This window comes from Chiloscyllium punctatum, chromosome 11 (assembly GCF_047496795.1).
Source record: "Chiloscyllium punctatum isolate Juve2018m chromosome 11, sChiPun1.3, whole genome shotgun sequence".
Lineage (NCBI taxonomy): Eukaryota > Metazoa > Chordata > Chondrichthyes > Orectolobiformes > Hemiscylliidae > Chiloscyllium > Chiloscyllium punctatum.
Genome location: NC_092749.1, coordinates 108,283,771 through 108,399,949, shown reverse-complemented (window position 1 = coordinate 108,399,949; position 116,179 = coordinate 108,283,771). Strand labels below are relative to the sequence as shown.

Here is a 116,179-nt window from a genome sequence, read left to right as displayed (position 1 = left end):
TGGAACTGCTTTACTTGAGAAACTTCTCATTCTTAGGAATTATGTTCTGAGTGCCATCTCCCCACACTCAATGATAAGGAGGACTCTCTTGCATTTTGTCAAATGGTTGGTCTGTAGTTCTTGCTCTCTTTTAAGCCATTAATTTCATGTTTGTGCACTCAGTTAATACAGTTGTCAATTCCTGTAGAATCTTGGAACTGTAAAAAGCATTTCTATTCTGGCTTGATGCAGGTAGAATTTAGACTATGTGCCACATTTGGGTTCCTCACCAACCCATAAATTTGGGACCTGCAAGTTAAAATTCTAATTTTGAGCCTAGTGAATAGAATAATTCAGTTTTAGGATTTTTGTAAATGCTGAAGTAATAGTCCATTACTTTGACACTGTTCCCTATTTGGAATGTTCCTTTTTTTGTTTTGGAATACAGTTAGGTTATGGCTCTCTCTACAAATTTCCTGACTCAGTGGGTGTGTTCTGTAGTTTAATATGAAAACATGCTTATTCCTACGAGCTGATGGCCGAGTGATATTTCATCTGTTTATAAAACAAGATATCCAGGTTTGAAGCCTGTTGGAGCAGTAGGTGAATTTTTAATTCCCTTTTGCTTTTTCAATTGAGTCTAATGACCATGAAACCATTGCCAATTGTCAGAAACCTATCTGCTTGACTTATGTCTTTAGGGAAGAAAATTTATCTGGTCTGACTTGCATGAGATTTCAGACCTACAGCAATGTGGTTGACTCTCAATTGCCTGATGAGCAATTAATGCTGGCTGATCCACATTCAATATTTTATCATCTTCTAAAATTACCTTCCCTCTAGCCCTCCTGATCTTTCCTCACATCCAATGGTTTATCAAAACCAAGCTTATGGATGTGGTTGTGCAGTTTAAATGTTTTTGGATTTCTCACTCACCACCTTTTTAGTGATTATTTGAAACCATTGAATCAATAATTTCAAAGTTCTGTGCTTTTCAGACTGCTTCCATCTGTTGGTTTGTTGTTTTGATATGAGTTGGCAGGTTCTCTGAGCAAGTGAGCACAGTTGTCAATAAATTGATGTCACCTGCTACAGAAGCTTTCAACAAGTAAACTGGCAAGTTTTGCAGCATCGATTATCACCACTAAGGTGCAACTGGACCTTCCCTGTCAACCTTAAGATCAGGATATGGATGTTCAATAATGCTTTACTACAGAGAGCAATGAATGCACTGGCCTTGCATATTCACGGGTACAGTGGACAAGCCTTGGAACAAATCTAGGCAATCCGTTTATGTTGGTGACCACAGGACCGTAGGTGAGAGAGAAAGCAAGATAATTTGACAACCATCTGTGGAGCTGTGGTTTTGGGATATAGTTCACAAACTTGGTGTCTTATTCCTAATCCAAAGAAGACCACAGCAACACTCCATCCAAACTCAAACTGCAAAGAAAGAACTTGTTGTTTTATAATTCTCATCTAAAATATGAGATGTCACCTTTTCGACAGGTGTCTTCATGTTGGCCTTGTGCCATAAATGACTGATCTAAAAATAATCGAAGTGAATCTGGTCCTGAAACTTAGAGTATTCCATGGAATGTGGGGTACCATCCATTACTATAATGGTTCTGGTTAGCTCTACTGTAGAATACAGCTCCATCTTGTAACTCTCACATAAGTTGGAGATAATCATGCCTGGGCCACATCCTTCCAGTCCTTTCCCATATTGTTCATTCCCTATGCAGTTTTTGTGCTCAACACCAACATTCCTGTTCACAAAGGCTCTGGGTTGAGGGTGGGAGGGGGAGTGGGAACTCTCCAAGAAAGTGTCCAAAATCTCACCTGTCTGGGGGAACAGCAGTAACTGTTCGTACAGTGGATACCCACCCACTGTCCAAGTAGAGCAAATGTTAGGACAGGTACAGTTAATCACTTGCACAGTAGCAGAGGTCCCTGACGTTGAATTTCCTTCAAACAGTGGATTGTGCTTCATTGAACTTGTAACTATAAGATGAGGGCTGAGCGAAAGTGTGATTGTGGGAGGGTCTCGGGCTGTGAAAGTTTGACATTAGAGTGTATAGCCAGGCTGAATATTCTATTGGAAACCTTTCCCATTATACTAAATCAGTGACCAAAGCTAGTGTGCCTCCTGAGCTACATTCACATTAGTGAAGTGCTGTTGGGCAAACTAGCATTAGGTTTTCTTAATTAAACTACAGTGCAGCTGTAGATATTTATATTTAATCTCCTACAGACATTGAAAGTCTGTCATGTCTTTGAAGATTTAAAGTTGGAAGTGCTTTACATTTCCTATACTTAAAATGTTGATCTAAAAGGCTGAACAATTTCAACCTTATCACCGGATAATCTCACTGGTCTATGAAGACTAATTGTTACTAAGTGTTACTGTAGCAATTGTTATATGTTTGTCTGTTTAATTTGTAGTGATTTGAGTCGATTGGCAGAGGAAGGCCTTTTTGTTCTCACTTTGACCTCAAAAACGTTGTAACTCAGCAGTACCTCTGCAAGCTTTCAAAATAAATTTATGATGTGCTTAGTAAAGTGAAAACAAAAGTGCAGTTGAGTAAATATTTCACTTTCTCAGCAGTAAGATCAAATATTGTATCCTCACCTGACAGCTTAATTACATCCTGTAACAAATATTCTGATTGCACTAGTAATTTGTTTCCCCCCTCTCATTTTCTAAAACTAGTTTCTATAGCTTAGGTGGATGTTGTTGCATAACGTGATAGCAAATGGATTGGCAGTTTTATCCTTGAGCACCAGTTTTCACACAGTACCATTTTATGACTATGAAAAAGAGGTGATGTGAATTCAATCTTTCCAAGGTAAAAAAAACAATGACTGCAGATGCTGGAAACCAGATTCTGGATTAGTGGTGCTGGCAGATGGATTCAAACGCAGCTCTACGTTGAGAGGGTATTAGATGAGCCCATGGTGCTAATTTTCCTCCCCTGCTTATAGTTTAGTAGTGAGAAAAGGTTAGTTATTCAAGATGCCTAAGCATGGGGCCCAAACTGCAGAACAGTTGAAATGATAGTGCCTGCTAACACGTGGGAAGACAAGGTACATTTAAGTGGTGCCAAGCCTGTTTTTAATGAGGCATATGTAAAGGCCTGTAAACTGTAAAGGGGAGATAATGGTGAACAGTTCCATTGAGGAATAGGAAGTGATTCTCATTTCATGCAGAATTGAGCTTCCAATTGCATTTCAGTAAAAAATTAGATTGCCTGCTTCCATCGCTTCACTTAGTTTGTCTGCTGGAACTTCCACACATCATTGCCTCAACTTGGGTATATAATCAAGACATAATTATCCAGACTCTGCTAACATCAAGTTATCCAGAAACTCTGCTGCCCGAGCCCCCTAATTTACACCCAGTCCTGTGCCCTCATCACCCATGCTCATTACTTAATCACAAGCCAATTTAGGTCAGTGGCTTAATTGCAAAATGCTCACTTGAATCCTTGCTTCTTTTACCCCCATCTCCATCAATGCATCTGCTTGGTACATTTATTGAGTGTATGCAGCTTTGAATTCATAAAATGGATAGCTAACCTGCAGCAAATTCCTGACTGACTTTATTTTCTCTGAAGGTTTATTCATTAAAAGGGATGAGGGCGTTGCTGGCTCAGCCAGCACTTATTGCCCATCCCTAATTACTCTCGAAGTTGGTGGTGACCTGCATCCTTGATCCTCCCGTGGAATGTTAGTAGACTTACAGTATCATTGGAGAGTGATATTCTGGGGTTTTGGTTTCTGCTGTGGGAAGTAACTTTTGATTCCTATGGTTAATGTATCATTTTGTTTTGAACACACACCCGTGGAAGTTTTAATCAATTTTATTAAGTAGCTCCGTGACAGACTTTGCAAAACAAGGATTCGCTTTTTAAGTTGGTTTGTCTGCATTCCTTGTGCGTTAATGGGATTCTACAGCACCGCCCTCTTTGTTCTCATCCTGTTGTCTGAACATGCTTTCTTTAAGCATGGTTCGGGACGTGGATGAATCATTTAGGGATAATTTGTGAACAGCTGACTGGGCGACTCATAAGCTGTTTTCCCCACACAAGACTTTAACTGTTGAATTCTGTATCCACGTGAGCAAGACCTTTTAAGTGTTAAATCAACCTCTGTTGTCAGGCAATCGTGGCTTTGAAAATATGAAGGATGTGAAAGAGGAAAAAGGTATGCAGGATCGCAGGGAAAAGGAAATGGCAGCATATACTGGAGCCAAATTTGCAGAGGGCATAGAAATAGATGAAATAGTTCATGTTTATTTAAGCTGAGATAAAGAGATTGTTGATCAGTCAAGGAATCTCGGGTTATGGAGAAAGGGAAGGAAAATGGATGTGAGGAATGTCAGAGCAGCCATGATCCTGTTGAACAATGAAGCAGGTTTGAGGGGCCAAATGATCTACCCCTGTTCCTATTCCTTATGGTCTTATGGGGCTGACCTCAGAGATAACCAGCATCCAGAAGATGGGCTGGGGTGTAACTACTTCATGTGCTCCAAAATGGGTTTTCGTCACTTGCACCATTTTAATAACAACTGATTTATGGGTAATGTTTATAGGTCTAGAATCATAGAGTCATAGAGATGTATAGCACAGAAACAGACCCTTTCAGTTCAACTCTAAATTAATCTAGTCCCATTTACCAGCACTTGGCCCACAAGCTTCTAAACCCTTCCTATTCATATACCTATCTAGATGCCTTTTAAATGTTGTAACTGTACCAGCCTCCACCACTTCCTCTGGCAGCTCATTCCATACACGCAGTACCCTGTGCTTGAAGAAGTCTTTGCCCTTGTCTTTGATATGCCATTTCCCTTTGTGCCATACTTTAGAGATAATTTGGCTGGTTTCAGCATGCCTTCTCTTGGAAGCATTTATATTCTGCCTCATTTTTCAGCAGACCATAAGTGTCTACTTGGTATAGTCGCACAGGTTTCCGAATGGATTGGGTTCATAAATAGGAGTTTTGCTGCTAATGTTGGCATAGGAGCCAGGATCTGACCATACGAAAGGGAGTGTTGCAGTTCTTCCTGGTGTAGCAGTGGTGGCTTAAGCTGAATTTTATCTGAATCAGAGATAAAATTTACCTCTGCTTGGGCAAATCAAGAGTGAAAAATTTTGCATTACCGGAAAAAATGTTCAGAATCAAATGGATGCAAACAAGTCAATCCCATCCAATAAAAGTCGAAGAGTTGGATGAATTGTGCTAAGTTAATGTGCTGACTTTTGGGTAAACTGGCCATTCTACCATCTAGAGTTCAGCAATAGAAACTGCAAACACCTGTTGTACGCCTTTGCAGATGAGATTACAGAATTAGGTGTATGGTGTCATAGCTATAGTTTGTACTTTCTCTGAAGAGGCGCCCAGTCATAACAGTGGTTCACAGTTTTGTCCCTTTGGTACAAAGGTCAGGAAGCTCAGAATTGGAAAGGCTGTTTGATCAATCGAGGTGGTTCGTTTCACATAGGACATAAAATCCCGATGTAGCTCAGCAACTTAAAACTCAATTAATAAACGTGGAGTGTAAAGCTAGTTTCAGGAAACGGAGACCATGATTGCAAAAATCTGTCCACTCACTAATGTCCTTCAGAGAAGGAAGCCTGCTACCCATACCAGATCTGGCCTACATATGACTTGAAACCCACAGTAATGTGGTTCATTCTTAACTGAACTGTGACATATTCTGTGACACATTTAAGAGTAACAAAAAGATGGGGTACTGGGCTAATGGTCGGATACTTGGTAGTGTGGAAGAGCAGAGGGATCTTGGTGTCCATGTACACAGATCTCTGAAAGTTGCCACCCAGGTAAATAGTGCAGTGAAGAAGGCATATGGCGTACTGGCTTTTATTGGTAGAGGAATTGAGTTCCGGAGTCCTGAGGTCATGCTGCAGTTGTATAAGACTCTGGTGCGGCCGCATCTGGAGTATTGTGTGCAGTTTTGGTCGCCATACTATAGGAAGGATGTGGAGGCACTGGAACGGGTGCAGAGGAAGTTTACCAGGATGTTGCCTGGTATGGTAGGAAGATCCTATGAGGAAAGGCTGAGGCACTTGGGGTTGTTTTCATTGGAGAAAAGAAGGTTTAGGGGTGACTTGATAGAGGTGTACAAGATGATTAGGGGGTTAGATAGGGTTGACAGTGAGAACCTTTTTCCACGTATGGAGTCAGCTATTACAAGGGGGCATAGCTTTAAATTAAGGGGGGGTAGATATAGGACTGATGTTAGGGGTAGGTTCTTCACTCAGCGAGTCGTAAGTTCATGGAATGCCCTGCCAGTAGCAGTGGTGGACTCTCCCTCTTTATGGGTATTTAAGCGGGCATTGGATAGGTATATGGAGGATAGTGGGTTAGTGTAGGTTAGGTGGGCTTTGATCGGCGCAACATCGAGGGCCAAAGGGCCTGTATTGCGGTGTATTCTTCTATGTTCTATGTTCTATATTCCATTCAAGGGCACTTGGAGTAAGTCCTGCTGGCATTTCCTAAATTCCATGAAAGAAAAACAAAACTGAGATCACAGGTGAAGAATTTTATGATATGCAAACTTGATACAAAATTCTAAAAGCTGCAAGATACAAATATTAGCATGAGATTGCCAGCAGCATTGGGCAGTTCCACACTTCAGTGATTGACACTATCTCTGAATGCTGAAAGACAGGAACAGTAATGGGTCTTAGCTTTTCAAGCTGCTTGAACTCAGTTACTGTATTAAGGTACCAGTTATCAGGAGCAGTTTGAGTTCTGTATTTACTTGAGCTGTCACTACAAAAATGGATACTTTGAATTCTTTGAAGGTTTTTAACATAATTTTTGTTTTTCATCCTGTTCACTTCAGTGCATACCATTTTTAATTTTATATTTATTAAACAAATTCTAACTTTCTCTTCCCCATAAACTAAATAAGCTTCTTACCTCTTGTACGGTCACTTCCATCTATTCCTCTTCCCTTCAGAAAGGCTCCCAAAATAACATTATCACACAACATTAAGAAACCTTCTTAAAATAAAAGTCCTACAAATTACCTAAATTTCTACTCACTTAAGAAGTTCTTGTATTTGAAGACATAAACTACTCACCGTTTTTAAATCCAGTTCTCTTATTTATAGGGAAACAGTGTTCGTTCTTAATGCAGGAAATAGGTGACACCATGAAATATGGCTGCCACAATCCATCTGCACATGTACAGTTACACCGATGACATCTGAATGGCAAGTGAAACCATCCAAAGTCCCCTCAAGTAAAATATTCCTCATGTAAAGTTGGCATTGCAGTAATTGTAGCTTCAGTCAAATCAAACATGCATTTTTTTTTTCTCTATCCACTGCAGCTAAATTAGCTTGTTTATTGAAAACAAATACTTTATTTCTATTTAGGAATTCACAGAATCCCTACAATGTGGAAATAGCTTCAGCTCAACAAGTCCACACCGACCTGTCAAAGCGTAACCCACCCAGACCCATTCCCCTACTACTCTGCATTTTACCCCAATTAATGCACCTAACCTACACATGCCTGAACACTATGAGCAATTTAGCATGGCTAATCCACCCTAACCTGCACATCTTTGCACTGTGGGACAAAACCGGAACACCTGGAGGAAACCCATGCAGACGCAGGGAGAATGTGCAAACTCCACAGAGACAGTTGCCTGAGGCAGGAATCGAACCCTGGACCCTGGCACTGCGAGGCAGCGGTGCTAACCGCTGAGTCACCGTGCCACCCCAATTGGAGAATCATCTTAGTTTTTTTAACAATGTTCAGCACAATCGGGTAGTAAGCACAAAGGAAGATCTTTGATACAAAATGATTCGGTGGCCATTTATATTACATTTTATCCTAATCATCCCTCCAAAGTTTACTTGTATTTCATTGGCTACAAACACATCCAATAGGAAAATACTGCGGATAGTGGAGATCTGAAATAAAGAGAATGGTGGAGAAACTCAGTAGGTCTGGCAGCATCTGTGGACAGAGGAAGAGAGTTAATATTTAAAAGCCAAATTTGTAATTGTGGAGAAGTCATAGCAGCCACTGTGTGTTAATTCTCTTTCTCTCTCCAGAGATGCTAGCAGTCCTCCTGAGCATTTCCAGCATTCTCTAGCTCTCATGTATCTTAAAATCACTTACCCATCTGCTTAAAGATTGCTTCCAAACAACACCAACAAATAAATCACAGCATAAGAGAATCAGCAACCAAATCTAATCAGTATTATTAAAAAAAGATACAAGATGGAACGTTCAAAATAATTCAGAAATATCCTATGCTCGCACTTGGGATTTTATTATCAATTTCCTAGCTTCCCACTGAGTTTTGTTTGACCAAGGTGATCTTTACAAGATTGAAGGTTGTTGATGTGGCAGGTGGAGTGGCACGATGTGCTGAAGGAGGATCTTTGTAACTTCAGTCGGGCTATTTTTCTTCAAATGGAGTGACGCAACTCAATTTAAAAGGGCAGTGTGTGAAACCAGCTGCAAGTCCAAGCAGCTGGGTGAGGATGTGTGGAATTGCGGCTTATGTTATTTCTTGCCATATGTGCCACACAGCATTAAGCATTCTTGGGCTCACCTCAAGTTGGATGTCATAAACTGGGTCAAGTATACAGGGAGAACTAGCCATTTGGATACAGAACTGGCTCAAAGGTAGAAGACAGAGGACGGTGGAGGAGGGTTGTTTTTCAGACTGGAGACCTGTGACCAGTGGAGTGCCACAAGGATCGGTGCTGGGTCCACTACTTTTCATCATTTATATACATGATTTGGATGTGAGCAAAAGAGGTATAGTTAGTAAGTTTGCAGATGACACCAAAATTGGAGATGTAGTGGACAGCAAAGGTTACCTCAGATTACAACGGGATCTTGATCAGATGAGCCAATGGGCTGAGAAGTGGCAGATGGAGTTTAGTTAGATAAATGTGAGGTGCTGCATTTTGGAAAAGCACAACAGCGCAATTATACACTTAATGGTAAGGTTCTAGGGAGTGTTGCTGAACAAAGAGACCTTGGAGTGCAGGTTCATAGCTCCTTGAAAGTGGAGTCGCAGGTAGATAGAATAGTGAAGAAGGCGTTTGGTATGCTTTCCTTTATTGGTCAGAGTATTGAGTATCAGAGTTGGGAGATCATGTTGCGGCTGTACAGGACATTGGTTAGGCCATTGTTGGAATATTGCGTGCAATTCTGGTCTCCTTCCTGTCTTTTCCCTGGGATGGAGGAGTCCAGAACTAGACAGCAGAGGTTTAGGGTGAGAGGGGAAAGATATAAAAGAGACATGAGGGGCAATGTTTTCACACAAAGGGTGGTACATGTAAGAAATGGGCTACCAGAGGAAGTGATAGAGGCTTGTACAATTGCAACATTTTAAAAGGCATCTGAATGGGTATATGAATAGGAAGGGTTTGGAGGGATTTGGGCTGGGTGCTGGCAGGTGGTACTAGATTGAGTTGGGATATCTGGTCGGCATGAATGAGTTGGACCGAAGGGTCTGTTTCCATGCTGTACATCTCTATGATGCTATAATAAATAGCAAAACTCAAAAAGGAAGCACACCAAAATTCAGTGAAAGCAGTATCCCACTAACTCAATTAAGGCACTAGAATATGCAGAGCTAAGTTGTAATTCTGTACATATTTGGTGACTGCCAATAGAATAAGTAAACTTTGTACATAAAACTGGCTGACAGGACATGCAGATTCTTTGATTAATCACATCGCCAGTTGGAGCAATTATGCATTCCCCCAAGTCAAGCTCTCTGAAATGTTTTACTCTTGGAAGGCTTAATCATTTAAGATTCATAAACCTTCAGCAACTCTTTGCAGAAAAACATATTTTCTTCACTAAAGCAAATTTATTGATACAAATGACAGAATGGGTGTATTCAACTTGGAGAAAGTGAAGACTGCAAATGCTGGAGATCAGATTCGAGAGTGTGGTGCTGGAAAAGCACAGCCGGTCAGGCAGCATCTGAGGAGCAGGAGAATCGATATTTCGAGCACCCTCAGCCCATCCCATTTAGCCCTCAGCCCCCTTGGCCGACAAGCCTCTTTCCTGAAGGGCTTTGGCTTGAAGTACCAAATCTCCTGCTCCTCAGATGATGCCTGAACAGCTGTGCTTTTCCAGCACCACACTCAGAATCAGTTGTATGTTCTACTGATTATTTCGCTCAATGTGAGACTCTTTGCCAGAATGCTGAAAAAATTCAACTTTGGGTCAAAATTGCTTCACAGTCTCTGTAATGTCCTCAACACAAGAATCGTCAAGGGCCGAAGGGCCTGTAGTGTGCCGTACTATTCTATGTTCTCATACTCAGCAGTCGGCACATCAATAACTGCATGCAATCAATGCATGTGCCAGCAATGGCAAGCATCAATTGAAAACGTTAATGATGTCAATAAAACAGAGAATTGTGGGTGCTGGAGAAACTTTGCAGGTCTGGCAGTGTCTGTGGAGAGGAAATCAGAGTTAATGTTTCGGGTACAGCGACTCTTCATCAGAACCTTCTGATGTCAACATTGGTAACATTTTCAAACTCTTGATGGAGGGTGGAAAACAGGAGAGATGAAATCACAAAAGGGATGATGGTACAATGCAAATGGTCACAGAACAAGGAACAATAGATAGGTCTAGAGGAAGTGTAAATGGGAATAACAGAACCATTACCAACATCTACTGCCTTAAATGCTGGAAGTAGACATTTTGACCGAAATCATTGAACTTAATGTTGAATCAGGAATGCTTTGAAATTCCTAATTGAAAGTCGAGTTCCCTGAGTCTATGTTGAAACATGTAGGAAATCGAGGATGGAGAGGAGAGTGAGAAGGATATTAAAACTAGTGACTGGAAGCTTGTGATCACACTTCCAGACTGAACGAAGATGCTCTGTAAAGCTATCACCTAAATCTGTATTTAGTCTCCCTGATGTAGATATCACATCATGAACACAGAGTACAGAATGCTAAATTGAAAGAACTACAACCAAATTGGTATTTCTCTTGAAGGGCCTTTAGGGTGAAAGATGAAATGTGGATTTTTAATAAACAAAGCTTATTTCAGTTCAGCATCATGTTTTGTTTCCAGCTTTGTGAGCTTGCTTGGGAAGGTGCCTTGGGAAAGAGTATCTGAGCATTGGAGCAAATTATCAGGAAGGGAATGGCCCTTTCGTAAAGTACTGAAAGGGAGAGGAGGAAAAAAGGTGTTTGATGGTGGAATCAAGCTGAAGGTGGTGGAGTCCAGTCAAAGTGGAGGAGGTGAAAAATGAGCACAAAGGGAGCCTTAGCATCCTCTATGTATCTTTGGTTTGAAGACAAATCAGGAGCATTGATAAAGATGGTGAAATCATCAGAACAGATGTGGTAGTGAGGGAGGCAGTCGACTTATGTTGCAATTTGGTCAGTAACCCATGCGCAGAAATCGAGACACTAACTTTACCAGATTAAAAACCAAATGCTGGAGAGATTCAACAGGTTTGGCAGCGTCGCTGGAGAAAGAAATAAGAGTTCAACATCAATTTTAATGCTGTTTTAAATATGTTAAAAGATATCCACGACTTAAGGAATATGAGGTTCCAGCATGTTGCTTCTTTGGTAATAACATCTCTTGGGTAAAACTGAACAATTTCTAACTATCAAAAAGAAAGCCAGATTTTAAAAAAAATTGAAAATGTGTGACTCTGCTGAATCTGCACTAAGGTCTCATGGTCTTACAATTGCTTAATTGAAACAGAAGCTGATTTAATCAGCTATGGATGTAGTAGATGCGCCAAATCTCAATCATCATGTTTATCTTTCTTGGGGGCTGGGAGAGAAAGAGATAGGTTACATTTCTAGGTGCAACAGATCTGTTTTGGTGTTAAAGAAATTCACATCTTCAACTTTCAGCTCACATTTTCAGAGCTTGCTTACAGAACCCCCTTTAACATGTTGGCCAGAGTATGAGTAACACAAATGTGAAATTCATGAGAAAATACCAAAACTAACTAACTGTTAGTATGTCTTTTGCCTTATGAAATCATTACTTGGCAAAATTAATAATTTTTGCAGAACTGAGTCACAGCTCAAACTACTAAAAATAATTCACAATCTCCCAGGCTGAGAACAGAAACAATATTGTCTGACAGAACTTTTTTCCCTTGTATTTATGAGGAACTGAATCTGGTGCATTAGCTCTGGAAGGAAATGATCCAAATAATTAATCTAATTTTCTTATAAATGGGGAGCAAGTAGTACAGGTAGTTTAGATCCAAGTCAAACTAACCTAAATGGACAATTATGTCTTTGACTGTTCTTATTGGATAGTCAAGTGTTCCCATGACATAAAGAAGTTAATGGAAAGAAGTCTAGTGGAAACACCTGAAGTTGTAACTGTCCAAGCATTACATTAAATTCAATTGCCAAGTAACTTGTCAGAATGTCTCTGGGCCAATAATATCAAAAATACAGAGGTATGCAAACAAATAAAGTAACATATGATGGAAAGAGCAATTAGATATTTGGACCTCAGTCATGATGCTCATGGGTGGTGGGTCAATATGCTGGACCAGCTCAGCAGCAGTTGTACATCTGAGCAAATGAATACATCTCTCTCATGTTCCAAACGTGATCCGTTAAGTAGATACCAGATGTTTGATCTCCTTGAAATAACAGAACATTGAGACCAGAGCATTTCTTTTTGAGGCCGAACCTTTACACAAACTGTTAAGCTCCCAAGTTGCATGCCTACAAAATTTAGTTAGATCAGTTACTGCCACTAATATTCATATCCATGCTTGGAATACAGGACAAAATTAGCTAACATTTACAAAAAGGGAATATTAATCGTGGGACAGTAAAAACGTGGGGCGGCACAGTGTCTCAGTGGTTAGCACTGCTGCCTCAGGGACCCAGGTTTGATTCCACCCTTGGGGGACTGTCTGTGTGGAGTTTGCACATTCTCCCCGTGTCTGTATGGATTTCCTCCACGTGCTTCGATTTTCTCCCACAATCCAAAGATGTGCAGGTTAGATGGATTGGCCATTATAAATCGCCATAGCCCAGGAATGTGCAAGCTAGGTGGATTAGCTATGGGAAATGCAGGGTTACAGGGATAGGGTAGCAAATGCATCTTGGCAAGATGTTCTTCAGAGGTTCAGTGTGGACTCAATGGACTGAATGGCCTGCTTCCACACCATAGGGATTCTATTCTATTCTAATAAGCCTTTTCTTTAACAAGGAAGAAAACAGCATGTATCGTTGCAATATATGTGTATATAAGAACTAGGAAATAGAAAGATGACTATGGGGCAGAAAGTGAACCATAGAGCTGACTGAGTATGCTTCCTAGGTGACGAACAAGGATCAAGAGAACACCAATTTGGGGATTTCTTAAAACCCAATCCACTAGCTCCAATAGATGGTTTTAGATCTTAGAAATCTTTACCACAAGGGGCTATTGAGGGAGACATTCCCATTTTAATTCAGCTATAGGAAGTTGAGAAGGGGACATGAAAAGTTAAGGAAAAGTTAGTGAAATGGCTTTATGTATGTCCAGTTGGCAGAGCTTCAACGGGTTGAATGGTCTTCAGTGCTATAATTTCTATGATTAAAATTCTGCTGTGGTTAAACTAAAGTCTGGAGCAGTACTCTCCTTAATAAATTTAAAATATGTTTGCCTTTTTATAATACTGATATGAACCTTAAAGAACAAATCAATTTGATTTATTTTTAAACTGAGATTTTATTGATGTTAGTATGAATGACTCGATGTAGGAGGACAGTTCTGATTTTGTGTTGTATGGTTTGGCTCAGTAAATTTTTTGCACATCACAACAAGATATGTTAGTACCTGAGAATAATGTGCCAACCCTGTATCCACTCCATCCCCATAACATCACCCACCTCTGACCCCCGACTCTGTTTACCACCTGCTGAAAACTGTATTCATGCCTTTGTTATCTCTATACTTGACTGTTCCAATACTTTTCTGGCTGGTCTCCCATCTTCCACCCTCCATAAATAAACTCATTCAAAGTTCTGATTTCTGTATTCAAACTTGCCCCATGTCCACCCAACTTATCACTCTGCTCACGAACCTAGCATCGTTCCAGAACTGGCATTTCCCTTATTTTCAAATCCTTGTTCGGAACTGCCTCCATCACCTTCACCCTACAGATCTCTTATACATCCCTGATTTTAACCAGCCCAATATCAACCAGCCACTGAGCCCTAAACTCTTGAACTCTTAAAATCCACATCTCACTCCTCCTTAAAATCTCTTGGCCAAGCATTTGATTATTTGTTCTAATATTTTCTTGTGGTTGACAGTATTCCCCCCTCAATTAAAGGAAAGATGCCAAACAGACTAAAAAGTCCTCTTTGTGCACTGATGCTTAAATGGCATCATTGGATTTTAAAGGTTTAAAGTTTATTGTTTCTGAAACAATACTGAACATTAAACTTACTGTTTCTAAGCATTTCAGAGATGCCTGCAGAAAAGATTTGCCTTTTGAAAAAATTACATTATTACTGAAAGCCAGTGAAAGATGAAACATAGTCAAAAATATAGATAAGAAAAACTTGCCTATTCCTATTTATAAATATGCTACATCAAAAAGGATGATCATCAGAGTTACAGTTCCATCTGTCCCCTCAGCCAGAGTTGACTTTTCAGCTACCTCTTATCTGTAAGTAAGAGAACTGGGAGGCTATTCCGGACATATTGCACACTACCATATTAGCATCGATGCAAGAGGATGAATTCTTAGTCTATTTGGCACTTGTTCTATCATTGAGGAGGGATGCTGTCAACATTAGCATTTACTGTGTTTAGACATCAAGTACTATGGCAAGAATCCAACTATATCGGGAAACTCCAATGTGATTAACCAGTAAAGCTCAAATTGGTGACAAAAGTAATTATTTTGGTGACAAAGTGACAGGAAATCACCTTAATGAACCTCAAGGCCAAAGCTAATCAACATTCCCACATTTACTAGTGATAGCTACTTGATTCATGAAGCTAGATCTCTGTTTGAAATGAATAAATCATCACAATGTGTGCGTAACAGTAATTAGCAAGTGGAAATCTAGATCATACAGGCAAATATTTCCTCATGTCACTGTAGTATTAAACAATTAGTGATATCTAAAGTGACAGGCTATTTTAAATAGTGAATGCTGTAATGTCACTGAGCCCATCCTGACTTTTCATTTTATCAAATCACCATCAGACTAGAAAACCAAAATGAGCTGGTAGCCACTTGAGTCTGAAATTTATGTAAAGTGAAAACTGAACAATAGCACGAAGTGTTACAGATCTACTTAACTTTATTATGAAATACAAGGAGGAAACAGCTTAAGAATTGAACTTATATGAAGATCACTAAGACAGGAAATAGTCATTTTAAGATAATTTACAAATGGATTCTGATCAATATTTTAAGTTAAATCATTAATGGGATTAACACCAAATTACAAAGGACCAGAAGTGCGAAGAAACTGAGCTTTCAAGTTGCCAGTCAAGGTTATAAAGAGAGAAATGTATTAAAATTAAAAGACAAGTTATCCATTTGTAATGAATTTAATATTAAATGACAAGTCTGAGCCCAGAATATGCAAAGCCACTGGCATCTTAATTATTTTAAAAGTGATGTGTTTTTATAAAATGACCTCATTTATCCAAACACTCCAATGGCAATTAATGACTGTCACATGACAACTTAATTCCTGGCAGTTCCAGACTTTTTAGGCTTTCGAAGTCTAGATTTTCTTGGCACATTTTCCACATCAGATTCAACTTCTACCGATGCTGTACCTTTTGCTGATTTCACAGATTTCCAGTCAGAAGGACTTGAAGGCGCGTTCTCTGACTTTCTAATCTGTTTGGTTCTCGTTGTTAATCTTCTCTTTTTATGTTTATCCGTGAAGCAAAAGTCTTGGGGAGAATTGCCTAATGAAAACAATGGCTCACCTCCAATTTCTTTTGAGGGGTCAAGCCTGTTGGGTTTACCTTTGACTGACCTTTTACGATTCGAATTATGATTTAAAAGCTTTTTTCTCACAGGTGGTTTTCCTAAAGACTCGAGAGAATTCACTTCCATTGTAATCTCACAGAGGTTTGCTGAAGTCTCTGTTAAAACAATCTTCTTGGCACTATCTGCTTCATTCGAACAGGAGTCTTTCCTTCGCTGCATTGGTATTTTTGTGTTTACTTCACTTTGTTTAGGATCCTGCAGTGCTGACTCATTACCGCCCACTGTGCCTTTCAAACCTGTCTTCAGCTGTTCAATAGATTGAGGTTGTTGTTGGCAGTTCTCTTGAGCTGGCTGTCTCTTGTTAATATATTTTTCCAATTTTATGACAGGAAGTAATAACTTGCTTTGAACTGAGTTCATACAATCTTCTGTTCTTCCAGTATTTATATCCTGAATCTCATGCTTGAAACCTGTAGCAGATTGGGCTACATCCTGCTCATCTTCTGTTACAGTGTGCAATACTTTTGGCAAGCAAGTGTTAGCTTCAGATTTGTTGAAATTTCTGATTTTCGTGTGACAAGACTTTTCAACACTGAAAAACATAGAATTTCCCGTAAGAATTAAGGTATCCATTGTCATCCAGATGGAAAACATTCATTTAATTATTTTATGCTTGCGAAAACTCCCCCGAAACTATCCAAACGTCAATCTTAATTATTTTTGGTGCCCATAATTCAGATGTTCCCAGCTGTGCAAACTAATACTTATTTCACATAAATTTTATATTAAGTACAAAAGCAAAAGCAGGAAGTACATTTTGTGGGGTTAACAAGCGAAAGCTTGTTTTTGAAATGAACCAAAAAAAAATCCTTCTATTAAAAATACTTCTTTAAACAGAAAACATATTTAAAAAAAACGCTTTGAGTCTTTATTTGTGGCCATAATTGGAAATTCCAATATTTTAGTACTCTGAATACTTAATATGAAGCAGCAGAATGTTATGTTCCTGTATAGACATTCTTAAGGCTGATTCTGGTAAAGATAAAAGACTTCAAAATTTAACTTGCTCAAGATCTCAAAAATGTGGTGTGGAACAAGCTTATTCCCGGTCTCAGGAATTTCAGTTGAGTCTACTAGCAATTGACAAAGTTCTCACCTACAGTTTCACCTGCTTGTGGTGCTGCAGCCTGGGATTCTATCAATAGCAATACAAGAAAAAGCCTTTAGCATTGAAAATGTCCCAAGGCAATTCACAAAGTAGTAACAGAACATGGAGTTGGGAGAGAAATTAGGGACAATAATTAATGGCTTAGAAGAAAAGTTAAGCTTTCTGAAAGACAGAAGAGCCTAGCAAATGAAAGCTCTTAGGCCAGAGAGGTGGGGTGTGTGGGGCAGGGGGATCTGACAGCCAGGGTCGGAAGACTTAAGAATGCACGAGGGAGAGTAAATTTGGAGAGGCTTGCAGTGGTATGGTAGCAGAAGACCAAGAAAGAACTTGAGGACAAGGACGACAATTTTAAGTTTAATGTTTTGGAGCTCGAGAACTATGGTAGAGCTATAAATAGGAATGTAGCATAGTCTAGTGTAGAGTAGAATGTTTACAAATGTAAATGAAAGGAACCATAAAAGAGAACACTGGAGTGATTGATTCTGGAGATACCAATATAACACACAATGGTTTCAATATTACAGGGGATAAGATCAAGACAGAGGGAACCAAACATGCACTAGTGAAAGTAAATAGTGGTGATGACATAAAGAATATGGGATTTGAAGCTCAGGTTCCAACAGCAGGTAAAGGAAACGCATAGTCTTACTGAACCAAAATGAACAAAGTCATGTAAGAACTAAAAGTATTGATGCAGCAGTTGGCCATCTGACCCAATGAGCCCTGCCCACCATTTGATCAGATCAGACCCCAATCCCACCATTCCACAGTGCTCGACTCCCCTGTATATCAAAAATCTGTCTAATTCAAATTTTGAATATTTCAATGGCTCAGCCTTCACTGAGGCTCCACTACTCTGAGAGAAACGTGTTGCAAGAAACTAACAACCTTCAGAATGGAAATTTCCCCTCACCTCTGTCTTAAATGGAAAACCCCTTATGTTTAAACTGTGCCCTCTCATCCTAGATTCTCCCAGAAGGGGAATTATCTTCTCAGCATTTACTATGCCATCTCCCCTTGAAACTGATATCTTTCAATAAGATTATCTTTTATTCTTTTAGGCTCCAACTGAAATGTACAGCAAATCATGGTTCAGTCTTTTTGTTGTTATACTGAAGGAAGTCATGACTCATCCAAGACTAGATTTAGAATGTGAAGCCTAATAACACAGATGTGATCACAAGATTGAGTGAACCATTTGAGGGTATAGTTAACTCCACACTTGTGGATAGCATCACCACATGACAGCATATAAAGGAAAGGCCAAGAAAATTCTTCAGGGATTCCTGAGGTATCACTGCAAAGGAAGACAGAAAAAGAATTGCAAGATTGAGGAAGAGAAAGGAAATCACATGACAGTCAATGTCAGAGTGGACGTCATTCATAGAAGTCGGTTTGGAATGTGGATTTCTTTTAAGGGGGAAGTGACAATCATTTTAAAAGAGGGGAGAGATGCTCAGCAATTTTATACTAGCTTTCAGTATCATAGTCTAGACTATTGAAGACACCAACTTATTTTTAGGCTGTAGGAAACCAGAAACTTGCTCAACAATATACCAGCAGTTTGTCTAAATTAGTTAGTTCCCAATAACTAGCTGTTCAATTTAGAACTTTGGCCCACGATGTTGTTAAGATCGACCTAACCTACACACCCAACCATTTACTGCCATCCATGTGCTTGTCCAGCAGTCACTTAAATGTCCCTAATATCTCTGACTCTACTACCATCGCTGGCAGTGCATTCCACGCACCCATTAGGAACCTTCCTCTTAATCACCTTAAAATTACGAACCCTTGTGACAGCCATTTCTGCCCTGGGAAAAGGTCTCTGGCTATCTACTCTATCTATGCCTCTCAATACCTTGTACATCTCTATCAAGTCACCTCTCTTCCTTCTCTCCAGTGTGAAAAGCCCTAGCTCTCATTCAATCTCTCTTCATAAGACAAGCCCTCCAATCCAGGCAACATTCTGGTAAATCTCCTCTGCACCCTCTCTACAGCATCTACAACCTTTCCATAATGAGACAACCAGAACTGGACACAATATTCCAAGTCTGGTCTAACCAGTTTTGAGAAGATTTGTAGCTCAGGTTGAGGTTTTGGTTGTAGGTTTGCTTGCTGAGCTGGAAGGTTCATTTCTAACCAGGGTTTTATACAGCTGCAGCAAAACCTCGCAGCTCTTAAACTCAAATTCCCCTGTTAATGAAAGCCAAAACACCATATGCCTTCTTAACAACCCTATCAACTTGGGTGACACAATTTTGAGGGATCTATATATGTAGACCCCAAGATCCTGCTGTTCTTCCACACTGCCAAGAATCCTGTCTCTAAAGCTGTATTCAACATTCAAATTCAATCTTCCAAAATGAATCACTACGCATTTATCCAGGTTGAACTCCATCTGGCACTGCTCAGCCCAGCTCTGCATCCTGTCAACATCTTGTTGTAGCCTGCAACAGCCCTCGACACTATCTACAATACCATCGGCCTTTGTGTCATCAGCAAACTTACTAACCCACCCTTCCACTTCTTCATCCAAGTCATTTATAAAAACTACAAAGAGCAGAGATCCAAGAATAGATCTCTGCAGGACACCATGGTCAATGAGCTCCAGGTGAAATACTGTTCAACTGCTACCAGTCACTGTCATCTTTCGGCTAGCCAATTCTGTACCCAAACAGCCATATTTTCCTGTATCCCATACCTCCCAACTTTCTGAATGAGCCCTCGTGACAGCCATTTCTATTGAGCCCAATGTACTATTGATTGGGCTACTGCTAGCTCTAACTACAATCTGTTATTACACCTCTTAAAATAATCAACAAGAAAAAGGACGCTTGGGTTTTGGTCTGCAAGTTATTAATAGCTGAGTTGGTAAATGAATACTTTGCAGAATTTATTATCACATTATAGAATTAACTTTTCGTCAAATTGATGGCCATTGCAGAAGAGGATCGTTACAAATTTAGCGCTCTGCTGAAGACATTCTTCTGGGTGGACAGTCCTATTGATTGTCTATGAGTCACATAAAAGGTCTTCCTTCTTTTGGCACCTATCCTCATACCCTAATCTTTCTGAAGATCGAGAAACTTGGCAAAACTAGGCCAGAAATGTATTGTCAAGCAGTTTTCTAGAACACATGCCAGTATCAAATGTAACAAAGCATCACTTGCTCCAAATAACTGTCAGCTGTGAGAGTAAGATTAACATGAAAGATTCCATCCAAGTTGGTGGGCTGATGCATTGTAGATCAGATGAGGGAGGAGGGACCTTCATGGCTCTTTTCTTTAGATAACCTGTTTGGTTAGTGGACTTCATCAACTGAACTCTCAAAAAGAGTCTTTGTTCTTCTTATTCTGTAAGAATTTGAGGCTCGATTCCTGGCCACACCCCTTGTCTGGGAGTTGGCCTGAACAGCAACTAATCAAACCTGCTACGAAATCGCTTCTTTTGATTTGTGCAAACCTCAACAGGTCATTTTAAAGCATTACAGTGCTGAAATTTGATGGCAGTACCTCATTTATTGACTTCCTGATAATACATAATCATCAGGGAAAAAAAAAATTATGGTCTGGTTAATGAATATTTAAATTTAATTTCTCTCCCAGGTTCAGATCGGAGGATTTCTAACCTTGAACAGGTATGCTAAATCAACATTTTGGCATCAAACATGACTGTATCCTTTTCATTAGCCAAATATATTCAAAAATCCCAAAAAAGTCACAGAATAATCACTGGTCTAATTCAATCTGGATGAGGTGACGATGTCTTTACCATTAGGTTTCATAGTTTTCTCACTGACAACTGGAATTACAGCCTTTTAAAGATAGCAGCCTATAATGTATGGCAGTCACTAGTACAAATGGAAGATGTATGAATTTGGATGGTGCTGGGATTATAGCTTCCTCTGGGATAATCTGGGAAGCAAGATGTCAGCATTACAACTGTGATTCTTCATGGTTTCTAAATTACCACATGGATTAGGAAGGCGGCTAGAGGCTTGAAAGGAATTTCTTCCCATGGAAGAGAATACATCAACTACTAATATTTCAAAGCACGTTGTACAGTTGTAATCAAAGTGAGCATTACCAGTGACTGCCAGCACAACATATTTCAAATTTAATCTGTGAAACTGGCATATTTACTTATTATTTTGTGACAACACACTTGATGCTTTATAGTCAGGGCGCAAAGTTTTCAGTTTAATTAGGTGGTGATACATACATGTGTTTCAAGGCTTCTTTCTTCTTCTGTATTGAAATAGAGACATCGCAAAGTTCTTTCATTTCTGAACCACCAGTGAAGTATTCGGAGGTTCCATTCTCAATACCCTATTAAAGAAATGCAGAATCTCATTAAAAAAAGTATACATACCTGCACAAAAACTTGCTTATTCTATATCATTCTTTTTTGCATTCATTGGGTAGAGGGATATTATCACTAACTGGGAAATAAAACATTTTCTGTTTAGGTCACCCATTGTGAACATCAAGTGCTCCTGGGTACAGTGTAGCTTGGGTTCATAAAAATCACATTTTGCAGCTTGCATTTTAAGAGAACTGGAATCATCAAACATGATTGCAAAATTGTGCCTTTTTAAGACAGTAGAAACAAAAACTTAATAGCTCCTGCAACATTGTTTTCATCTATCCAGAATGTTCATGTAATGACTTTAACATGGATTATTTAATCCATCAAACTTTTTTTTGCATTTTACCTTGTATGGTGGTTATAAACCTAAACTTGAGAGCTGAGATCAGGTTTAAGCATCAGCTGTAATGCACCAGCTGTACTGTATTGAATCTGCTTTATTTGGCTGGATGCCACACCGCAGCTCCAGCTGATATAGTACAATAATGCAGCTGATCCTAAAGTTCACTTTTATATTATTTGAAAAGACACAGGTTAACAAGCAAGTTTACTGTAACAGTAGATTTTTAAAAAACATTCTATTCAGGTATCTTTGAAGACAAAATAGTGTATTTCAACAGTAATTATTGCTTTCACTTTCAACACATTCTTAAACTGTTAGTCTCAATTGTACAGTGTTTGCGTAAACATTGTATGCTAAATCATTAGATGTATGCAGAACAAAGTCAGGCATGTCCATTCTGTTTCAATCGCTATCACAAAAGAGCATCCCATGCATCAGTATAACAATTGTAATTTCTGACACCAGACATGCTGCATAAACTTTCCAAATGAGACTATTCATTCAGTGCCTATTAGCATCAAATTAAAAGATTTGTGCTGCTGATCCATGTCTCCTCTGAAGTGGATTGAAATTGCGCATACTCCATTAATGCAGGATCCTTTTTGCTCGATGGAGGAGCCCTTGATTCGATTATTGCGTGTGGTAATGGCCCTGACCAGTGTAATAACATGTCTCTCAGGCCCAAAAGGAACAACACAGAAATAATGCATATCTCACCACAATGTTGTCAGGTACCAATGTGCCTCCAGAGAAGGGCGTATCTGTATTTAATTATTGACAGCACTTCTGAAATAATGCAAAGGTGAAGGCAGCTCTTAAGACTTGCAAAGGCATAAACAATATCACAAACGCACAGTGATGCATGACTTAATTTCTTAATGTGTAACAAAATCAGTAAAACACAAGAGAAGTTCACTGTTTGTATGTCATATAATGGGTCATTGATTGTTGAAACATAACATATTACACTATATTGTTTGTCATACTATTCAAACTTGTATATTTCTATGTAAGATATCATAAATCGTCCAAAAGTGTAACTATACTAATGTAAAACAGGTTTATCAAACTGACCCCACATTAATTCCCAAGTTCTCCTTTACTGGATTGGTCTTTCAAACTTTCAAAACACATTTCTCATTTAGTGAGTGAAAATGCCATTTCTGATACTATTACAGATTAAAGACATGCACAGCATGCTTACTCACTCACAGTAATCCCAAATTTAACATTAAATGTAAAACTTGTGACAGGTTATTTTGCCTCACTGTACATTTGTTACAGTGTTTGTGCCGAGGCAATGCTGAGAGAGTTAACAAACACAAGTTCTTAAAACAATGATCACAGTCTGGGTAGGTCATAAGTGAGTGTTTCTCTCTTCCCCCATTCCCCAGAGTAGCTCTAAATCAAAACAAAACATGAAACGAACACACAAAATAGATGCAGAATTGTTCAATTATAAGACTCAAGTATGAGTCAGCCCTTGATACTGAAAGACACTGTGGGAACTGCTGAAAATTCTACTGAAAGAATTATGTAAACTCCCTCAGGCTGGAAATAAGCCACAAAGGGAAGCTGTTGTAAGGAAAGCCAAAGGACATGACACAGAATGTAAGTCCAAGCAATCACTGAGCTAATACGGATGTATTTCTTGTGATTTTCCTCTATGCTCTCAAACTTAATCAGTCTCCATTTAGGATAGAGGTGTTGTAAATGAAGCCAGAATTTTGTAAGTAATTCAACTAGAACACTACAACTCTTTTAGAAACATTTGTAATAGCAAACTAAGTCTGATGCAGCAATCCTTCCTCAAAGCATCAATTAAGCAGCTTTTAGAAAACAAAAAACGGGGATACAAAGATAGCTCCAGAAGTTTGTGATCAAAAGGAATGCATTGTTGTGCTTAAAATATCCTTTTTTTTTAAACTTCCGACGATAAAAATGTCACAATCTGTGTTTAATATTAGATCCTGTGATGAGGTGGTCACAGGCTATTTTTAGACCAGATGATTGCCCATCACAGTAACCTCTATTTAATACAAGAGACATTTTGTATGCATTTTGAATGTAGTTTCCAGTCCATCTAAATCTATAGCTAAACCAGCTGAAAAATGGCAACAACTGCTTTAAAATATATTTCTACAGAACTTAAAGACTTTAGCACAATAATTAAAGACATGCAATGCATTAGTACATGAGTGCAATCTGGCCTTTTGGATAACACTAACATCCTTGATTTGTTTTGATTTGTCATTGTCATTTGTACTGAGATGCAGTGAAAAGTACTGTATTGTGTGCTCTCCAGACAAATCATGCATTACACAAGTAAATGAGGATAATACTAACAATAATAACAAACCATTTTATTTCTTGCAAACACGTGTATACATCAACATTTGTTAAAATTAAAATTTATTTGGGTAGCTTTAAACACATGGTTACTAAGACCAAGGAGAAAATTCAACCTACAAAATTCACTGGCAGTTTCTCAGCCAAAATCAGCAATGTTTGAGTTCACCACATAACACAAACCACAAGCAGCACTATAAACTAAGAGTTCACATATGCATGTGCTCTCAGAGCTTAAAGTGTATGATATTCTGCTGATGTGATGGACCTATGGCAGCATTGAAAGTATTGGTACATTTTCCACATCTTCCATGGCATCATTTGATCTTGTGAGTAGATAATTTGCACCTTAGAACATAGAACATATCAGCGCAGTACAGGCCCTTCAGCCCTCGATGTTGCACCGACCTGTGGAACCAATCTGAAGCCCATCTAACCTACACTATTCCATTCTCATCCATGCACCTATCCAATGACCATTTAAATGTCCTTAAAGTTGGTGAGTCTACTACTGTTGCAAGCAGTGCGTTTCATGTCCCTACTACTCTTGAGTAAAGAAACTACCTCTGACATCTGTCCTATATCTATCACCCCTCAAATTAAAGCTATGTCCCCTTGTGCTAGCCATTGCCATCTTTGGTTGTCAACTTTGTGTTAAACATCATCTGGTGTAACTCAGAAGTCTCACTTTAGTAAGGCAGTCTTAGCTTCATTTGATGCGAAAGATAGCTAGCTCAGAAATATCAGAATTTGCTGACAAATTTTTATCTGGGCCGTGCTCTCTACCAGGTGAGTGTTTTGGTTTGTTCTCATCCCTTCGAACAGTCAGTTTCCAGAGGGTTCTGCTGTCAGTGACTGTGTTGCAGTTTATGTGCTGATGTTTGCACCTTCAATTCTTGTTTGCTGGTGATTTTGAAAGGTAGGTGTGGACATCCAGCAGGTCATGACTCAATGGCCAGTTCACTGTATGGAAGGTCTTTGGGTTTATGGCTTTACTCATCCAATGAACACAGCCTAGCCATTGCATGTCATCAATTTTTAAAAAAATGCACGCTGACTAAATTTAGAGTCCACAACTCTCAGGTTGATGATCTTGTCCTGCAAAGACATGCTGAGGACATGTCTCAGATAGCAAAGGTCGAAACCATTGAGCCTCAGTCCCTGATCCTGCCTACTATATGTTACCCAGATTTCCCTTCCATTAAGGAGTGATTGGTAGCTTCACAATCTGGTTTTCTTCATCAGGTTGTTGTTACACCCTGCTGTAAAATAAAAAAAAACATTTTCAACCCTGCTACAATCCATGATTGACAGTTTAGATCCCAATATTGTTGCAGTATAGGTTCAAGAAATTAATCCTGATGTATTTCCCACTGGGCCTATAGGGAAAAGGCACTTTCTGCCCCTCCAAAATTCTAATATCTATTCATAAAACTATGGACTGGCCATTAGCTTTGGAAGGTTAGAAAACTAATAATGTTCCTTTAAACTGGAAATGCACTGTATAATGTACAAAGGTAGAAAACTGCCTAATCTGTAACTGATAATACACAGTAAAATAGAAAATATGCTGCATTAACAAGAAATAGACAGGCCTTAGGTACAATATTTAATATTCATACGAGCAAGCCAAGGTGTGTCACTGCCATAATCTGTAAGTTTCAGAGTTGACACAGCAAATAGACAATATTTAATTAAGTAATTGTAATTATTGAAATATGCAATGCAAATATGGGCACCTACAGCAATGTATGTTATTACATTGTAATTGTTAAAAATGTTAAAAGAGGACCTTCAATAAGCATTGCTTGTTGTTTTCAGAAATCTGTTTCGCTGTGTTCTAGATTCTCCACGCAGGGCAAGCAACATCTTAGTGTCTTACCTTATAAAACACCGATGACTTCAATTAACACATCAGTCAAGGAGTATTATTTTGTTTCAACCCCCTCAAAAGGTCTTTGCAATACTAACAGACATTGTGGCTACTTAAATAGCACTCAGTGTCCAGCACTGGTTATTTTTCCAAATGTGAAACACAATAGAGTGAGAATTGGATAAGGCTGAACACAGATTTAGAAGTCATTAACCTGCTCATGGTGCATGCAGAATGCCACATTTGTGCCGCTTGAGAATTTCAGTGAGCAAACTGCGCTACCCATGCTGTTCACGGCTGCATGCATTGACAGACAGTTCAGTGCCGTGATTGGTTAGTGTTACTTAGAAGGTAACCCACATCTCTTAAAACAGAAGGTATGTGGTTTGTTGTCCAAAGTGGTGTCAAAATGTTTATTTGAAGCTTTTGAAATTTTCTTTTTAAGAAAAGGCAGATCAACTCACACAACACCATACATCAAGATTTTCTAATAATGGTCTGGAGGTCTTCATGCAAAACACCGAGAGACATTCTGCACATGCAGCAGTGAGATGAACTAATTAAACTGGCTGAATTTACAAGATTCCCCATGGGAGACCAGTTAGCAAGGTTAGATCTCAGAATACAGGGAGAACTAGCCATTTGGATATAGAACTGGCTCAAAGGTAGAAGACAGAGAGTGGCGGTGGAGGGTTGTTTTTCAGACTGGAGGCCTGAGACCAGTGGAGTGCCACAAGGATCAGTGCTGAGTCCACGACTTTTCGTCATTTATAGAAATGATTTGGATGTGAACATTACACCTGCCAATTTGACCAAAACTTACAAACTGGTGAAACCATCTGTGATGGAACTTACTTACCACCTTGGAATAACATGCTCAATTCACTGATGCCCACCTTCTACCTTGGTACCCCATACAGAGCTACTTTCCTGAGCAAGATCAATCAGCCACCCTTTGGATCAAGGAATGGGAAGTTCAGGAAGTCACTAACAAACGTGTGACAACCTTCATCTGTCCAATCGCAGGGTTTGAACTAACACGGCATAACTGGCTCTTGCTGAACAGGTTCAAGCCAGGACAAGGACCCTGGGCAGCCAATCTACACCACTGGGGCTTTGGTACAAATCCTCTACATCCTTATGCAGAAACACAACACATTGCCAAAGACTTGTGCCCTTTAGAGATTAATCATCTTATGTTCAGTAAGTGAGGAAGCTATTGCTTGGATTTGGGGGATTTACGTACACTAAATAAAAATAAGCAATAGAGATCAGAGTGTAGCTCCAAGAACATGGAGGCAATGCATAAAGAAATTTACCAATCCAAGATGAGTTATCAAGGTTAACCATCTTCAAATGCCACGTTGTACCAATTGCAACAGTAGCCTCACCCATGGTTCAATTCATTTGTTTATCCTAAGCACACACCCACAAGTCGTATACACATGCTACGGTGTAGCCATTGGAGGGATCAATACGCAGGCTACTTGCATACTTAATCCTCTTTCTCTCTACCCACCTCTGTTTCATTCACTAATTTTTTCTCCCTCTAGAGTGCAGATAAGCACACAATTCTTATTTTCTTTCCTCACTTCACGAGGCACCACACCTCGCTTTTTCATTTCAAATACCCAAGAGCTGGAATCTGCCGAGTCAGAGAATGAAGATGAGGAGATGCTGTAGTTCTATAGCACACTCACAACCACTGGGACAACATTATTTCAGAGGCTGAGAAAGATCTGCATGTGATGAGGTGCCAGCCACAAATGCATAGCTGCCACGACAGAGAGAAAGAATGGCATGTGCCAGGTTAAGGGGCGGGGGGGGGGAGAGGTGGGAGAGGTGAGTCACATAAGGGCATTGATGGTTTAGACTATAGAAGGCTGATATGTGTACATAAGCAAATGCTTTCTGGAAAACTTAACAGAAAATCTGCAAGTGCAACAGTGAAAGATGTCCAGCAGGTACAGGACTTTGAGCAAATTTGGAGTCTAATTTTTGGATACATGGTCACTTCCATAAGCTCCCTAGTAGAACCTACCATGATTCAGTACTTGATGGCTAATCAATGCTTCTGCTGAAGCACAAACAGATTTTGTGCTTCAAAGGTCTGAGGGCTCCAGTGGGATCTCAAACTATCGTCAACGAAAATCAGTCTACATCCTTGATGGCTCAGAATGCGGCTCTTTGAAAGGGGTTCCAGGATTTCATAGCCACTCGTTAATCTGTCCTCCAATACATCAACACGAATGCTAAGGCACAGCTCTGAGAAAATGGAACTAGATGGCTTCTCTCAGGATGCCAGAATTCCTGCTCCCACTCCTATCACTCTGAAAATGCCCTTGCTGCTGTATGTTAGTCAGCCAGCCAGCCCAGACATCTGCAGCCCAGGTCCAGGTGGTACAGTTTGAAGTTGGGCCCTCAAGTGCCAGAGCTGTTTGAGGTCATCCTCCAAGGCCAACCGCAGTCTCCTCAATTAAAGGGCAGAATACGTCACCCATGCTACAATTACTGGAGAAAAAACTCTTAGGAACACCAGAACAGACAAAGGCACACAGAAGACAGAAACAAGGGGAACGAACATGGGTGATTAGTGCAATTCTAGTTTAATGCATTGTTAAGGTGTGTATAGATAAATTGGACTAACTGCACGGTCTCATTTTTAATTTATTTTTATGTTGGCAACAAAAAGAAGTTAAGTTACTCTATGTAAAAGTAAGGAGTGTGAGAACACACAACAGTACAGCCCAAGATGTTGCACCAAATATGACGCCAAATGAAACTAATCCATTCTGCCTGCTCTTGGTCCATATCCTTCCACTCCTGGTATATTCATGTTGGCACTATAATTAGTGACATATAAACTTTGCACTATACACATTGAGTATATGTGACGATAAAGGCTATTCTGTTCTGTTTACCTCGATTATCCGGCACTCAATTATCCGTATTTCAAATTGTCCGGACACAATCACAAGGTCCCGATGCTTGGCTAGACTGTGTTATCTGACATTCGATTATCCGAACAAAATACTCCCCACTCGTGTCATTCGGATAATCGAGGTTCCTCTAAACTTACCAAAAAGGCCCTTAAATTCCCTTACCGTGTCTGCCTCCACCGCCAACCCTGAAGAAGGGTAACACCCGAAATGTTGACTTCTCCACCCCCGATGCTGCCTGGTTTGTCTCCTGCTTGTCTACCTTGGATTCCAGTATCTGCAGTATTTTTGTCTCCATCACCACCACCTCTGGCAGCGCATTCCGGACTCTGACCACTCTCTGTGTAAAACACCTGCCCCTCACATCTCCTTTGAACTTCTCCCCTCCCACCTGAAATGCATGCCTCCTGGTGTTAGACACTTCAATTCTGGGAAAAAGGTTCTGACCGCCAACCCTATCCCTGCATTTAATAATTTAAGGATCTTCTATCAAGTCTCCCCTCAGCCTCCACTACTCCAGAGAAAACAACCTGAGTTTCTAGCCTCTCCTTATAGCTCGTATCCTCCAATCAAGGCAGCATCTTGGTAAACCTCTTCTGCACTCTCTGCAAAGCCTCCACATCCTTCCTGTAATTTAACATGACATCCTGACTCTTGTACTCAATTTTGAGAATATGTGGTGCTGGAAAAGCACAGCAGGTCATGCAGCACCCGAGGGGGAGAATCGATGGTTTGGGCAGGAGCCCTTCATCAGGAATGAGGCTGGGAGCCTCAGGGGTGGAGAGATAAATAGGAGGTGGTGGGACGGGGGAGAAGGTAGCTGAGAGGGCAATAATTGGATGGAAGTAGGTGCGAAGATGATAGGTTGGAGAGGAGGGTGGAGCGGATAGGTGGGAAGGAAGATTAACAGGTGAGACAGGTCAAGGGGACGGTGCTGAGCGGGAAGGTTGGAACTGGGGCAAAGTGGGAGGAGGGGAAATGAGGAAAGTGGTGAAGTCCACATTGTCGCCCTGGGGTTATAGGGTCCTGAGGTGGAAGATGAAGCATCACATTGATGCCCTGGGGTTGAAGGATCCCAAGGCAGAAGATGAGGAGTCACATTGATGCCCTGGGGTTATAGGGTCACAAGGCAGAAGATGTAGCCTCCCCCTACCTTACCACAGTTCTAAACTTCCAGTTCAGCACTGTACCGATGACCTGTTCCACTTGTCAATCTTCCTTCCCACCCATCTGCTCCACCCTCCACTCCGAACTATCACCTTCACCCCCACCTCCATCCACCTATTGCCCTCTCAGCTACCTTCTCCACAGCCCCACCCACCTCCCATTTATCTCTCCACCCCCAAAGCTCCCAGCCTCATTCCTGATGAAGGGCTCCTGCCCAAAACGTTGATTCTCCTGCTTCTTGGATGCTGCATGACATGGTGTGCTTTTCCAGCGCCACATACTCTCTACTCTGATCTCCAGCATCTGCAGTCCTCACTTTTTCTTGAACTCAATTTGCCAACCAATGAAGGCAAGCATGCCTTATGCCTTCTGTACCATCATATTTACTTGTATGGCCATTTTCAGGGAGCTATGGACTTGAACCCCAAGATCCTTCTGTACATCACTGGTGTTCAGAATCCTGCCATTTCCTTAACATTTGATCTCCCAACGCACAATACCTCACACTTACCCAGATTAAACTCCATCTGCCATTTTTCTGACTATATCTGCAACTGATCCATATTCTACTGTATCCTTTGACAACCTTCTACATTATCCACAACTCTATCAATTTTTGTATCATCTGCAAACTTACTAACTCACCCATCTACATTTTCATCCAAGTCACTTATATGTATTACCACTTTACCAAAATGGCATTCAACACACTTCCACATAATATATACATATGTATGAAGAAGGAAAGCAAGATCAGAAATAGTACTGATAATCTTTGGTACATTATTTCTGATTACATACACACAAAAAAAGATAACCAAGTGGAAATAAAATGCACTAAGATTTGCAGTAAAGTTGGTGGAGTCCAACACTACTGCTTAGAATTGCTCCTGCCTGATGTCACAGTATGCCATGCTATGTTTACCTTGCACCATCTTCACATATCCACTAGGCTCAGTCCACACTATGACAAGTGCACCTCTTTCTGCAGCCCTTCACTTTGCCCTCTCGTAGGGATTTCTGCAGCTTCCAACTCTGATCAAAAGGATGACATTTTCTATCTTTCTCTTTGCCTCTTTTTAAAGCTTTTTTACTCTTACAATTGCAATTACTTGGCTTGTATATGGAATTTTTAATATATATCTTCATACCCATATTTCAAATTTTTATTGTTCTTGCACAAGGACAACTGCATTATTCTACTGCTGTAAGTGATTATGTAAGCTCCATATGATCACAATGCATTTAGAGGAGAAACCAGGAAAGCAAATATAGCGTGCTGTTACAGTCTGACTAGTTTCGGAATCAGCAAAGCTCATATGTTTCTTTTGATCCTTAAGGTTGATAAGGTTCGTAGTGGACAAAGTTCCCACCATGCTGGATTCCATTATTTGCACTGCTCTCTGCTGGCAGCCACTGCTTAACCACTCTTAATATAATTCCTCCCTATTCCCCCTTACCAACAACCACCTGAGAGAGCCAATGTTAACTTCAGATAGATTTCCACACCCCCACCCCTCCAACCCCCTGCCTCAACAACTTGCTAGCTCAATACAGACAAAGTCCAGTGCTGAATTTGGCTCAGGCCTTGTGCAGGTATACTGATTACTCACTGACATTATCCACAACCAATTTTTGTATCATCTGCAAACTTACTAACTCACCCATCTACGTTTTCATCCAAGTCACTTATATGTATCACCACTTTACCAAAATGGCATTCAACACACTTCCTTATAGGCAGGTACACTGATTACTCACTGACTGTCACCTATTTCAGACTCTAATTCTCCCCCAACCCTATCATCTTCACCAAAAGGGTTTCTGACTGAGCTGTGTACAGGTGAATTAGCCATTTACTGCCTAAGAAGTGTGGTGAGAAATTCCAATTTAGCACATAATTTAGCCCAGCTCCAGAGATACACATTTTCATATAGTGAAATCTTGGTAACAGTAACATCTAGATAAGAAGATTCACAAAGTATAAAAAGCTTCAACACAATCAGTGTAATCAGGATGGGTTTTTAATCAAGGTAGTTTAAACAGATGAAGAATGTCAGGTGAGTATTCTGAAAAATCATAGTTGCCCAGGTAATTAATCTGCAAACCCATTTATTTTTAACAATAGGCTGTCTGATCTTCTGTAGGGTAAAAAAAATTGTTGGAGATGAGAGATAACATAAGGGTTGATAGGAGAGTTAGTCTATTTGGAGTAGTATGGTCACAATGTTATTGAACAAATTTAACTCCCTGTTAACCTTTTTACAAAATGGCTGGCTATAACTACAACTGTTCTTCATGAGGTACCATTTAAAAATGCTCTGACTAAGCTCAGAGTAATAGCAAACACATTTTGGTTTGCTTGTTCAATAAAATATCATCGTGGTTTTGTCTGTTCTCAAAAACATTGGCTTAATCGCGAGTTTTTTTAAAAAAATGGGTTCAAAAGTAAGAAAGGCAACACAGCACTCCAGTTAATAGATCTGATAGCTCTGCTCCTCAAACAGCTACTGACTAAAAAGGCCCTCTGCTAATTACTTCTCCCAAAGAGACATTCAGGACCAACATGACCCAAGATAAACATTTGGATCAAGGAAGAAATCTGCTAAAACATATTCTTGTGGATAGTCTGCAATTAAACATGGTCAAAATACTGGTAAGTGTTCTTTACATAACAAGATCAAGCAAATGAAAATGAATGTCTGGATCACTGTTCACCAAAGCTGTAGATACATAATCAGATATGAATCCAAAAATATTAATGAAAGTTGTCAACAGGTGATAGGTCACAGGTCTTTGATAAATTATCCACCCAGCAATTTCCCAGCTTTGTATAAAGCATTCAAAGAATGTCTGCATGGAGGAAGGAAGACAAATTGTCAGGGGAATAACTCAATGCAGTTCTCACACTGCTACAACTTGGTCATTCAATAGCAGTATTAGTAGAACAAAGGCAAAGTACTGCAGATGCTGGAAATCTGAAATACAAATAGAAAGTGCTGGAGAAAGTATGGCAGCACCTTTGGAAAGAGAAACACAGTTAATGCTGAATCCTGTATGACTCTTGAGTAGAAGGCTAAAAGCCATTTTCTTGCCTTCTCTTTTAACCAAGTATTACGTGATGTTTCAAGAGCCAAAGTGAAAGACAAACATCAAAGGTTAGTCATCTGTCTGAGGACAGAAGTAGGCTCAACTATGATGGTACCACAGCCCAATAGCCTGCTGCTATTCACTATGTGAGTTCAGACATGAAAAACGGTCATTTGGACAAGGCATCAAGCGGCAACTGATACTAGCAGAATGCACTTCATTTTTTAGGGGAAGTGATGGCCTGGTGGTATTACCACAAGGCTATCAATCCAGAAATCCAGGTAATGTTCTGAGAATCTGGATTCAAATCCCACTATGGTAGATGGTGGAATTTGAATCCAACAGAGTTAACGGTCTTAGGATGACCATGAAACTATTGTTAATTGTTGGAAAAATGGTTCACTAATGCCGTTTAGCAAAGGAAACTGCCATCCGTACCTGGTCTGGCTTACATGTGACTCCAGACCCACAGCAATGTGGTTGACTCTTAAACTGCCCTCTGGGCAATTAGGGCTGGGCAATAAATGCTGACCTAGCCAATGATGCCGACATCCCTGTGAATGGATTAAAAAGAAAAAAATGAGGAGACTGGGGACAAGATAAAAAAAATGGAGTATCCATTTCTTTTCTGTTACTCAAAACTGCAGCATTGTTAAAACAATACTTTGATGGCTGTTTATAAATGTTTGACATATTTCATGTAACTAAATATTCCACAGTGCTTTATTGGATATTGTCAACACAAATGAGAAACTGAAGGAAAAAAATACTGGAAATATCTGACGGAAATTATAAAGTATGTCTTGAGGGGCCTTTTGAAGTTGGAGAGAGATCATAAGGCAATTTGCTAATGCTAGTATTTAGTTATCATCGATGTTTTGAAAGAAACTCTCCTGTTTAAATACCGCCAGGCCCGTTGTCTGAGAACCAAGGTAGACCAGTGGTACAGTTTTCACAATCATCCCAGTTTAAGTTGCACAAATTTGATATGATAAACTCAACCATTCGAGCACACTGCAGAACTGAGCTAAAACCGGACATCTGAAAGTAAAGCGCTTTCAAAAATAATTTTAAAATAACATTTCTAAATAAATTCAACAAGATTATAATGTTGAGTTGTTTGTTATGACTATTTTGAGGGAGATAATTCAAATAGTACCAAACAACTGTTGATATCCACTGGCGATGCAAACTATCCATGCCTTAGAAAGCTACATTTGAATGGCCAAACAAACAAATACATCAGAGATGTAGGAGATTACATTAGTTGTAGGGCCTTTTTTAAAAACGTTTCAATGAACTACTTTGACTGTACCTTATAAGTAAAATTTACATTTGCCGCTCAATTCAGAAAGCAGACTGGTTATAATTTGAGTGTGTGGTGCTGGAAAAACACAGGAGGTCTGGCAGCATCCGAGGAGGAGGATCGACGTTTCGGCCATAAGCACTTCACCAGGAATAGTGATTCCTGATGAAGGGCTTATGCCTGAAACGTCAATCCTCCTGCTCCTTGAATGCTGCCTGACCTGCTGTGTTTTTCCAGCACCACACTCTCAACTCGGATCTCCAGTTTCTGCAATCCTCACTTTTTCCTGGTTATAGATTGGCCAATTAATTTTAAAATATTTTACTTATGTAAGGCTTGTTGTAAATAATTTCTCTGCAAATGAAATGTAATTCCTTTTGAAGTTCTAATCTCAGATTATGTACTTTTTTCTATCAACATCCAATTTACAATGGCACAAATTTAACGTTAGGTGCATTGAGTTTCAGTGTGTATGGAAAACTTGCTTCCTTTTTCTATCTAGTAAAATGCTGAAATTCAATTAATCACAAAATGAATATACATTTAGTAAGATGATTTAAACAGGAAATCAGAACACAGTCATATTGTAACATATATTAGCAACAAGCTGCCACTACAGCCACCAAAATAATATATTACAACCAGAGTAGAAAACAGGATTAGTTTAAAATGATTGTTGATTTTGCAATTCTGTTTAAACATAAATTATACACCTCCATTGTGTACAGAAAGATTATTAAAAAAAATTCACCTAGTCATTTATTTAAACCCTCAAAATTTCTGCTTTATTCAACATGAGCATTTCATTATTTTCTATAAATCGTAAGGAGATTATCATTCATAGATCTTTGGTGAATGTTGTGAAATATGCTCTTCCATTATGGAAGGAAGATTGAACACCTTCAATTTATCAAGCATTACATGTGTCACAAATATATGGGGACAGCTGTCTCTATTCAAGACATAACATTCTTTTGCTTTCACATCACATAGGTCATTGTAACTTCCTGTTTAGAAGTTTATAAATAGAGCAAATACAAAAAGTGTAGGACATGCAGTTCCTCACACAAAAGGATCATCAAGGAATTGTTAAGTAGATAAATTTTGCACCTCAGTGTTTGTGACATTAATTTACCTGCTACTAACATACCCACTTAGCCTTTGATTTGTGATAAACCACAAAACCTGCTGTTTTCCATTCCCCAGGATGGAAAAAAGCATTTCTTCACAGAGCTATAATTTTAAATTAATAACACTTAAAATAATACCTGAAATAACATTATATCTAGATTTAAATTAGAAGTCATTTATGATGCCCAGTTTCCAGTTCCAATAAGCCAAAAACCTAAATAGAAAGTTATAAAAAGGAAGACATTTTAAAGGACTTTAATCCTTAGCTGATGGGAATGCTGGTTTGCAGAGAGCAGCCCTACAGTGCTACAGCACTTCACACCCAGCAAGGAGCAAGATGAGAGCAGATCTTGTATTTTTATTCCCCAATGTATAGTGCAACTAAACCACGTTACTGAGTTTGCAGCTTGTTTTAAAAGTTAAAATGTTAGCCGATTGTTGTAGAAGTAACAAAACTAGGTTAAAATTGACTTAATAATTTTCCATAAAATACGTACAGTAATCTGTTCCTCAGCAATTCCTCTTTTTGGACCAGTTTCACATGGAGTTATACAAACCACAAAACGTTCAGGGAATATGTAAAGTCCTAAATGGGAAAAGATTAAAGTTTTCACTTGATGCTTTCACACAAATTTCCAACAAACTTACCAATGTTAGCAGTATTATGAAGGGCTCACAAAAATGAAGTAGGAGTGGGAAGACGACATTTTAAGAACAGGAAAAACATTTCACTAACCTGGAACTACAAATAACTTATCCATTTCAACATATTTAAATACAATTAACTTTTAAAAATCATTTGAATTATCTCCTATAAAAGATTCTACAAAAATAAAAATTTAGCATGTATGTCAAATTATGAAAGTTTTCGGACAATCATTGACTTTTTAAAACACTTTCAATCCACTCAAAGACGACAATATGGTTGATTACTAAAAATTTATGACCAAAGCTCTGCTTAATTGTGGGATATGACAGAAGAATGTTTGGCACACTAGCCTTGAAAACAAGTTTGCCTTTAAAATGTACAAATTCGTGGTTCTTAGGTTAGCAAAAACAACTTTCAACACTGAACTTGGCAATGCCAAATGCAAGAGGAGTAGGACAGTAATTATATGGAATCACAATCGGAAAGAGGGGGAAGGAAGGAAAGTAAAATGTTTCCTTTATAGAACCAGGGCATTGTTAAGAAGTACGCAAAAGTGAATGCAGCTTTTCATTATCTCTCCTCAAAAGCTTCCCAATATCCAGTTGCTATCCCCTCCATATCTTTGTAATCTCCTCCAGACGTACATTTGCTATATCTCACCCATTCTCTCTCTTCACCATCCCAAGATCTCTGGCTCCTCAATTTCTGGCCTCTTGTGCATTTGCTACCTTTCTGACCAAGCTCCAATATCAGCTTATGTTGCTTGGTGTCAAATTTTGTTTGATAATAATCCTGTGAAGAAGTCTGGGAGGTTATGTTACTTCAAAAGTAATATTTAATTTTAGTAGTTGTATTAGTGCAGTGCCACAGACCAATCAATCATTCTCAACAAATCTTCTGTGCCAAACAACATGCTTGGTGGGATTTTTCTGATATTTCCACATACTCTTCCTTCCTTACTCTGTATAAATCAGACATTACAACATTGACAGGAGTCTTCAAAAGGTTCAATCCCATTCTGGAAAACTGGGATTATCCAGATATTTGAATCCTTTCAAAGATAACTCTGATTTAGTGGGGAAGGAAAGTGGAGAGGACACGATAGGGGATGAATTATTTTCCATCTTCAGATGTGCATACAGTCCGTTCAAAATTATTTTAACTGTAAGAACACCTTTATTTCTGGGTGAAACTGCTGATGTACAAATCATTCCTCACAGTGAGCAGAAAATGAAATGTGGTCTAAATATATACAATCAGTTCCAAAGGGGGAAGGGGGCATGCACTTTGGTATGTGAAGAACAGTTAGAAGAATGAGGAAGCCCCTAAAGATAAGTCATATTATTTTCTTGTATTCCACATATTTAACATACTGTGGGAGTTTGACCTACTACTGCGCAGGCAAAGGAAAATGGCTTGCTTGCTTGGAGTCCGTACAGACTCAGCTAACTGCAGATCATTCTTGGCTCTAAACCCCAGACAACAACATCTGGTAGAAGAACAAGAACTATTCTGAGTATCAGGCTTAACCGAGGTTGTCTACTCTAACTTTTTAAAGTCTAGCCTGAGGTAGCAGTGGCTTTTAGCATTACTTTATTTTGTTTTCTAGTGCAAATATAATGTAGAATTCAATAAAATAACTAGGAGAAAATTCTAATTATTCAAAAATATGCTCTGTTAGACAAAATGTTTGTGGATTAAAAAAAATGCTATGTACACAAAACTGTTACCTCAATTAACTTGCTGATAATTCAAGGAGTAAGAAAATTCTACTTGACCTAATCTGGTTAATGAAAAGGAGAAAGTAGGGAAGAGTCCTCAAATAGTGACCACAATATATTTAGGATTAGTTTAAGAACAGGACTAAAAACAGAGAGGACAAAAACATTTGACTAAAAAAAAGCAACATGAAAATGTATCTTGCCCACATTAAGTGAAAGTACAAATTGTCAAATAAAACTGCAGATCAGCAATGCAAAATAGTTGGATCAGGAGGGAGGGAAAGTACAAATTAAGTATAGAAGTCTTAAGAATAAAATTGACTTGCAGTTTCCTGGAACTCTTCATTGTCCTTTTTAAACATGGGCATGTTGCAGGCCCGTACCCTGTGGTGGTGGTTTCACCTGAGCAACGTGAATTTTTAATCCACTACATTAATGAGCCAATGTAACATTACCCAATTAATTTTAATTTTGTTCCAGCAAGGACTGTTTCCATATTCACTTTTACACTTATAATTTTAGTACCAGCTATATATTGCAGCATTATTAACTTGGCATCATCTTCACTTCTAAGGAGTGATGCAAAGTAGTCATTTAAAACTTCTGCCATATGTTGGGATTCAACCCAAATCTGCCCTACAGTCATTAATGGCCTCTAAATGGCAGATTTCCCATTTATAATGTAGCTTTATGGTGTTGAGTGTCTCTGAAGCAATTCTTGGCCCAACATAAAAGCATCTTCTTGTTTCTTATGGAACCACTCTGGGATGCTGCCTATCTGTCAGCGATGTGACCGACAATGGGTTTAGAATTTGGGATTATTCAATGGCTATTCTCTTTCTTGTCATATTCTAATCCACTCCTGGTCTAATTATTTTTGTTTGCACAGTAAAACATAGGATAGAAAACCCAAGCAAATATACATCATGAAAATTACATCAAAGACATTCAGTTGAAAACTGAAGCATTCATATTCAAAGCTGCACTTTAATTATATGCAACATTTTTAGCTAATTCAATTACTTGTAGGTATGCAATCTATAAAAAATCTTTTCAAGTTGAAATGTGATTAATCTTCTAACCATTCTGAAATATGTACATACCACAATAGTTCTGCTGTGTGACACATCTCAAGTTCATATGTCTCTTCATAAAGTAAGCAGCAAGACGAAAAGTTTGACCTACAAAATTAAATCACCCGACAGTAAGTGCATTGCAGAAACATTTTTCATTTCATATCACTAACTGCTAACATGACACCTACTTCATTTGTATGCAATGTTTCTAGATTAACTTGTGGCTGAATCATATCCTTTGCCGCTGCATTGAGGTGTTCCTACTCCTATGCTTCCCTTAATGGCTATATTACATGATAAACTAGGGACCTAAGGAGCTGCATTCTTTGAGTGCCTAAGGCTCCATGGTTTGTTGAGTCTCCTGTGAATGAGGTGCTGCCTCTCAGAGACTGGTTCCAGGCATAAGAAACATAAGCAGGATTATTGAATTTATTCCTCTGAGTCTGGATTAACAAAAGAAAAAAATAAACAAGGCAAAAAGAGTCAATTAAATCTCAATATATGCCATTCAACTTCACCAATGCACCATCTAAATATTAAAGGGCTCAAGTACTCCACACCTGTTCTGCCAGTATTGTGGTGCAGCAAGACTGTTTGTACTGTCACAGCATTGAAGGGAAAGTTGTTATTGTCCTATTGAGCCAAAAGACTGCTCTCCCATTGGAGAGGGACAACTAGTGGTGGTTTAACCCGAGGGTCTCCACACCTCCAGCAACATATTTCCAAGAGAATATTAAAGTTGTCCCAAAATTAATGTTTTTAACCACTAAGGTGAATCTTGGAGTGGATTAATTTAAAAAGGGATTCAGCACCCATACCAGCCCCTGAATTTCAATCCCACAGGAATATCAGACTGGCAACATGGTGCTCCAATGGAAAAGTTGGCCAATCAATGGATTATTAAACAAGTGCTGCATTTTTTTGTTGCCAACTTTTGTTAACAAAAGGTGTTTGACCTCTTTCAGAAAACTAGCATCAGATCCTGACTGCTGTGGTGGCTGAGTAAAAATGCCAACATCATTCAGGCATAGTTTTCATTAGCTGGGATTAAGAAAGGTGGAACTTCAGATGGCAATATCTCTCCCCCAGTTCACTGTACTTTAGGTATGTCAGGTGGATACAAAAAAAGCCCTTCTGTTCTTTAAAGATTCTTGCTTTTAGATAATCACACCTCCTCAAATGTTCAGCCCATAAACATGGGTGCAGTCCTCCCCTGTAATGGCAAAATATGCAATACAGTCAGTTCTGCCATAACACTTATTTCTTCAAAACAAATTGGTTTTAACGCGGTTGAAGAATTTAGACTGTTATTGGTAGAACACAAACTTTACTCAGTTGTATTGGCTATAACGTGATTCCAGCCCCATTAGCTTAAATTGCGTGATTCTTTTATAATACGAGATCGCACGAGAACACAATTATCATTTTATTTCAACATCTATTGCTTCTGCTGCTTCACACACACATATATATATGTATATAAAAAATATATATATATATATAAAAATTTATACTATGTAAAAAATGGAAAACATCATCCTTTTCCTGACATAAAGTGCAATAGTATACTCAATTTTAAAGGACTTCAAGTAAATTATTTTCAATCAAACTGTTTGGACATGTTATAGCACGCTTCTGCTACAAGTGGGCCTTAAACCTTGACCTCCTAGTCATGTTTCATACAATGTTCCTTGAGACCTCCTCTATTTTAAGGGGCATGTTATCCTCTGTTCTATTCAAGGAATAACCAGGTGCCAACATCCTATTGCAGTTTGTCATAATAAGAGGTGATTTTATTGAGACAGGTCACAGAATCTCAGAAATGTTACAGTGCAGAAAAAGGGCATTCAACCCATCATGCCTGCATTAGTTTATTAAAGAGGCATCATTACCCACATAGAAGATTCCGAGAGGGCTAAACAAGGTGGATGCTGAAAGTAGGTTTCCCTTTATGCAAGCGACTAGAGTGAAGAACACAGTTTTAAGTCTTCCACTTAATTTGGAGATGAAGAGGAATTAGTTCTCTGACAGAGTCATGAATCTTTGGAACTCTATTGGGAACTTAGGAACTACAGCAGGAAACTCAGTCCATTAAAACTCTGCCATTGAATATGATCAAACACTTCAATGCCTTTTACTTATCCCCATAATTCTTTACACCATTTACAATCAGATCTATCCATCTCAACTTTAAACATATTCTAGGACTCTCCTCCTGCCACAGCAGTTGGGACGAGGTCATTCAATATTTTGAAGTGCATAGTCATCATAACTTATTGGGTAAGTGGGAATGTGATATTGAAGTCATAATCAGATCAGCCATGATCTTACTGAATGGAAGAGCAGGCTCGAGGGGCCAAACTGCCTACTTCTGTTTGTAATTCATATATTTGCATTTATGTTCTTATTACATACACATTAAATTTGTACAACATTGGTACAAATAACTAAACAAATAAGCTGCTGTCTGATCTTCAGAGAATTAGCTAGTGTGCCTCAAGTTTAAAATTCTAATCTTTAAATCTGATAGTTTCGCCTTCCCTAACTTTGCAATGTTTACCAGTTATCTGCCTTTGGCACCTTGTGTGCATCACCATTATCAGCTGTGTTAATCCCAGGCTTTTAATTCCCCACTGAAAACTCTACACCTCTCCCTTCACCTTTAGCACCTTCCTTAAAACCAATCACTGACTAAGTTTTCACTCACATCTAATATTGCCTTCATTGTCATTTTCTTTGATAAAATTTCCATGAGTGCTTTGGGATGCCAGAAAAGCCACATAAAAATACAGTGACAAAAGCTAAAGTTCTGAAGAAGAGCTGAACTGAACTCAAAATGTTAGCTTGGTTTCTCTTTCTACAGATACTACCAGATTTGCCGAGGTCTTCCTGGTACTTTCTGTTTTGTGCTAGTTAATCAACCATGTTATTGCATGTGCACATACAATCATTAAGAGAAGCAACATTAGATGGCAAGGGAAGAATCTAACATGATTCAGCAAAAACAGACAGGGGCTGTTGAGGTTAGGACACAAAGGCAGGTAGCCAGAGACTCAGTGAAGCTAACTGGAATTGGTTCTAAGTCTACTATAGTGAAAGAAGCTTGCTATTTGATAAGTCTCTGGTTAAGATCTTTCTATTCTTAAATTTTTACATAACATACAAATTGGCAGTAACACCAATAAAATATATAAAAGGCAGCATAAGTAAATGATCAATACATAATTAAACCTCATTAGGATGATTTGAAGGTGCCGGTGTTGGACTGGGATGTACAAAGTTAAAAAATCACACAACACCAGGTTATAGTCCAACAGGTTTAATTAGAAGCACTAGCTTTCTCAATGAATTTTAACTCATTGAGATGAGAAGTTCAGCTGATGCGAACAGGCTGCAGAATCTATAGCAAACACATCTGCAGTAAGTGACGTTCGAGCAGACTTGGCTCAGAAATTAGACTGAAGACTGAAATACAGACACTGAGGCATCAAAAGAGGCGAAGTTTACCTGGAGTCTTTCTATCAGGAGGTTGATGCACTACTTAGGACAAGATTTGCTGATAGTCAGGTACAGAAGGGTGTGTTTGTGACGGAGACAAGTAAGAGGAGCCAAAGGGCTGCAATGAGAACAAAGAAAATTACAGCACAGTAACAGGCCCTTCGGCTTCTAAGCCTGCGCCTATCTAGATCCTCTGTCTAAACCTGTCGCCTATTTTCTGTATCCCTCTGCTCCCTGCCCATTCACGTATCTGTCCAGATACATCCTAAATGTCACTATCGTGTCTGCCTCTACCACCTCTGCTGGCAAAGCATTCCAGGCACCTACCACCCTCTGTGTAAAGAACTTTCCATGCATATCTCCCTCTCACCTTGTGCGTGTGACCCTTAGTAATTGAATCCCCCACTCTGGGGAAAAAAGCCTAGCTATCCACCCTGTCTATACCTCTCATGATTTTGTAAACCTCAAACAGGTCCCCCCTCAAATTTCGTCTTTCTAATAAAAATAATCCTAATCTACCCAAGCTCTCTTCATAGCTAGCACCCTCCATACCAGACAACATCCTGGTGAACCTCCTCTGCACCCTCTCCAAAGCATCCACATCCTTTTGGTAATGTGGCAACCAGAATTGTATGCAGTGTTCCAAATGTGGCTGAACCAAAGTCCTATGTAACTGTAACATTACCTGCCAACCCTTGTACTCAGTACCCCATCCGATGAAGGGAAGCATGCCATATGCCTTCTTGACCACTCTATCGACCTGTGTTACTACCTTTAGGGTACAATGGACCTGAACACTCAGAGAACTCTCTGTACATCAATACTCCCCAGGGCTTTTCCATTTACCATATAGTTCACTCTTGAATTGAATCTTTCAAAATGCATCATCTCACATTTGCCGGGGTTGAACTCCATCTGCCATTTCTCTGCCCAACTCTCCAATCTATCTATATTCTGCTGCATTCTCTGATAGTCCCTTCATTATCTGCTACTCCACTAATCTTAGTGTCAGCAAATTTATCTGCAAATCTGCTAATCAGACCACCTATACCTTCCTCCCGATCATTTATGTATATCACAAACAACTTGGATCCCTGTGGAACACAACTGGTCACAGTTCTCCATTTTGAGAAACTCCCTTCCACTACCACTCTGTCTCCTACTGCCCAGCCAGTTTTCTATCCATCTAGCCAGTACATCCTGGACCCCATGCAACTTCACTTTTTCCATCAGCCTATCATGGGAAACCTTATCAACCTGAAGAAGGGCGTATGCCTGAAACGTCGATTCTCCTGCTCCACGAATGCTGCCTGGCCTGCTGTGTTTTTCCAGCACCACACTTTTCAACTCTGGTCCCCAGCATCTGCACTCCTTACTTTCTCTTAGTAAACCTTATCAAATGCCTTATGTGACACCTACAGCCCTTCCCTCATCAACCAACTTTGTCATTTCCTCAAAGAATTCTATTAAGTTGGTAAGCCATGACCTTCCCTGACAAAACAATGTTGCCCATCACTGATAAGCCCATTTTCTTTCAAACGTAAATGGATCCTTTCCCTCAGTATCTTCTCCAGCAGCTTCTCTACCACTGACATCAAGGCTCACCGGTCTATAATTACCTGGATTATCCTAGCTACCCTTCTTAAACAAGGGGACATTGGCAATTCTCCAGACCTTTGGGTCCTCACCTGTGTTCAAGGATGCAGCAAAGAGGCTGGAAACTTTACAACCTTTAAAAGATATTTGGATGTGCATTTCAAATATCACAACATTCAAGGATATGGAACAAGTGCAGAAAATTGGGACAAGCACACTTTCAGTGGTAGTTATGTCGGTGCAGACTCGATGGGTTGAAAGGCCTTTTTTGTGCAGAATGAATCTATGAACCTGCTCACGACTGGAAATGAATGCAGTTGGCAGAGGTGGGGTTTGATAGTCATGGTCCAGGTAGGTACGATGACATAGGTAGAAACAGGAACAAAGTTTCACATATACAGTGTGAGGAACTAGGTACTGAAAAGCAGAACCTCAAAAAGGTTATAATCTCTAAATTATTTCCTGAGCCACATCAAAACTGGTGTACGATATATATAATTTAAAAGATATACACATTGCTCAAAAATTATTGCGGGGGAAATATGTTCTAGTTTGAAGGCGAACTAGCACCAGTACGGAGGAAAAGAGACTAAACTGCCAGGACAGTCTACACATGAACAATGCTTGGGTTAGTTTCTTGTGAACTGCATAACTATGAAAGTGAGAGTTTTAAACTAAATAAACCAAACTAAAGCTAAACTTGAGGCAAGGGATCAAATGTGGAAAGATGTGGCTTATCCTAGCACAGAGTTTAGGCAAGACAGAAAAATAGTAATACAAAAAATGAGGGTCTGGAAGGAGCAGAGAGAAAAATGTCCAAGGAATATAATAAAATCAAGACTAGATGTTGCAAAGAAAGCAAAAAGACAAAACTAAGACTCAGAATATTCATAGCATTCATAGTACTCTGAAGTAATAAATACAATTTGACAACTAACATGTAGTCATAGCTTCAGGATAACAGATGTGTCCTGAATATTGAGGGTATGTGACATTGAAGAAAAATAGAAATCTGGGTAAAGGTGTAGGGGTAGCACTGTTGATCCTTTAAGCAATAGTTAGAGATGACCTTGGTTTAGGGGATCAAGATGTAGAACTGTTTCAGATGGAGATGAGGAATGGTAAGGGAAAGAGGTCATTAGTGGAAGTCGTTTGCAAGTCCCCTAATAGTAAACACAATGTGGGAGAAAATGGGACAATATTTGCAAGAAAAAGTATGAAGTGCTTGCCATTAAGGGATATGAATAAATATGGGTGATGTTAATCTACATACAATTTGCAATAATCAGATTGGCAGTAGCAGCCTGGAAGTGGAGCTCATAGAATGCTTTCAACATCACTTTATTTTTTAAGAACAGCATATTTTGGAACTGACCAGAAAATAAGTTATTTTAGATGTGATATTGTGCAACAGGTCTAATTAATAACAGAGTTAAAGCAACCTTGGTTACAGCAACCACAATATGATTGAATTTAACATCCAATTTGAAACGGAGAAGATTCGGTCTAAGACTCATATTTTAATCTTAAGCAAGGACAATGATGTAGGCATCAAAGCTGGGCTAGCTAAAGCGAACTGATACTAGGCTAGGGGATAGCTCAATAGAGACAAAGTAGCAGACATTTAAGAGGATATTTCAGAATACTCAAAATAAACAAAAACTCAGACACATAGAAAACAGAAGTAGGCCATCTGTTCCTTTGAGCTGCACTTCCATTCAGTATGATCATGGCGGATCATCCAACTCAGCACTCTGTTCCTGATTTCTATCCATACTCTTTGATTCTTTAGCCTTAAGATCTATATCCACATCTTTCTTGAAAGTCTTTCATGACTTTCATAGATTCCCATGGTAGAGATATCCACGGGCTTACCACTCACTGGATGAAAAGGTTCCATAAGACCATAAGATGTTGAATAGGAAGGGTTAGGAGGGATATGGGCCGGGTGCTGGAAGGTGGGACTAGATTGGGTTGGGATATCTGGTCGGCATGGACGGGTTGGACCGAAGAGTCTGTTTCCATGTTTTACATCTCTATGACTCTATGTGCCAGGAGTGTAATAGGTAATTTGGCCCATCGAGTCTGCTCCACCATTTGATTATGGCTGATACACTGCGCAACCCCATCCTCCTGCCTTCTCCCCATAACTTTTGATCCCCTTACTATTCAAGAATGTATTCTATCTTAAATACAGTGACTTTGCCTCGACGGCCTTCCGTGACAATGAGTTCCACAAATTTAGCATCCTCTGGGTGACAAAAATCCCCTTAAAGGGTCATCCCTTCACTCTGAAGCTATGCCCTTGGGTCCTAGTCTCTCCTCAGAATAGAAAAATCATCTCCACATCCTACGCAGGCTTCTCAGTACCTGTAAGTTTCAATGGGATCACTCCTCATCCTTCTTCAATTCCTCACCACGACTCATATGACAAGCCCTTCATTCCTGGGATAATTCTGGTAAACTTTTTCCGGACCCCCTGCAAGACCAGCACACATTCTTCCTTAGATATGGGGCCCAAAACTGCTCACAATATTCCAAATGCGGTCTGACCGGATGCTCACATAACCTCTGCAGTACATTCTAGCCCTCTCAAAATGAATGCTAACATTGTATTTGCCTTCCCAAATGCCAAATGAAAGCATTAGAAAGCACAAAGTTAAATATAGTGGATGCCCCGATGGGATTTGGGGATTCAGGTGCATAGCCATGAACAGATGCAGAAAATTGATAAGAAAACGAAAGGAATGCTGGCCTCCATATCTGAAGGGCAAAAGTGAGGACTGCAGATTACAGTCAAGATTAGAGTGGTGCTGGAAAAGCACAGCAGGTCAGGCAGCATCCGAGGAGCAGGAAAATCAACATTTCAGGCAGGAGCCCTTTATCAGGAATGACTCAACCATCTGTAGCCTCTCCACCACTTCAACGTTACCTGTCCCTTCACCTATCTTTGGGTCATCTGCAAACCTAGCAACAATGCCCTCAGTTCCTTTGTCCAGATTGTTAATAATACGTGAATAGTTGTGGTCTCAAAACCGACCACTGCAGAACTGCATTAGTCACTGGTTGCCTTTGTAAAAAAGATTTCTTTATCCCCACTCTCTGCCTTCTGCCAGTCAGCCAATCCTCTATCCATGCTAGTTCCTTACCCGTAACACAACAGGTTCTTATCTTAGTTAGCAGCCTCCTCTGCAGCACCTTCTCAAAGGCCTTCTAGAAATCCAAATAAATCATGGGCAGATTCTGGAAAAATGCAGATCTAGCAGGGTTGTTGTTGTGGGTGATTTCAACTTTCCCAATATCGACTGGAACCTCCTCAGTGCAGATGGTTTGGATGGATCAGTTTTTGTCAGGTGTGTTCAGGAGGGTTTCCCTACTCAGTATGCATACAGACCGATGAGGGGAGAGGCCATTTTGGATTTGGTGCTCGGCAATGAGCCAGGACAGGTGTCAGATCTCGCGGTGGGAGAACACTTTGGTGACAGTGATCACAACTGCCTCACATTTACCATAGCCTTGGAGAGGGAAAGGAGCAGGTACCGAGGGAAGATATTTAATTGGGGAAGAGGAAATTATGATGCTATCAGACTGGAGTTGGGAAGTACAGACTGGGAGCAATTGTTCCACAGAAAGGGCACAGCAGACATGTGGAGACTATTTAAGGAGCAGTTGTTGCGGGTGATGCGGGTGTTCCTCTGAGACAGGTGAGAACGGGTAAGATTAAGGAACCTTGGATGACGAGAACAGAGGAGCTTCTCGTCAAAAAGAAGAAGGTAGCTTATGTAAGGTGGAGGAAGCAAGGATCTGGTACAGCTTTAAGGATTACAGGCTTGCTAGAAAGGAGCTCAGAAATGGACTGAGGAGAGCCAGGAGGAGGCACGAAAAAGGCTTGGCAAGAAGGATTAGGGAGAACACAAAGGCATTTTACTCATACATGAGGAATAAGAGAATGATCAGGGAGAAGGTAGGGCCGATCAGCGATAGCGTAGGGGACTTGTGCGTGGAGTCTGAGCAGATAGGGGAAGCCCTAAATGAGTTTTTTGCTTCGATTTTCACTAACGAAAGGGACCTTGGTGTGAATGAAGTTGATATGCTGGAAATTGTGGCAAACATTAAGATTGATAATTCCCCAGGACCAGACCAGATTTATCCTCGGCTGCTCCGGGAAGCAAGAAATGAGGTTGCTAAGCCACTGGTGAGGATATTTGCCTCCTCACTCTCCAAGGGAGCCATACCAGAGGATTGCAAGGAGGTGAATGTTGTTCCTCTTTTCAAGAAGAGTGCTAGGGAAATTCCTGGCAATTACAGACCAGTCAGTCTTAGGTCTGTGGTCAACAAAGTTTTGGAAAGAATTCTGAGGGATAGGATTTATGACTATTTGGCAAAGCATAGCGTGATCAAAGCCAGTCAGCATGGCTTTGTGAGGGGCGGGTTACGCCTCACAAATCTTATTGAATTCTTTGAGAGGTGACAAGACAGGTCGACGAAGGTTAAGCAGTGGATGTGGTGTATATAGACTTCAGCAAGGCATTTGATAAGGTTCCCCATGGTAGATGCATTCATAAAGTCAGGAAGTATGGAATACAGGGTAATTTGGCTTCTGGATTCAGAACTGGTTGACTGACTGAAGGCAGAGAATGGTTGTAGATGGAAAGTTTTCTGCTTGGAGATCAGTGTTGAGTTGGGGTCCTGCAGGGCTCTGTTTTTGGGCCTCTGCTCTTTGTAGGTTTTATAAATGACTTGGATGAGGAGGTTGTGCGGTGGGTTAGTAACTTTGCAGATGGCACAAAGGTTGGAGGTGCCGTCAATAATATCGAGGGCCATTGAAGGCTGCAGTGCGATATAGGCAGGATGCAGAGCTGGGCTGAGAAATGGCAGGTAAAAACAATGACTGCAGATGCTGGAAACCAGATTCTGGATTACAGTGGTGCTGGAAAAGCACAGCAGTTCAGGCAGCATCCGAGGAGCAGGAAAATCGACATTTCGGGCAAAAGCCCTTCATCAGGAATAGAGGCAGAGAGCCTGCAGGGTGGAGAGATAAATGAGAGGAGGGTGGGGGTGGGGAGAAAGTAGCATAGAGTACAATAGGTGAATGGGGGTGGGGATGGAGGTGATAGGTCAGAAAGGAGGATGGGGGAGGGTAGCAAAGAGTCAAAAAGCTTCAGGGCAGAGGAAATGACCTGGGAGTTGCAGTGGGAGAGGGACTCCCTGAGATTGTTGTAGAGAGAGGAGGAAAACTTCTTCAAGGCAGGCATCCTTGTAAGAGGATTCGCAGTAGGGTTAAAATCAACTAGGTAAAAACAATGACTGCAGATGCTGGAAACCAGATTCTGGATTAGAGTGGTGCTGGAAAAGCACAGCAGTTCAGGCAGCATCCGAGAAGCCCTGAGAAATGGCAGATGGAGTTCAACCTGGATAAATGCAAAGTGATGCATTTTGGAAGGTCGAACTCGAATGCTGAATATAGGATTAAAGACAGGATTCTTAGCAGTGTGGAGGAACAGAGGGATCTGGGTGTGCAAGTACATAGATCCCTCAAAGTTGTCACCCAAGTGGATAGGGTTGTTAAGAAAGCATGTGGTGTTTTGGCTTTCATTAACAGGGGGATCGAGTTTAAGAACCCCAAGATTTTGCTACAGCTCCACAAGGCCCTGGTGAGACCACACTTGGAATAATGTGACCAGTTCTGGTCACCCTACTATAGGAAATATACAGAGGCTTTGGGGAGGATGCAAAGAAGGTTTACCAGAATGCTGTCTGGACTGGAGGGCTTGCCTTATGAAGAAAGGTTGAATAAGCTCAGACTTTTCTCTCTGGAGAGGAGGAGGAGGAGGAGACCTGATCGAGGTATACAAGACAATGAGAGGAATAGATAGAGTCAATAGCCAGAGACCTTTCCCCAAGGCAGGATTGACTGGTATGACAGGTCATAGTTTTAAGATATTAGGAGAAAGGTATAGAGGAGACGTCAGAGGTAGGTTCTTTACGCAGAGAGTTGTGATTGCATGGAATGTGTTGCCAGCGGTAGTGGTGGAAGAAGAGTCATTAGGGACATTTAAGCGACTGCTGGACATGCACATGGAAAGCAGTCAGTTGAGAGGTGCGTAGGTTAAGTTATTATATTTTACATTAGGATTAAACCTCAGCAGAACACCGTGGGCCAAAGAGCCTGTTCTGTGCTGTATTTTTCTATGTTCTATGTCCACTTGCTCTCTTTTGTCTAATTTGCTTGATATTTCCTTAAAGAATTCTAACAGATTGGTCAAGCATGACCTCCCCTTGATGAAGCCAGTTAACTCAGCCCGATTTTATGATGCACCTCCAAGTACTCCACAATCCCTCCACCATCCCTCTCCCTACCCCAACATTCTTCTAAACTCAGGTGAACATACTTCTAAGTGATCCAGTTTCTCCCTTGTTAGCCATATTGACCATATTTCTCATCTTATTTTCATGTCAGATTGAGATGAATAGATTTTGCAGTTCATCTATGCACTCTTTAAATGTTTGCCATTACCCATCTACCATCATTTCTTGAAATAACAATCACCAATTTATCATAGTTGGCTCACACTTCATACTATTGTACTTTCCTTTATTTAAATTTAGAATCCTAGTCTCAGGAATATATTCCAATTATAATAGATTACTTGATATAAAATGTAGAAACAAGTTGTGAACACAGCCCAGAGAATGTGCCACAGAATGTAAAAAAAAATCAAAATAATAGGTTGCTCCAAGAGTTGTTAAAATGGAAGAGAAGTAGGAGGTAAGTCAATTAGCTGAAATTCTCAAATATTAATGATGGAAGGGATTTAACTGTAGTCTGCACTTAGAAGGCTTCATTAATTTTAAGTTGTAAAGTGAAAAGTTGACACAGGAAGAAAAATCTCAGACAGAAAATGTGCATGAACATTAGGTTTTTAAAGATTGAATTGTAGTAACCTAATGCAAATTTTCAAAAGAACTTGATAAGTAAAAGGTTTACAGCATAAGTAATGAGTGCTGAAATGTAGGACTATAAGGATCATACATAATTTATTTGGCAATATAAACAGGATAATGGAAGTTCACTTTTTTTTAAAACTTCTCAAAGGAGAAGTTGAACTGTGTGGTGTTCTTTTAAGGAAACAGGATTTTGATAGTTTTGTGGGATTCACCAGCACCAGACATCTTTGAAAACTAAGTAACTATCTGGCAAAAGCTTGTGGACTGGTCATAAGTAACAGTTTGTCACAGAACTGAGGAGGAAAGAGAACAGTTAGGACATAAACCTTCAAGCCTGGCAATAAGTGAAATCTCTCTCTCTCTCTCTCTCTGAATGTCAAGTAATAACTCTCAAAGACTTTGCAAAAAGAAAGAAAACTTTTAAATCTAGCCAAGACCTAGGTCTAATTGACTGGCTACCAAATTTAGGATGACTGCAATTGACAACTATATGCTATCAAAACGAAAAAAAAAACAAGTCATCTCATTTCGTCCCACCCATTTTAGTTTGGACTCTGATCCACAGACTTTGTGCCTTTGTGTTTATATTTTCCACCCACGATATTTCTTAAAAAAGGTTTCTCTCATCTGTCTTGTCCAACCCATTTATGAATGACATGTGTGTGCTTGGATTTAAAGGAATATTAAGCTTAAGTGTGTACATTGACCACACAAATTCTGCTTATTGCCCCATGTTAGAGGAATAGTTAGTTAAAATAAATAGGTTTTGCTTTCTTGTTCATTAAAGAGACTTGGTACAGTTTCATTTTATCTTAAATAGTGGTCAGGCATTATACACCCTGGACATTAGATTGGTCATATTTCATGCGCGGGATGATTCATGGCTTGATTGCCAGTGCACTTTTTCCCACTAAGGTCATGAGGATCAAAGTATTGATTGATGTTGAACTTTTGACATCTTAAAGCATTTTGCATTATCCAAAGGTGCTCCTCAAAGATTCGCAATAGAAAATAGTGGTGTCCATAAATGTACAACTGATTAAGGCAAGATGGATCACTTAACTGGAAAGATAAAACACTTAGGCATTTGGTAATAGTGAACATGCAAAACAAAATCATAAAAATGAGAAAAGGACATGCACATTTTCAAATCAGGTATTACAATGCAAAGTTCACTCTCATTTCCCTTCCATTCAATAAAGTACTAGGTGTGAGGATGGAGATTTCAATGCCCTGTCTAATCTAAAGCTTACAATGGCAATTAGGATTGATCCCATTGATAGAAGTAATCAGAGTTAAATCTAGCCACCTTGTCAAGTGAGCCTGCTGTAAGAGAGAACTTAAGTTATTATAGCAAACGGATTATGTTAGCTTGTTCCCAGAGAGAGACGCATTCATGTAAGGTTTAAGGAAGTGGTGCCTCAAGGGATTCTTAGAATCTCATATTCTTCAAATGGATTCTAGGAGAACAAACGTTTAAAAATCTCTCACCTATCAGTCAACCCCGTTTGGAACTGTATCAATCAAGGAGACATTTTTCTCAAGGGGTAATCAATATCTTTTGATTTAAGACTGAACGGTGAACTCTCACAAGTGTGCCTGCAAAACTAATTTTTTTCTCATCTGACCAATAATAACAAGCTAACAAACAAATTTCTATAAAATAAAGTTAACGATAATAATCGATGAAAAAGAAGAGTGAAAGCTAAAATCATGGTGGGCACATTGTGATAAATCATAATGAACAATAGATGTAGCTTCGGCAAAAAATTCCTAACTTTTATTATATGTTAATAATGCTCATCATTTTACAATATCAGGTTTTCTCAACAAAATACAAAGTTGAGAAACTGAATCCAACTCAATAGGAAAGAAACTGTCAACTTACAAATATTGAATATCAGCATAGCTAATAAAATGATCAGCTGCAATAATCCATCAAAGTGCATGAACGCAAAACTTTTGAATCTATTTGTGAAAAAATTCTAAGCCACACAACAAGCAGATTGCTGACCACACTGGTTTTTACAAATAATGTTTTCAGTGAATTTTTTATTTCCCAGGAGATAGCACAGTTACATGTCTCTGCTTGAAGCTGGGAAGTGGTCAAGTATGTCTGAGCATTTCAAGTCATGTAAACTTTCAAAATAACTTCACCGACTGCAGAATGATGTGCAATTACTTTTAGTCATTTTTGGCAGCTACCTTCAGCCTTTTCCAGCCGTGCACTTATCTGATACACTGGCTGTAATCAAGTTACACCATTTTAGGAGATACCACAGTTGCTTATATTTCAAAGTTACCAACTTTAAATTTAGAGTGTTTTGTTATGCTTACTAAACTTAAGAATTATCCAAATGAAAATAAAAAAAAACTCAGCTGCATATTTCTTCCATCTTATTTAAAAGAAAAGTTGCAATCACAGCCAAACAGACTTTAGCTACATAACAGTGCCAAGTAGAGAATGTGGTACACTATGCGACACTGGAAGCCCTCTCCCACGGCTATTAGTGACCATTCATCTGGGAGCCTGGGAAAATGCCTCAAAGCTGCTGAGTTATCTGGAGCAGCCTGGCAGGTGTTCCTGTCCCAGCGGAATCTGGCACCTGCATAACTTCACCACTAACATTTTGTATAAACTGCATTTCAGAGTAAAGGAGGCACATTGTTGGCTACTTACAAAATGACAAATAAGCTCATAATTTAAAAAAAAAATCAAATTCACGTAACACTTCAATTTTAACTAGGGAATTTAATCATTTCATTCTCAAAATTTTTGATAACCTTTCAATCAAGATCACATAACTAATCTTGCAAGTTGGTAACATATTAGCTGTACATTAAACACAACTGCAAGCTGTTACAAAGGTAACTCACATTTACCTTAAAGTTAATTAACAGCTTATGTAAGCAAGAGTAAGATAGAAAGGCAGTGTGAAATAGGAAGGGTCTCAAAACTGCATTTATCAAATTGTGCATGATAATTAAACTAGCTTATTTAGGCAGAGTTCATGTAGCCAGATAAGTAAGTTATTTTAGAAATAAAGCAGATTTGCTTTTCTAAAAGCTACCTCAAATAGCCTGTGGACAGCTGGGGAGTTTACTAGCATAATCACATCAAATGCTTCATGACTGTGGTTCCTTGTCATGGATGCAGAACATGCTGGTATGCTATTGGTTTGGTATCCCTTAAATGGCAACTAAATGGTTGAAACTGGCTCAGTTACAAGTAGATGGTTGAAGCAGGCCAATACTACAGGTTTTGTTCATGTTTTTAATCTCCCTTCAATATTAGAAGCATGTGTAATATTGAGAGCAATTTAAGTTGCAATGCTGTTCATCGGGAAATAATATCTTGCATGTCAAACACTTAAATAACCCCAGGTTTTAGCCAGGCTTCATCAATGTCCACTGGAAAATGGCTTCCATTCAAGGACTGACTGGAAAAGTATTCAGTTTGTGTAAACAATATTCTGTACAGGGCCAGCATTAATTGCACTGAATTCATGGCTGTGACAACGTCCGATCAAATTTGGGCATCCTCAGAAACAGATGTACCACAGACTATTCTGGTCTAGAAACACTTCTGCTAACAAAGTACTGATGCTCATTATGTAGACTAAATCATCAATAGTCTGATTTATATCTTAAGGTCAGAAGCAGGGACAATGGTTGTATAAGGTTATGCACTATATGCAACTTCTCAGACACTGAAGCAGTCTATGCTCAAATGCAGTGAGACTTAGACAATATCCAGGTTTGGGCTGATAGGTTGGCAAGTAACATTAACAGGTACAATCCAATCACCATCTCCACCACAAAAAAATCTAACCATTGCCCCTCAAAATTCAATGGCATTACCATTGCTGAATCTGCCACTAACATCTTAGTAGGGGGTTACCATTGATCCAGAAGGTGAACTGGACTAGCCATATACAGAGAAACCTCAATTATGTGAGTATCAATTATCTGAATTTTGGATTATCCAAAGAAGATCTCAAAGTCCCAATAGAAACATTACATCAAAGAGGTGCTTCAACACTGATCGTGTCTTTTGTTTAGAGTCATAGAGATGTACAGCATGGAAACAGACCCTTCGGTCCAACCAGATATCCCAACCCAATCTAGTCCCACATACCAGCACCCGGCCGATATCCCTCCAAACCCTTCCTATTCATAAACCCATCCAAATGCCTTTTAAATGTTGCAATTGTACCAATCTCCACCACATCCTCTGGCAGCTCATTCCATACACGTACCACTCTCTGTGTGAAAACGTTGCCCCTTAGGTCTCTTTTATATCTTTCCCCTCTCACCCTAAACCTATGGCCCTCTAGTTCTGGACTCCCCGGCCCCAGGGAAAAGACTTTGTCTACTTATCCTAACCATGCCCCTCATAATTTTGTAAAACTCTATAAGGTCACCCCTCAGCCTCCAACGCTCCAGGTAAAACAGCCCCAGCCTGTTCAGCCTCTCCCTATAGCTCAGATCCTCCAACCCTGGTAACATCCTTGTAAATCTTTTCTGAACCCTTTCAAGTTTCACAACATCTTTCCAATAGGACAGTGGGTGGGGGCAGGCGGAGGCGGTGTTGGACAGGGCCGGGGGTGGGGGGGGGGGGAGGGGGGTGCGCCTTGAACGCGGTGTGATGCTGTCTAGTCTCCCAAACAGGGAGCTGCCTTAGCAAGTACTCGCTGTGTCAATCCCATCTAACTGATTTTTTTTGGGGGATGGGGGGTAGAATGCTGTAGGCTTCAGCAATGCTGCACGTCCCTTTCACAGAACTGCGTGTCTGCTTATAAACAAACCCTGAGATACAGAGAGGGAGCAAGGCAGGCAGAGCAAGGAAAAAGGAAACTTTGAAAAACTTCGAACCCCCAGAGGAGAAGCATTGAATCAATCATCCGAATGAAATAGCGCCCGCCCATCTTATTCGGATAATCAAGGTTCCTTTGTAAATACCATGGCTACAACAGCAGGTCTTAGACTAGGAATTCTGCAGACAATAACTTATCTGGGTGGCACGGTGGCACAGTGGTTAGCACTGCTGCCTCACAGCGCCAGAGACCCGGGTTCAGTTCCCACCTCAGGTAAATGTCTGTGTGGAGTTTGCACATTCTCCCAGTGTCTGCATGGGTTTCCTCCCACAGTCACAAAGATGTGCAGGTTAAGTGAATTGGCCATGCTAAATTGCCAGTAGTGTTAGGTGAGGGGTAAATGTAGGTGAAGGGGTAAATGTGGGGAAAGGGTCTGGGTGGGTTGCTCTTCAAAGGGTGGGTGTGGACTGGTTGGGCTGAAGAGCCTGTTTCCACACTAAGTAATCTAATCTAATGCAATCTAATCTTGTCTTTCCCCACAGTCTGTCCACTATGTGCAAGGACCAAATCAGGAATGTGACAGAAACCCTGGATAAGTGCAGCCGGAACACCATCCAAAAAGCTTGACAATATCAGGACAAAGCAGCCCTTTCAGCTGGCAACACATCCACAAGCACTCACTCCCTCCACCACTGATACACAGCAGCTCTACAAGATGCACTGCAGAATTTCACCAAGGCTCCTTAGACAAAAGCTTTCAAACTCATGATCAATACTGTACCATCTAGAAGCTCAAGAGCAGCAAATATAGAGGTCACTACCACCTGCAAGTTCCACTACAAGCCACTTACAGACCTGACTTGGAAATGCATCACCGTTCCTTTAGTACCACAGAGGCAGATTTCTGCAATTCCCACCCTAACAGCATTGTGGGGTACTGACACCTAATAGACTTCAGCTTACCATCACCTTTGCAACGGTAACTAGGGATGAGCAATAAATGCTGGCTCTATTAACGAGTCTTAAAAATTTATTACATGATATTTTGAGCAAAATTTGGTCAACAATGGTGTTGATTATCCTTCAATGCCTCAATACAACATGCTTTAGACATTAGAGCTCATGGCGGCCATATTTGCACCCATTTTACAGATGCAAAATAGAGCAATTTTGTGGACCAACATCCCATGGCTCAAGGACACCCAATATTGATGGTCAACCCAATATTGGAGTGGGCCTCTCTCACATGGCTGGGCAGGTGTTAATTTCTTCATTAGAACATGCAAATCATCTGCAAATCAGCTTCAAAAATGGGCTGCCAGGGGCCTGCTCCACCCATGTGTTAATCAACAGATCCTGTATAGAAAACAATTAGCATGAGAAATAAAAATTTTCTTAAGGTTTGATGTAGGAAGTAGGGGGAAGAGCAGCAGCAGGAGGAAGAGGAGGAGCAGGAGACCATTTTCTGGCTCCACAGCACTCTTGAGGACAATTAGCTGTGCTGCCTTGGTTCTCCACACTTCCATGGCGCTTTCCCAAGGGTGCTGCCAGCAAGGCAAACAGCATTCATCCCTGCATAAAGGGAAGTCATCTGTGATTCAGTTACAAACATCTGCAGTTTGCCTAGATTATTTAACTGAGGCCTAAGGTTACACTTTGACTTGGCTCTGGGATTTTTGGATTGGGTGTACATTTTGGTACATCACCCAGTTCATACACAAAATTGGTCACTGACTAATTTCTACTCATTTCTGTTCTTGATCTGTGCTACATGAACCAGTCTCGCTTGTATCAACACTTCAGGAAGATTTATAGGTCTCCTTGTTGAAGACTGTTGACTTTGATTCCATTCTCAACAAAGTGAGGTGTCTGGGTCCCTTTAAAGTAGAGGATCTTTAATCCCTTCGATCTCCTCCATGGAGGACATCTCACAGAGGGCAATTGTAATATCTACAGAAGTCTTAATCTTATGAATTTTTTTTTGCAGGGGTTGGCTAACCTGTTGAAAGTTTTTTTTGCAGTATCCTGGATATTTAAACAAGGTATCGTTTTTTTCTTGATAATATCATGAGCCTGTGAACACTGGTTATCCCATCTCAGTGGTAATGTCCACGGAGTCGCAAGCACCACATCTTTGTTGTGGGAGCAGACTTTTATTCTCAATCTTCTGGCAAATCAATGCTGGTGTGCAGGTTTTCTCTACTTCAATTTGCTCCGAAAGTCTATGTTTTCATTTGTCCACGCTGATGGCGTGATTGGTGTAACCAACACGTCCAACTCCTTAGTCACTAACTGAGGAATATTTCTTGCTTGATATGAGCTCTCATGAGTACTGTTAACTCTTCCTGTGAAGACAGAGTAGTAAATTTTTCTGTTTGAACTTGCATCTACTCAGCATCTGACAATAGGCTCGATCTGTTATCAATGCCTGTTCATCAAGCTGAATTACATCAGTTGAGGATTCATTACTGAGTTCAAATGGGGAATACTGGTTATCTGCATTGTATCCCAAATTTTGCTGTTCTTTGCAATCCAAACTATCTTTAGTGTAAACCAATAGTAAACAATGAAATGAAATGACACATCATATTTTCTGTTTTGAACATAACCATAATCAAAGCTCCACAGTAAGTTTCTTCTAGCTGATTCATTCAAGGCCTAATCTCTTGCTTGTTGGAAACTGCAGGATGTCACAACAGAAATAGTAGGAACGCAGAATCAGACTTAAGATGCAAAGCTAAAAATAAGTACTATAACATATCAAGCTCACAAGAATTAAATCCTGAATACAATCCTTAGCGTTATCTGGACTTCACTCCAGTGTATGAAATCCATAGCAAACACTTTCTGCCTCAGGCATATTAGGACAACTGCAGTGCAAGATTCCAAATTAAAGCCATTTGGAGTCTTTCCCTACTGCCATCTTTATATTGTTTAATGTTTTCTGCCGTTACCATGTTTCTGGATACACAGTTTTGTGAATTGGATTTTTCCAATGCAGCCTAACATGTTTTTCAACAATTCTCAGTTTCTCCACTGGCTTTCAACAAGTGCAGTGGCTCCTTATGGAGCACTGAGGTCTATGATTCTGGTAACCACCTCGAGAAACTACTTAAAAATATCTACTCCAATGATATCCAAGTTACAGCTATCTAAATTATTTTCTAAACACACTTTTCAACAGAGATCTACACAGAAAAAAATGCTTGCATTTATACAGCACCTTTCACAACCACCAGAAATCCCAAAGCACTGTACAACCAAAGTAGTATTTCTAAAATGTGGTCATTCTTTTATATAGGGCACACAAAGTTTCCACAAAAGCAATGCTGCAATAACCCAGATTGTCTGTTTTTGTGACTGGGGGATAAGTTCCCCGCTGTTCTTCAAAATAGTTTCCAGTGAAAAACATCCCACAGTGCAACACTCCCTCAGGACTGTCAGCTTGATTTTTGTGCTCAAGTCCTGGAGTCCTGCAGCCCTCTCTTCAGAACTGCTGGTTCTCACAGATTGGGAACTAATTAAAATTGAACAGACTGGAAAGATTGCCTTTCCAGTTAGAGTATTTTTTTTTGCCCAGCCATTTGTGCATACAGTATGTTTGCTGCGTTCTGACTTTCTCAATGGTGGAATATCACTAACTATAGTTGAGTAGTGCAGATTGCAAACTACGATTTTGCTGAATTGTCTACTCAGGGATTAGGGTAACTTTTGAAGGCTTTGTTTACTTGGATGTTTGAGAGAAAGTAGTAAAACTAAATAGAAAGGAGAGTGCATTGTTACAAAGGTAAAGATGGTAACCAATTGCACCTACAAGGGTCCTGAGAACAGCAAATAAATGACCGCTAATCTCATTATACTTTTTGGTTGACACTGTTTGAGGTAGGAATGTTGGCCAAAATACTGAGAATTGCCGCTCATTTTCAGAATACTGGACTTGAAATATTAACTCTTTCTCTCTCCACAGATGCTGCCAGATCTGGTGAGTCCCTCCAGAAATGTATTTATTTTTGTTTCAGATCGCTAGCAACTCCAGTTGTTTTTAAGAACGAACAAAATAACTGTAGTCTCCCTTATCACAGACATATTTGTATTAATTTTCAGAGTCAGAGTCATAGAGGTCTGTGGCACAGCAAAGGTCCTTCAGCCCATCAAGAACATGCCGATCAAAACAAGCACATAACTATTCTAATCCTATTTTCATGCTCCTGGCCCAGTCTTATATAAGTTAATATAACAATATAATTCTATAAATGCAAAACACTATATACTGGACATCAAAAACAAAACAGAAAACACAGCTCCAACGAACAATCATATTGTACTTGAAACGTTAATTCTGTACCTCCCTCCACAGATACTGCCAAACATACTGAGGTTCTTTGGCACTTTTCGTAAATTTATTTTTTCTTAAGTGTTGGAGCCAGAATAAAATCAGAACCCTTTTGAACAATTTATTTTATGGTTACGTTCCATTCTTTCTATCCATCTACTTGTAAATAGCAAAAATAGATTGGTTGATAGCAGTGAGGAGAGACATAAACCACTGAAAACAAGAAATGCTGGAGATTGCAGCAGGTCAGACAGAATCCAAAGAGGGCACAAGCTAACATTTTGATTCTAGATGACTCTTCATCAGAGCTGAAGTGAGGTGTGGAGGGGACAACATGTCTGCTATAGTTTGCAAGACTGGTGGGGGGGGGGGGGGGGGTAAGAATTGCAGTTGAGGGCAGTGGGTGTAAAGTGGTGGTGAAGAAAAGATGTTGATAGTTCAGATTAAGTGATCAGAATATGAGAATGGCAGAACAATTGTGTGTCTAACTGCTGGCTTGAATGTGCTGACAGTCCCACTGAGGTAGGGATTGAGGAGGGAAGACACAGTGACAGAGAAGTAACAAGTAAAGCTAAAAGAAAGGGAAGAAATGGGAGAAGGTAATAAGCAAAGCTAAAAGAAAAGAAAGAATGGGAGTTGGTTCACAATTTGAAGGTGTTAAATTCAATATAAGTCCAGAACACTGTAAAGTGCCCAGACTGAAAAGGAGAGGTTGTTCCTCCACTTTGTGCTGTGATTCACTGGAGCATTGCAGCATGCAGAGGACAGACAAGTGGGCATGCAAACAGGACACTGTGTTAAAATGACCAGCTACAGGAAGATCAGGGTCATGCCTGCGCATAGACCCAAGGTGCTCTTTAAGGCAGTCACCCAGTCTGCGTTTGGTTTCTCCAATGTAGACATAAACTACTTTAGGAGCTAAGGCACTGAAATTTTTGGCGTGTAAAATTTCGTCAGTCTCAAACATTAACAACACTTTCTAATAAAATGAGTGAAGTTTTAATATTGAGTACACAAGCTTGAAGGTAATTAGAAATCGAAAGACATGATGTACATGATTTGCCTTCTTTTAATATCTGCTGTCCACATATATAATACATCTTTCTGATAATTCATAGTAAGAATGTCATGGACAAAAGATGAACCATACAGTTTACAAACCTTTACCTGTTCTAAGCCTTGCTGTTCTTCAATCACTGCAGTGGCTACTCTTAGTCACTTTCCAGAATTTTGATTAAGCTCAAGTGTAGTCCTTTAGTTGCTTAAATTCTTAAGTACCAGAAGTAAGGATAACTTAATCCAAGGCCTATCTTGGGTGAGAGAAGGGGAAAACCCAGGACATGAAGATAGCTAAAACTGAAAGTAGAAGGAAAAAAATGGCTAACTGCTAAGATAACTTCCTATTTATTTGCTTTTATTTGCAAACTGATCATCTGTAAAAGCAGATCAAGTAGCAATTGAAGCTGGGTCAATGTTAGTTGAAAGACTTGTGGCAGTGTTAGATCTTACCAATCTCCCACATCACAGCCCAACAAACAGTGGACACAGGTATCACAAACCATGAAAAAGGCTTAAGAGATAAAGTTATTCAACAGGGAAATCCCATCACAATCAATTGCTTACTCCTAGTTTCTCTCCTTTTTATTAGAAATGTTGCAGTAAACATTTACACTTCAATTTCCAATAACAGGTCTGACCACGACTCTCAAATTCCCCTGCATTCAGTTTGCCCTTGTTCCCTCATCATCACTCCCAAGGCTATCGTTATCTGCTGTTACTCACGCAAATATAATCAGCATTGAAATCTGATCAATTGTTCCTTTAAAGATGTGAATCAGATTTTACATCTATAGATGCAAAAATACTGGAGAGAGTGTATTTATATTGGGCAGCACAGTGGAACAGTGGTTAGCACTGCTGCCTCACAGCACCAGAGACCCGGGTTCAATTCCCGCCTCAGGCAACTGCCTGTGTGGAGTTTGCACATTCTCCCTGTGTCTGCACTGGTTTTCTCTGGGTGCTCCGGTTTCCTCCCACAGTCCAAAAATGGGCAGGTTAGTGAATTGGCCATGCTAAATTGCCTGTGGTGTTAGGTGAAGGGGTAAATGTGGGGGAGTGGGTCTGGGTGGGTTGCTCTGCGGAGGGTCTTGTATGGACTTGTTGGGCCGAAGGGCCTGTTTCCACACTGTAAGTAATCTAATCATATAGACTGATGAACAATTTTATAAAACTCACTCCCTTACTAAAATGTTCTTGCACAATGTAAAGATGCAAAGAAGAAACAAAAAAATGATGTGGTGTATAGCAGAAGAAAGGGCCACGTGTAGCCAGTGTTTTAATCCATTATTTACTTAAAAGTCGCGAGAATTTAAAAGAATGAACACTAAAAATCATAACATTGATGGAATTCAGAAATGATTACCCAAGCATAATATACTAACTAAAAATCGAAAGAAGTTGTTAGAAAAGCTATAAGACATAGCAAAAGCAGACCATTTGACCCACTGACTGCTTCACCATTCAGTGACACTATGGCTGATCTGGTAACCCTCAACTCCATTCTCCTTCCTTTTGCCTACAAGTCTCAATTTCCTCACTGACTAAAACATCTATCTATCTCACCCTTGAATATACTCAATGATCCAACCTCCACAGTCCTTTGTTGTAATGTGTTTCACAGCTGACTACCCACTGAGGGAAGAAATTCCTCATCTATCTCCTAACTGTGTGGCATCTTTTGCTGGATTATACTCCCTGGCCCTGCACCATCCCACATGGGAAAACCACTTTTCAGCATCTACCCTATCAACGCCCCCAAGAATCTTGAATGCTTCAATAAAGTCTCACTCATTTTTCTAATCTCCATTGAGTACAGGCAACACTTCTCCTGACAAGAAGAGTACCCCCATCCTTAAATGTCTGAAATCAACCCAATGACCCTTCTCTGAAATTCCTCCAATACCAGTATATCCTTCCTTAGATAAGGGAAACAAAAATGTTCACAGTTTTCTAGGTGAGGTATGACTATAGTTTTAACAAGACTTCCCTATTTTTAGAGGAGAAAAGTGAGGAGTGCAGATGCTGGAGATCAGAGTCGAGTGTGTGGTGCTGGAAAAGCACAGCAGGTCAGGTAGCATCCCTATTTTTATACTCATTCTGTGTGATACAATAGGGAAAAAGTATTTTCCATTTAACACAGTTAGACAGGCAGGATTAAAGAATTGAGCCCTCTTCAGTAAACTCTGGAAAGGAGGGTGAAAACGATGCGACAACACGATGAAAAATTATATAACATGTGCAGCTAATGCATCAAAGAACAGCAAAACCTATGGAATTAGGGAAGATATAGTCAAGTAGGTATTTTGCATTGCATAACACAAATGTAATTTATAAATAGTGTACTTAAATCAGGTCCTCAAATCTTTGTCACTTGATATATCAACATGAAAATTCAATTTGAAACCAAATGCTGTGGCCATATCATAGCTGTCAGTTAAAAATCACCCAACAACAGGTTATAGACCAACAGGTTTATTTGGAAGTACTAGCTTTCGGAGCGCTGCTTTGTCATGAGGTAGCCATGCAGCAGGATCATAAAACACAGAATTTATAGCAAAAGATCACAGTGTCACGCAACTGAAACGATATATTGAAAAAACCTAGACTGATGTTAAGTCTTTCATCGTTTAGAATCGATTTGGTTTTGGTTCATTAATATGTAAAAACCAGAACTTCTTCCAAGTCATATTCTTAAGATAACTTATGGTTTTATTTAAAAAAGGGGACATCTTAGCTCAGACAATGCATTCAAGAGCTACTACATCCAAATGAACCTGCTGGACTATAACCTGGTATTGTGTGATTTTTTTAACTTTGTCCACTCCAGTCCAACACTGGCACCTCAACATCATAGTTGTCACAGACAGTGAAACAAAGGGACCTATGTGGATTAGAGTCAGTAAGCTCAGGGAAAGGATTCTGTGATGAATGTACAGCCACTCTGATGTCATGGAGTGCCAGAGCTTTCCTAAACAGTGCAAAGTTGATGATTTTCACTTTGTGTAGGTCCTGTTGTGCCTTGGTTCTATTGCGTATTAGTCACATCTGAACAGACATAGCAGCTTGAAAAGTGGGCCACCCACGTTAATTTCTGATCTGGAGGGAATTTGTGTGGGTGGAGTGAACATGCTGCAATTCTATTATGCAAAGAACAAACTGTTGCTTATTTTGTTTAAGTGTTTTTGTTTTAATTTGCCAAATTCCCAAAGGAAATAATATCTACACTTTAAAAGATGTAATTAAAAGTACAAACTAACTTTCCTCCAGTACCTAGCAAAATAAAAATATATTAATTGCTTTCCAGATTGACACTTGGCCTCATGATAACAAGAAGAACTGGCATTTCGACAATATAGCAAAAGCATTTGAAGACATTTCACAGGAGTATCTACAAAAAAAAACTTGCTCACAAAGCCACACAGGACATGTCATCAAATAACTTGGTAAAAGGTATAGGTTTTAATAAGCAACTTATGTTGCTGTCTCTAAATAGTATCAACAAGGTGGGGATGGAAAGGATGTTTCCTCTTGTGGGCCAGTCCAGATTAGGAGTCATTGCTATAAAATAAGGGTTCACCCTTTTGGGATAGAGAAGAAAAGGATTATTATGAACTCAGATGGTTGTGTGACTTTGGAACCCTCTGTTTCAGAAGAGGGTGCACGTGCGGGTCATTGAATATTTTAAGATGAGGATGACAGATTCTTGCTAGGCAGGGGAATTAAGGGTTATATAGGTAAATGAAAATGTACAACTTGAAACCCAAACAGATCAGCCATGATCTAATGTTAATGACAGACAGGGGGCTGCATGGCCCACTTTTGCTCTGATATTACATGATTGTATGATGAGGCAAATTTGTCAATGGTGAAGCACTGAAAATTGGGAATGGGCAAAAGGCCAGGTTAGAAGAGTTGGAGAAATGCAGAAAACCCTAGGGCTGAAGGGGGTAATAAAGGCAAAGAGGGGAAAAGACTTGGAGGGATTTTAACATAAAGATAAACCCTTGAAAATTGAGGCATTGCTGCATTAAAAGTCAGCATGGATCAGCGAGCACTGGAATGGTGTTAGATTGGGATAGCTGCATGTTATGATACAGGTGTGAGATTTTGAAATTTCAAGAGTACGAGGGTGGTGAATGTAAGGTGGGCTAAAGGAACGTTAGAATAGCTAAGACAGAAGTTAAAGAAGGAATGGATGTGGTCTCAGCAATAAATGTGCTGCAGCAGGGACAGAGTTGAGCAATATTGCACAAGTGGAAACATACAATCTTGGTGAAGGACAGTTTATGAGATCAGAGGCCTGGTTTGGGATTAAGCATGGTGCAAAATTCCAACAGTTGATTCAGGCTCAAGACAGTGACAAGGAAAGACGATGGAGTCAATAGCTAGACAACACAGCTTGTGATGGACACAGAAACTAGTGGTTTCAGTATTTGCAATAGTTAAACGGAACAAATTTCTACTTCTCCAAGTGGAGTGGAAAATCAGAGACAGTAAATGAGTTGACTGAAGCGGTGGTAGAGATAGAACTGGGCATTACCAATATATACTTGGAATCAGACAAGTGGACATGACATCGAGAAAATGTTATGAGTTGCAATCCTACAGCAGTTCTACCACATCTTATAGACAAGAGGTGCAGGAGTAGGCCATTGTGCCCTTTGAGCCAGCACAACCATTCATTATTATCATGGCTGATCATCCTCAATCAATATCCTGTACCTGCCTTATCCCCATAACCCTTGATTCCACTATCCTTAAGAGCTCTATCCAACTCTTCCTTGAAAGTATCCAGAGACTTGGCCTCCACAGCCTTCTGGGGCAGAGCATTCCATACACCCACCACTCTCTGGGTGAAGAAGTTTCTCCTCAACTCTGTTCCAAGTGGTCTACCTCTTATTTTTAAACTGTGTCCTCTGGTTCGGGACTCACCCATCAGCGGAAACATACTTCCTGCCTCCAGAGTGTCCAATCCTTTTATAATCTTATATGTCTTAATCATATCCCCTCTCAGCCTTCTAAACTCAAGCGTGAACTTAGGTCATTATTTTCAGAGAATAAAGTAGTATGCAAAATGTGGACTTGTATTTTAGAATGGAATAATCACTACACCATTGAGGACCATTGACTATTATCAAGTTCTGAATTAACATTGCTCCTCTATACCAAAACACTTATCAATAAGTTTGTTGTAAATAAATATATTGGTTAAACCAGTCAGTGAATGCATTGCAAGAGAAAAAGTCTCCACTGTACAGTATTGTGTTTTGCAGAAGAGTGCTTCATGTTTAGGGATAGATAGAGTCAAAAATCACAAGGCACCAGGTTATAATCCAATGCATTTATTTGAAACTGCATGCTAGCTGCCTGAGGAAGGAGTGGGGACTCCAAAAACTTGCGGTTTCAAATAAAGCTGTTGGGCTATAACCCGACATCGTGTGATTGTTGACTTTGTCTGCTTCAGTCCAACAGTGGCACCTCCACATCAGGTACAGATAATCTATCCCACAGATCTATGAATCATATTCGGTGGATATTTTCAAGAGTGGATGACAATAACAATGGGGTGACAATGGAAGTGGAAGAGATGGCAGCCATACCCTCAATGACTAGAGTCTTAAAGATCTGTAAATTCCTCATTAAACATTTTTCTCTCTCTCCTCCTGAAAAACATACCTCAAAGATCAAGATTTTGGGTCCTCTGTGCTCATATGGCTTATGTGACTTAATGTTAATTTTATTTGACAATGCTACTGTGAATTGCCTTTGTGTTTGTATATTAAAGGTGTTATATAAATGCAGTAGTTGTTGCTGTCATAACCTAGCATATATTGCTCCAACCTATAGCCAAATCTCTATCATTGGCTAATATGTTCACTCAAAATCTACATCTCTCCCTCATTTGTTCAACATTTTAATGCTGCATATATTTCAATGATTTCACAGTAGATTTTAGTCTCATTGTCACAAATTTAAAGAATTTCTTACCTTTACGACACAGCGGGTTACTGGGTGTCAATTCTTTGTTGAGTTTAGATTGCACGTTACCACGCTGTTTTCTCATTTCAAGGTACTGTTTTATCCTAAGATCAACATCTTCCTTTACAAGTGCACTAACCTCCTACAAAAAAAAATAAAAATCAATATAATTACATTTTAAAATTATTCAAATTCTTTGTTCTTAGTTGATACTAATTTTACCTGATAGAAATCCTAAAAATGCAGAATTTCAAATTTGACTTTTACTCTTCAAATTTTCTTTTTGAGTCTTTCAGATGAAGAGAGAGAAAAAAAAACAAAATTGATTTTCTGACCTCATGCACCGGGCAAGGAGTTCAACGTACGTCAGGATTTCAGGCATGAAGACCAGAAACTCTATTAAGTCCGCTGATATCAATGACCAAATTCCTGATCAGCATTATTCCCAGCAGATTTGTGTTAAATCAATATAAGAATTGATTATTATTTTGATGCAACAAAACTGCAGAAAGCAGTAGTTTGGAGGAACCTGGAGGTCCTTGTACATGAATCACAAAAAGCTAGCATCCAGGTTCAGCAAGTAATAGGGAATGCAAATGAACTAGGTAAAAACAATGACTGCAGATGCTGAAAACCAAATACTGGATTAGTGGTGCTGGAAGAGCACAGCAGTTCAGGCAGCATCCAACGAGCAGCGAAATCGACGTTTCGGGCAAAAGCCCTTCATCAGGAATACTGGAATCAGGAATATTCCTGATGAAGGGCTTTTGCCCAAAATGTCGATTTCGCTGCTCTTTGGATGCTGCCTGAACTGCTGTGCTCTTCTAGCACCACTAATCCAGTAAATGCAAATGAACTGTCAGCCTTTATTTCAAAGAGAATGGAACATAAAAATAGGGCAGTATTTTCAAAACCATAGAGGGCACTAGTCAGACCACAGGTAGAATGGTGTGAACAGTTCTGGTTCCCTTGCCCAAGAAAGGAAAGACTGGCATTGGAGACAGTGAAGAGGAGGCTATTACGGTCGTTCCGAGTGGAGTGATTTTTTTTACGAGAGTTCAGAAGAATGGAAGGTGACCTTAATGAAACATAGAAGATTATTAAAGGTTTTACAGGGTAGATACGGAGAGGTGGCCCACTTATGGGAGAGTCTAGGACCAAGGGGCATAATCTCAGAATAAGGGGTGCTCATCTAAAGATGAGAGGAGAGGGAATTTCATCTCTCAGGATAATGAATCTATGAAATTCTTTATTGTAGAGGGGTTCCAAGGTTGAGTATATTCAAAGCTGAAAATGTGTTGCTGGAAAAGCGCAGTAGGTCAGGCAGCATCCAAGGAACAGGAGAATCGATGTTTCGGGCATAAGCCCTTCTTCAGGAGTATATTCAAAGCCAAGATAGACAGATTTTAAATCTGAAGGTAAAAAGGGTTGTAGGGTAACATCAGCCATGATCTCAATAAGTGGAAGAGGCGACCTGATGGGGCGAATAGCCTACATCTGCTACTAGAGCTTAGGATGTCAGTAATCTAGCATTTTCTTATTTCATTTTACTTTCCTTTTTATATTCCCAAGCTTTGCACAACCTGCAATTGGATACATGGAAATGTGACCTGTGCCCAAGTAAATTACATTATTACTCTGAAGCAACAAGAAGAAATATTCCAACAATAACTTCAGCCATTTCTTTCCACGTTGCTATTTTCCCTTCATTCATCACCTCCTACAGCAATGCCATTACAACTGGGAACTCTTTGCAGAGTAAAAGCATTAATGCATTGTCTCCTTGCCTTATCAGTGCACCATTTTCATGTTAAAAGGCCTGGACTATTTACTCCTAAAATATTAAAGATGAAAACATAACATTCGATTTATATTCTATCATGAATACTTCTAAAAACAACATGTGCAGTCAGGAATAATATTGCTATTGAGGTGTCCAGAATAATTAAGGTAATAGAGAGCCAATTAAGACTTCAATGACTGCATATAATTGTTCAATTAAAACTAAAAGTAAAATTTAATTGAAAATAAAAATCCACTATCAATAATTTATCAAAATTAGACAATATTTTCAATTAAAGGTTGTAATTTAGTTTTAACAATTGAAATTATTGTCTAATTTTGATACTTTGTAGATCAGCATTGACAAACTTTTATTTAGCAAATTTTCTACAGACTTGAATCAAATAGATTAAATGCTGAGAGCGAACAGCCCACTCTGATTTAAGTGTCAGAGCTGAGACTGCTCCTGTGTACCAGGACAGTCAGATATATCCAGGGTCTGGTTGGGACCAGGCTAGAAGGCCCTAGTGACTGGGGTGGGAGCACATTGGACTGGGCAGTGAAGGCAAGTGGACATGGAGAGGCAACACTGTCAGAGAAGGTATCCAATTCACACCTGGGTCTCGGCAAGAGTCACCTCCAGTCCCAAGTGGCCACCAGCATGCATGGTTAAGCCTGCAGGGTTGCAGGTTGAGCATCAATTTCTCCCAAGCACTACCACCCCCAAATAAGTCAGAGCAGAGGCAGAATAATGGCCTTACTTGCGTATTAGATGTGCACTTAAAAGAGCCTATAAAAGGCCATGGGTGGGTAACCCCACCCAACACATATCCCCACGGCTTATAAAATCACAGTGGGGCTAGGGATGGTGCCAGTCAGCAGTAGGGATACCACCGATGGCATAGCACCCTAACATAGAGGTCTACCTGCTTAAGTTCTCGGGTGCCTCATATAATTCTGCTTAATTATTCTGAACAAATTTGAAAATAAAATGAACAGTCCAAATTACAAAAAGCTAATATTTTCCCTGAGGTTGTAGTTACCAGACTACCAGCAAATGTTTGATTTCAAAAATACAGATGCCATGTTGTGTCAAAATTTACACTAACATTTTCAAATTAAACCTTGAATTATCACAATGCTCTGCTAGAACTAAATCCCTTCTCTCATGAATTTCAAAGTTTCAGCCTTCTTTCAACACTCCTAGCTGTAAGTCAAAACGTTGCAGGTTCAATGCTTACTACAGACAATGAGCACATGGTTTAGGCTGAAACCCCAGTGCAGTTCTAAGCCAGCACTGTAGTAAGAGGTGGTGTCTTTTGGCTGAGAAATTAAACCAAGGCTCTGGTTGCTTTTCCAGGTGGATGAAAGAGAGCAGGAGAATCATCCTCGATATTTATTCTTTGATTAACATCTGAAACAAGGGTAATTACTTATTTATTTCTTTAATTATGGCAGCTTTCTGTGTATAAATTAACTGCTGCATTTCAAAAGTAATAGCTGGAAAATATACAGCAACATTTTAAAACAGTGAAATTTGTTATATAATTTGTTCCTCCTTTTACGTTCTTCCTCAACTTTCCTTGATCAATTAATAACAAAACATTTGGAACTTCAGGTCAGTTCAAGTCTATTGTACATTATCTCCTTCAGTGGGACAATTATTGTCAGGGTAGTTTCAGTAAAATTTCTCTAACTCTCTTTTTCCAAAAGCTGCACATATTGGATTTACAACATATTTGGACTACTACTTACAATAGTTTCCTTCCACCTTGAAACTTTATAGAGGTGTTGGTGTGTTTTACCTGTTAAATCAAGAAACGGTAAAACTTGATTGCATCGGGGGTCATTGGCCTCAACAAACTGCATTTAAAACACACCGTGCTGTGCTCTCGACAACAGCACATAATGCTTGATACCTTAAACGTCTGGTGACAACTCTGACATGCAGTGGAATAATAATTATCTTAAATCGCTCTTACCTTGCAGTCTTCCTAGCCTCTTAACATCTTGAACCTCGACTCTGAGCCTTGAAATCATTCGTCCTAAGCTGTAATCATGCTGCCCCACACGGGCTTTCTTCTTGCCATCAAGACTTAATGCAACATCCATCTTCAACCTGAAATGCTTCTTTCTTGCTGCCTTAAAACAATGGCCTACTTTCCCGTCTACTGTCCTTTCTTCTTGATGTAATCTTTAGGCTTTTAAACATCTGCTTGATAAAACCCAATTTGACTTTCCAGCTTAAAATTTTTTTTGTTATTTAGTCCTTGGGAATGATCTGTATTGTGGACCTTGGTTTTTTGCTAGATATCTCAAATTGGAAACAAGCTTGGAATAAGGAACAGGATGTCTGTAACTTTGGAATGGTAATAACTTTGAATTGATACTAATGTTACGACACTGCAGTGAAGCTTTCTGCTAATTAAACCAAACACACCCTCACCTCACCTTGTAATCCGTTAAAGTATGAGTGACAGAAAACTACCCGAACTCCACAATTTAAAGAAAGATATCAATTTTATTCTTTAACTTTAAAAGTGAACATTAAGTAACAACTATTTACAAACTCTCAGTCTCCTTTCTCTCAAAGGTCTGTTATCTACCTCCAATTCTATAATAATATAATGATCCAATAAAATTTCAGCAACTTAATTTTCAAAACCAGACAGTGGCTGTCATCCTCTGGCTGTAGATCTCCCTGGGTAGTCTTTGGTCTTTTGTTGCAAAGATGTTTCATATGAAAAAGGTACCTTTGATAGAGGGTGTTTTGGATAGCAGTCTCTCTCTAGATGGCAGTTTGCCGTTCTCTCTCTCTGGCTAACTCTCAAACCGCCAGCTACTTTATATCCCAAACATCGGATCATCTCATTATCCTGGGGCATAATTTACACTGATTGGTTATGTTCAAATGGTGGTCAAAGCAACTAAGGTATCTAGTTTACAGCCAAATGTTACATATTTTCAATTTTCCAATACACTCTGAGACTGCTATCCAGTCACATGACAGCTGCCTGCAAAGTCTCATTGCCAAACAATCTTCACTCTCTCTTAAAGGTACAGTATACATCTTCAACTTCATAACACTAAGAACACTAATGACAGACACTTCTTAACTTTGCCAGTTAGCAGCGGCATAATTTGCTTGCCAATTATAGGATAACATCATGGTCACCTAAGTCCACATAGTGAAAGTTAGACAATTGTCAATTTGCAAATTTCAGAATCACTATAATTAAAATAATGTGTCTTTGAAAATGAGCAGATTTGTTTTAATCCAACAAAGCATTGGTTTACAGCTTTCATTCAATTATGTATAGGACCTGAAAGATTTTAAAAAGAAAATGTATAGAATTTCAAGGAAAGGAACAGAAAGTTATGAAGTAAAAGAGGACGGAGAAAAATAACAGAAAAGAACTTGCTGTGGGTTTTGTTTCCATAGGGATATTGCACCTCATGTAGCAATACTTATGTTGTCCCTCAAAACCTAACAAACTAAATGCTATTGAAGAATCCAACAGACATTCATTATGGCCACTATTATACACAAACATTACACTCTCAGCCACTCTCAGTGCCTGCGCTAACATTTTAACTATTAGATTACAACTGAAAGCATGCGTCAATAACCTGTCATGCTACAAGTACTCTGAATTAAGATGAAAATCACACAACACCAGATTATAGTGCAACAGGTTTAATTGGAAGCACCAGCTTTCGGAGCGCTGCTCCTTCATCATGTGGTTATGGAATACATGATTGTAAGACACAGAATTTATAGCAAAAGTTTACTGTGTGATGTAACTAAAATTATACATCGAAACATACCTTGATTGTTTGCTAAATCTCTCATCTGTTAGAATGACCATGTTAGTTTCATTTCTTTCATATGTAAATCACAAAACTTTTTAAATAAAAGTTACATTCTCAAGTGAACTTTAATAATTGGTGTTAGCCCAGATAATGTCTTAGGTATTAGCACCTCTGTGTGCCATAATGTTTAGACTGATTCTAATCGAAGAAATGAATTAACAGAATCTTACATGGATTCATGCAGTTTTTGACAAAGTACAATGTAACTCTGTGGGAGTTTGCATGTGTGCGTGTGAGTAGGTGTGTGTGTGTATATAAAGGAGTGCATGTGCGTGCATATACGAAATGTGTGTGTGTGTATATGAGTGCCTGTGTGTATAGTGCAATGGGGTCACCTGTCATGTGACATGAACCCAAGGTCCTGGTTGAGGCCATCTCTATGGGTACTGAAGTTAACTATCAGCCTCTGCTCAGCCACTTTTCACTGCTGCCTGTCCTGAAGTCCTCCTTGGAGGATGGTCACCCGAAGGTCCGAGGTCGAATGTCCCAGACTGTTGAAGTGTTCACCAACTGGAATGGAGCATTCCTGTCTGTTGATTATTGTGTGGTGCCCATTCATCCATTGTCGTAGCCTCTGCTCGGTTTCCCCAATGTACTATGCCTCAGAGCATCCTTGCATGCAACGTATGAGATAGACAACGCTGACTGAGTCGCATGAGTACCTGTCACGCACATGGTGGGAGGTGTCCCCACACATAATGGTGGTATCCATGTCGACACTCTGACACGTCTTGCAGTGTCAACCCTGGCAGGGTTATATGGAGTTGTCCTAAAAGCCAGGCCGTTTGCTACGAACAATGATTTGTTTGAGGCTTGGTGGTTGTTTAAAGGTGATAAGCGGAGTTGCGGGGAAGGTTTTGACGAGGTGCTCATCCTCATTGATAAGGTGTTGCAGGCTGTGAAGAACACGGTATAGTTTTGCAGCTCCTGGGAAGTACTGGACAATGAAGGGCACCCTGTCAGTTGCAGCTCATGTCTGTCTCCTGAGGAGATCATTACAGTTCCTTACTGTGGCACGTCAGAACTGGCAGTTGATGAGTTGATGATGATCGTACCCCGTTCTTATGACGGCCTCCCTGAGTACTTCCAGGTGCCAGTCACGTTCCTCCTCATCTGAACAGATCCTGTGTATGCATATGGCTTGTCCATACGGGATGACTGTTTTAATACGTTTTGGGTTGAACCTGGAAAAGTGTAGCATTGCGAGGTTAACTGTGGGTTTGCAGTAGAGTGAGGTGCTGAGGTGCCCATCCTTGATGGAGATGCATGTGTCCAAGAATGAGACAGATAGTAGAAAGTGAGTTTGAAGGTGGGATGAAACTTGTTGATATCACTGTGTAGTTTTATCAGTGACTCCTTGCCACCGGTCTAGAGGAAGAAAATGTCGTCAATGTACCTGGTGTACTCCACAACTACCTGATGAAGGAACAGCTCTCCGAAAGCTAGTGCTTTCAATTAAGCCTGTAGGACTATAATCTGGTGTTGCATGATTTTTAACTTTATACACCCCAGTCCAACACCAGCATCTCCAAATCATGAATTAAGATGGGCTGTGTGATCTTTATACTTTTAAGTTACATACTGTTCTACAGTGATTATGTCATGAGCATGTCTCAAAGGTATGATGACACTGACAGAATTATAACAGAACAAAAATTTATGAATCTCATTACATAGCTCAAAATTGTAAAAAGCTCATATGCAATGAAGTACCATTACTTGCAATTTTCACAACGTCAATTGATTTTTAAAAATATTGTAATTTACCATTGTGGAATCAAAAAAAGAAAAATGAATAAACTGTGATCATGATTCTAATTTGTTTAATATGATAATTATGAGATGGCTGTTGGTGTCCTACCCGGTAGTTAATTGTGGCTCACTAAAGGTTTCTGGAAAAATTTATTGATGCCCATTAACCCAACACTGTTTCAGCACAGCAGATTCATCAATAAAACTATAGAAGCTACAATGAGGCCCAACAGTTGGCAACTGTATTAAGAAGGCATTTAAAATTTCCAACTGCAGAAAGACCGGGCATGGAGTTTACTTAGCAAGAGTTTTGTAAATTACAGACATCCAGAATACACCAGAGCTATTTTGACAATTAGACAGTGGAATCATTGGTACAAGAGGTATGAGCAACAGGATGATTTGATATGAATCTTTAAAATCTTTATCCTGATAGTCTGGCAGGTTTGCAAACAAATTTGGGAACAAATAGCAGACAGAATAAATAATTTCCACAAATCAGTGGTGTCAAAAAAAGCAGCCAGTAAAACTGCCTTAAGTGCAGTTTAATATTTCAAACATTGAGATCAGAAGGATTAGCTGCAAAATACACCCTTATAATTGGTAGGTAATTTTGTGATGAACATCTAGAAATAATAGAAGTTTATTTTATGCAGCACAGCTATAAGGCCAGGCAGAACACTTAATGCTATCAAGCACTGCCCTCTCACAACATGGGAGAAATACAGTAAGCAACCCAAGGATTCATTGCAAGTCAGCCTATGTTAATGATGACAAACAGAATGGGCTGGAGGAGTAACAGGGTAATATGTTCCCTTCTGTGTTAGCTAAACTTGACAGTTTTTAAATAAACATTTAACAAGATGGCACTTGAACATAAATCTGGTCAGGCATTTGGAAGACTCCATCATCTACAGCAGCAGAGCTCTTTGTGATGCAAAGCACAGTGGGAGCATTGCTCACAAACATTAAGCTTGCTGCTATTGAGGCCTTGGACTCCAATCTATAAAGAAACTCCTTCTTCCAGCTTCAACATGCTGGATAATTGGATTGAGAGAAGCCGGAGGCAGAAATTTGCAGACTTCATTATCACCCAGCATTCTGGTTCCACAGGACATAGAGTGCAAGAGTCCAGTAGCAGCATGTCTAGAGTAGATAAATTTGTGGCTGCTGTCTTGAGGCAATGCTGTGCCTCATCCATTCAGCACCCCTGGTAAAATCACAGCAACTGTGCCACCAAATCAGCCAATTATTGAGACACTACGTATTGCTGAATCAGTTGAAAGGTTGCAATACAACCATTTTGAAGTGAGAGATTATTATATAAGCATCACATCCAAAACCAATATCAATATCAAGTAGAGCTACTATGACAAAAAAAATCTACGCACAACATAAATCAGGGAAGTTTTGCATTTTTAAAAATTATTATTTGCATTTGATTTGTACCAGACACAGACTTTCATTTAGATTGCGCAGAATAAGTTAGCAGAGCAAAGAATGGACACTGGAGATGTTTAGGATTGATTCTGGATACTCCTTGTCCAGGGGATCAGTTGACTAGAAGGTTGGATTGTAATGCAGACTCATGCCAACAGCATGGGTTCAATTCCCACACCGGCTGACGTCACCAACCTCTCCCCTTGCCTGAGGTGTGGTGACCTTCAAGTTAAATTTACAACCAGTTGTATTTCTCCAATGGGAAAGAAGCCCCATTGGTCGGTTGGGCCTATGGTGACTTTACATTTACTGCTCATCCAGCAGGATTTCATCCCTTTCTACAATAAAGTTCTGAAACGTTCACAAGAGGATAATGATCCAATTGACCGTGAAGGCCTAATCTGAAGTGCTGATTCAAACTGTAAAACTTGTTACTGCTTCAGGAGTCATGAGAACTGTGGAACAAGCTTTAACTAGGTAAAATGAAAGTACAACAGCCAAATGAAACGGAAGAGCAATGAACTTTAATGAGTTGGATTGGAATGTTCAATGGATATACAAAAGAGGAACAACAGACTGGTACAATGAGTGCCATCCACTTGTCCATCAGAGCTCCTTTACAATACAGGTGAAGTTTAACCATGTCAGCAGAGTGACCAAGGTACATTATTTGCTTCAGTAACCTTTCCTTGGTTTTCATGTGTGGTACTCCTTCATTCTATATTCTCTGTGCTAGAGGACTGCAGTCTGAACCAAAGTTGCAGTTTCTTTCAGTGTGTTCTAGGTGAGCATGCCTAATGCACCACATACCCATTTTCATTTCTCTGCACCTCCTTATAATCCTACGTATCAACATGTTGTACTAAAAGGCTGTAGTCATTTATTCTTCTTTCCCACTCTGACAGGAGAAGACGGCCTATTATCACTGGAAATTCCGAGCTTTGGGCAATGGACCCCTTTTCAATTGATACTGAATTCTAAATTCATTTCCTCTTCTCTGGTTATCTTTCTAGAACTAGCAATAACCAAAACTGCAGCTTTTCTCTGGGCCCAATAGCTACTACAGTACATGAAAAGTCAAAACCAGAGTGATTTCCTGACTTAGTTTCAATTGCCAAGTTCGAGAGTGCAAACACAATAGCAAGAAACATGAATCAGTACTTTACAAGCTACAATAAAGCCACAGAATATCATGATTTTCTCTTCCTCTAGAGGTACTATAGTGAGAAACTGCTGAGGAGAAAGCAAGAAGAAATAGGTGATTGGTCTTCCATCTCTGTCCAACTAGGAAAAAGCCTCACTCAAGTATCATTGACTAGTCCACAGAAATCTGTCTCGGGTTTCTCACACATGATACTATAGTGAGGGCAATAACGTTGTCAGAGGTAAACATGGGATCTTAGATTAGGGACACAAGGTCAGACCCTAGTTTCAGAGCCTGTGCACCATCAGCTTTACATGGATGCCCTGCATAGTAACAGCAAGGGCATCCATGTAAATGGCAGAGGACACAGCAAATATCCAAGGTGGATTAATGTAATATGAAGCCTTAAACATACAGCATCAATAGGAATTTTTGCACTTTACATCTTGCAATGAAGACAGCTCAAGACCACTCAACCAAGAGAAAATGTTTGCATGAACAAATGGTTTTGTAGGACTATTTAGAAGGAACAATGACAATCAACTGCAGATAACTCAAGAACAACTTCTCTCAGGCTCTGTAGGATCAAACTGATTCCAACCAGCCTACATAGCTATTAATCAACAGGTACTAAGATTCAAAAATAACATGAATAAAGTCTGCCTTCATGATACCCTCTTGACTCCTGACATAGATTAGGCTCCCACAGACCAGATACAATAAGCTCAATCAATGGCATGACCCAAACAATTCAGTCTTGTAAGAAAGGCAAAGAATCACATTTAAAGCTCACAAAAAAGAATCCTGTTCAAAATTTGTTTTTACTTCATAGGCAACTGAGTAAAAAGTAACATTAATCCAAAAGTACAAGTTAAATCAAATTTCTTCCAGATGTGACTCACATGGTTTGAACTGAGTACTAATCAGCATACTCCAAACAAACAGTGATCAGCCGTAGCACCAAAACAATCCGAATCCGAATCTGAATCGCGAAGTTACCCTGTGTGACCGGTGCATCACCCATCCTTAATCTCTATAATTTTTCACATGGCTATCTACACCATCCAACTTCAAAGTTTCTCATCCAATACCCAGTGATGTGGAACTGCACTCATTTTGTAATAGTCTTGTCAATCTGAATTTAGGCAGAACAAATCCCCCAATGACTTCATTTCTCACTGTGCACCACTAACCTGAAGTCTCCAAACATCTATCATTGGCCCTCTCCTTGTAATATATGTGCCACTCTTTGGGAAAATCATTTGTAGATAATGAATCCACATTCATGCCATTGTCTCTTCCAGACCTTACTACTTCAATGTTTGCTTGTCTGGACTGTCTATGTCCCATGACCTGTAAATCTCAACTCATGCAAAATTATGAATCTTACCTCACATCAAATGCCATTCATTTATCATTGGCTCTTCATCTTCAAAAACCTGAAAATTAAAATTCTCATCCTAATGCTTTATTTTCTTCAACACCGCACCCTCTCCTCCTTTATTTCTTCAATTTCAATTGGCTCTACAACAAGATCGTTAATTCTCCAAGCTCATCATCAAAACAGAGACAATTCCAAATCTCTAGATGGGACACCCCTGTCCTATTTCTGTCAGATGTGTAATCCTGGAGATAAATCAGTGCCAAAAGGATTTACCTTCTTTCTGCAAGCTGCAGGAAGATAGCCACCAGTTGCTCAAATGTAAGTGAAGTCAAGGACAGAATTACTATATATAGCCTCATACTGTAAATATGCAGATTCTCAGGTCTACAAGGGAACAAGACTGCATCAATCATAGTGGCCTGAATAAACAACATTGAGATTATGATTATATATCAGGTTCTACGACAGGTATGAGAGGGAGAGGTACAAGAAATATGGCCATGGAATTGGGAGGTGACAGGTTTTAAATTTGAAGCTAAAATCTTGAAATAAGTGCTTTAATTCTAAAGAGAAACAAAGACATACGCTATTGTAAACTGTCAACTCAATACTATTAAAAAGATTCATGTAAGGTTCACTCTGACTGATCAGAAAATAATTTGTACACGCAAGACTGAAGTAGCAAAGCATACACTTCAAAACTTGACTAGCCCGATTGAAGGAAATTTTTTTTTTGTTACTCACTCATGTCATGTTGGAATGGCCAATAATCATCATCCAACCCTAGCTGTACTCCGAAGGTGATGCGAAGCTTTCTTTAAATGTATGCAATGGTTTGATACACCAAAATCAGAAGGCAGTTAATAGTAAATCACATTAGTATGGGGACTGGAGTCACACTCAGGTCCCATAAGATAAGGCTGAGAGAGTTCCTTCCCTAAAAGATGAGACATAAACCAACTGGGTTTTTAAAAGAATCCAACAATTTCATGGTCCCTTTTACTGGCCCCACATTTTACATCAAACAAATTTCAAGTTGATTCAAATTGTCAGGATGATTAACCCAAGTTTCTGGATTACTACTCCAATAACAGGACCATGAGATAATCATACCCAAGAGTATGGGGGCTCTTGTGGCACGATAGTAGTGTCCCTATCTCTGGGCAGGAAGTTTAGTGTCAAGTTCCATTTGTGCTAGAAGTATGCTGCAACACATCTGAACAGGTCGATTGAAAGTAGCTACCCAAGAATTTATCATATAATTATAAATTCAGTTTCAAAAATACAGTCAGTTGAACTTGATTTAAATAATGGTGTCAGATTTTGCTAAAAGTAATAATAAACTTAAAAAAACACGTAGTTATTAGTGCACAAACTATCCAGCAATTTGCAGAAAGTAAGAGATATCCTCTGAATTTGAGAATCATGAGTTGCTGATCGATTGTACCACTCTGTCTTCACCTTTATTAAAGGAATGTTTCACTTTAACCTTCCCTGTACACCACAGAGCTACTACATTTGCACACTAACTGCCCCAAGACCTGCAAGTAAAAAATGACTTCTCCAGTATCTCTTTTTCTGAACAGTCTGTTTGTGGCTCTGCATGGTCCCTTTAAGATTGTCATCTGGGTGCACATGCACACATCTTCAAGGAAAACAACCTGTTTTTGGGACATTAGAGATTGATTTGCAGAGACACAGCCAAACGTTCAGAGGCAACATTGTAACTACCCTATCATCAACTTGGTAATTTGTTATTTGGTAATAGGAAACTTGAGTATTGCTGAAAAAAAAATTTTCAAAGCTTTTTGTCTTGCACTCATCAGAATATTACAGGCAAAATACCAACATAAAGGGAATAATGTACTTTTGTTGAACGAAAAGAGTGCAGATTGGTTAGCTGCCATGGAGAATGCACCAGCTCAATCATGACTGACAAGGGCAACTTTTTCATGCAGAGGATGGTGCGTGTATGGAATGAGCTGTCAGAGGTGGTGGTGGAGACTGATACAATTATAACTTTTAAAAGGCATCTGGATGGGTACCTAAATTGAAGGCTTTAGAGGGAAATGGGCCAAATGCTGGTAAACAGGAATAGATTAATTTAGGATATCTGGTCGGCATGGATGAGTTGGACCGAAGGGTCTGTTTCCATATTGTACATCTCTATGACAACTAACTGCCAAACTTTGTTTAAATTTCAGCTAGGCAGGTTGACACTGACTGATCAAGGCATCGCCTGTTTGTTTGGTCGAAACAGACACAATGCTCTTTTTGTCTGCAAGGAATAGGACACTGTGCATTAATGTGCGCATTTTCCAGTATACAGATGCATGCTACACCCTAACACCCACACCAACTGACAATTTTAACCTGGTCATTCAGCTTTACTCCTAGCACATTCAGGAATATTTAGTAGATGATGTCCATTCATAGAAACACATCTAATAGGACAGCATGTTTAGAGTTTTACAAGCACGAACCAGTGGTGATTGTCATTACCATACCTATTGTAGGCATGGTATTTGTGATGTTCTACCTATCTCACAAATGAATGTGATATTAAATTTTAGTGCCAGTGTTATGTTAGGCAGATGGGTGACACATCCCAAAGACTGGCAGATCATATGACAATGCCTTGACCCATCAGAGTGCATAACCTTCTTTTTGTCTTCCTAATCGCTTGCTTTATCACCATACTAATTTTTTGCAATTCCTTAGTACCAGGATCTAAGATCTTCAATCTCTCTCTATTTAAATAATCCCTGCCTTTTCAGCAACTTTGCCAGAAAGTATTATGACCTAAATGTGCACAATCAAGTTGAACAAGGGAGGTGCTGGATGCCTCTTTCCAGCAAAGGTTTTTCAAGTCACTGCAGTTCACTATATGCAGGTAGGCCAATTATTTTAACAAATTTATTAGTTAGATAAGTTAAACACTGCCACTTCTTTTGATAGTTTGCAAAAATATTAAAACCAATTAAGAAAAGCTTCAAGGGATCCAATGAAATAAAACATATCACAGGTTTCAAATATCACAGAAATTGTTGAGAATTCAGGTGCAACTCATAATACCACCTTCCTAACAATGCCTTGGATATAAATACATCATTGTAGTTCTGTTCTTCCCCCTGCGGCAATCTGCTTTTTTTTTGAAGTAGAAAGTAGATTTGTTGTACCTCCTTGTGGTGTTCAGTAAACCAGCTGGTGTCTTTACTTGTTCCTCGAGGCAAAATGTGAAGATCCACCAGAACTGCAAAGTTCCCACACTGCAAAAACAAAAGGAAAAGTTACTGATTGTCGCTAGTCACATGCCTCACAGACAGAAGAAATGAGTGTCAGAATTTTTTGCCACTGCAATGACTTTTTCAACAGTATGACTAAGATGGTCATCATCCAGATTACATCAAGACAATGTTTGATTTACGGGCTCCCAGCTCACAAGGGGGTACTAAGGCAGATTCAATTCCAAATAATTTAATATTTGAGCATTAGGTACATCCATTAAAAACAAACACTTCTTTCACATGAAATATGGTTTAAAAATTCAATTAGTTTCTGCAGGTACTAAATTCCAATTTATTCACTTCATAATACAATTTGTTGTAAGTTTGGCTTGGCACAAATGCAGCTGAAGGACTTGCTTCTAAGACAAGGAGATAATACAATGCCACTGTATTAAATTACTTTCATCTCCTGAAATTCAATCTTAAATTGTTGTATCTCACATTTCAAAGCTGCTTAAAATCTTTTTGTCCATAATGATCACAGCAGCATTGTTTATTACTAAGTTGGTACTTCCCTTTGTGCTGTAAAATTTTGTCTAATCTTTTAGAACAGCACTCTTTAACTGTTCCTTACAATAATTTAAGGGCAAGAGGATGTAAATTAATCTCTCTGAATGCACCTGAATTGAATTTTTGCTGGAGAGCAAAATAGTACCAGTTCCAATAATTGTGTGTACCGACAAGATCATGGCAAGATCAAAACAGATTATTTTTAAATGAATGATTTGCACTTCAGATACCTTGGAGTTAAGAATAGATAACTCAAAATGAATGGTTAAGTACAGGAATAAAGCCATTGGCTGAACAAACCCATCATCTTACCTATCTGCTATGTCCACCTACATTCCTTCTTTAGCAAACTCCTCCATTTGTTCTCTCTACAAAAATGCAATCTCATAGGCTTATTTAGACTATCCATCTTTTTTTTTACCCTGAAAGAGATGTCCTAAAGGTGTCAGGGACAGAACAAAACAAGGTACATAGCATTACACTGCTGGGTGTAGTCTATAAGCCACTAAGTGAGGGCGGAATGCAAACACAGGTACAAACTTACAAGGAAATTACAGGCAAATAAATGAGTTATAATGGGGACACTTAATTATCCTAATAAAGATTAGGGTGGTACTGTTGTAAGGAGCAGAGAGGAGAAAGCATTTCTGTGAATTTTCTAGTTCGGTATGTTTCCACTCAACAAGGAAAAAGAAATTGTCGCATCTGGTTCCAGTGAATAATTTAGATCAAGTGTCAATTGGGGAACATTTAAAGGGCAGTGATCATAGTGTCATCAGGTTTTGATCAGATACAGAAAACGACAAGCAGCAATCCAAAGTAAAAATAATTAAGTGGCAATGGGCCAACTTAAATGGGAAAAAAAAACAGATCTAGCCCAAGTAAATTCAAAATAAGAGACAGCAAAATTTTAATGAAACACTGGGCTGCCTTTATAGAGATAGCTTGGGTACAATCAAAATACATTTCCATGATGGAGCAAAGTAGGACATACAATTTCAGAGCTTCCTGGACAATGAAAAAGATAGAGAAGTCGCTGAAGCAGAAAAGATTATAGATGAGATGTCGGATTGATAACATTAGTGAGCACCACCCTGAACATAAAGGTCAGAGTGTAAGGGAGAAAAGAAATGAGAAGAATCAAAACTATGGAAAGAGTCTGATAGCTAACATCAAAGACAATGCAAAAGTATATAAATAGTAAGTTTTGCTATTTATATACTTGTTTTTAAAACAAGTGTCAAAAAGAGATGAGTGCAGCTAACTAGGCATCAAATAGAGCATTTATTCAGAAAGGCTGAGATTCTGAATTAATACTTTATATTTGTCCTTACCAAAGAAGAACCGGCTGTGAAAACTCAACTGAAAGAAAAGATCGTTGAGACACTGGAAGGGCAAAACATTGATAAAGAGGAAGTATTAGATGGTTTACTGCACTTACTTTGGATTGGTTACCAAGATTGAGCTCACATGTATCTGAAGACACTACAGGAAGAAAGGGCGGAGATTGCAGAGTTACAAACCATAATCTTTCATCCTCTTTAGAATCTACGAGGGTGCAAAAGGACTAGAAAACTGCAACGTTACACTCTTGTTCATAAAAAGATTTCAGGATAAACCCAGCAACTATAGCTCAACGTCAGTGGTGGGAAATCTTTAGAAATCATAATCTGGGAGAAAATTAACAATCACTTTGGACAAATATTGATTAATTAAGGAAAACCATCAATGAACTGGTTAAAATAATGTTTATCTAACTCGGTTTAATTTTTTGATGAAGCAACAAAGAGGATGAATAAGGGTAATGTGGTTACTTCACTCTGGAGATGAATTTCCAAAAGCATCAAGTAAAATGCCATATAATAGACTTTTATCCACAAAATTAAAGACCATGGAATACACGGCACGGAAAATAGCAACGGATGGTTGTTTCTCAGAATAGACGAAGGTATATAGTTGGTTATTCAAGACAACGTTTTAGGATCACACTTTCTCAATCTGTAAATGATTTAGGTCGAAGAGTGTGGTGCTGGAAGAGCACAGCAGGTCAGGCAGCATTGGAGGAGCAGGAGAATCGGATATAAGCCCATCATCAGAAATGGGTGTACAGTGTACAATTGCAAAATTTGAAGATTACACAAAACCTAAAGGTATCATAATGAACTGTGAGGAGGATACCACTCGACTTCAAAAGGTCATAGACAGGCTGGTCAAATGGGCAGACAAATAACATATAAAGCTTAATGCAGAGAAGTGTGAAGTGATATTACTGGTAGGAAAACAAAGATATGGAGATCATAAAAAACAAGAAGGCTATTTTTTAAAAATATAAAACAGTGGTTTGGTCTCAGTTGCAGCACTGCTTTCAAATCTGTTTGCTCTACTTTAGAAAGAATCCAAACGCATTAGAGGGACTGCAGAAAAGACTTACAAGGATGATTGCAGTAATGAAGAATTTCAGTTACATGGATAGGTTGGAATAGCTGGGATCATTCTTCTCAAGAAAATAAGGTAGAGTGGAGGCTTTATAGGGGTGTGCAAATCGTAAGGGGTCTGAACATGTAATCAAGGAGAAACTGTTCGTAATGGTGGAAGATTGAGAAACAAGAGAACACTAATTTAAAGGTAAATGGCAAAACACCAAAGGTTACATGATCAAAATCTTTTATTTTCACAAAACAAGTAACGAGAATTTAAAATGCACTTCATGATCATTTATTGGAATTAGCTTCAACTGCAGCTTTCAGAAGTAAATTGGTTAATTATCTGAAGAGCAAATATCTGAGGGGTTATGGGCAAACGATAGGGAGTGAAACTAACTGGGCTACTGTTACAGACAGCCACTAAGGAGATGATGAGCTAAATGCCCTCCTTCTGGGCTGTAGATTGCAACCATTCCATGAAAGCTTCTGCCAGAAATCCTTCTGTCTTTTTTTGTGTAAAACATGCCATCCCCTCCCCCACCCACAATTCTACGAAATGCCTGCCAAGCTTCCCCTCTTAATCCTAACTTCCTGATATTTAACTTGTACCAGACCAGTTTCAAATGAGATTTTTAGAAAACTCAACTCGGGAGCTACCTCAAGGGCAGCAAAAGTATACTGGATTCAGTTAAGTTATGCAGAATGAAGCTATTATGCAAGGTTGTAGCTCAAATCCCAAGTTATATTTCATAGCCTCCATGTGTAAGTTAAAAGAAAACCTCAGACAGTTCTCAATTCCATCTGAATGAGTAGCCAAACATTAAGCAGACCTTGTTTTCCCATGCCATTTAATGTTCAGTAGTTAAAAAGAAAGATTACCTAGCTTGTACAGCTTTTATGGATTGTAGGTATTTTCCACATATGACTTGAACTAATCCAGGCTTGGATCATGTTCTCGGAAATTATGTGAGGGACTTCTCTTTAAGATATTTCCAATGACTGTATTTTCCCCACACAGTATTCACCATTCCCACATGGTATAAAAGATTGCAATTTGTTTTGATTCCAGATGATGGTACTACTGGACAAGTCAAATCTCCGAACGAATCTAGTTTGACAATTTTTTTTTATTTAGTTCATTAACGTGGTGGTCCGAGATTAAAACACATCCACATAAGGTTGCAGATTTTCTTTAACAAAAGAACAGAAGTCTACTACACAAAAGGAGGAATATAGAATACAAAACAACTTACATATATACATCTTATATATTGTGAATATACTATATACACAACAGATAGAATGATCTCAAAACAAACCAAGTTTCAACTGTTTCCTGACACTGTTATTCAGATGTTCAGAGACTCAAGTCTAGAGAAATTGAACACCCAAACTCAACTCCTTAGGGTTCTACTTAACTGACTCCTCAAAAGTTTGTTTCCTGTGGACTGCAGAGACAATTTGATGAGTCCTTTCCAAATCTGCTAAAGTGAACTTATCATGAATCCAAGAAAGCCTAAATTTTCTCAGTTCTAATAACTTGCAAATTTCAAACAGAACTCCCCTGGCTTGACTGTTTCAGAAACTAAATCCTTTTGCTGAAGTGTCTTGGTTTCTGAACTGCTTTTCAGAGCAAAACTTAAATGGCTTCTCAGCTCAACATTAGTGTTTCTGAAATTAAAATCTGAATTTTCTGAACCAATTAAAAACAAACCATATTCATCGTAATTTCTTCTGAACTGAAAACAAAGCTAACCTTGCATGTTTACTCCAAAGGTAGTAAAGCCAACAGTATCAACACTGTTCCAGCAACAAAACAAGGGCTTGTAATCATCTGCTCTCTGCCACATACTAGACTAGGTCACTGTTCCAGAATCATTCACAGACCTTGTTTTTTTGTAAGAGAAAGCTTCATTGAAGTAACTAACATCGACCTATGACTATGTTGAATTCCAAAAAAATGACATTAATTTGTAAACTTTACACTTTTTACCATAAATTGCATTTATTTTGAAATATTCAAAATAACAAGAGTAACAAGAATGCGAAAAAAAAGGGCAAGTGAAGACTGGCTCTGTGAAAAATTGAGGAAAATTTGAGAAAAACTTTATCTCCTTTACATCTTCCACATAGTGCTGGAAGCAAATACAGTTGGGGTTGGGGAGCATTTAAGATTCTAGTCACCAGGACAGATTGCTATAGACAGCGTCAAACTGTGGATAAGAACTTTAATGCAGCACTTAGTATTTGATAAGTCACATGCATTTGAAATAAAAGTACACAACTGTTGCTATTGACTAAAAGCAAAATACCCCCTGCAAATTCTAAACATCTAATATACGAGCAGGAGGTCCTGGAAGTTCTCCACAGGTCTAGCAGCATTTTTGGAGAGGGAAGCAGAGGTTGTTTTTGGAGTTAAATGTGATGCAGCTTCAGGAGTTGCCAGACCTGTAGAGAATTTCCAGCAATTTTCATTTTTATTTTCTGTAAGTATCTTTTGGTCAATATGCATTGCCATTGCACATGGAAAGTCATGACCAAATGGAGTAATCAAGTCAAAAGAGATTACAGGATGGTTGGGGGAATTTTTATTTTTAGGTTTGAGGGGCAGGGAGAGGAGAAATATTAACCTGAACCAGACAATATCATGCACCACACTAGACTAAAATAATTTATATTATGGTATCCACCATAATAGCATTCGTGCCATTTTGAATTCTTGCCATTTTTTATTTTACACTGGATGATCTACTTTATGGCAGACAATGCATGTTACTTTGTAGCAAAAATATAATATAATGTAAAACAAAACATTGCTTCTTGGGTCAAGGCAATCATGTTCAATCAGTTTGTGGCACAGCTCAGATCATGGTTTACATCATCATGATAACCCTTCTTTTAATACCTTCAACAAATTGGAGATATTGGTTAAAGTGAAATGGATGCCTTTAACCATTGATTAGGTTTAAAGTAGAAGATCATGAGCAAGTCACAGAACAAGTGGTGCAAAAGTACTACATTAAAAGAGGATGAGTGAGGCACATAATACATCTGAAATGACTAAAAGGAAGAACTTGTGTTTTTATCGTAGCTTTAATTATCTCAGGATGTCCCAAACACATTACAGTCACTTTAGCTCTTCAAAAAAAAACAAATTTTAAAGTATATTTAAATCTGTCTCACACAGTAGAATTTTAGACTGAGAATGATACAAGTCATTTAAGTAACTTGCATAAATCAGTAAAACAAACCATCCATACTCCCACAGGCATAGAAATACATGTTGCACTAACCATAAATATTTAATTTAAAAAATGCCATGCTTGCAGATAAAGAAATACACTAGTGATCAAAGCTTACTACAGTGGCAAAATTTATAGGAATGTTTTAAAGAAGTAGAGTTTGAGAGGTCGGAGGCAGGAAATTCCATACTTTAGGACATAGGCAACTGAAAGCACAGCAGCAGATGATGGGATGGAAGAGAGGATGCTAAAGGGGGCGCAGAGATCTTGAACAGCTGTATTACTGAAGGTTACATAGAACGGCTCGGTCGGGGGATGTGCATTGAAGCATTTGAAAATGACAATATATTTTTAAAAATTTTTTTTCCACAAAAGAAAACTAAAAAAAAAACCCAAGTATAAACATTGATATACAGTTAAATCGTAAATAAATGATAACCAAAATCTATCAACCAAGAAAAAAGAAATACCAATAAAAAAAGAGACAAAACTCAACTAACTACTCATCTAACTTACAACTAACCAGAGTGTATCATTAAAATTCTTACATTATTCAAGAGAAAAAAAATTCCAACAGATAACACATAAACTGAGCAGTGATATACATGCTCGGAACATGTTAACATCAGATCACAACAAAACCCGTATTTATCCAAAACATCCCAAGCATAGAGCATATAAAATTCACAAAAATAAAAGCTCTCTAGTACATTCAGATCAATATAATAAAAAAAATTTCTAAATAGTAAAAAAAAAGTATAAAGCGTTTTTAAATGGAGATCTTCCCCCTTATTCCCAGGGAGCATCACTTCCTTTCCAAAAAACCCATCATAACCTCTCCCAGCCAGTGCTCCACCCTTGACCCAGGCACCCCAAGATAGGATAAAGAAAATTCAAGTATACCACTGAACTAGAACCAACAGTGACTACCCTATCCCCCACCCACACCAACACCTGGATATATTTGGTAATGTTAATACCATATATGAACATATAAGACTATAAAATTTCAGTCTCAGCAAATAATAATTAAATATATTAACACAAAATAACAGGGGAAAACAACCCCGCTCCCAAGGACAAAGATAAAATAAGATAAGGTAGCAACCTTCCCCCCATCTACATTAACTAGACCCCTGGCCTATATATACATAAAAAAAGGGGAAAGGAAATCGCTAAGTAAAGGATGAATAAATAATCCCTTCTTCCCACCCCCCGGAGATAATATTAAACAGTAAGATAATGAAAGGAAAAAAAAGGGGGGGTAAATCGGGGTGGGGGTAGGGCAAAACAACATCAATTAACTCTTATAATTTGTCTAAGAGAGTCCAAAAGTTCCATGGCCTTCTCCATTGAGCCAATGTTAAACACAGACCCTTCATGGCTAAAGCGTAGTATAGCTGGGTAGCGCAAGGATTATTTGAATGTTTAAATCCCTTAAACACTTCTTTGCTTCATCAAATGCTTTCCTCTTTCAAACCAAAGCTGGGGAATAGTCCTGAAATAACATAATCTTGGATTCTTTATGAGTCATGGCTTGTGGATCTTTCCCAAGATTTCTGGAGACTTCCAAGAGCATCTGCCTCACCTTATAGCTCTGCAGCCGGAACAGGACTGTGCGGGGGCGCTGGTTCGAGCTGGGCCCGCATATTGCAACGGGGTAGGCCCATTCTACCCTTACCAGGCCTGATCCAGCCTCTAGATTCAATAACTGCAAAAGCCACTGTTCAAGGAACCTTGTAAGCTGGCCGCCTTCTTCCCGTTCGGGAAGGCCCAGCAAACGAATATTTTTTCAATGACCTCAATTCTCGAGGTCATCAGTGTGGTTCTCTAAGGTCTGCACTTGCTGCTCAAGAGTCCGGACCCGCTCCACGGCCGATTCTGCTATGGCCTCGGAGGATGGGGCCTTTAGCTCCGCCCCTCCGACTCGGCATTCAACTTCTTCAATGTCTTGGCCATGCTTTTGTAGCACGGCCAAGAGTGAATTCCACCGACTTCAGGACTCTTCTATGAAAGCATCGATCTTCGCGTTGAGTTTGGAGATTATTTCCACAAGGCTCGCCACCGTAGGTAAGTCCCCCAGGGCGGCTGTGGACACCTCTGCTGCAGCTGGGGAGGGTGGTGGAGGGGCTCCTGCCTGCTGAGAACTGGGGGCTCCTTTCCCCCTCGTCATTTTTACAAGAGACTGAACTGTATAAATTTAGTACTAAACTACTAACTACATTAAATAAAAACTATTTTTTGTTGATTTGGTGAGTGTGGTGGGGGAGGGTGGCCCACTTTGCCTCGGTCTTGGGAGGAGCACTATAGACTCAGACTTGCTGAGCCGCCGCCATCTTGGATCTCCCTCACTGAAATATTTTAAGTTGAAGTGCCACTGCATTGGGAGATAATTTGGTGATGGCAATGGCAGGTGATGGATGAACTGGACTTGGAGCCAGTTAGGACACAGGCAGGGTTTGATTGACCCCCAGGATGTTATGGAGGTGGATACAAAGAGATACTGCTTTGTCAGTTATCCAGTAAACCAAAAGACTAGGCTAGTGGTTTAGATTGTGGGTTCAAATCTCACTATGCAACTGGTGGAATTTAAAATTCAACGATAAAATCTGAATATACAGCAGGTCTCAGTGATGGTGACCAAGGAATTCTCAAACGCTGAGAAAAACACCATCTGGTTCATCAACATCCTTTGGAAAAGGAAATCTACTGAGCTTCCTTGGTCTGATCTACATGTGAATCCAGAACCCACAGTAACATGGTTGACTCTTAACTCCCTTCTGAAATGGCATAACAATTCAATTCAATTCAAGGCAATTAGTAATGAGCGATCAATACTAGCTTGCCAGTGATCAAATTTGTTTTTAAAAAAGTACGTAGTCTACATGGAGGCATGGATTCAAGATGAGCAGCTCATCTCAGTGTAAAGTAGTTTCAATCAAAGCAAAAGGAACCCACAAATGCACTATGCTCTTTTATCTATGTAAATAAATTGATATATATAGGATATTATCATTAAATGGAATTTTATTCTGCATGTTATAGTTTAATAACCCAATAACTATTTCTCACAGTTATGTTTTAGACTACTAATTGACAAACAAATTAAAATTTGTCTGGCATCATCTGTGGAGAGAAATCAGAGTTAGCGTTTCGGATCAAGTGACCCTTCCTCAGAATTCCCCAGTTCTGAAGAAGGGTCACTCAACCTGAAATGTTAACTCTGATTTCACTCCACAGATGTTGCCAGACCAGCTGAGCTTTTCCAGCAATTTGTTTTCATTTCTGATTTCCAGCACCCATAGTCCTTTCGGTTTTTAATATTAAAATTTGTATTAGTACAAAGTTATTTTTACATTTTGTCCAAATTCGCTCTGCTCTACTTCACACACAGCTCTCAGACATCTTTCCAACACCTCTTATCTCCTCCTTAGTTTCCCATTACCCTATGTTTTTGCAGCATAGATGACTGACAGTTTAAATGAATACATTGCTCAGCACCTCTGTGCCCTTTGACACTTCAATCAACTAACAAGATTTTAGTTGTTACATTGTCAGAAGCCTTACATAAACCACAACCATTTTACAAAATGTGGATATTGTATCACACAACAAAAACCTAAACTGGATCCAACTAAGCAGAACACACGGGTACAATCCCAGTTACAATTTACAACACATTATTTATAACAATTTACTCACTTGTACAATGCTACTTCAGCAATGAAAATCCACAATTAACTCTGTAAATATTCTTTTCCAATAGAACAGATTAACGTATCCTATAATGTGCTTTTCAGAAATTACTTTCACGGGAAGTACGTATGATTGGAAAAGCCAGCACCTGTTGCCCATAGACTGATAATTACTACATTGAAAAATCATTATAGTAACAGGTGTCAAATTGTGATGAGGATGCAAATAAAATAATATTTATTCATAATATAACAGACAATTACAATAAAAGTATAAAATAATAAAAGATCTGCAGAACGATAATTGCAACCTACAAATAAATACAATACACTTCTTAGGGTACAGAATAGAAATAAAAGATTTGCTACATTCTGCATTAAACTCTATAAATCATATTGTTAGGTTGAGTTTGTTAAATTCTCAACCATTTCAATACTATTTTATAAAAGAGTATTAGGCTGCCTTGTAGTCTGTTCATTCTATATTTCATCTGTGGGATGGCATTTTCTCCTGAATTCCATCACTCGTTTACTTTTGTGTGGCTGTGGTAAAAGATACTGATGTGAAATGGGACTCAAGAACTTCCTAATGAAGTCCAGGCAGAGCTTTTTCTGCCTTTCACCAAGGAAAGGCATTCAGTTTTTGATTATATCAGGACAGTTTTGGTATGCATTACCTTGGGTCAGTTTCAGTGCTCATTTCTGAATAATTTAGAACTTGTTCACACACTTTGTGTGCAGCATTCCAAACAAGCACTGCATATTTAACAATAGGTTGTACTTAGTTATTAAACATACTGAATACTTCAGTTTAAAGTTTTATAACTGAAGCATAATCTCCTTGATTTTGTATTCAATTTCCCTCACAATAAATCATTTCCTCTAGTTTTCCTCATTAGTTTTAGTACCTGCAGGTTAGCTTTTTGCAATTCACGCATTTTGACACCCAGATCCTTTTTTCAGAACTCTGCAATTTCTCACTATTTGGATAAGCTGCTTTTTAATTCTTCCTGCCAAAGTAGGGAATTACACATTTGCCCACATTATATTCCATTTGCCAGATCGCTGTCCACTCATTTAGTCTACCTATAATTTTTTGTAGCCTTGTTATGTACTCTTCACAATTTACTTTCCTAGTTATCTTTTCAGCACCAGCAAATTTGGCAAAATTAATTCATCCAAGTCATTTATATAAACTGCAAAGGTCCTAACACTGATCTCTGAGGCACACCACTGTGCCAACCAGAAAAAGATCTATTCATGCCTACTCCTGTTTCCTGTTAGTCAGCCAATCTTTTGTCCATGCTAATATGTTATCACCAACACCACAAGCTTTCATTTCCCCACATCACCACTTGATGTGACACCTTAGTGAACACCTTCGTGAAATCTAAGTATAGTGGGCCTCTTGCGATGCAGTGGTAGCATCCCTGCCTCTGGTCGATGAGGCCCAGGTTCAAGTCCTACCTGCTTCCAAGGTGTGTTATAACATCCCTGAACAGGTTGGTTAGAAAATATTGAGTATTTCCTTTATCAATAGTACTCACTACCTCCGCAAAGAACAAAAATAAACTTTCCCTTTCACAAAACCCATGCTGACTCAGTCTGATTACTTTGAACTTTTTGAAGTATTCTGCTGTAATATCTCTAATAACAGCTTTGAACACTTTCCTTATGACAGATGTTAAGCTAACTAGCCTGTAAATCCATACTTTGTCTCTTTCCCTTTTTGAATAAGAGAGTTACATTTATTATTCTCTAATCTTGTGGGACCTTCCCCAACTCTTGGAACATCAAAACCAGTTTATCAACTATCTCACTAGACACTTCTTTTCAGATCCAATAATGAAATGCATTGGGACCCAAGCAACTGGTGGTTTCCCAGCTCTAACAATTAATTCAGTACTACTTCTCTGGTGATTGTAATTTTCCTGATTTCCTCACTCCCTGCCTTCTATTTTCTGAGCTACAGCTCTTTTTGGGGTGTTACTTGTATCATCTATAGAATTGCCAGCCTCTCAACTGCTCTAGTAACTACAGTATTTATATGAATGGTCCAGTTCAGTTTCTGGTGACCCCCATAATGTTGTTATTTGTACAAGCACGCTACACACAAATTGTTGTAAAGCAGCAATCAATGACTACATTCAAAATTATTTTATTGGTTGCAATGCATCTTGGAGAGTCTGTAGATTATAAAGGATGCCATACAAATGCAAGTTCTTCTTTACTGTAAAAAACTTTGCCCACACAGCATAGCTCAAATTATAGTATTAAGTACAAAACATAATGGTTGATGTACTGGAGAGTGGTCAATATTGTACCTTTATTTAAGAAAGACTGCAAGGAGAAATCTGGGAACTATAGACCGGTATGTCTGACATCACTGGTAGGCGAGTTGTTGGAGGGCATTCTGAGAAATAGGACTTACATGCATTTGGAGAGGCAAGAACTGATTAGGGATGGTCAGCATGGTTTTGTGCATGGGAAATCATGTCTCACTAACTTGATCGAGTTTTTCGAGGATGTGATCAAAAAGGTAGATGATGGCAGAGCGGTAGACATTGTCTTAATGGACTTTAGTAAAGCCTTTGACAAGATTCCATATGATAGGCTGTTTAATAAAGTTAGGTCACATGGGATTCAAGGAGAACTTGCCAATTGGATACAAAATTGGTTTGACATTAAGAGAGAGATGATGGTAGTGGAGGGTTGTTTTCGGACTGGAGACCTGTGATCATCGGTGTTCTGCAGGAATTGGTGCTGAGGCCACTGTTATTTGTTGTTTATCTAAATGATTTGGATGAGAATTTAGGTAAATGGTTAGTAAATTTGCAGATGACAGCGAAATTAGTGGTTTAATCGACAGTGAAGAAGGTAATTTAATATTACAAGGGGATGTTGATCAATTGAGCCAATGGGTTAAGGAGTTGGGGAATAATTTGGGTAAATGCGAGGTGCTGCATTTTGGTAAGATGAACAAGAGCCTATCCAGTTAATGGTGGAGCTCTGAGGAGTGTTGTTGAACAGAGGGACCGCAGGGTTCATGTACATAGTTCTTTGAAAGTAGCCTCACAGGTAGACGGGGTGGTAAAGAAGGCGCTTGCTATGCTTATCCTCATTGCTTGGACCATTGAGTATAAGAGTTTGGAATGTTATGTTTTGATTGTCCAGGGCATTGGTGAGGCCACGTTTGGAGTATTGTGTAAAGTTCCAGTCACCTTGCTACTGGAAAGATATTATTAAATTGGAGAGGGTGCACAAAAGATTTACAAGGATGTTACTGCTATTAGAGGTTTTCAGTTATAAGGAGAGGCTGGATAAGCTGGGACTTTTCCACTGGAGCGTAGAGCGTTCAGGGGTTTCCTTATATAGGTTTACAAAATCACGAGGGGCATATAGAAGGTGGATAGCAAAGGTCTTTTCTTCCTTGCGGTAGGGGAATTCAAAACTAAAGAGCATAAATTTAGGGTGAGAGGAGAAAGATCTAAAAATGTACCTGAGGGGCAACTTTTCTACATAGAGGGTGGTTCGTATGGAGAATGAACTGCTAGAGGAAGTGATAAATACAGGTACAGTTTCAACATTTGAAAGACATTTGGACAGGTACATGAATAGGAAAGATTTAGAGGGATGTGAGCCAGATGCAGGCAAATGGGATTAAGTATAGTTTGGGAACATTGGTTAGCGTGGACCAGTTGAACCGAGGGGTCTGTTTCCGTGCTGTTTAACTCTAACATTTTATATACACACTTTCAGGTATATTGCCTTATTGAGAGAAGATTCTGCATCTCTGAATTGATGAATTTATTAAGTAAAAGTAAATTCTGGACATATTGATGAGGCAAGTCACAAATAGTTCTATAATCTACATCCATTTGAGTTTTTCAGGGAAAAGATTAGCAGATCTTTTAGTGATCAGCATCATAGTGGAGGCATGCACGTCTAGATTAGGATATTGAAAGACAATACATAAGCATAAGTATTAACTCAATGTAACATATTTCACTTAATATAACAATAACTAGAATATACATCAGCATGTGTTGTACAAATCATGATTTTACCACATAGATTTTTTGATTAAGTCTCCATGTGCAATACTATCAATAACTCAAGTATTTTAATATGCTTACAATCTGTGTGGTCTTAAACTTTAGTATAATATATATTTTAAAAATTGTTCAACAGTTCCAGTATGTGAGCTCTATCCAGACTAAACATGTTGTGACATATAATAGAAATTCCAAATTATTGAATAGATCCTTATGTCAAATGCACTTCCAAGTGTACTTAATTTTGGGAAATACAAAACATTTCTACCTTCACAAGCTCTTAATTGAAACTAATCAATGGCACCACAAGATAGCTTTGTGTATGTGACTTGTATATCAGACTAATATTCACTATGTTCTTAGATTTCAGATTTATTCTATTCAGAGGTCCGTGTTTTTCCCTGCTTCATGAACACTTTCTGGCCTGGTGAAAATAGGAAAATGAAATCACATGTCCAGCCTTGAGGTCTTGCAGGAGCAGGAACTGGGTCAGGTCAGAATTCGCACTTGCATAGCTCATAGGTGCAACTAGCTGTTTAAATCATCATCTGTCTTGAGGCTTGTGTGTCTTTTGTATTCCAGGAGTGTGAAACCTGAAGTGTGCAAAGTGGATCTAGTAAGAGCAGGTTTGAACTTTGTGGATTTCTTTGGAAGGTCAGGGTGCCCATTTCAATCTACTCCCAGATATATTTGGGGAGGTCAGGTGTCCTTTGGAATTGTTCAAAGTACACATGAATATGCATTAAAAATAGGACAGAATATGTTTTTTTAAAAGTACATGAATTAATTGACTGTCAAGCTTATTGGAACTGTTAACAGCTGTAAAAACAAGTGTCAAGAGGATTTGTCAAAACCAACTATCAAAGAATGCTATCAAGTTATTTAAAAGTCCTGTCATTTAAATCTTTGAAAATAATGTCAGAGGTCTTTAAAAAAAAGTCATTGTTTCCTATTTCACTCCATCAGTCGACATAAACCTGGCCTTCTGCCCAGCCTGCCTCAGCACTCACCAACCACTACTCTCATTTAGAGTCTCCCAGTTAGAGTTCCAACTTAGGCTGCCCCAAACTCCAGACAGAAAATCCAACTTCCAGACAGCCATTTTTAAATGTGGAGTTTGCAAAACCAGGATTTCTCCAGAATCTAGGCAGCCAACTCACAGTCCAAAATCCAGGCCGGATATTAAAAATCAAATTCTGGACTCAAACCCAAAAGGGGCAAATAGCAAATAACTATTACATTTACTATGCATTGCTGCTTCCTGTATTTTCGATGTATCACAATGGCTAACTGTATTTCTTCTTGCAATAACATGCATTGCAGATAAGAGTGTTTCAAACTCAATCTAACATGATATAACACGTCATAAACAAAACGGTATAGTACATGAATCCTTGGACTAACAATCTTCAATTTTATAAACCAGCAGCCTTATTTAAAAGATACATTTACTGAAGGGAAGACAATTGATGTCAGTTGGAAAAACCCACATGGTATTTTCAATATTTAAGAACACCATAATTTGTACTTACATCATGCCAAAAAGTAAAAATATGGCTTAAAGTTCTTTTCACAGGCATAATCAGACAGAAATGAACAGTGAGCCAAAGAAGATATCACCAAAGAAGATCTTAGGCTAACATAGAAACATACGTAAACATAGAAGATAGAAGCAGGAGTCGGCCATTTGACTCCTCGAGTCCCAATGAAGAAGATAAATGATTTGATTTCAGATTATCTTTGAAATCAGATAAGGGAGATGGGTCTGGGTGGGTTGCTCTTTGGAGGGTCGGTGTGGGCTGGTTGAGCCGAAGGGCCTGTTTCCACACTGTGGGAAATCTAATCTAATCTAAAAAATGTTAAAATTTTGCATAAGGTTCATTCCAAGTTCGAATTCTACTGGATAACAATAAATATCGTGCCCTGACAAAAAGTAAAAATTAGTTATACTGAAAAACTAAACACGGTTTTGATAATTCCATCATCAGAACCAGAAGCTATGCTCTCATGCAGCCACTCTTCAATTAATTACTACACTGATATTGATAAGTTTGAAAATGAGCATAACGTGACATTTCCACAATATTGTGATTACATTGTTTCTACTACACATAAGATCACATTAATCTTAGGATCTTTGCCTTTGGAACAAAGTTGCATTGGAGTGGGATTTCTGACTCTGGATCCATGTTGGCTCAACCTATTTTTCTGCATTGAGGATCATCCTTTGCATACACCAAACACTATCCAGGCTTTCTGGTATCAAAATGAATTGCTGTGCAAGGATGGAATACTTCAGCAGTTCTGCAGCACAAGAAGAGGAAATTAAGGATTCCTAAATAAAGAGAAACACCCTGTGAGCTGGATAAAGTTTTTTACTAATTTACTCAGACCAGACCAAAGCCATCAGCAGATAAATGTTTGGGACAGACTGGAGGAAGAGGAGGCTTCTATCAAAGGTCCACTGCCATTGCTTTTTATTGAAGACCCTCAGCAATCTTGTTAAATGGAGCAGAGTGGACCTGAGCCCTGCTCCCATAATTATTTATATGCCGGGGTCGGAGGGGAGTGGCAGCTACTGGTGGTCTTGGAGGAGGAATAGAGAAATTTCACACAGGCAAGTGAGGTGATGCTTGGCCTTGCAACCCAATTATTTTCGCATCTTTACTGCAATCCTACAGAGGTTTGTGAGTGATTACATAGAAACAATTAGCTCAATTTCCACCCCCAAACCAGAAGTCCTTATAAATGCATTACTTTTATTGCAATGTGCTGGTGGTAATCAGAAAACCTACATGTAGTAGGCCTAGGTTCAAGTCCCACTGTTTGAGAGGCATCTCAAAACGTGTCTGAACAGTTGATTGAATTCTTCATCTGCAGATAGTTTATTCTTCTACTAATACAAAATTTAAAAAATTAAGCTGCTTTAAGCAATGATTATCAGATGGCATTATGTCAGGAGGGATTTACAATTGAACAGTTACATAGTGCATCACTGAAATGCCTGTAAGTGCTTAACATAACTGATTATTTCTTGAAACTTAATAACTTATTAAAGAAGTATACATTCCAGTCATGTTGCACCAGCAATGAGCAGAATAACCAGTTAACTATTTTATTATTATGTGCTGATTGAAAGTGAACTCGCAGCACATCTTCATGGATTCTGAGCAGGTAAACAATACTGGTTTAATTTCTCATCTAAAGCATAGCACTGGCCTAGTAACGCACTGAGTCAACAGCCATGATTATTTACTCAAGTCCTAATGTGGAACTCAAAAGCACAACAATCTAAAACAGTAAGTGTGACTGCTACCAAGTGAGCCAAGCCAATGTTACTGTTAGCACAATGTCAGATACTTCAGGGATCTTCAAATGGTGGACTGTGGCCAACTTCAGAGCTTGGAACCAACTGCGAAATAGTTTAGAGGTGAAAGGTAGTGTGAACACAGGCCTATTAATCAACGTTTGAACCACTCATGGAAGCATTCTGGTTCTGGCTGGTTAATTGTCACTACTTTTGCTGAACAGCAGAAACAAACAATAACTGTCAGCAATGACTGACCAGCTAGAAGTGGAAAACCTCTCAGAGTAAGACAAAAAGTTGACTGTGGTAATCGATATTGAATACATCTCAGTGAATACCTCTATCATTAGTGATCTGATTTTCTATAGGAATATTAAATAAGCAATGTTGCATAAATTAGCAATAACAGTGGAGAGCATTAATTTCCTCATTTCCATGCAAAATTGGAAGAAAACATGATTAGTTTTGTTATGGATTGCATGCCAAAAATCAAATTATTAATAATAACACTCATAATAATTATCCCTGACTTTGCTAAGGCTGAAGACTGACCCTAAGTGAACAGTGGTTGAGCGTCATCAGGAATGTTTGTCATATAGAACTGTAGTTGACGTTCATTATTCTTAGGCTCTAGCTTTATCTATTCAATTTTAAATGCTTTGGTCTGAAAGGTTATTAGTGATCCCAATTGAACAGAATTGTGCATGTACTTAAACTGCAAGAAATAAAACCATCACAGGGTAAAATTGCTAAACAAATGTCAAATTCACCTCAAATTAAAATTCCATTACATATTTTTGCATAAGGAATTTTGGCAGCAGAATATTGTATATAAATGCAGCTCAAGAGCTCCCTCTTCTGGGTTACAGTACTTGGAGACAAATAATGTACATTATTAAAGAGATTGATGTTCAGTGACCAAATACCATGGCATGATCTCAGCAAATATTTGATAAAGAACTCAAGTTTATTTCAAAAACTCACTAGATAAATTGAATTTAAAAGGAAAGGCAAACTGTGAGAAGTACTTCGTTGCAAAATACCACCACCATTCCCCTTCTGAAAGTAGCAATGATGTCAGGTACAATTCTACAGGAGATGGCTGTGTTCCAAATCCTTGGCCAAATGGCCAATCTTGATTTGTGAGCCAAGACAGATGGTCCATAATTCAGTTGTGGGATGTCATAACAGAGTCTAATTCCGTCCCCAAGAACATCTATGTACACTTTCTAGAAACAAGATCACTTGACAGTAAACAGAAACAGTAATCCTGGCATGTTGATGCTCTAAAGTGTTTAAGGTAGTTATAGTGCCCAAGTTGTGCATAGTCAATCAGGCTTTGTTTTCATGACAAATACATCAACAGAGACTTAGTATGAAGAAAAGATTTATCAAAGGCTGGAAGGTGTATCTCTGTCTAAGGAAATAACCTGCACATTGAACTCTTACTAGAGATTCAGAACAAACAATAATAGATTAATAGCAGATGCTGGAAATGTGAAACAAAAACAGAAATTGTTGGAGAAACTCTGCAGGTCTGATATCATCTGTAAAGAGAAAACAAAGTTAACGTTTCACGTCTAGTGACCCTTCTTCAGAACTGGAACAACAGATTAATAATTAGATTTGCTAACAATATCCATGGACAACAGGAAATCAGCAGCCTTAAATGTGACCCCTCAGGAGTATAGAATGTCTTTAACTCATTGAAAGCTACTGTATTGATATAATGATCTCATAAGAATAAGATGGGTATAGGTTCACTGCCATAAATAAACCACAAGTTTCAACAATCTCAACAGCAAGACGAGATAATTTACGACAAGAAAATAAGCCCTACTATAAGAAATACTTGAGCAGCATCCACATAGTTACACGAATGGAATTCAAACTGAGGCTAATTGAAAAATAATCTCTTGTGCAAGAAGTTGGACATATTATTACCAGTGTGCAGTTGTTCACTGATGAGGCATTTGATAACGAAGAATTTCAGAAAGAAAGTGACAAGAAATTGAAATTGCCATACAAGAGCAGCTACGAGTGATGACAATATCATTGAATCAGTGACACAGAGTCAGAGAGAAGTTGAGGAAACTTTGGATGGCAAAGCCTTAGAAGGCAAAAAAATCATTATCCTTTTCCTGTATAAGTTCAGAAAGGCAATCGCACAGCTTCAAAAATTGAAGGTTCTTTAGACTGGTAATAAGATGGAAACCGTGTGAATCGCGCAAAACCATAAATAACATGCAATCTACACTGTGTTATTTCTTTTTAAAAACCTGAATAAAATGTTCCCTGGTCATTTTTCTAGTCCAGCAAAAATCATCAAACTTTGCTGTAGGGAACATATAAATGTAGGGCTTTGTCACAGTAAGGTCTGACTATTCAGATCGTCCCATATAACAGGAAAGGATGTACATCCTGGATTTTTTTTCTAATGAAGGTTCAGAAATAACCTAACAAAGGCCTTTAAAAAATGTGGAAAAGTCTTAACAGAGCAGACAAGCAGAATGCCTTTTGCAGTTCAGAGAACATGGTAGATGCCTGGGATGAAAAGGTTTTGAGGAAAGGTTGAGCAGACTGGATTATATCCATCAGAATCGATTATATTGAAATTTGGACTTTCCCGAGTGCTTTTGACAGGATGGATGTTGTGAGGAGGTTTTCCTTTTTTAATCAGTTTAGAACTGAAGGATATAGTTTAAAAGTTAAGGGTATCCAATTTAAGATGGAAATTAGAAAAAGCCCTTTCACCCAGAAAGTATTTTGTCTGAGGAATGCACTTCTGCAGAGAGCAGTACAGTCTGAGTCATTAAGTATATTCAAGACCGAGTTGAACAAATTTTAATCAACAAGGGAGTCAAGGATTGTGGATACAGGTAAGTGGTATTGAGGCCATAATCAGATCAAAAATGATCTTGTTGAACGGCAGGGCAGGCTTGAGGGGCCAGATGTCCCGCTCCTGCCTCTGGTTCTTGTGCTCCCTATGTTGAAAAGCAAACCCAGAGTTTATCAATGTAAGATGTCACCAAGAGTAGGGAGTCTGCCACCACAGGGAGTTGTTGAGGTACACAGTAAAGAAGCATTTAAGGAGAAAATAGATAAGCTCAGGAAGGAGAAGGAAACAGAGGGTTATGCTTTTCGCTGAGGAATGGATGAGGATCAGGCTTAATAATGAGTTTCTATGCTGTACATTCTATGTAATTCTCAGCAGCTACACAAAATCTCACTACAGTATTAACAGTGAAGTCCCACCCCATGGCAGAATAGTTAGCAACACTCAGTGTTTAGCTTTAAACATGAACAATTGCCAATTGAGTGACTTGCCAGGCAGTTATTAAAACCTGTTGCATTATAATTCAGAATGAATTATTTTGTTTAGCAGAAGCATTGAGGGTGGAAAGAGAGTTTAACAAAACAACTACAATCTTTTTAATACAATATTTTAAAATGCCACATATTCTCTTGGCTAGAGCAAGGTGGGAAAATTATGATATTTAATCCTCCAGATCTCTCCACTTATCCTTTGCTGATGAAATCAGTGACTCATGGTTTAGTAGAACTACAAGGAGGGCAGGAGAATTGCTTTAATGTTTCATGAGAACATTGAAGAAAATAGCTAGTTTATGACAGCAAATATTGTGTTCAGTTTGAGAAAAACGTCTATGGCAGTCTCAGTCAGACCCCAGTGGAAATAAACTAAGTGAACAGTTCAGCCAATGTATTTTATTTCTTCGTTTACAGAATGTGGGAGTCACTGGATAGGCCAACATTTATTGCCCATTGGTAAATGCCCTAGAGAAGGTGGTTGCGAGCCCACGTGGTGCAAGTACATCCATAATGCTGTTAGGAAGTTCCAGGAATTTGACCATGCGACAGCAAAGGAATAGAAACACAAATCCAAGTCAGGATAGTCTATGGCTTGGAGGGAGTGTCCTTCAATCATGCGCAATAACTGTGCATCGCTGACAGTAGTCAGTATATTTCTCTGCCTTGCTCCCTGCAGATTAAGCAGTTTCTATCTATAAAGAAGTGATTTTCTAAAAATAAAGTAACTCACAATGCAAGATTATACAATGGAAAGTATCATTCAAAGTAAATCTAAATAGCCTTACCTTAAGGACAAATTTGTTTGAGGACATCATTGTGGAAAAACAGATCTTGCTCAACATTCAATTGCAGTCAAATAAGCTATCAACTCATTTACATGACAGGGCAGTCAGCCTGAGTGAAGAGAGAAAAGTTAGTCGAAGGAAATATAATGGAAACCAAATTTTAATTTAATATAAATACTATATTAAACACTAAGTGCCAGCTCTTATCAATGGAATTTTCATTTAGGAGTCAAAAGATTGAGAGTTTTAGCCATTCTACATAACATTAGCACATAATTCGGGTTAATATTTCTGTGCAGTAGAGGGGCCAGTCCAATTTTACAGTCATTCAGGTGAAATTCTAAACTAAGGCCTCACCTGGATGGTTCAGGCAAACATAAAAGATTCCACAGAAACTACTTCAGGAGTAGGAAACTTTGTGTGCTAATCCAATCTTGATCACTCAACCAAAAGCATCAAAGCTTTCTGTCTTATTATTTATATCTAGCCGTACACATAATAAATCTAACAGTCCTTCAAGACCAACTCACTTGGAATGCTCTGATGATGGAAAGGCATTATGTAAATGAGTTATACATCTCCAAAACCTTTTAAAAATGTCATTAATGCAGAAAGTTCTGCCATTTATTGAAATTTAGAAACCACAAAGGCTGTACTGCAAGATTTGTTGTAATTCAGCACTCTGAGTTCCTTCAGTAGTCTTCTGCTCAGGAATATTTACAGGAGGTCAATAACGACTGAAGTCAAAAGCAAGCTAATTGTTACAAATTTGATGTCGTTACCGGTGAATTTCTACTTCCTTCACCAAGTTAACTTTTATCAAGTTACTATATTTCAGATAAAAATTAAGCTTATGTTGTTCCACATAGGGAACACTCCAATACCATGGAAAATTAGTGTACAGCACAGAAGCAAATCATTCAGCTTAACCCACGTCTATTTCTAACAGTATAAACTTCTATACCATTCTCTCTCATGAGCCTATTTAATTTACCCCTTCATGAGAATGTCCCAGATAGTCTGATGGCGAGAAAGTCATTGGAGCAGTACACAATGAAATAGTGCATTGGGACCATATGCAATCCCAGAAGTAGCAGATTCTGTAGAAATTTGAGATCTCAATGGAATATTTCCTCGCATAAACGAAGAATCCATTAAAGTTGGCAAGTCTGAATGGTGTTGTTTCAGTTAAGCTAATAGTTACCCAGGAAAATAGAGGATCAAAATCCTAGTCTGACTCCTGAGTAACCACTCACCAACTCCAATGAGTCATCTTCCCAAACGGCCCACTCAACGTACCATTATTACAAACCTCATATCCCACTGGGTCACAATATACCTGGCACAGTCTAAAGCTCTGGGACTGGACACATCCCAGCATAGTCCTGAACCCCTGAGGCCGGTTACCGCACAACATAGAGTTGTACCTCCAAGACCAGATGTCTGCACAACAGGCCTGAAAGGGACCAGATGCCTCTGCCAGACCTGAAACACAAGGACACAACACCTACCTCCCTGCTGCTAGCTCTCTCACTAACCCAGAATCTAACTCTTCCCACTTGGCTGACTCCAGGACCACCTCTCCTAACAATGAATGCCAATCCGTCCTTTCTGCCAGACATTTCCACCCAACCTCCCTTCCTAAAAGAAAAAGAGCCCAACTTACCCAAAGCACTCCATTTCTTACCTGGCACCATAACCTTGCACAAAGCTTACATGCTTACCCTTTCACAGCAGCTGTTAAAATGTCTATCTATGCAGCTGAACATTTCAATCATGATCACCCATTGCTTTTCGTCATTTATACGTGGTTTGGATATGAACGTAGGAGGTATAGTTAGTAAGTTTGCAGATGCCACCAAAATTGGAGGTGTAGTGGACAGTGAAGAAGGTTAGTACAACAGGATCTTGATCAGATGGGCCAATGAGTGGCAGATGGAGCTTAATTTAGATAAATGTGAGATGCTGCATTTGGGAAAGGCAAATCAAGGCAGGACTTGTACGTTTAACGATAAGGTCCTGGGGAGTGTTGCTGAATAAAGAGACCCGGCAGTGCAGGTTCATAGTTCCTTTAAAGTGGAGTCACAGTAGATAGGATAGTACAGGCAGCATTTGGTATGCTTGCCTTTATTGATCAGAGCACTGAATATAGGAGTGCAGGTTAGGTGGATCAGCCATGCTAAACTGCTCATAGTGTTCAGGGATGTGCAGGCTGTGTGGGTCTGGATGGTCTGATGGGTTAACCATGGAAACGTGGGATTGCGGGGATGTGGTGGAGGGGTGGGATTTGATGGGATACTCTTTGGAGGGTCACTATGGACTCGGTGAGCCAAATGGCCTGTTTCCACATTGTGCTGATGCTCTCATAGAGTCATAGGGACATATACCACAGAAACAGACCCTTCTGTCCAACTCGTCCATGCCGACCAGATATCCTAAATTAATTTACTCCCATTTGCCAGCACTTGGCCCATATTCGTTTAAACCCTCCCTATTCATATAATCATCCAGATCCCTTTTAAATCTTGTAATTATATCAGCATCCTCCACTTCCTCTGGCAGCTCATTCCATACGTGCCCCTTAGGTCCCTTTTAAATTGCTTCCCTCTCACTCTAAAGTAGTGCCTTCTAGATCTGAACTCCCCTATACCAGGGAAAAGGCCTTGTCTATTTACCCTATCTGAGCCCTCATGATTTTATATACCCCTATTTCATGTACGCTCCACATTTCTGAAGTGCCTGTGATCATAATGACCAGCTAGAATTGAACAGCTCAGTATTGATGAAAAAAAAGAGTGGAATGGCAATCTGACTGTGATTGCCACCGCTCGGAACACTGTCCCAGTCAACGACCCCTCATCAGAATATCTGAGAAGCAGTCATCACACAGGAATGTTGCTATCTTTCTCTCCAAGCTGTTACCTGACCTGCTGAGTTTTGCCAACTTCCTTTCTTCTTGTTTTAAATTTTCAACCCTTGCTACAAGCATCTAGATCACAATAGTAATTAGATGATGTGTGTGCACAAAAGCTGGATGTTTAACCAACTAAAATGGTACTGTTTAAATTAAACAAGTAATGCAAATTCTTTTATTGCTTTAATAACAGAGCACGTTTAATGAATCAAATAGTTTTTCTTTTCTCTTGTAATAGAATGCATGATACATATTAGAATTTAGCAATTGACCGGCTAGACAAACTTAATAATTGTGGTATTGGTTTGCAGAATGACTGAGAGCCAATCGATGGGAATCCCCATTACTCAAAGGTTTACTCTTCAGTCTTATCAATGAGCCCGGCTGGCCAGTCATTCACCAACAAATCCTCAAGTTCTGGAGGCTTGACATGTTTAGATATCAGATTACAGAATCTGCCTCGTGGAAGAGTTCCAAAGTACCATTACCAGGCATGCCATTTCAGAGTCAACTTGATCTCAGACAGATCCTGGTCACCTTCCAAGCCTCTAAACAGGTGATTCAACTTCATTTGTCAGAATGAAACTTATTTTAATCTTACTACACTGGAGAGACTTTATAAATATTAAGAAATTAGAATAACATTTCAATTTGTAAACTCTGCCGTGCATTATTTTGTTGCTAGTTTGTTTTTATTCACCCCTCCTGTGGAGGATTGACTCTCAGCTGGGATATCATAGATACTGAATAGCCTCCTTTAACTCATTCAGGTTTTCTTTTGTGTGGGCGTTAAGAATGACTGCCAATACATCATTCAATTTCACGGATCATCACAAGAGAATCCAATCCAGTGCTTATCCGATATCCACACAGCTGCATTTCCAATAGGGGTTACTAGAAACCAGGAGCCTTTGCCCCTCCTAACTGAGAAACAGGTCCCCTATAGTATCCCTACTCTCACTTTGGTTACGTTTAGTTCACAGAGCTGTCATTATTCAGTATATTATCAACTTTCAGAGAATACTTTGCAATTCATTATTCTGAGATTATGCTTTATTCATCTAAGAATCTATTGGCCTGCAACAAAGAGTGATACAATTTTTCTCCTTCAGAAATAAAATCAGAAATTGCTGGAAAAGCTCGAGTCTTGCAGCATCCGTGAAATCAGAGTTAATGTTTCGGGTCCAGTGACCCTTCTTCAGAACTGCAAGGGTCACCGGATCTGAAATGTTAACTCGGATTTTTTCTTCACAGATGCTGCCAGACCTGCTGAGCTTTTCCAGCAATTTGTTTTTGTTTATGATTTATATAGCACCTGCAGTTCTTTCAGTTTCAATTTTCCTCTTCATCTGTATTTAATCTTTGTATGCAATCATGTGAAAGGCAAGTAGGATGTTGCAGATTTTGAATCATCTAGGGCAAAACTATGATTGTAAACAACCTTTGTTTTAAAATTCACAAAGAAATTTGCTGCTGGCTTTAATTTAGGACACTCTCTTAGAGAGTAAGAAAACACAAATAAACCAGTTTAATCACTAGCAGTAAGAAAACAGATTTTATCTCTGATGCAGCACATCTCAAGGGTTAAAGAAGTCTTCTGGAGTGTAATGCACCTACAAGAAAATTAGAGCACGATTAGGCCATTCAACCGATCAACCATGCACTGCCATTCCATATGATCATGGCTGATCCTCTTTTCCAATGCCCTACAAGCACTGTTTCTATCAAGCATACTCTGCCATTTAATATGATTATGGTTGATCCTCTTATCTTAAAGCCATGCAAGCACTGCCTCCTACAACCCTTGACACCTTTAGCTTCTAAAAATCTATCAATATATTTGGTGACTTCACCGCTGTAGCCTTGTGGGAGGGAATTCCATCGGCTCACCACTGAATGAAGAAACTGCTCATTTCAATTTGAAATGGCCTTCCACACATATTCTGAGACTGTGACCCCCTTGTTCTGGATCTCACTAACTGGGGAAACACCTGGACTGCATCTGGTCTGTATGGCCCTCTGAGAATTTTATGTTTCAAAGAGATCCCCTCTCATTATTTTGAACTTCAGTGTATACCAAGCCCTCATCAACCCAATCTCTCCTCATACAACAAACCTCTAAATCCAAAATCAGTCTGGTGTATCCTGACTGCACTCCCTCTATAGTAAATATATCTTTTCCTAGGTAAGGAGTCTAAAACTGCAAACAACAACAGGTGTGGCATCTCCAAGGCCCTATGCACTGCAGTAAGGCTTCCTTACACTTGTTCTCAGACCCTGTTGCAATGGAGGCCAATATACATTTGCCTTCCTAACTGCTTTCTGAATTGACATCCTTGTTTTCATTACAAATATATACCATGACCCTTTCTACATCAATCTTTCCTAATCTATCACCCTTTAAATAAATTTCTGGCATTCTCTTTTACCCACTAAAATGGTCAACTTCACATTTATCCATTTTGTGCTGTATCCGTCACGTATTTGCCCACTCAACTTGTCTAAAGCACATTGAAACCTCTTTACATCCTCCTCCATTCACGTTTCCACTTAGTTTTGTCATCAGCATTTTTGGAAACATAACTTGACTCCCTCATCCAAGTAATTGATAAATATTGTGAATGGCTGGGACCCAAGCACTGATCCCTACAATACCCCACTTGTCACCCCTTCCATTCCTCAAATGACCCATTTATTCGTACTTTCGGTTTCCGATCGCCAACCAATTCTCAATCCATGCCAGTACACTAGCACCAATCCCACATACTTTTGCACAATGACCTCTAATATGGGATTTTGTCAAAAGCTTTCTGAAAATCCAGATGCACTCCATCCACTGATCTCTCTCATCTATTCTACCAGTTATGCCCTCAAGATACTTCAATAGGTTTGTCAAACATGATTTCCCTTTGGTTTTGTATGTTGATTTTATGTACTTCCATAGGTGTTTTCTAAGTGATAAGGACACTTCATAGTGACTCCAGTTGCTGCTCCAGATAGTAAATGTGAATTTCCAGTAGCTAAAACTGGATACAGTTTTTGCACATATGGTCATCCTGGACTGGCACCTCCCACACTGCACTGGAGGAGCACTCCACTGGGCCCAAGCTGCCTCGTCATGAATTAAACAAATTACTCTCTTTCTGTTTATTTTCTACAGTTTAAATTATAAATATATACCAGGAACCTTGCCTTATTGTTTATGCTTTCAAACTCTTAATCCAAAGACTGATTTTTACTTTAAAGATTGGAAATTTCCTCCTCTCAGAAATAGTGAATAAAGTCAATCTATAAATACCAAAGAAAGCAAATCATTTCATAAAATATTGTTAGTTTTAAATGCAAGTTAAGTTTGTAGGTGAAAATATAATGATTAATTTCAGATTAATCTTAGCCAATGCTGATTTATTGACTGTCAGATTCATAGTACCTTAAAAAAATCATAATATTGAAATACTCAGAATACTTCACATTAAGTTACTGTTGAATTGTTACTGCTGTGTGGTTCACTGAACATTAAGTAACTTTTACAATGTGCTTACAAGCAGGCTGATCAAGTCTCAGCTTGTTTACAGTTACAACTTACCCAATATCTACACAGCCTCTACAATTTGGACTAAAATATACTGGAGGAGCTGTCAAAGGATTTTTGCCAGACTGAATTTAAACAAATCTCTAAACATAATCACGCTGGTTGGCAATTGACTATAAAACTGCACAGGTGATTTAAAAACAAGGCAATTACTTTAACATAGTTTCTGAATTCTGGCATTCAATGCACAAACATGCAACAAAGTCTAGTCCAAACATATAATTTCCTTCAATCAAAAAAAATCTAGCTTCACCCTTTGTAATCTCTCTGATCCAGTTGTACCCTCTTATCGAAGAATAAGGAGGCTGCTTCCTCCAAAAGTCTGCTACCGATATTCCAGAACAATCACTTGTGGTTACAAATGAGAAACCCCAAGAAGAGTCCACAGTAACATCCACTGGACCACATTTTGAGATTGTACTTCTGTACACAACAGGGTAAGAAATCACAGGTGTTAATCTCTACCAAAAAAGCAGGATCTTTGTTCTGGGATCAGGACACCAATGCGGGGATTGTTTCCAGATCCTGACCAAACATGGCATGGGTGCCATGCCTAACGCAGGTTTTGCGGATTCACCAGAGAGTGTACTCACCACCCAACTAATGGACAGGAGCAAACTCCCAAAGTTGGAGGGCCAACTGGAGGCCCTCCAGCAGCAAGAAAGCTGCAACCCCCGTGGCAGATAAAAGAGGAAGATGGCTCCTTAAGGTGGAGAAGCACTCTCTCAGCACTTCTAAAATCTTTGAAAATACAATGGGCCACAGCTAACCAGATTGTGTCTGTATAGTGGCCTGCAGCCATTAGCAAGTTGGAAGGTTGGTGGGCGTAGGAGCGAAAGGAGTGAGAATGAATGATTAATAACTAATGAATCAGAATACTAGCCCTTCTGGTCTGCTACCAGAAGGCCACCTAATTTTTCTGGCTACCTTTTGGCTCTTCAGCGGGGATCACTTGTTGGCTAGAAAATTCCAGTCAGCATGCTAGAAGGACCCAATGGCCTCAGTTGGCTAACCACTGCTTGTGGCAGGGAACATCATTCAGGGGGTAGTTATCTGTCTGCTTATAAATAGCATGGTGGTAAGACCATGCCTGTATACCAGCTTGCCAACAAGTGGCTAAAAATTCCAGGCTGGTCCACCTCCATCCTGTTTCCTGCACACTTTAAAAGTTCTACAACCTCTGTAATCCAGGTTGCTTGATTTGCAACATACTACATTACCAGACCAACTGATGTATTCCAATGTTAATGGTCCTATGTATTTCTGGATAATTTTGAAACTTCTGCAAATAATTGACGGAGTAAATCTGACATCACTTGCTCAACAACTGTGACTTTCCTCTCCCATTTGACATGTGTGGGTTTTAAGTTTCCTGAAACATATTCCAATACAGAATTTTGAAATTATAATTTTGCCATTGAACCAAGTTATCCTGAAAGGCTTACAGCTATTTTAAATATTTAAATAGATGTATATTGCAAGTTTTGCACCAAGTAATATATATGGAGCACATGACAGCAGACCTAAAGTTTTGCCTATGCTTTGAATGAAGCAGTATGTAGGTTTATTTTATAAGTTATTGCAAATATGAATAGCATACCATAAAATGGGTAATTTTAAACCAACGTTCCCAGTAGGAAACTGATGGATCGGATCCCATCAGTTTCCCAAGGGACACACTTGTTAAAATTACTTCCATTCTTTCCAGTGCAAATAAAATGAAGAATGAATGAAAAACATAACACTTTGCGCACTTTTGTAACAAGTTTCTCAATCCACCCTGATACAGAGCTTTGAAATTTGGTAGCATATTCAATATGACAGCCAAAGTTTTACAGCGTACGCCCAAGATTTGTTTGTTTATGAGTGCCATTCTTGAATTCAGGAGGTCGAAAAAGTTCCATGATCAATAAAATATTTCTGTACTGTAACTAATGGTGTAATCTAGTAACTGTAGCAGTCAAATTACACACAGGCAATCCACAAACAAAATAGATGATCTAATAATCCATTTTAGGCATAACAGTTCAAGGCAAATATTAGCCATCACATTTACTTAATTTTGGGTAACGCTTCTGGATATCTTTCATGCCCACCTAAATGGGTAGACAGAACTTCAGTGATATCTGGCTCAACAGCTTTATTTAAATTTCTGAAAGCAAATTGCTCCTGGCTTCTGGGTTCCTCTGCAATCTTGGAGAAGGCTAAAAACTACCTTTCACATTCCTTGTAAGGATATAATCCAACCCATTCCTTTCTCATGACTCTGCAGCTTTCCAAAGATCACAGTAGGTATGTCACAACTTTACTAAGAACAATTTCAAGTGCAATTCCTCAAGTTTCCAGATCCACTAGGATTCTCTTTCCTTTGGATAGATATAGTCACAGTACTCAGAAATATAAATATGCATGCCTGAAATAGAATCCAGACTTAGAATAGCAGCTGTCAACAATCAATGTTCATTGTTCTCCCTAGACTATTGTCATATCACCTTCCTTTGAGGAACAAATTTTGATGGCTTCTATGTAAATTATCAATAATTACATGGGCCCAATTCAGTTCCTACTCTCCCACGCCCCAGCAACTTTCCACCAGCTCCCAATCTCCCCTATCCATTTCCTATTCCTTCACCCACCACTCATCGCCACTCCCCTCAGGCTCAGTCATCCAACATCGCCACATCCACTAGCATTCCATCTTCCCTATCCCTCTCAGCACTCCCCACCCACTCACCCTTAACTCTCCGATAGCTCCCCACACCAAACTCTCTTCTCCCCTCCACCATGTTCTCTCCCCTCTACTCTCTTCTCTTCCCCCTTCAAATCTCTTCCACCACCCACTTCCTCCCAATTTTCCTCTTCACCTCACTCTTCCACTTTCAGCCTACACATCCTTTCTCCCCACTTACCCCATCACTCCCTTTTCCCCCTCTGTCCCCTGTAACCCTCTCCCCCCCCCCCCATTCTACACCACCTATTTCCCCCACCTGCATTACACCCTCCGCGCACAACCTCTCCCCATCCTAGCTCCATTCTCCACCTTCTCCGCACTGCCACACTTCCCTCACCTCATACTTCTCCCCACCCCCTTGCACCCACTCACCACCTCCCCACCCACACTCACCCCACCTAAACCCCATTCTCCCACCCTCTCAGCACCCCACCCTACCCCCTATGCTCACCCGCACCACCACCCACACCACACATCTGCATCCCCATCATCCCCCCCCATCCCCCCCATCCCCATCATCCACCCCCCCCATCCCCATCATCCCCCCCATCCCCATCATCCCCCCCCATCCCCATTATCCCCATCCCCCCCCCATCCCCATCATCCCCCCCCACCCCATCATCCCCCCCATCCCCATCATCCCCATCCCCCCCAATCCCCATCATCCCCCCCATCCCCATGCCCCCCCCAATCCCCATCCCCCCATCCCCATCCCCCCCATCATCATCCCCATCCCCCCCCATCATCATCCCCATCCCCCCCCATCATCCCACCCCCATCATCCCCCCCCATCATCATCATCCCCCCTCCCCCCCATCATCATCCCCCCCTCCCCCCATCATCATCCCCCCCTCCCCCCCATCATCATCCCCCCCTCCCCCCCATCATCATCATCCTCCCCCCTCCCCCCCATCATCATCATCCCCCCCCTCCCCCCATCATCATCATCCCCCCCCTCCCCCCATCATCATCATCCCCCCCCTCCCCCCCATCATCATCATCCCCCCCTCCCCCCCATCATCATCATCCCCCCCCTCCCCCCCATCATCATCATCCCCCCCCTCCCCCCCATCATCATCATCCCCCCCCTCCCCATCATCATCATCCCCCTCCTCACCCCCATCATCATCATCCCCCCCTCCCCCCCATCATCATCATCCCCCCCTCCCCCCCCATCATCATCATCCCCCCCTCCCCCCCATCATCATCATCCCCCCCTCCCCCCCATCATCATCCCCCCCTCCCCCCCATCATCATCCCCCCTCCCCCCCATCATCATCATCTCCCCCTCCCCCCCATCATCATCATCCCCCCCATCATCATCATCCCCCCCATCATCCCCCCCCATCATCATCATCCCCCCATCATCATCATCCCCCCCATCATCATCATCCCCCCATCATCATCATCCCCCCATCATCCCCCCCATCATCATCATCCCCCCATCATCCCCCCCCATCATCATCATCCCCCCCATCATCCCCATCATCCCCCCCCATCCCCATCATCTCCCCCCCATAATCATCCCCATCATCTCCCCCCCCATCATCATCATCCCCCCCATCCCCATCATCCCCCCCATCCCCATCATCATCCCCCCATCCCCATCATCATCCCCCCATGCCCATCATCATCCCCCCATCCCCATCCCCCCATCCCCATCATCATCCCCCATCCCCATCCCCATCATCATCCCCCCATCCCCATCCCCCCATCCCCATCCCCATCCCCCCATCCCCATCATCATCCCCCCATCCCCATCTCCCCCCCATCCCCATCATCATCCCCCCCATCCCCATCATCATCCCCCCCATCCCCATCATCTCCCCCCTCCATCATCATCCCCCCCATCCCCATCATCCCCCCATCCCCATCATCATCCCCCCCATCCCCCCATCCCCATCATCATCCCCCCATCCCCATCATCATCCCCCCATCCCCATCCCCATCCCCCCATCCCCATCCCCCCATCCCCATCCCCCCATCCCCATCCCCCCATCCCCATCATCATCCCCCCCATCCCCATCATCATCCCCCCCATCCCCATCATCTCCCCCCCATCCCCATCATCCCCCCCATCATCACCCCCCACCATCATCACCCCCCACCATCATCATCCCCGTCATCCCCCATCCCCATCATCCCAATCCCCCTCATCCCAATCCCCATCCCCCACTGCCTCCCCGCTCCTCGCCCTCACCAACCGTTTCGAACCCGCCGCCTGTTCAAATGGGGGTTCACGCGGCGCATGCGCTAACCGCTCGCGCTCGCCGGCTAACCGTCCGCCGGGGGCTTTCTGGGAGAAACTGTAAAGATGCAGCGATCCCCATAAGAGCCCGGAACAGCCGAAAGGCCCCCGTCCCCCGGAGCCCAGCTCCTCACACATTCCCTGAGAAAAATTATTAAATAATATATAGCTGTCTACGATAATGCCTGATTTTTGTATTTTAAAAAAAAAAACTGATAATACATTTCAGCCCGGTCGTAGTTTTTTTTTTAAAAATTTCGAACAGTTTATTTCATTCGGTGCCCCGTGCTTCCTTTTATTGGTTTTGTTCACGGTGGAGCAGGAGTGACGCGGGAAGGTCCTGGGGCCTGTGTGCAATGGCGGAGTGGCTGAAGGTGAGTGAGTGCCTGAGGGGAGAGGGAGAGGTGTTCTTACGGCTCATTTAAACCCTTTAAACATCATCCAGATACACACGTACATAACAACACCGCAGGCAGAGCCTCAGCTGAAGCGAAAGGCGCTGCTGTGAGGTAAAGTACTTCCTCGTTTCTCATGTAGGCCTTTGAATCCCCTTATTTTGCATTTAAATAGCGCCTATCGCCATCTCCAGACACCCCAAAACCGCTTCACGTCCCTGCACCCAATGCAGATAGCAAATAAATGCCGGGGCCGGAAACTCCCGAATGTTCACACAGCAAGATGCCACAAGTGTGTCAATGAGGTTGACAAGGTGATGCGGTTGGTGCCCAGTTTTGGACTGGGGTGGACAAGGTTAAAAGTCTTGAGCCAAGGTCGGAGTGGTGCTGGGAAAGCGCAGCAGGTCAGGCAGCATCAGAGGAGCAGGAAAATCGACGTTTCGGGCAAAAGCCCTCCATCAGTGAGTTAAAAAGCTCACAACACCAGGTTCCAAACAACAGGTTTGTTTGGAAGGGCAAGCCTTCCGAGCGCTGCACCTTCATCAGAGACTTCACCTGACGAAAGAGCAGTGCTCCGAAAGCTTGTACTTCCAAATAAGCCTGTTGGACTATAACCTGGTGTAGAATGACAGAGATGTAATTTTTTGTACCCCCAATGTTGATTGCGAGACAGACAGGCTTAGGTGGAATGTTGTATTTCTGGTTATAGTCCAACAGGTTTAATTGAAAGTACACTAGCTTTCGGAGCGACGCTCCTTCATCAGGTGATTGTCCGAAAGCTAGTGTACTTCGCAGTTAAATCTGTTGGACTATAACCTGGTGTTGTGTGATTTTTTAACTTTGTACACCCCAGTCCAACACCGGCATCTCCAAATCAAGTTGTATTTCTGTTCAACAAGGACAGAAGTTGCACGACACCAGG

The 116,179-nt window shown here is 39.7% G+C and overlaps 1 protein-coding gene across 1 annotated transcript; it reads right to left on the bottom strand.

Moving 5' to 3' along the window:
- Positions 1-15,304: 15,304 nt before the first annotated feature.
- slx4ip (SLX4 interacting protein) lies at positions 15,305-115,017 on the bottom strand. The gene is given in 9 exon segments (XM_072581502.1): positions 15,305-15,720; positions 15,722-16,547; positions 21,348-21,454; positions 36,190-36,278; positions 39,166-39,243; positions 67,378-67,510; positions 81,923-82,012; positions 103,378-103,486; positions 114,819-115,017. Coding segments are annotated over 8 exon segments (1,422 nt in total). The 5' UTR covers positions 103,435-103,486; positions 114,819-115,017; the 3' UTR covers positions 15,305-15,678.
- Positions 115,018-116,179: the final 1,162 nt, after the last annotated feature.